Source organism: Vigna umbellata, chromosome 8 (assembly GCF_029865625.1).
Source record: "Vigna umbellata cultivar VRB3 chromosome 8, Vumbellata_1.0, whole genome shotgun sequence".
Classification (NCBI taxonomy): Eukaryota; Viridiplantae; Streptophyta; class Magnoliopsida; order Fabales; family Fabaceae; genus Vigna; species Vigna umbellata.
This window is the reverse complement of record NC_142172.1, coordinates 47690891-47826790: the sequence shown is the minus strand read 5'-3', so window position 1 is coordinate 47826790 and position 135900 is coordinate 47690891. Positions and strand designations below refer to the sequence as shown.

The following is a 135900-nucleotide window of genomic DNA, read 5'->3' as shown; positions in this document are numbered from 1 at the left end:
TCCAAATTTTGATGTTCTATTTATATATATATATATATATATATATAATATATATATATATATATATATATATATATATATATATATAAAAGCTTAAAGCCTAATATCATAACATTTATAAAAAAAATACAATAGTCTATTCTTACTTGTTAGAATCTTACAACAATATATATTACTATATAAAAATAGCTCATAATTAATAATTACTATATAAAAATAGCTCATAAAAATAGCTCATAACAATATCTAAAAATATCAACTGTTATTTAATAATTTTTTTCTAATTAAATAATTATTTATCAAATTTTATTTCTTAAAAATAAATCTTTTAAATTAAAACAAATCCTTTAAATTATACTTAAAATAACCATGTTTATGTAATTTTTTCAAAACATTAAAATGTCTAGGATTTCCTCACCATTTTTCTTTAGACTCTAAACGTTTTTTTGGCATTTATTCAGTTTGGCTGTAGATAAACTTTCTCTCAAACACGTTCATTTCGCTGGCTCAAAATTTTCAATTCAACCCATTTGGTTTTCCATTTATCTACTAACTCACCTTTTTTGTTGTTTCCTTTTTGCAGAACTTTGAATGAAGAAATGGCGCTGTCACATTCCATCACTCTGCCCTTCTCCTCTTTCGTTTCATCTAGGGTTACAAAACATAGCTCCAATTCATGTTTTCTTCCCTTAAGCCTGGCAAGTATATTAATATCTTCTCCTTGCAATTTTTCTACAACCCTTTTGGTTAAAATCAATTTCTTCATAGGTTACTCTTTTAACTTGAAGAAAACAAGAAGGCAAAAAGGAAATGAATTGAGATTTAATGGAATATTTTGTGTAAGAGTTCAGCACTTGCAATTCATTTTCATCGTCTTATGTTCCTTTTCTCCGAAGTGTTTATGGAGAAATTCATTCAATTAAGGTTTAAGTTTTGAGTGTTATCTCATATAAAGTTTGATAAACTGTTATATGTCTCTCAAACAGGATGGTGATAGCAGAAAAATAAGAATCTCAAGCAGAGTCCAAGCACTCAAATCTGACGGTGGTAAATGGAAGAGAAGGAAAGAAACATCTAGTGACTCTGATGATGACGATGACGATGATGAACAACTGGGTCTGCTAAAAATGACCCTTACCGCATGAGTCTGGAGGAGAGACTGGAATGGAGGAGGGCGATAAGACAGGTTTTGGATAAGGAACCCAATGTAGAAGAGGAATTAGACCCTGAGGAAAAGAAGAAAAAACTGCAGAAGCTTATGGATGATTACTCTCTTGTTGTGGACGAGGATGATCCAAACTGGCCTGAAGATGCTGATGGCTGGGGATTCAGCTTGGGTCAGTTTTTTGACAAAATTACTATTAAGAATCAGAAAAAGGATGATGACAATGACGATGATGTTGACCGTCCGGAAATAGTGTGGCAAGATGATAATTACATTCGTCCTATCAAAGACCTAAAGACTGCAGAATGGGAGGAGACAGTATTCAAAGACATAAGTCCCTTGATTGTTCTCGTGCACAATCGATATAGAAGGTTAACATCAAGCTGTTGTTTATTTTGTATATTTTGCAATCAAATAAAAGTAAATGTTCTTAATTTTATTTTTAGGCCAAAGGAGAATGAAAAAATTCGGGAGGAACTGGAGAAGGCTGTGCACATCATATGGAACTGCAGATTACCTTCACCAAGAGTAAGTAGTCAGTAAAATTTTATACCTTTGGTTCCTGCTACTTTAGCATGAGATGTTTTTCTTTGCTTTTGTCTCACGACCTGGCACTTCTCTTATGAAAGTGTGTTGCAATTGATGCTGTTGTTGAGACTGAACTGGTAGATGCACTAAAAGTATCAGTATTCCCAGAGATTATCTTCACTAAAGCCGGCAAGATTTTATTCCGTGACAAAGGTATATATTACACACAAAATATTTTAAAAAGAAAAGAAATTTCGGTTTCCCGTTTCTTTAATCTCTTTCCTTCTGACTTTGCATAACTTCCATTTGGTGGTCTCTCAGCCATTCGCACCGCAGAAGAGTGGTCAAAAGTCATGGCTTACTTTTACTATGGAGCAGCTAAACCACCCTGTTTGAATAATGTGACATTTTCCCAAGAAAATATTCCTTCTGTTGTCACTAATAATCCAGTGTCCTGAAAAATCAAGGTCCAAATTTTGAGTTCATCGTGCTGAAATATTTCAAGGTAAAGATGCCTCTGACATTAGCCTTTGTATAATGAATGCAAGGGGAATGTATAGCTCTATTGAATGCACATAATATGATAAGAGGCAAGAAATTTGTTAGGGCTGGCTCTTTTGATGACTGTTCATGGATGCCAACAGAGGAAATGAGCATTACACTTAGCTTGTTGGGATGAAAGAATAAATGAACATGGAAGATGAAAATTCGAGACAAGGTGACTAATTTGGTACTGAGTAAAAACTTCATGTATCCTTGGGGCACTGTGCATATTCTGAGGATTCATTGAGTCATTTTTCGTATAAATGAGAGTTATTTGTAATAGATATATTAAAGGGTTGTAAGAAGTAGTATTGGCTAACAATACTGTATGAGGTTTTGATAGTTAGATTCTGACAAAATAGAATATGGTGGCAAGTAGTTTTATAATTGCATAAAATAATTCATTTTTCTCTGTTAAATCAAATTAACGTGGTAGGAAGTAGCAAGTATTATTTAATGTGTTTTGAAAAACTGTTTCAGATGGTAAGTAATATCTACTCAAACAAATTACAAAAGAAATCACAACTGGGGAATAATTAATTTATAGAAATTACAAAACCAACTTGAACAAAAACATATTTAATGATAATTTTTCTCTTAAAAAGTAAAAGTCTAAAATGTTTATCATTTTCTTTTTATTCTACTTATAAACTTATTAGTAAGAAGTATTACTTGGATTTTTAATTTAAGTAAAACCTTTTATATGAATTTCAAGCGTTACAAATTTAAAAATGTAATTTCTATTTGTTTTACAAACTGTTTGTTGATTATGATCATGGTTAGGTGTATAAGAATTAACATATTTATCCTACGAAGCATCATAATTTTAACAAAATTGTAAAAAGTTTTATCTGCTCTTTTAATGTATTCACTCACATCGAAATAAATACGTGTACTTATTAACTATATGAATCAATGATGCCATCACAAACTATTTTAATCCTTCCTTTTTTTTCATCTAGGCTGTTTTAAAATATATCAAGATATTCTAATGACTCTTTTCAAATAGAGATAATTTTTTTATAATAATTAAACAATAAAATCATTTTCAATAAAAATTAAATATAAAATATCCTGGGACCCCATGTTGCGTCATAGTTGGATGAGTCTTGAGACGAACAAAATCCACCTTTATAAGGCAAAGCACAACTAATACATGACCATCATCAATGTCCAATCATTTACTGAATCACTATAATTTTACAATAAATTCAAACAAAATTTGCACCAATTTATAAGAAATATGGAACGCCTGTCCTGGGCCCTCTCATCTGATTGTTTTCCTCTGTTTCAGTGAAAAATTTAACTTCTCTTTCCTGTCACAAAGAAAAGGTACAAGTTATAAGAAAATGAGGTTCCAAGATATCTACTATAATTAGCAATTTTACATGCCCATTCATACTTACCACATTTTCAATTTCATTCCACTCCAAGCATATTTCAGATATTAAACTAATAAATGGTTAAAGCTAAAAATAAAGTTTTTACTTATATTCATGAAAAAAAATACCTTATAACTGTTAACATGATCTCACTGATGAAAGTATTCATAACATGTCTAATAAAAAACATAATAAAAACAAACAAAATTAGTTATGTTGGAATGCAGTTGAAAGACATACAAGCCTTGCATTTGTTTGTCCGTATGAATTGAACACATGTTCAGCAAGTTTTTACAACCATTTTGGCACCCTGATCAACCAATGAACTAAACTCACTACAAGATTTATAATCTATTCCTGACACAGTCATCACATCACAGCAAATTTAGCTACACTAAATTGAAAAAATTTCATGCCAGGTAAAAAATAAAAGATGAAATTACATCATAATTCCATTGAAAGTTCAACAGTGACCACCGGATAACATAAAAACCGCGAGGCAACCATCTCATGATAATGGAGTCGTTATAGAATGCAATTAAGGGAAAAGAAAAGCACCAGGATACCACAAATTCAAATGAAGTGACCGTGATTAAAATACAGGAAATAGATTTACACAACACAAAAGGCTTCAGATGACTCACCATATTTTCATTGAAACTCAGAATAGAAGCTACATTTCCACATCGGTAACAGTAATTAGGTGCAGACCATACCTGTAAATTTCCAAGGGAATCACTATTAACCACTTAATATTTATGAGACTGAAATTATATTTGAAAAAGTTAGGGTAAATAAAATGTAAGGTAATGTAATTCATATACGAAACATACAGTTACAAGGCCTTTATCTTGGAACATATACTTGAGGCCTTCTTGAACAAGTTGATGTGCTCGACAAACAAGATCAAGATTATTTATGTGATTGAACTACATTAAAAAAATGCACTGGTAAGATTAAAGCATAATATTCAATTCTAAAAGCAATACGAAATAGATTGCATTACCTCAGACGTGACCCTAGATCCAAATAGCCAACCTGCACCACGGGGACTGACTGCCCATGTTTCAATATCTTCAGGATCACTCCACATTAGATCACAGAAAGGACCCTCGTGAGGAATTTCACAGTTCCGATCAATGACCCTTATCTGCAATAAAATAAAATAAAATCCACCACTATCTATTAATCACGATAGAAAATAGCTTTCGTTAAGACTGACAAAAACCACAATTCATTTATCATAATAATTATCCAAAAAATTGAGAAACTAAGTATTTTCTGGAGTGGTTATTAAAAAGCAAATCTAAGTTTTTTGTGCACCAATATGATTGACAAATTTAAAAAGTAATTCAAACAAAATACCAAAACTGTTAGCAGTGAAAGATTCTAAGGTCAAACAAAAACAGGTCACATAATTAAGTTAGAATTAAAAATAAAGAAAAGGAAAATATACATGTGTTCAACTTTTCGTGTTCCTGCCAAAAGTCAAAGTATTATTGGAATCATGGGGAAGAAGGATCAGCACGCAGGCTAAGTTAAAAGACATTTCACATCGGGAAAGCAGAGTCAAGAACCATAAATTCAGAAACATCAAATATGCAATTTGACAGTACATGTAATGTTTCCATGAACAGACAGTGTATGAAGGCATTATAAGGATGACACATTGACACCATGGTGCAATGTGGGTGCTGAAAATTGAATATTGTTAATTGAAAAGATATATAAAACAATGATGAATCCAGAAATTTTTCTCCATGCGGCAAGATAATAATTTACAATATTTTTCACAAAGTCCATGTTTTATTAAAAAACAAATATAAAATTCTTTATTTTGAATATCATATTATATTTGAGCTTTGACTACAATTGTAATATGGGGGGACGATATAATTTTTTAATGGGGGCAATTTTTTTTCATACGTTAACAAAAAAAAAATTAAAAAAGAAAAAGATCTTGTGGGGACAATTGCCCTCACAAGACATAATGTGCATCCGCCAGTGCCTAAAAACAACACACGTGAGGCAACAGTATGTTATAGAAGTATTGTGTTTGGCTAACAATTAAGAAGGGGGCTAGAGAACCTGATCAATTGAGCGAATGTCAGGAGAAAGGCCACCATGAACACAAAGCACCTGGGTCAAGCATAAGATGTAGAAGACTTAATTTTGAACAAGCAACATCAAACAGAAGTCAAATGAATGCAGTATGCTACCCCCACTAAGATGCACACAGGCACATGAAAGATAGATACTTGAGAGAAGAGAGTAAGAGGTATTTACAGTTCCATCAATAATTGCAGAAAGCGTTAGATAGTCAAACACATCTGTACAATAACGCCATGCGTTGGCATTGCCGTACTTCCTCTGGCATTCATCATAAAATCCGTAGACCTATCAAAACAGAAAATTAAAAAATAATCATGAATCAGCATTATACTTTGGCATATCTGGTCTATGTTTCCACAATTCATATCTCCATTATTGAAGCTAGCATTATTATTGGAGAAATAATGCAAAACAATTATATTTTCTATATAAAAACCACCATCAAATTATAAATCAACAGACTTTTCATTTTATTTCCAATCCAGCTATGGAACCTGACATGGGGTCAAAGTACAAAATGAACCATAGAAAATAAATCATGGCTGACCTCAAATTTTCAGAACCCTAGGCAAATTCGTGAAGGTGAGAATAGAGGGAAGGAGAGAAAGTTTAAAGATTTGTTTATATTAGCGATAAGACATATATAGAAAGTTGTATTATGTCCATAATTACCTCTTTCAAAGTTAAGCACCATCACCTCTTCATTATTTTCAAAATAATGGATTGAGTGATGGAAAAATCACTTTTCATCCATTAAGATTTTATTGACTAATTATTTTTTTATAATAATTTTTTTATTTTTCTAATAAAAACATGTAAAGTACTAATAATAATTATACAACTTTTAATTTTAACATGTGTATATTCGGCCATTTTTCAGTGCCCTCCATAATTTGAGGTCCTGAACAGTCGCCTACCTTGATTGTGCCCAGGCCCCTCTGAAATAAACATTAGCACACGCTACCACCACCAAAGCTTATATGCAATTTTCCTAGCCTGTAATTTTCCTAGTCAGTTATTATTAGCTAGCATTTTACAGTTGTTTGATAGCTGCCAACAAACAAAACATTTCTGTTGTATTCCAGACAATAATGGAATAATAATAATAAGTGCATGACTGAGTTCTTTAATCCCTTTGTTTCTCTCGTATCTCTCTACTCTTGACATATATTGTTCCTCTTTTCTCTTCCCCACTTAAATCTGTCAGTGGTATCTAGAGCCTAACTGTCCTGGGCCACCAGACATAATCTTTCCACCAATGAGCACTGGAACACATGAAGTGAAGAAAACCTCGTTCAAATTGAGCAAATGCCTCAAGGTCTGATATACTATCAGACATGGAGGAAGAACAATGATTCTGTCAAAAAGGGAGAATTGACAACCAACCCAATTAAAAAGTATGGAATTTCTGAAGTTTCCAAGGGGAGATGTTATAGCTTAAATACTTAAATGTAAAGAAAGATACTTCGAGCATGACGAAACTCCTAATGTCATGAAGATTGCGGGAAGACAACTTCCCAGACTGGATGAGTACGTCAAAAGCCTAGAATGATTGTTCTGGACCTACTCACAACGTACAGTGGAGCTAGATGTGTGTGTGACAGTTTGACATTAGCAGAATTTAAAAGTAACTTTGATAATTTCATTGCAAAGCTCACCAAGGACAATAGTTTCCATCAGAAGTGGATGAATCTGGTGAGCAAAGAGGGTTGATCCACTAAGGGAAAGTCATAAGCATCCTACTGCTCTTCAAAAGAGTGCTAAAATCACCATGAGTTCATATAGAAAGATATTCTGACGCTAAGAAAGAAGTGATTGAAGGCTTAGTGGGGGATTTGTTGAGGACAAGACCCTTGAGAACCAGGGTCCTCTTTTGAACAGGGGTAAAGTTATGTGAAATAGGAAAAGACGGTTAGCTAGTTAGTCAATCACTATTGGGCAGATTTTATAATTATTAATGTTAAGCAGTTATCTATAAATGGAGCACGACTATGGTATTTTAGACAAGTTGGAACTACTCGGTTCTTCAATTCATATGCTACTCTCATCTCTCTATCCTTTTTGTTCTATTCTTCCCTCTTCTTCCCCTCTTTCCTTCTCTTATACAGGCAGGCTAAATACTTAACAAATTATTTAATTTAAAGAACTATAAATTGTTAGAATCATTGTTAGAGTCTATCCTATCGAAATTTGTTATTTGTTTGACATATTGTTCCACCCGCTATCAAACCACTCATTAATGTATAATCCTATATACAAGATGTATATACCTCGGCATGAGAGAGATGTGTTGGAAATCTCACATCGACTAGTAATAAGACCAGTATAGAATATATAAGTGGGTACAAAACTCAACTTACAAGTCAGTTTTGTGAGGTTGAGTTAAACTTAAAGTTCACTTTTTAACACTGATAAAAACTGAAAAATCAGGCACTATTTTAATTTATTGTGCATATATAGGTAATACTACTAAAAGAGAACAAATGTAGTTACTACGTCAGAAGCAGACTAAAGACAATGGATAAACCTAGGTATTTAGGTGGCTGCCTCACCTCTACCTCATTTTGTTTCCCTACCTCCCTCTCCTTATCACCATTCCAATTTAAGTTCACAATGCTTACTGCATCCGGGTAGTTAACAGAAAGTTACATGAGGTCACATCTCTAATAATACTTATAACCCCAACTGTCAATAAATGATGATGCACATCACACAGAATCCAGAAAAATCAAGTGAGCACATACTAAAAAAACAAAACTTTCCACCCTTTAAACTTTAGAAGGCAAGGTAAATATGTTACTCTGCAATATTCCAATATCAAGTAACGAAAGCCAATAAAAAAGCCTTGTCAAAGCCAGATGGCAGAAGACACATAGAAACCATGGAAGATAAGGTCCCTAATGGTCATAAATTCCTTAAGTTTTCGTAGCCATTTTCAAATTTCAAACAAACCAACCATCTCCTAACATTGATTATAGCTTAGGAAATTCCAATCAACTACATTCCCAATTCATGCTTAAAAATTTCAAAAGGACTAAATTTAAAATTGCCAATAATCAACAATTGGACCCAGGAAAAAAACTGTGAATTCGACAACACTAGCAATGGTGAAAAATTAAGTAAGATTGCATCACTGCAATTGGCAAGCTAGAGTCATACACATGTAATCACACAACTAAAACTTTCTAATATCATAACTAACTAGCATGCTAGACTGACAAGATTCAAAAATATTTTATAGACCCCTCCCAGTTGAATAAAAATATATAAAATTCAGTAAGTTTAGAATGATTCATGTAAAGATTTCATTCACAAGGCGTACCTGGGTTAATTGTCTACTTTCATGATTTCCACGTAAAAGAGTAATGTTAGCTGGGTATCTATGAAATTACAGAAAAATAAAGGATCCATAAATTTTAAAAGGAAAAAAAAAAAACTATAAGAATAACACACTAATAACTGCTTCTCAACAAAAGACATAAATAATACAGCAAATGAAAGATGCAATATATCTAGCGTTTGAGCTTTAAACATGACCAATGAAATCTAGCAATTTACAATCATATTTTTCGTGCCATGTTAAGCTGTAGAAAAAACCTTTACAGAAGAGCCCACTGAATAATATGTTAATGTTTGGCACTTCATGCAAGAGCTTGGGCATATTTCAGAAAGCTTGATCAATCTTATTCCTTCCAAGGAGAAGAAACTAAGAATTGCATACCGTTTGCAAAATCTTATCAGATACTTAAATGGTGATCACAGAACACAGACAGAAAATAAATGTAGAAACACTTTTGCTTCCTTCCTTCCCAAACCTCACTCGCAATTTGCCTGTGAATCCCTTTATCATTACCACCTTTTTATGCTTACTGACCCCTAGCACTACCCACACCACATAAATAGTTCCTTCCTTTTTTACACGAGACACTAACCATTATTATCCTCCTTTTCTTCCTACTTTACACCACAGGACCAAAGGGTCAAATGGTTTAAATCCAAAAATCAAAACCACAATTAATGCTCCACTCTAGAATTTGAATAAAAAAATAGAAGACCAAATGAAGTTTGTGGTTCAAATGAAGGGACAAGCTGTGTAGTAAGAACTAAAATAGAAGCATTTAAAACTATCACTGAATTATCTATATGATCATATTCGTAAAACTGTACTGTACCACTTGCAAATGGATGTGTCTGTCAAAAGTCAAATATGCTAGCAATTAAAGACTGTGGTGAAGTATCGTGAGTATTTTGGTATTATAATTAAATAAGAATAACTAACAATATATATGTTACTTATATTGTCATCCAGTCGTGGATTCTTGAATATGCAAGATTACTGACTTTTATAGTAATTACCTTGAAAGGTATATATCTAAGGCATTTTCTAATAAGTTAACCATGTAAAGATCTTTAAAATGAGATGGTATTAGACACTTTGATGATATATGGGACTTAACCTTAAAACTCTTCTTAAATGCCATCGGCTAAGACAAATTCCAAGTGAAAATCTTATTAACAACTCATGCAAAAGCAATAGCATGTCAAGAGTCAAAACAGGTGCAACCATACAATAAAAGGACATACCTAGCTTTTAGAAGTAAAAGGATGGTGAAAACCTCAAGGCTATTGTAACCTCGATCAACAAAGTCTCCCTGCCATGCATTTACAAAAATATAAAACTCGAAAAACAGATATTTAATCATTGAAGTAAATGCAAAAAAAAGGGTGTAACAAATACCATAAAAATATAATTTGTCTCGGGCACATGACCCCCAGTTTGGAAAAGTTTCATCAGATCATGGAATTGACCATGAATATCACCACAAACAGTTACCGGACTATTGACAGGCTGCACATTGGACTCCTCAATAAGGATCTCTTTTACCTGAGGTATTTGAAAAAAACAAAACTTTTTGTTATGGGTTCAGTAGAAACAAAAGAATCTGCATGTTAGTATAAAACATATTTTAGTAGTATCGCCAAGGTGCACAAATGAAGACTACGACTACAGCAAAAATAGCCTTGAGAACCACTGTACAGCAATCTCTGTTTATTACCAACTTATCAACCTCACTCGTTCCCCATAGCAACCGCACACAAAATATGTCTAACTTATCACCAAATAATACAAGCATGTCCAGCAATAAGCACAATACAAACAAAGGCAGCCCAAGCCAAAATGTAATCGTTTTCTGGCAGGATTTCAGAACAACACTAAAGATCCTTTTGAGATTGAATTAAGTTGGCCCATGAAATGTCACTGGCAAAAAGGACTATTTCTACTCTAATGGACTATGATATTTTCTTCACATGCTACTATGAGTTCTTATACTCCAAACTCTCATTTACTGCAAACGGCTTTTAATAAAAACTTTTCAATGTAACTATGGACTTTATTGGATAAACTTCTCCAAAAACACTTGAAGGAGATAAAATCAAATAAGATTCTCTATAAACTAAAATTGGCTTAAGCACACATTGGGTTACAAATAAACTCGTTCCGTATTTTCTTCTACAAAGTTTATCCAAGACATTGGCCGTTAGCATAAAGGAAACAAAACAAATTATTTAGCAATGAGACAATTACATCGATAAATGACCGGGTTGCAACTGACTTTATTAAATACCATCCTCTTCGAATTGGGTGCAATACAAAACATAAAGAGTGAGAAAGAAAAAACTGTAGACATACGATACAAAGACAACACTCAGAAATTTTCTTGGGAAAACAGTTCAAGAAAAAAAAGGATAAAACCGTCCATGCATATTAATGAAAGAATCCGAATAATCCAATTCCGCAACAAAGACTTGGATCGAAAAGACAATGGAAACAAAACGCACAATCAGATTCCTAATTAAGAAAAAAAGGGGGAAATGTAAAGAGAATAAAGGGTGGGCATAAGAGAGTTTTGGAGTACATATTCGCAGAGAAGTTGAAGCTCGTCTTCAAGAAGATGTTGGCCATCTTTAACCTTCAAGATCCACTGGTCCAAATCCATCGTCTCCACAAAATGGTAACGGTTCGGTTTCAGTAACGAAAGGGCAGAACAAGAACCACGGATGTGAACGATGGATTAGGTTGAAAGGAGTCAACAAACTAGCACTTATATTCGTTAACCTTTTTTCTCCTACATTGCTCTCGCCTTTTGCTTATAACTGTTAACACTATTTTGCCTTAAAATAACACAAATCAAGATAATTAATTTATATATAAAAAAAAAGAAAAAAAAAACAAATAGGTCTTCCAACATGATTATCGATAACAAAGTGCGAAGGAAAAATGTACGTTTCACAAGCCATACCTTTGTATTATTTTTGAAAAACGGAAAGACAGTGTAAAGAAGACATCACATTTACAATCAAAGAAATTATTGTGGAAATGTGAGTTGGATCCCATGACTTTTTTTCACCCATGTAACAAAAATATTTATTTAACAAAAATATTTATTTTTGCTGCTTTTGCATTGTTATAAGTTCAACTGGGTTATTGGCAATTTAAAGGGAAATTACAAGAAAAAACAAGATTTTAAACTGTTGATATTAATGAGATGGTTGGAAATAGATAATTAAGGATTTTTAATTAAGAGGTATTTACTAAATTTTGTGTTTTTTCTTTTAGTTATTTGGTAGTCATTCTACCTTATTCGTGTTATAGTTGTTTGAGCGACATTCATTCCATCTTGACTTGTGATAGGCAGTATAGACGGTTAAGTCTAATATAATTTTATTTAAGTTGAATTTTATTTAATATGAATTTGATTTAAGTATCTCACCGTCTACTTACATTTATATCTAATTGTTTTAAGATCGATAATTTTTATCAAACACTCTTTCACACTAGATTATCTTAAACATTCTTAATCAAATTTCTTTCACTTTATCAATGTCTAAGTCTAAATCGTATGGATAGATACCTATCAAAACACTCTCTCGATCAAGGAAGTAATTAATAAATGCAATCACCTACAATAAACTTGATTATAGGTTATAGTTAAAGTTACTTAAGACTATGACCATCTGGTTTCATGGCTTCCAAACAACAAATATATACCATGTTAAGAAATAGATTTTAAATCTAATGCAACTCCACAAAATCAGCTTGTAAGGTGAGATTTGCACACACCTATATATTATAAATTGGTCTGAAAATTTGCTTTCTATTCTTAAAAAATCCATCAAAATTCATTCATTAAGGACATACTTTATTTTTAATTGAAATAGTATTTTCTCCGCTTAACGGGTAACTTTTTTTTGTTACCGATGGGAAAGTCCTTCTCATATGAAATTGCATAGAAGAATGTAAAGAATTATATAATTATATATATAAGAATTATATATTAAGTTAAGATAGTGTGAATGTAGTTTTTGCATTCACACTATCTTAACCGATTACTAATACTGAAAAATTTTTGAATTTCGATGTGGGACTTCCAACACTTTCTTAACCGTTATCGATATTTAACTTGATTTTCAAATTGAGTAAATTCCAAAATAAATTTGACTTAACCCAAGACCATTATAGATAGTTTATTTGTACACCTCCATAATTTTATTCTTACATCTCCACACACTTTGTTTTTAGTTTTGTTCTTTGTTGTATAATTCAAAAGTCATAAGATGTTTTTCAAATTGTATACTTAAAAAATAAAAAGCAAAATAAATTTATGAAAATGCAGGTTATAGAAATTTATTAAAAGTTTATTCCCTTCTAATAATTCTAACCCATACTTTAATTCACTCAGTTAACTTAAGAATTAATGGATTCAACTCTACCTATATCTTTATTTATATAATTTTTTACTTTTATTCACTTAATCCAATGATATTTACTTTTTCAATCAATTTCTTTTATTTATTTATATTTGTTTTTTAATAGAATCGAGTTGTCGTGTAAAATCTGGTATATCTCTACTCCAAGCTAATAATATCCTCATGTGACCCTTTATGATACAGGTACCCGATTGCATATATGTATTTAAATATGTCTATACCTGGTAATAAGTCTAAGTATTAGCATTTATGTTCTTTCCTAATTGAATTTGTCATTTCTATTTTAAAAATATAATTTTATTTCAGGAAAGTTTAGATGCTGAAATATTGTAATGTTAGATTAAAGTGTTAGTAAACATTCTGAGACGAGGTTGGCTAACATGTTAGATTAAAGTGTTACATTCTCACACGTTTTAACTAATATTAGTTAAAACACTTTTAACTAATATAACTATTTTTCATTTATCTTCTACTTATTGATATGATCAGAATGTAATAAATGACAAATTATATTTTAAATTGGAACGAGACTATTAGAATTCAGTACAGATTTAAGTTAAAAACGTGTAGATCTAACTTCTTAAATTTGTATATCTCAACATTCTTTTATAACATATTCATCCATAACAAACAAAAAAACATTTATATTTCTTTATTTATCTGAATTAAAGTGAACAGATTAAAAGAGACTATTTTTAGATTTTTTTTTTACTTTTTAATTTTTTTAAGATACTAAGATCTCCCCTTTCTAACTCTTTAAACTATTAGAGCAATTAAGAACATAATTTATTTTTAGTAATGATAATATTTAAAAGAAAAAGGAACATCAAGGGTAAGTGTGATTTGGTATTATTTAGTTGGATAGATAATAGCCCACAGATTCCTCCCAAACTATAGAATTATTATATAATTATTATGTAATTAATGGTTTCTTAAGCTCCACCAGCAAGGCACACGAAAACCACGAAAATCAAATATCCAATTATCCGTTCACACCGAGAAGCAAGGGTTTTCTGCTACTTCCCTTCTACACAACTTTCAAAACACTCTCAACACTACTTCACTCACTCTTTCCCTGTTCCAAATTTCAACAGAATACAATATTAATAACAATAAAAAAAAAAGGGAAAAAAATTGAATATTTTCAAAATATAAAGTTAAAGATTGGAAAATAATTGCATCAAATGGTTCTTCAAAATTTCCGCTTAAACTTAGGTCGCATTTTCTGCATTCCCCTAACCGTTACGGTTGTTCTCTCCTCCGCCGTTCCCTTTCCTCCCGCCGCCGCCACTACCACTGCAGCATTCTCTCACCACCGCAGTATCGCCGCCTCCGCATCGCCGATGAATCCGTCGCCGCTGTCACAGTCTCACTCTCCGCCTCCTCCGGTGGCGAAGAAGGTGGAGCACGCTATGGAGATGTTCGGCGACGTGAGAATCGACAACTACTATTGGCTCCGAGACGATTCCCGCACCAATCCCGAGGTGCTGTCTTACCTCAACCAGGAGAATGCCTACACCGATTCTGTCATGTCTGGTGCGAATCCTCTTTTTTTTTTATCCTATTTCTCTTTCACAGTTTTTTTTTTTAGTTTTCTTCTTACTTTTGATTTATATTTTTCTTTTGAAAATACAATCCGCCCAAGCATGAAAGTGTAGCACAGTCTAAGCACGACTGTGCATGTGTGGATTTACTGAGGAGTCTTGGTTACAGTAGCATAAAGGCATCGTTGGTTTTTTAATTGATTGCACGGACTCGTCTTCTTGGTTATGAATTTATGAAGTTTGGTTCTCGGGAAGGGAATGGTACACTGTATTTGGTGCGGTGACAGACGAGGAAAATTTGAAATAATTTGGATTTGCTCTCTTTTCTGTCTCAGTTTTACATTCCATCTGGATTATTATAAAGCAACAGTTTAGGCAAACAGACCAACTTTGACCTGTGATTATTCTACGAACAACGAAAATTCCGAGCTAGTAATTAATTCACAACTGATATAATTTGATATAAGTTTGTAGTCAATTTGTATATATATTTTTTCTTAAATTCAACTGTGCACAAGACAAAACGCCTCCTGAACAGTAGATCCTAATGGCTATAGAAACCATGCCACCATCAGATGCATCCATGCTTTCTAAAGTTTATTGCCAAGCTGGAGGTTGATTGATGGGTTGGTTCCGGTGTAACTTGAGGAGTGCTATTAACGCACTCGTGTTAATAAAAAATTATTGAAAACTACAAAATCATGACAATCATTAAATAAAAAGTATGATCCCCAAAATTCTGAGATTTTTAATAAGTTTTGACTCATAGCATACTGTATTCAAAAGATTGTGTTTCAAAGTGTTACAAGAATTTCTCTTATGACTTTACAAGTCAGTCTTCTGTTTCGCAATATATAGAAATGATTCATCGATAAACTGAGCAAATATAAATGGGTAAAAGGCTCTAGGACTGTGTGGTGCGGACTTAGGAATTCCTTTGCTGTATCTAACCTCTTCACCGCCATGCACACTCACTTTTAAAGGAAATTTATTTTGATTAGCAGAGAAAGTTATCCTCGTTTTCTTTAAATTTCTAGGAACTAAGGAATTTGAAGATAAGCTTTTTGCTGAGATAAGAGGAAGGATTAAGGAGGATGATATCTCTGCTCCTTTACGCAAAGGGCCTTATTACTATTATGATAGAACTTTGGAAGGGCAAGAATATGTTCAACATTGTAGGCGCCTTATATCTGATAGCCAAAAGGTGCCATCTGTGCATGACATCATGCCCACAGGACCTGAAGCTCCTCATGAGCATGTTATTTTGGATGAGAATGTCAAAGCACAACATCACAAGTACTACAGCATTGGTACCTTTAAGGTTAGATCATAGTATTTTATTCACTTTCATCTGTCTTGTTTCCCAACTTCCAACTGCTTTTATTTTATTTTAAGCTACGTTTATTTTCAGGTTAGCCCAAATAGCAAGTTGGTAGCATATGCAGAAGATACCAAAGGAGATGAAATATATAAAGTCTATGTCATTGATGCTGAGACTCGAGCTACTATTGGAGATCCTCTTGTTGGTGTAACAGGATACCTTGAATGGGCTGGCAATGATGCTTTAGTTTACGTCACAATGGATGAGATTCTCAGACCTGACAAGGTGGGCCGTACTCCTCTGGAATCAGTATTGTTGTCCCATTCAGTTCTAATAATATTTCGTTTTTCAACAATAGCAGCAACAGCAACCAAAACTTTTCTCCTACTAGACGGGGCCAGTTAAATAAATCAAACCATACCATTGTGTTCTTTCCAAAATCACCATTTCATTCAAGATCACTTATTAATGATCTTACTTGGTCTTTCTTGGTCTACCCGTACCTTTAGTTGTTGAACAATCCTTCATCTTACCAACTACTATAATTGGAGCCTCTATTTCCATCTTAAATTCAACTCAGCTAAATCCCAAACTGATTAGGAGTGAAATTGGCCAAAGTTAACTTGAAGTTTAGCCTGATAAAAATGCTGAAAACAGGAATATGTGATTTGTGATTTACTGTGTGATGATGTGGTTCGATGTGGCAGTGGTACTGAATGTTTTCTGCCTAATTCGTAGCCAGACACTTAGTTCTGATTGATTAGGGTTCAGTTTTTGCTTATTAAGGGGAAAATGTTTTCTTTTTAATTTGAAAATAATAGTTATAATAATTAGGCTTGTTTATTAAAAAGAGCTAAAAACTCATAATCTGGAGGAAAGACTCTATCACAGTTTCTTTTTTCCAAATATGAAACAAGCAGGTCCAAGCCTTGCTCCAATCTGGTATTTAGATATGTTCACAATGTTTATTTTTTTCCATAAAAAGAATTCCCTTTCGGTGGTCTCATTTCTAAATCCTTGCACTTGTTAGTTGTCTACTTTCTCCGCTAACATCTTAAGTAAATACAGGTATGGTTTCATGTGCTGGGAACAGAACAGTCAAAGGATACACTTCTTTACCAGGAAAAGGACGATATGTTTTCTCTCGATCTTGAAGCTTCTGAAAGCGAGAGATATTTGTTTGTTGCTTCAGAGAGCAAAAATACAAGGTTCAATTTTTATATGGATGTTTCTAAGCCTGAAGAGGGTCTTAAAGTTTTGACACCTCGTGTTGAGGGTATTGACACAACTGTCAGCCATCGTGGAGATCATTTTTTTATTAAAAGGAGAAGTGATCAGTTTTTCAATTCGGAGGTTGTAGCTTGTGCTGTCAATGACACCTCTTCAACTACAGTTCTTATTCCTCACAACGAAAGGTAAAACAATCTATGTATCATTGCTGCTCAGTTGCTTTGTGCACTCTGGCCGTAACCTTGATAAATTATATAGCGACTTATTTTATGAATGTGTATGGACCACTGGGTAGTTCATTCAGATATAAAAATTACACATTAATTAAGAGTAAAAATCTTTCTGAACAATGCGGTCATTTATTGCTAATTTCCTACTTTCTGCTTTAGTTACTAGAAAAAGATGAATTGTTCTTGTACTAGATATAATATTCCCCTTTTAAAAGCCATGTATTAGTATGTGTCAGTTAAGCCGGCATTCTAATAGAAGGCTATTTTCTAAGATGCTTTGTAAGTAATCGTTTGCTGCTTATGCAACTTTCTTTTCTTTGTCACTTTTGTTGTTGTTCCATTAAATTGTTCTTGATAATTCAAAAACTGTTTTGGGTTGTTAACTTTCAAACTCAACTTTGGTCAGCTGTTCCTTGGCTGGTGGTATTATATTCCAGTACAGTTTATGGTGAACTGATTTTCTGCCACATTATATTTATATGACGATCCTTATCATCTCAACATCCAAAATCATTAGCATGAATGAGAAACAATAAAAATTCATGGAGCTTGTGTCTTTCTCTCTAACCAAATCTTACATTGAATTTTTTTTAGTGTTAAAATTCAGGAGATACAACTTTTTAGTGATCATCTAGTAGCATATGAGAGAGAAAATGGTCTACAAAAAATAATCGTTTATCACCTTCCCCCACTTGGTGAACCACTAAGAAGCCTTGAAAGCGGCCAAGCAGTTAGTTTTGTTGATCCTGTATATTCAGTGTATTCTTCGGATTCAGAGTTTTCATCAAGTATTTTAAGGTTTTCGTATAGCTCATTGAGGACTCCTTCCTCTGTATATGATTATGATATGAAGACAGGCACTTCTGTTTTGAAGAAGATTAACTCGGTAAGTTAAATGGGCTGGTAAACTTAAATTTTTCCGTTTTGCATCTGCCCTTTTTTCAGTCTTAACAGTTTGTCATATAGACTTATTTGTTCTATGCAAGTTTTTGTATTCCCCGTTGTTAAAGTGCTTCTTTCTGGTATATCATAATTTTGACCTTTTGAGATGTTATGCATACCCATGCTTACCTTGGCTTTGTTATTCTGATTGGCATTCATAATTTTTTAATGATTTCTTCATTTCATATTTGAGTTGTTATTGTGTGCTGGTTTTTTCTCAAGGAATTTACTGATGTTTGATGGATTTCGAAAGACAGCATATGAAATGCTAAAATTTGACTTTTGACATAAGTTGTCTCTTTGGTAAAACTGTGACGAGGGACAGGTCGACTTAGCCATATTTGGAGAAATACATCAAATTACTCCCTAAAAATAAAAAATATTCTAGTCCCTAAAATTACGAAAATAAATTCTAGTCCTTAAAATTGGCTACTATCAGTCATTTCATCAAATTACTCCCTAAAAATAAAAAAATATTCTAGTCCCTAAAATTACAAAAATAAATTCTAGTCCTTAAAATTGGCTACTATCAGTCATTTCAGTGCTTAAATTGGTATTTGTCAGTCAATTTGGTCCTTCCACAATGTTAAGGACCAAATTGATTGATGGCTGTCAAGTAAGGACCGAAAAAAAAAAGAACGTAATGTACCACAATGCCAGAAGGCTCCTTGCAATGTGAAGGTATGAGAAAGGGATGTCGTATGCGGCCTTGTAGGATTTTCAATAGCACTATAGCGCTACTGTAGCAGGTAGTGGTCTAGATTAAACCCTTCCTGCTACAAGGGCTGCTGTAGCGGACCACACACTGAGCTGAATAGTGGCACTGTGTGTTGATTCAAAAACATCCGGGATTTTTTGGAGGGAAATTTTTGGGATTTTAATTTTCAAAATTGGAATATGTGGATGTGATAGAAGATTATGACTGATAAAATCCCACTAGTAATGGCTTTTTTCTGTTAATTATGGATGTTATTAATTTTGTGGTATATATTGACTTGTATTTTTTCCTGATTCAAGACACTAATGACCTTTTATTGTTAATTATGAATGTTATAAACTAGTAATTTTATCATTTTATATAGTTTAAAGGTATATAGTATACTTATTATATGAATTATAAAAGAATTTCAAAAATAGCAAGTCAGCCGCTATAAGCAATCTTGCTATAGTTATTTTGGAGCTCTCAGCAACATTCCATTTTCTGGGATTTAAAACATAGTGCAAAGAGGTTGTTTACATGACCGATCATCAAATCATAATTCTATCGTTGCCCTCAAGGACCATAAAAATAAGGGTTGTTTTTTGGGAACTGAACTGATTGATTTGGTTAAGTTTAAGTTACCAAATTGACCTGTGATACCAATTTCAAGGATCATATAGATGCATAATATTTCAAAGGGTTCTGAGGCAATATTCACGGTATTCGGAATTTGTGAACTATTATAAATTCCAACTTATCTAGGCTTGAAAAGGTGTATGGTAATAATGGAAATAGTTATGGAAATAATGCCTCTTTATTTTATCGTCATTGTTATTGTTATTAGGTTTTCTTCTTTTTTCTTTGGGGTGGTTTAATTATTCTGTATGGTTCTATTTTACTCAGGTTCTAGGAGGTTTTGATTCAGCACATTATGTCACCGAAAGGCAGTGGGCACCTGCTTTGGATGGAACTTTGATTCCCATTTCTATTGTTTACCGTAAAGATGCTGTGAAGCTTGATGGATCAGATCCATTACTACTTTATGGATATGGATCGTATGAGGTAAAAACATATAAGTTTAGATAGATTGAATTGCATACAACAATACCAATTATGAATTCTATCCTTTGATTTTTTATGGGATAATGGATGAAAGTTGCTAGCTGCTGTTTTCCATCATTCTTTAATGCTTGCCACTTGAAAGTAAAAGGGATGTACTTTTTTAAAAAATTTGCTGCTAAACACTCACATTTTTCTCTTATTAGAAATAAGATATAGTCCTATCTTTGTATTATATCATTTAAATACAACATCCCTTCTGATTGCTTTATGTGATTATTGATTCAACTAGTAAAGATAGTTATTTGTTTACTTCAATGTTTGCTCTTCTATATATGGACGGTGGGCACCATATGTTAGCCTGTCTGTTCCTTTGGTTACAGATTTTTTCCGTTTAGGAATCTGGTCTTTACACCTTTAAACATTTCTCCTTCTGTTTCTTCTAGAATTTATAATTTAGTGACCTCAAATTGTCAACAGATATGCATAGACCCCAGTTTCAAATCAACAAGGCTTTCATTGTTAGATCGGGGTTTTGTATATGCCATAGCTCATATACGTGGAGGTGGGGAAATGGGGAGGCAGTGGTACGAGAATGGGAAGCTGTTGAAGAAAAATAACACTTTTACTGATTTTATTGCATGTGCCGAATATTTGGTTGAAAAAAAATTCTGTTCTAAGGAAAGACTGTGCATTGAAGGAAGAAGTGCTGGTGGTTTGCTAATCGGTGCAGTTCTTAATATGAGACCAGATTTATTTAGGGCTGCTGTTGCAGGGGTACCTTTTGTGGATGTTGTGACAACAATGCTTGATCCAACCATTCCTCTCACTACTTCAGAATGGGAGGTAATTTTTTCTCTTATTCTGCCATTCCATATGGACATTTGAAGACATTTTGAATTGGGTTTTGGAAGAGGATTTGTAGGAGTCAAGATAGTTGATTGAATTAATGTATTCTTGCTTATTGATGATAATATGCTAACGGGACATGTTTCCTTGCTAAAATGCATGAATTTGTCTAGCCAAGCCACTATAAAAACCGCTTCTACAAATTTGTTTCTCATAGTATACTCTAATCTTGTTCAACCTTGCTGTGCACCCTATCATTTTCCATGTTTTTTAGTGGGTTTAACTGGGCCCTTCCTTTTAATTTTGTTGCAGAAATACTGTTTTCATAATTTGATTTATGCATGGTCTTGTGATGCCTTGGATCCCGTTTATGTTTTAGTTTTTTTACTGGGTCCTTAGACCAGTGAAATTGTTTTAGCGTTCTTTCTCGTCTTATTTTCATAAAATGTATCATATTATAAATGTGGAGTTATTTTTTTAATTGTCATACTATTCACTTGTCGTTTAAACTTATGCAATAAGAGGCATTATACAGCCATCAAAATTATTCGAGATTATTATAATTGTGCGGGTCTTTGTTTCACATGTGTAATAACATATTTTGAATTTCATTATTCAAGCTAGTCCACATAGTTCTATGATGGTATTTCTCTTGTTTTTTCTTCTTCACAAATGAGATTGTTTCCTTGTGTTACTGCAGGAATGGGGTGATCCTAGAAAGGAGGAATTCTACTTTTACATGAAATCATATTCCCCCGTTGATAACGTGAGAACCTTTTGGCTGTGCTTGATGCCTTGTTGTTTCATTGGCTATCATTCTTTTTCAGTCCGAGCATAATTTTTAATTTTTCTCTTGTACTATATGAATTTTAGGAATATTTTTTTTCTAAGTCCTCTCTCATTTTACGCAGGTGAAGTCACAGAACTATCCACACATTCTTGTTACAGCTGGATTAAATGGTAATCATATCTGACTCAAGTCACTAAAATGTTCTTCGTTTTTAACTTTAATACTTAAAGCCAGATCATTCTTTCTGTTTTGTGATTACTGATAAATTGGCTGGAAAGACATCTTTGGTTTTACGCGTGACATGTGCATCTTACATCCGCTTGTGCATGCTGTAGACCCACGCGTTATGTATTCTGAACCTGCGAAGTTTGTTGCAAAACTAAGGGATATGAAGACTGATGATAGCATCCTGTTGTTTAAATGCGAGCTTGGTGCTGGACATTTTTCTAAGTCGGGAAGGTAATCTCATATTTCTCGGTTTTTTCTACCTGTACTTTAAATTTAAGAAAAATTTTAAGTAAATAATAATAATCTATAACTATATATAAAGATAATACACCTCTTTGGTGTCCTCTTTTATTTTTTCATTTTATCCTCTTAATTACTTTGTTAAATTTCAAATAATTACTCATTATAAAATAATTATTTACTCTTTTATCAACCACTTTTCAAATTTAATTAATTACTTATAATAAAAAAATTATTTACACGATATTATTTATAATATTTTTTGTTTCAATAACTAAAATTTATTTATATATATATATATATATTCAATTTTGTCTTTTAATTACTATTTATAAAATTTAAATAATTTGTAGATATTTAAAAATGCTTACACAGCATTACATAACGGCTGTGTACACTAATAATAATAATAATATTAATAAAGTATCATTGATATTAAACATTTTCCAGTCACGTTTCTTAAAACGAAAGAAAATGTGTGAGAAGATTTTTGTCTTGGATTGTGAAAATTTCTGTTCAATGCTATTTTTTGTCTTGAATTGCAAATTGTTTTCATGACAAACAATTTTTTTTGCATTCTTATCATAAGATATCTTACGGCGATTAGGTTGAAGATATTTGGATAGACAGATTATAATGAACGTTTTTTGGAAAGAGATATAGAACATGGAAAAGATGACAATACATATAAGGCAAAAAAACCCAACTTGGGAACTAGAGAGGCCATTTCGTTTGAGAAAATGTTTTCTACTTTTAATTACAAAATTACGGTCTTATTTTCACTTCGTTTCTAATTTATTTGCGTAGGAATAAATAAGAACAGAAAACAATAAAAGCCTAATTTCATAATATGCTTATTCAAAAAATTGAATATAGGAAATAAAGTAAAAGTATGCTAACATTTTTATAGGTTTGTATAAGTTAGAAAATGGAGACAAATGATTTTCTAAAACCAAATGCACTTACTGAAATCTTTTGCAGAGAAGTTAGATAAGAGACTTTCTAAAAATGTTAATGTAAGTTGGTTTTTATTTATAACAAATTTATTTATTTTACCTTTTTATTCTTTTATAAATAGTTATTAAAAAGTTTACCCAAACTGAAACAATAAGGAGATATTTGTTTTATTTAAATTAAATGCACATTAATCTTAACATACTAAAATTATACTTTTGCTCAGAGTATAATTTTAATATGAACCAGAATATAACGCGAGTCTTGACCTCGTTCTACCTCTTCTATTTTGGTGGCAGATGGTATGGTTTTACCTTTTGTTAGTCATTAATGTTTTTCTTCTACCTTTTGGAATGATAAAAAATTATAATCTTGTTCACTTTTAAAAATTAAAAAGAAAATGTTGCTGAAATGGAATCAGACAACTGTAGATTTTCTTTGTTTTGCTTGTTCATGTGTTGTGTGTCGATGTAGATTTGAGAAGCTCCAGGAAGATGCCTTCACTTATGCATTCATCATGAAGACTCTAAACATGATTTAGTCTTTAGATGCATGTGGTGCTGATGCCGTCCAGATGGGTAATTAAAACATCCATGGCTTGAGTGAGAGCTTATTGTGTCAGACATTTGGGCCATCTTAGGAATTAAATTGCTAGCAATTTCAGACAAAATCTGATATTGCCTCTGCAATACAGAAACCTGTCATTTGTACAATTGAAGTAGTAATTTATATTACAAATAAGAGAATACGGCAATTAAGGATGAAGCATATGTGCTTATCTTTTAAAAAATAATGTCTGAATTACTGTTAACCTGGATTTTGGTTGACAATATATTATCCACGGCAGTGTTTTTTTATCTTAAAAAAGGCAAAAAGACCGAAACACCCCCGACTTATTATTCAAGTTGAAACCTGATTGCTCTTCCCCATTGATTTCGTTGCACGCCCTCTGCTTCTACTGCCGCTGAATAGTGCTACCACACGAAAGAACAGGCAAGTTTTTTTTTCCTTTTACATTCCCGATTAGTTATCCTGGAAATTTTCTGGATTTGTTATTCTGGAAACTTACTGGATTGCTCTTCTGAAACGGTGAGTTGTTTGCATTATAGTATTCAGAATTTTGTCTTTCCTGAACAGCTTTCTAGAATGTCCAATCCGTAACAAGTTTGTGGATTAATTCGCAAGGGTAAAACTAGTATTTTAAAAGTTATGGGGTGCAGGTAGTAATTAGGGATACAGAAGCCTATCTTAGATCCATGGACTCACATTTTATATCTACAATAGAACAAATTTGTTTACATAAGCAATTATTTTATGTGAAACATATATTAAGATAATCTTTTTATCTATAAACAAATAAGATCTGTATTGAAATAATATTTTACCTCAAACAACTTTTTAAAGTAATTTTTATTTTCTTAGTCGAGTTTTTTCATTATAAAATAAGACATGAGAGAATTCCAATAGCTGAACTGCACAAGGGCTCAGACCTATTATCAGCTAAATTAACCATTTGTTGGTATGTGGTGTATTAAGCTTGATAGCAAATTTTATGAAAGATAAAATGAAAATATATATCTCAACTTGTTGAGAACTTTTGACTAGAAAGCTTCTAAAACTAATTGAAATATATAATGGAACTTTGATTTATGTAACAATTGAAATATCTAACTAATTATAATAGGACATTTAGATATTAAATAAGAATGTATAAGAGAAGAATAAGTCTGACTCTGATTCTAAGACCACAGAGATTTCTGTATTATAAATAGTATGTTTATCTTCCTAATATTTTGTTTTATTTGAATTATGTTTGTTAACACTTTATTCCATCCTCTTTTAACATCCTCCACCATACAACTCTTTATAACATGAACCAACTGATAGTGATTTATATATATAGCACAACATTTAAAGTATTAGTCTAAGTTATAAACCAATAAATTTGTAATGTACATTATTGAGTTTTAAAAAAAATCAAGAAAAATGTTATCATTTTAGATAATTATGGTGAAGCTGGATATCTTAATTTGTAAGAAGTAAACAAAAGAAAAAGTGTCACTCCAGCTAACATATTTAGATATTTGATAAAGTGGAGAAATCAAACAAAATAATTCAATCACACCAGAAGGATGGGCCCTGACCATTGCGCAAATCTAGAAAAGCTTAATCCTTCCATATTTGATGTAAGTAGGATTCATAGATACCTATTTGATATCTATCACTATGAGTACCTTCTTATGTTAGGATGGCCAAAAAGGTTGAAATACATCTTAAAAAATTAAGATGATTAAGATATTATTTGGAGAAAACCTAGTACATTAATCTTTTAATGTTAATTTCAACTTTTAAAATTAGACTTGTAGAATAGTTAATCAATTTAGGATGTTAGAACCCTAACATTTTTATCATTATTGCAGTTAATAGTTGTTAGAACCCTAAATTTTATGGATAGGATTACCATGTTAAAGTCAGAACCTTTATACCTATAAGTCTTTTGAAGAGACACCTGGCCAAACTTGAAGAGTCTCAATTTCCATTTCTTTGCCTCCCCAATTATTTGTTAGCTTTGTTTTCTTTCTCACTTTTTTTTTGTTAGTCAATTCAATTTGACAAGCTTGAGGTGAGGTGATGGATGCCTTGCTATCCTATTCATGAATTAGTAGGCATGTCCTATTTTTTTATTAAGCACCCATCAGAAATTATGTGAATTTTTTTATTTTAAAGTATAAAATAATTTTTCTTTTTATTTGTAGTTCATTTAAGACTTGAGTTTAAAATTAATCTCACAGGAATACTTTGTAAGATAGAATAAAGAAATTAAGAATGTCTTATAACCATTTTTCAGCTAGTTATAATCCACCAGTTGCCAGTTGAAACTGTTTGATTAAGGTGATAATGCCATGGACATATGTTGAATTCAATGAAGAAGTGGATCTTTCTCTTTCCTCAGCCAATGACTGCGTACTCTTATTAACCTTTTTTAAGGATCCATTCCAATGCATTGAATTTTGTGGGCATTGATTTTTTGGTTTGACTTTTCTTTCATATTTTTAACTATATTTCTATTTTTTTTTTATAAAAAAAACATAAATATCCCGAAGTCTTTTAGATTTCAAAAGATTTGTTTGTAAAAATACACTTTTCTTTTATGATTTTTTATTTTAAATTATGTAAGCGATTTGGCATAAAATTATATAACAAAAAATTACACAAAAAGTCATAAAATTTTAGTAATGAAAATAATTAATTAAAATTTGCATGATTTTGAAAATTAGATCATTTTTAATCTTTTAAAATCTCAATTAATTTTTACCACATTTTCTTACCCTAAAAAATATTATAGTTTTAATTAATATTATGAGATTCTTTTATAATTTTTAAAAGTATTGGCTAAATATAAAAATGCTATGGAAACTTAATTGAATTTATCATAACAATATCATTTTATTATTATTTTCTTTTTTTTCCTCTTTATTAAAATTTAAAAGGATTATTAAAGTGTATGAGTTTCATCTTGCTTCTTTTCTTCTGTCTTTTTTTCAAGTGTATGAAAAGAGAGATATTAAATTAGGGTTTTTCATCTTTCTATTTTTTTTTTTATCTGAACAAATCATCAAATAGTTATCATAGAATTGAATAACATTATTATACACATAATCTATTATTAGATGACAACCTCAAAATCCTTGACATCATAATAACTACAAATAAATTAAAAATTATGTTATACATAATATTTTCACACACTCTAGAAATCTAACTCTATGAAAGAATGAGTCTTCAAATTTAAAATTCCATATAATACAATGGTATTTTCAATTCTCTACTTAAAAATGATAGTTAGAATATAATTTTATAAATATAGGTAATTGTGTACTCATGATCAGTTCATTCTCATATTTATAAAACAACATCAATGTACACAACAAGTGCACACTTTTAAAATTCGATGTGGGCTCTGCTCCACTAGCTTCAATATCCAAAGCAGTGGAAAGAATTTTCTGAGAATTATGGTGTTCATCAAACATATCTATGCACAGTATACACATACTATATATATATATATATATATAGTAATAAGAGAATTGGATCTCAAGGAACAATACCGATCTTGAATGTCAATGCTAGGAGTATGACTGCTAATAAAATCAGTATAAAATTCATGACAGCGTAAACTGTGCGATTGAACAAGTTGGATGACAACATAAAACCAACTCATGCATTGTTTAGTAAAAAAAAGAAGATAGCTTTTTGAGTGAAAGAGTCAAAGATTGATAGAAATATAAAAATGAATAAACCTGCAGACACAACTGCAGAAGCAACGGCATGATGAAGTAAAATTTGAAATTGGAAGAAGTAAGAGAAAACATAAGAAAAAAAACATTATTGTTTATGTTAAAGTTTTGCAGTTGTTCCCTACCTGCAGCTAATCTGTCTGTTGTGGACAACATTTTCACACATGATTCTGTAACCAAACGAAGGCTGTGTGTGAATGAGTGGATATGCAGATGTAGGACCCTCTTAATAGGAAGCACTGGTTTGGACTATAATGTTAGCTTTTAAGAAATTTGGGACCCTTTCTTAAAAGTCTTCAACTTAAAGTCTGCAAAATCCAAATTTCAGTTCAACCACAATCATCCCACATGGACCAATCTCTTTGATGGCGCAATCACCGCAATCTAATACCAATGTTCAATCACTGCATTTCCATTATTCCTTCACTCATTCCATTCTCATATATCTCATTAACACACTCTAATACACCACACAACTTGATAATTTCATGACCCTTTTTCCTCATTCTTTTCCATTTGTAAAATACTATTCAATCAAATACTAAAAAGAAAACTAGAGTCTGAGTAACTGGTGAGACCATAGCCCACAACTTGACTATTGAATGAAAACAAAACCAGTCCCTCTGGCTTGGCTAGAGGCCCTACGTGGTTGAGATGAGTGTTTCGTTCACTCTTTCCTTCTTTCTTTGGATTTATTTTCTAATTTTTGATTAGACACTCAATAAGACAATCCAATCTTCTCCTTATGCAGTCTTTACCTCAAATTGAATGTCATTTTTACTTTTTCATTTCTTAAGTTCAATACCATTTTCTGTTGGAACCAAAAGTATTCTTGTGTGATATAAAAAAAATTATTTCACAGTGGTTTGGAATTTAAAAGTGATTCTAAATAAACTTATTATTTTTAAGTTGAAAGTGGTCTCAATTTCTAATTTAAGTCAAAATTGAATTTCATTTGATATTTTGCTTCTCTTTAACTAAAGATATTTTTTTTTATCATGGATCGATATGATACTTCTTAAACTTATTAGAAAGATAATGAGACTTGATTTCAATCATTGATATTATTTTTAACTCAAAAATTTTAAGAAAATGATCTATTCAAAATTTAAAAAATATGAGTTAATGAATTTTTATCCAAGATTCTCCTTTCTATTCGATACTAGACTTAGACTTATTTTTAAATCTTACATATGGGACTAATACGTGTGTGATAAAAATAAAATCTCATTATTTTTTTTATTAACCAACTCAAATAATCTTATATGTTAATCCTACAGATAATTTATGATTAAACTAAAATAATCTGGCAGCAATTAATATATCCTATTATTGATGGTTGGTTTTCAATTGATACTGTTTTCCTCATCATTACCAACCACCACTTTCTGATTTTGATCCATATTCACATTAATAAACCTTTTTCATTGAGCGATTCGAATCAGTTTTAGTAAGAAAATGGTGAAGTTATGCACATGAGAGTGAGTGATTGTTATGGGAACAATGAATAGTGTCTCTAATTGTTCTTGTCTTCCATGTTTTGCTACAAAAGTTCTTCAAGCTGCTTGGCCCATTAGTTCATTAGTTTTTTATAAATGTAAATCACTAAGGTTAAAATAACAACTACCTAATTAACATATATGCTAATTCAGTTTCTACTTTTGCAATTTAAATGTACTAATCACAATAGACATTTTTAGGGTGTCTTAAATTCGATATTATATTCTTAAATACACTTACTTAAACTTATGGCAAATTAACTAATTTATAATTTATGCCATAGTTTGCAATTGTCATGAAAACATATAGAAACTCTAGAATTCTAAAAAAACACACCAATATTTACTTTTACTATTGCATTATTATGAGTGAAGTTTATAGAACCTAACTTCGATGGATTTGGTGACACACCCAAAAAAAAGTCATGAGAACACAAAAAATTATTTTACCACTTTTATTGGAAATTTTCAATTATCTATCATAAATTTAAGATGAGTTTAAAGTTTCATGATGATTAAAAATAAATAAAATGTACATTATATAAGTATAATTACTCATCCATTTATTATCTTTAGTTTTTTAATTAAAGATGATATCTTAAATTTTTTATAGATTTATTAAAAACGCATTTGTGTTATTTTTTTTTTCACAAAAAGTCTGTCTACATCTTTAGAAGACGTTATTATTATATAAACATTGTTTATATTTAATGTGTGTAAAAAATAATTTACAATCATTAAAATAATATTTTAGAAGAAACAATTAAATTTTCAAAACCATTTCCGTTTAAAAAAAAAAACAAATCTTTATGTATTGTGTACACAATGATTTATAATTGGATTTTTATCCCAAAAATAAAAAGAAGAAAAAAACTTGGCAAACTTTCAGTAAGAATTATACAGTGCTAGAGACAGAATCTCTGAAACCATGGCAACACTCGAAGACAGTGTTGTTCGATAAATAAATAATGAATATTTTTAAAAAATGAAAATTATACTGAAAGACACATTTCACAACAAAAGGAAAGTCATTTTCAACATTTCGGTGACTATGAAAATATTCAATTATCATAATATTATGAATAATGATAATTAAGATCCCTTAAAAAAATTAAAATATAAAAAAAAAGAGAAAAAGAAAAGATTCTCTCCATCATCAAAAGTGGTGGGTAAAAAAAAAGTATTGTGTGCTTGCAAATTTCTTGCATAATTACAACAAGTTTCGAATATATTCATACATCAATTCATCTTAATTATTGTTTAAGATATCATCTTTAGTAAAGCACACATCTAAATAAAATTAACACATTAATCTGAATAAACACACGGCCGTTAACAAAAATATATAGGCACGATAAAACTGTCATGCTTGTAGATAGGTCTAAAAACAAGATAAAACAAATGATATATTCCTGAATTATCCAATCTATAAATTATCCATTTATTAAATTGGAGTCCTGGATGAATAAATCCATAGGATTATGCTCTCTTGAAGCATCTTCTTCTTTATCTCTATCTACAATACAATAAAAAGTAGTGTTAACTAATAATATTGAAACACAAAGTAATAAATAATTAAAGACATATTTACTAATAATTAAAGACATATTACTAAGTAAAAGTTATACATTTTGAATAATTAATTTAATTTTAATAAAAAAATAGAATTTAAATAATTAATTTAATTAATTTGATTTAATTAAAAAAAAATAGGTGGGTTGGTGAGCCAACCCGACCCACCACGGGTTCAACCCATGTGAGCCGGGTTCTTAGTGAGCAGGACCAAAATTGGCTCGCATAAAAAATTTGACATTTTTTTTCAACCCAACCCGGCTCAAACCCGTAGTGAGCCAGGTTGGCTCACGGGTTTCAACCCATTTTGACGGCTCTAGTATTTTTGTTAAAGGCTCGTGTCATTACTATAAATTAAATTATTATAAAAAAATAAACTAAAGATGAAGCAAAAAATAGAACATTGTAATGTTTTATATATATATATATATATATATATATATATATATATATATATATATATATATATTATTCATATGATAAAGAGTGGAAATTGTGTTGAAGGAAGGAAGCTAAGTATGCTTATTGATAGAGAAAAGTCAATATTCATCCTGCTTCTAAAAAACAAATAAATAGTGATATTTTGTTCCATGCTATTTAGTGAGAAGGAATCCACCAAATAATGTACCTATTTTTCCATCATATCATGATTTCAAAAAAATAAATAATAAGATCTATATTTAAATAAATTATTTAAAGTTAGCTAAAAAAAGTTATAAAATTTTGAAAAAAGAAACTTCACCCTTGATTTTTCATATATTTGTTAATACTAAAAATGTAGTAGAGAATCTATTATTAATACTAGTTTTTGAAGAAGAAAAATTATTTCTAGTGGAGAAAACTCTTTTAAAGAAAATGAAGAAAATGATATTATTGTTAATGACGTTTGTGACATGCAAATTATAACATGTTTGGATTATCATTTCTTACATGTTAAGCATACTTGAAAAATGTATATATTATTTGCATCTTTTGCTTTAAACGTGGTTTTTAAAGTTTTACGACAGTAACACAATCATATATAAAGTAAGCCAATCCAAAATGCGAAACATGGATTATAAATATCAGAGTTTAATCTTATTTATTATTATTTTTATTATTATTATTATAAGATACTTTATAAATTTTCCATTACTTTTTCTTAAAATAAGACTGATAAACATAAGAAAAAAAAATACAAGAGACACTTCCATCTACTAAAAATATCATGTCTTTAGCTTTGTCTTTATTAAGAATAAATGTTCATTTTAGCAACTGAATTTTGTAATAAATACTAATCATTGTATTGTTTTTTATTTACCTTTCATTTATTGTATGTTACACTATTTTTTCTTTAGTTTTCAAATTAAAAGTTGCACAAACAATAAACAATAAAGAGAGAATGATAGGTAGCATTTCTTACAAATTCAATGGCACGAGTAAATAACAAATATTATATTATGTGTAATGATTTATTTTATGATAAGATTTGAAGATGGATTTAAAACACTGGAAATGAGTGGATTTAAGTAAAAAGAGATGAAAATGAGATTATTTAGATGGAATTAATATATTTTTGGTTTTTATATCTCTACCAGAGTAAATCCTTATAAACAAATACAAGTTTACAATTGACATGTTTTTTATAATTATTTAATGAGAAAAGTGCTAATAAAAGAAATTAAATTTATTTGAATTTTTTATAAATTAATTTTAAATTAAAAAATATTTATTTTTTCTTATTAACTTTACTCCTCTTTTATTTTTATTTCTCATATTTAACACCGAGTCTCCGTTTTTATGAATAAATTTAATTTCTCAAATAAAATTTGAAGTAAATTTTCCTGTGTTAATGTCATTAGTCATTATTCAGAAATTTATAAGAGAATGACAAATATTCTATTGTTTTTATTTTAAAATAATAAGAACAGTACATGTGGAAATTTTAAATCTGAAAAACGAGAAAATAAATTATCTAATCAGTGTCTGCTGTGCTTAAGATCTTTTACAATATATGTCAAAAAATGTAGATTTACAGTAATTATTTTAATAACTATATATCATAATCAATTATTTGTTCATAGTGTAAAGAACTTTATTGTCATGACATGATACATAGAAATTAAATTTAAACATAAAATTCTAAGAAAAAAAAGACTATTTTACTTATAAAAATAGTCCATTAATAATTATGAAAGCATACTGTTTTTTTAAATATGTGATATTTTCCTATAAAAATACAACAAAAATAAAGGTGGTATTAGTATTAAAAAATGCTTAAGTTTTATACATTGTGACGGTAAAAAAAATTACGTCATTAAAATTCTATCAATTATTATACATAATTATATTTTGTTTATAAATTAAATTATTTAATTTTTAAACTTTACGAAACTCATAAAATATTCTCTCCAGGAAATCCCATTATAGTCTAACATGGAATTATGTTTATCACAGTGAAAAATAAGAAGTATTTCATATATTATTTATTAAAATATTTTATGAATTTTATAAAATTTTAAAATGTAATGATGTATAATTTCATTTTAAAATATATATTTTATATTAATTTAATATGGAATACATATTTAATTATATATATTAAAAATTATCAACTATTTTTTTTCATTATTTTGCTTAAAAACTAAGAATACAGTTGAATGAACGTGCGGCGTACCAAACATCCAATTTATTGTCGCCTCAATGGGGTTTGTCGTGGGCCATTCTTTTTTTTTTTTTCATTTTTCTATTCTCTCCTTTCAACATTTTAGTAACACATTTCTTATTGATGTATTTTTTTAAACCTTCAACTAATAAAAAAATCATATAATTATATAACTCAACAAATTATTATATATGTCAATTTATTCAATAACATTTACGAATTACTTTCTGAATATAAAAAATATTAGGTCTCTAGGTATGATGACTACATAGCATTGTCAATACATTCTGATTTAATTACAATAGTTGATTAAAATAATTAAAAAAGAAATTAAAAGCTTAATTGTTATTCTTGATCAGCACTACACAATGATCATGTTTTAAAATATATTAGCTTATTTAAAAAAAAATTATATAGGTTAATTTCCTAGGAACAGGAAAAAATAGAAGTCCAGAAGAACAATCTCAAGAGATTAAGAACTCTAAGTAAAGAATAAAAGAACCAATAAAACAAATGGAATGTGTTCAAAGAAAATGACATCAAGGGTTAGGTTCTTCAATACTTACATGTAATAAATAATACACATAAATATTTATATAATCATGAAAAGATTGGTTAAATTGAAAATAATAAAACTTACGAGAAGGTGAATTTTGTTTTAGAAAATAGGAGAGTGGAAAGAATTTGATTTGAATCTGGTGCGCTCCAACGTTCAAATAGACCAAGGATCCTCGTGATTCATCAAACGGTCAGAAATTTCCATGTGAAGTTCTTTAAATTGATCCCAGGCTCGCTGGTAAAATCCCCCTTCCATTTCACTCACAAGCTCTTTTCATTCTTCTCTGACTATGTATCTATAAATATCAGAAACTGCATGCAGATCTCCAACAAACAAAATTACAATGCTTATTTTTCACCATTTTTATCATCATTATACCTTCTTCTCTACGTGAAATAATACAATAAGAACCCCAATGTCCCACTGTTACTTTTTCAACCCTTCTTCTTTTTCTCCCTAAATTATACTCACTCTTCTTTTCAAATTTCTTTTCAAATTTCCCAAAGTTCTCTTCTCAGATCCCAACTTCACACCAATCCCTCGTCTCAACAGACCCACCTTCCAAAAATGCAACTTGGGACATGTGTGTTGAACCTTGTTCTGATATTTTCACTTCTCGGTCAGTTCTCTGGAAGTGTGTCAGAGTCATCGTCTTCAACACCGCAGGCACCAATCTGTTCAGAAGAAGACAGGGCTTCACTTCTGAGCTTCAAAGCAGGCATTTCGCAGGACACGTCACAAACACTGTCCACGTGGACGGGCAGAGATTGCTGCGATGGTGGGTGGGAGGGAGTTCAGTGCAATCCATCCACAGGACGAGTAAACATGTTGCAGATTCAAAGGCCGGAGAGAGATGATGAAACGTTCATGAAGGGTACTCTTTCTCCATCTCTGGGCAACTTGCATTTCTTGGAGGTAATGATCATAAGTGGTATGAAGCATATTACAGGACCCATTCCTAATAGTTTCTCAAATTTAACCCACCTTACCCAGTTAATTTTGGATGACAATTCCATTGGGGGTTGCATTCCTCCGAGTTTAGGTCGTTTATCCTTGCTTCAGTCCCTTTCACTCGCTGGAAACCATCTGAAAGGACAGATCCCTCCAACATTTGGGGGTCTGAGAAACCTTGTCCAGCTTAATTTAGCAAGAAATTCTCTGTCTGGTCCTATCCCCCTCAGTCTTAAAACCGTTATAAATTTGCAATACCTTGATCTCAGCTACAATTTGTTATCAGCTCCCATCCCGGATTTTATTGGGGAGTTAAAAAATTTGACTTACGTAGACCTTTCCTCTAACCTTCTAACCGGAAAAATTCCAGTTTCCTTGTTCGGCCTCGTGAATCTTTTAGACTTGTCCTTGAGCAATAACAAGCTCACAGGGAACATTCCAGATCAGGTTGGAAATCTGAAATCCCTGACCAGTCTTCAACTCAGTGCCAATCTGCTCACAGGGCATATTCCACTGTCCATATCAAGACTACAGAACCTTTGGTATCTCAACGTATCGAGTAATTGGCTTTCAGATCCCTTACCAGTAATCCCTACCAAGGGCATCCCTTCCCTTTTGTCCATAGACCTGTCTTACAACAACCTCAGCCTTGGAACTGTTCCTGATTGGATCAGAAGCAAGCAACTCAAAGATGTACATCTTGCTGGGTGCAAATTGAAGGGAGATCTTCCACACTTCACGAGACCAGACTCTTTGAGCTCCATAGACCTATCAGACAACTACTTGGTTGATGGTATTTCAAATTTCTTCACTAACATGTCCGGCCTGCAAAAGCTCAAGCTCTCCAACAACCAGTTGAGGTTTGACATATCTGCAATCAAGTTGCCAACGGAGCTCTCTTCCATAGACTTGCATGCAAATTTGCTGGTGGGTTCATTATCAACAATAGTGAATAACAGGACAAGCAGCTCTTTGGAGGTTATTGACTTGTCAAACAATTTCATTTCGGGACACGTTCCAGGATTTGTGGAAGGCTCAAGCTTGAAGGTACTAAACGTGGGAAGCAACAACATAACAGGTCCTATCCCAGTCTCTATCTCAAATTTGGTATATCTTGAGAGACTGGACATCTCAAGAAATCACGTATTGGGAACCATCCCCTCAAGTCTAGGTCGGTTGCTGAAACTAAAATGGCTTGATGTATCCATAAATGGATTAACTGGCCAAATTCCGAGTAGTTTATCACAGTTAACTAGCCTAAAGCATGCAAATTTCAGGGCAAACAGACTGTGTGGTGAAATACCACAAACCCGACCATTCAACGTCTTTCGACCGGTTGCTTACGGCCACAACTTGTGCTTATGTGGCAAACCTTTACAACCATGCAAGAAACACGGAAGCATGGGTCAGTGAGATGCTGACTCTATCATACTATATATAATATATATAAATGCTCATGTCCTGCGACCATTGTTACATAGAGCAAAATAGAATAGGCATTTCTTTTCTAGGTCGACCACAATGCAAGTTCAATTTTATAATTCAACATTGTTTCTAATAAAATATGCACTCATTTTATTACGTGCTTAGATTGTAAATTAGAATGGTCTCAACGGCTTTTTTTGTGTGGGCACACTAAAAAATATAACAGTAAACACCGGTACATGTGGACCTGGCTTTTAAAGGTTGACCACAGCGCTGAAGAGCACCCTGTCCTCAAAGAATCTTATCCAGAAAAGCATGGCGTGAATCAAGCCAGCAAACGCAAAGCAACTCCTACAACTGAATGCTACGCACATGTCAATGTCACGAATAGCTGTAGCCATACACCATACATCGATCGATTACCCTAAACATATAATAAACAAGAAACCAAACTAAAAGGCATCGGCCACGCACAGTAATCCATCAATTACCTTAAACGTAAAATAAGCTAGGTCCAAAAGTAAAAGGCATCAGTCTCTTGTAGAAAACAATGTGGCTACTATTCATCAAATATTTCATGGGAACATTACAAAAACAAAATGTTGCACTGGGATTTCAAAAGCATTTTAAAAAGAAACACCTACACGTTAGCCCCAAACTAAAACATATCAAAATTTACAACCTAGTCTGACTACGAAATTCAGCAGCCTTTCCATAACATTTATAAACTCTAAGGAGTGCCAAAGCGCCATCACTACTCTTCATCGGTTAACTCCTCTTCCACTTCTTTTACAGCAGTTTCCTTATCAGATCCAGCTTCATCCTGCACCAAAATCAACCTAGTTAGAACAAAAGAGCAAAAACAATGAACAAATAACATGAAATATATGATCACAGAATGAATATAAAAGAAAAACATACTTCTTCAACTTCACCGGCTTTATAGCTTTCCATAGCCTTCTCATATTCTGCCTTGAGTTCAGCAACCTTATCCAAATAAGGCTTCTTATCCTGAAATATCAAGGGCATGTCGAGAACATTACTTAGCATCAAACAAGTAAAGAAACACAAACACTACACAACATTTTTACTTACTTCCTCACTCATTGACCTCCACTTCTCGCCAGCCTCCTTCCCAACCTATAATTTACCAACAGACAAGACAACCAATAAATGTCAACTACAATTCACTTGGTTAAAGCAAAGAAGGAATTAAGCATATTTAATATACCCTTTTAACATCCTTTGAATCAGGATTAGCTTCCTTAAACGTTTTCCTAAACTCATCCCTGCAACAGATAATTACATCAATCACACGCACAGGCAAACAAACCACGGAATCGTAGCACAGCCACATACAAACAAAATATTCCTTACAAAAAGACAAAGAAGGCCGTGGGAGGACGCTTAGGCTTGTTAGGATCCTTGACCTTCTTTCCCTTCTCTACCTTAGCCTTTTTTGCCTTTGGCTCTTTAGATTTCGGTTTCTTCCTACACAATTTCAAGAATCAAATGTCAATAAGAGCAATCCAAAACACTTAAGCACAAATCACAGAAAAAGAAGGAATCAGAGAAATTACCTCTCTTGCTTCTTAGCGTCGGCAGCCTGGTCCACAACTTGCGCATCTGAATAACCAAACAACAACAAAATTAATACGAAGTCACTGAAAAACAAAACAACTAAGACAAAAATAAAAAATAAAACTCGTACCAAGGTTCATTTTGATTTTAGCCTCAAGGCTGCAATTGTGCATGTCGATAAGCGCCACTGGCACATTCTTCTTGCAATCGCCGCTGCAAAGAAACAAAAAGAATACACTCTCACATCAACAAACAAAAATAACAAAGCTGGAAGTAGAAGATGCTCTACAATTTCATCGCGTCGTAAACAAAAGGAATAAACAATATCGCAAAATAAAGTCCAAAACCTAAAAGGATAATATTAAGAACAACGTAATCAATTTAGACCAACGAATTAAAAGAAGTTACAAGGAGTAACGAACCATCGCGAAAAAGCACTGCCATCTTTAGCGCGAACAAGAACGGAAGCAGAGCGAGAATCAACCGCGTCCACTCTCTTCCTCGTCTGAGATGCCATTGCTAATCGCAGTTTCCTTCTGCAACTTCACACTTCACTTGATTCGAAGAAAGAACACAAAAGGCTCCAATTCGCAATTTGCAATATATAGTATGAAATCAAAGGAGGGAAAACTGAATAGCCACGCTTTTCGTTTTAGCGCCAATAACCGCGCTTTTCCTTTTCATTTCATTTTTTCCTTCTTTTCACTCTCGCGCGATCCATTTTCGGCCCACTCATCGTTTTTGTTAAAGTGGACCCTTGCAACAATTTTTGTCAAGTTTCCGTTATTGGGCCATTCTCCGGGCCCTGGCTAATTTGTCAAGGTTTTTTATTTAAAAAGGGTAGTTTCTACTTCTACTTCCATAAAATTGTCTCAGCACTTTATTTAAAAAAAATCTCATTTTTGTAAATTTTAAAAAGTTATTATCTTTTAGAAAAACGAATTTCAAATTACGTAATGAAGTTAAAAATGACTTCTAGTTGTATAAACGAAAAATTGAATAACTTTCTGGTCATTTTTTACTCTCAGATTTCAGAAAGGGTAGAAACGGAATATCATTTGTATGAAGTGCATGGAAAATTTATGGAGGTGCAAGAAGCCCATCTTTTGATCTAAGCCTCCTCGAATTTGATATATAAAATAACAAACATTGTTGAGAATTACACGTACTAAGGGCGGTGAGTTATATACATAATTAAATTTAATTGTTATTACAAAGCAATAATATTTTCTCGTTTTTCAAGAGTCATTTTATTTAAAAAATAATTATTGTTTAAGACTTTGGTTACAAGTTCCATCCATCAAATTTATTTAATTTACAAATAAATTGAATTCGAAAACACCTACGATTTATTAAAAAACAAATACTAATTACGATAGCACAAAACAAAAAAACCGTTTACATGTTATAAGTTATAAACATTATTACATTAATAAATTAAATTTACAATAACATTGATTAATAACAAGAGGAGTAAAAGTAAAATCGTTTTTCTTTGCAATAAACCCCTTATAAGATTTTCAAATAAAGCTCTTTATTACTCACATTGAGAATTTTATCGTGGAAAAACCATGTGGAAAAAAAAATCACAAAACGAAAGAACGTTGCATTGTGCAGAAGCTGGTGCTGTCTATTGCACTGCATAACTCTGATATCTGATATCTGATATCTGATATCAGAGAGTGATCGTGACTCTGATATCACAAGGCCTAATCGTTTATAAGAAGATTATGAGCATAAAAAACTAATGAAAAGATAAAGGAAGTAACACTGAAGTTCTTCCCATTTGATACACACAACAGATATGCATGAAGCAAAAATTACACGTAGAAGCCAAAAGGAAAAAGTGAAGTGAGTTTTAACTTGCAGATCTTCATCGTCGCATATTGTGATGGGGAAGGTGTTGGGTGGGACAAAAGAAGAGAAAACTGCCATCGTCAAAGTTGAGAGAGTAACTAAGAGGGTCGTAGTTAAAGCTGTTCTTGGTGGAACAACCCTTCTTCTTCTTCTTCATTTGCCTCTTCATGTATGCTCTCAACCTCCATAACCAACTCCTTCTCCTGCACTTCACAGCCACCACCCCAGATTCAGATTCAAATTCAAAACAACAACCACACATCATAACCATCTCCACTTCAGCAGACCAGACAGACAAACAAAAGGAGATGAGAACAAGCTAACACTCCTTGGTATTATATATGCAGAAAGATGAATCTTTTGTGTATCTATGTTTCGTGAATGGCTTGGAGGAGAAGTTTGAAGGGTGGCTTTTTCCTGTTTCCTAGGAACTGATGTGGCAGTTGTCGTGTTTTGTGAGAGAGAAAAAGTAGGGTCATTACTCTTAACCGGGTAAACCAGTGTGGTAAGAAATAGATAGACTGACACGTTTATACTTTCTCTTATTCCAATAATAATTGCAGTTATAATATACACTATAACTGCATTTCTTTTAAGTAACTGTTGGCATATAACATGTTTCAACTTTTTTGTCATATGTTACTTTTGTTTGTGTTGGATTCACAGAAGGTGTGGAAGTTGTCGAACGAACGTGATAATATTAGTGTTCTGATTCAACTGATAATATTATAGTCAATATATAATATAATAAAATGAAAAAAAAGGAAAAAAATATTTAAGTTGTATTTAAACACCTAAAATTACGCTGAGAATATTGATATCGTTTTCCAAAATATATGATGGATGGATGTATATTTGACTTTTGATGGATGGATGATTGGATATAAATTATTACTGGACGGTATCATTACCGGAAGTTTGGCTTCTTTCTACGAATATAGGGTAATTTTACGTCGAAATTACTAATGTAATTTTTTTTTTCCAAATTACAAGTATAGGCCACGTTATTGAAATATGTTGTATTAATCTTTAATAATACTTTAAAATTCGTTTAAAATTGACATAACTTTAATTAATGTTAACAATGTATGATTTGATTTCTTTTTCTCCATCCAAATCAGAGTCGTGCCATTTTAGAATATTTTAATATAGATATTATTTGTAATTGGGTTATTCTACTTCTTACTTTGCCTGTGGTGGGTATTGAATTTGGTATTATGTAAGCATACCAATAATCTTCGTTTTATATAGGATAAAATTGGACTTCATAAATTTAATTCATATTATAATGGCATGTTTTTCACAATTTATTAAATTAATTTTTAATAAATTGAATTCCTATTATAATGACAGCAAATTTACTATTTATTAAATTAAAAAATAAGTTTTATTAATTTTGTTTTACTGTTATCTCTTTATTCATCAAATAAGATCAATGAATTTAAAATAAATAATCACAAAAAAAAAACATTTTCGTTTTGTTTTACAATAAACATAAAAAACATCATAATAAAGTCATATTAAATTTATGAAATTTTACACAGCTTTTATGCAATATTAATAATTAGTCTTATCAAATTGACACGATTTTCATAATATATATATATATATATATATATATATATATATATATTAATACAATTTTTTTCACAAAAAAATTAACAATACTACACGACTTTCATATAAAATCAATGACTTTCATATATAATCTCAATTTAGATTTTTTTTTTGCCTCTTAATTTGAGTAATTCTTAAGGACTTTAATCTTAAACACATTTAATTATTATTTAAACATAACTCGTAAATAGAACGCGAGTGACTATGTGAACTTTTATAACTTGAATCACATTATCTTTAAGAGTTTTTGATAGAATATGTCATTTTTGTTTTAATAGCAATGTGGTTTAAACATTTTTCGTCCAAATGTTAAAGAATCTAAAAAATGATTTGTATTTCATTTTAATTTACCGCTTAAGTAATATCAACCTATACAAGTCCTCTCACTTAAGTAAATTTTGTGAAATATCTTTATTTTGTTGTATAAGTTACACAAGAATTTTTTTATATATCTATTTGTTTGTTTGCAAATTAAATTTGAATGATTATGATATATATATATATATATATATATGATGTAATTTTAATTAAAATTATACATTTTAAATTGTATGTTAATTATTTTTGTGATCATGTGAATTAATTATGAAATCTCACGTTTAACAAAAGTTCTTTTGTTTCAACGATTATTTAAATATTTTATATTAAAATATTAAATTATGAAAAGTTAAAAAAAAAACATAATATTTTAAACATACAAACTAATGTTGAAAAAACTAATTCTTAATTATGTGATTGTCTTAATTATCAACTTTTTGAACTGAGCCATATGCTAATAATTAATACATGTTATTATTATCTATTTTATGTCCATTTGTGATTGAGTTTCTTATAAAACGATAATGTATGAAAGTAATATCAAACAAAATTGTTTACATCGATATTGATATTTATTTTCAATATAACATAAAACAATAAAATCAATGTAACTTATATACAACATAAAATCAACACAAATTCATAATAAAGAAAAGTTGAAATTATAATGCACTTGTCAAAAGCATGAAATGCATGATCTCTCGTGTATATATACATGTGTGTATGTGAGAGAGATAGACCATTGCTATGGAAATGCAGTTTCTCATTTTCCCTCAGATTTTACTTAAGTGAAGTCAAACCATCTTCAACCCTAGTATCCGTGAATGCTCAGCTGTTGCGTTCTTCCCTTTTTTATCCAAAGATCATTTGTTTTTCACACATTCCTCAGCTCAAAAGGCAACCCTCGTTTACTCTCTCGCAGTTTTATATTTTTAAGTTTTCTTTTTTCCCAATGGTCGAGGTTTTGGTGATTTTGCACGCTTTGAACTTTGGTTCCAATATTCCCTGTGCAATGTGGTTGGTCTGGTCTGGATGTTTATTTCCTATGGTCTTCTTTTACAATTGTTCTGTTGCTGTGGTTTGAAACATGGATTTCTTAAGTAGTGGAAATACATGAACTTCGTCTTTTTAATGTGAGAAAGTAGTTCTTTTTTATTTTGTATACAGAATGGCAGTGTGTATGTTAGTGACAATTTTCCTTTAGTTTCTATTATTATGGATTTCATTATTGTTGTATTTTTGTTAGAATTTATTAATGATAGGGTGGAACACTAGTAGATAAAAGGAAGAAAAATGATTTGGTTTTGGTTTTACTCAAATTTATGTTATTTATCTGGAGGATTTTTTTTAGGTATTTCAGTGATTGTTTGAATTTGAACTCTACTTGTGTATTTAATTGGTAGTTGGTTTAAAAGATCCTTTAAGGAGGATGAAAGGATGAGATGAAATGAAGGTAACATACAATTTGGACCAAAGAGTTGCGTAGGTCTATGAATTTGCAAAAGTTTTTTCAGTCACTTTTAGTAATCCCTTCACTTAAAGGATGTAACCATGTGCTTATCTATAGTGGTCAATTGATGGAGTGGTTTCTAACAGTAGCCATAATGGCTGCATTAGTGGCCACAAAAGTGTCTTTTCGCACTGTGTTGTGGCTCTATCATGATATATCATGACTCCAGAATTCTGTTTATACGCCTTGAACTTTGTTTGGATATTTTTTGGGGAAGTATTCTACATAACTTACCTCTTTTCTTATTCTATTCCTTCCTACTTTTTGGGAACAATATTCTTCCACCATCTTTGGTGCTTGGAAAGGCCATAACTCCACACTTTGCAATTTCTAGTGAATCTTCATATCATTCTGGAATGGGTGATGAAAGGTCTGCTGAAAACGACGAGAGACTTATTTATGAAGCAGCATTACAGGTATTACATGCTGTTAATTGTTGTGTTTGTATATTTAATTCCTTAAATTCTTAAAGTTCTATGAAGAAGATATTCCCTGTGTTAAGTGTGAACGGAAATCATCTAGTTGACATATTTTATCTTGTAAATTTAATGAAATTTTTTTACTTGAGTTTGAAGCTGTGTTCAGGACTTATATGTGATAGGTTGTTAAAGTTGACTGGTTGGGAAATTGGTGGGATCCACTATTTCTCACCTATTTCTACCCATCTTTCTTTCTCTCTCCTAATCTCTTTCTATTTTTCTTCAAACCAACACCTTTAATGCTCACTTTATTTCTCATCTATTTGCACTCTACCTGCTTATTTCTATCTTACCTCTTTCTCTCAGCTCTACCAAACATACTCTAAATGAAGTAACACCCCATAACGATAGTTAGTGCATGGAAACGTCAATAAGTTCTAAAGTAAAACAGTTAAGCCAAATATTGAGTTTCACTTGGTTTAGTGTCTAATCTTATGCTCTATTGATGTTTGTCCAGCATCAATGCGATAGTTGCTTCAAATTTTATTTTTCAGTGCTCGCATCTGTATGTTATACTCATAGGAAATTGTCAATTGTGAATTTGGTTATCACAGGATATCAGTCAACCTAAAACAGAATATGACTTACCTGCTGGTGTATTGTCTGTCTCTCTTATGAGACATCAGGTATCCTAGATTGTCTATTCAATTTCTTTTATTATTTCTGCTCTTGGCCATTTGTTTCTGAGTACTTTATATTTCAGAAAATTGCATTGGCTTGGATGCTTAAAAGGGAAACCAAGAGTTTGCATTGCTTGGGGGGATTTTTGGCTGATGATCAGGTCAATGTTTGGTGATAATTTTTTTAAGCTACAGCTCTTTAGCTTTAATTCTGATTATTGTTACCTGAATACGAAAACCTTGTCCAAGCAGGGTCTTGGAAAGACTGTATCAATGATTTCCCTCATTCTGGCATTGAGGTCATTACAATCAAAATCAAAAACAGATCACTGTGTGCAACCATAAAACTGAAGCTTTGAATTTGGATGACGATGATGTCAACGGTGGTATAGATGTGGAAAAACATAAAAATAGTGTGGAAGCTGATGATTTGTTTCCTAATAGGGAACCTAGTAGTGCAACACAGGCATCTGGTAGAAAAAGGCCAGCTGCTGGTACCCTAGTCATCTGCCCTGCCAGTGTTATGCAGCAGTGGGCCAGGGAACTTGATGAAAAAGTTGGAGATGAAAAACTTTCTGTCTTAGTTTATCATGGGGGCAATAGGACTGCGGATCATGTAGAACTTGCAAAATTTGATGTGGTTCTAACAACGTACTCGATTGTGACTAACGAAGTTCCTAAGCAACCATTAGTTGAGGATGATGATATTGAGGACAAAAATGGGGAAAGATTTGGGTTATCCTCTGAGTTTACTGTTAAAAAAAGGAAAAAACCAATTAACGGAAGTAAGAAGGGTAAAAAAGGTAGAAAAGGAATTGACAGTTCCAGGGAATATAGTTCTGGTCCTCTTGCAAAAGTAGATTGGTTTAGGGTTATTCTAGATGCGGCTCAAACAATAAAGAATCATAGATCTCATGTAGCTAGAGCTTGCTGCAGCCTTAGAGCCAAAAGAAGGTGGTGCTTATCTGGAACGCCTATTCAAAATACTATTGATGATTTGTATAGCTACTTTAGATTCTTGAAGTATGATCCTTATGCTGCATATAAATCATTCTACGACACCATAAAGGTTTCCTATCTCTCGGGATAGCATTCAAGGTTACAAGAAACTTCAAGCAGTTTTAAGGGCCATAATGCTACGTCGTACAAAAGGTGAATATACTATTCCGATTTCTCATGCACCAATTGATGATAGATTTTACATTATTACCTTTTTCTTGGTGTATGGGTTTTCGATATCCTTGCTAAATTCTCATTGATCCCTGCTTAAGTCTAGTCGTACGGTAATGTTAAGTCTAAGCAGGTGGCATGTCAGGTTTGGTTTCTCACGTTCATCTGATAAGGGAACTACTTAATCCTGCATCAAGCATGTCAGATTTGGAAAATGTCCATAAACACCACTATGGGAGATGGGAAAACTTGTTATAATACCATTTCATTAGATGTCAAGAAACTTAGCAACTTTGGTGTTTTGTTGCACGCTCTTCTATAGCATATTAAAATACTGTTTTGCAATATCTTTTTTTTCTCTTAATTTGCTCCACTGTAAGGTAGTTACTTGGGCTTATAGTGGGTAGTTTTCGGATGACTGCCAATGCAACACCACGCAGGGATTTAATAGAAGACCATAACATAATAACAGATCCGCTAGTAGGATATTTTTCCTTCATTGCTGCTGGATTAGGGAATTTAATTTATTTATCACGAAAGTATAGTCTGTGCATAATATTACATTGTCAGTCTGTTTACGTTTTATTGGAAATATTCAGATGTTTTTATATGTTGGAATTATTCCTTTTATTTAGTGAATTCATCCCTAATCTCTATTACCATTCCCACTGTGTGGAATGTAATAACTTACTATTTTCTCTTAATGTTTGATTATATTTGTTTAAGGGTGTGTACTGAACATATTAGCCATCTAGGTTTTCATTTGTGTATTTGAGGTGAGTTTCCCTTTGATTTATAGTCAAATATGGTATGAGTTCTGTTCTATACCATCAATTTATTGCATTTTTCTAGGAACTTTGCTTGATGGGAAGCCAATAATCAATTTGCCTCCTAAAACAATTGAGCTCAGTAGTGTGGATTTCTCCGTTGAGGAACGAGCCTTCTATACTAAGTTGGAATCAGACTCACGCACTCAATTTAAGGTTAGTTCTTCAAATTGGTTTATATTAATACCAAGATACTTTTTAATTATAGTTTTTTTTGTTTCTTTTAAGTGCAACATCTAGAAATGTCCTTTTTCTAATGACATTTCAAACTTAGTGATTAGAAACTCATTTTGATAGTGATAGAAGTAATTGTCTATTTGCAGGCAGAAGGATAGAAACTTCACTAATATTGGCAGACTTTTAAGATAATATTCAACCTATTAATTTTGTTGAGATGATAGGGTTTTGGTAGGGAATGAACACAAAAGATTAAGAATGCTCTCTTATCTATAACTAAATTAAATCTGTGTATCGAGAGTAATTCTATGTTAGGATTTAAGCACAACAGGAGAGACCAACCCAAAAGACCAGGCCATTAGGTTGGAGAACCTCTAGGTTTAAGTAACACATCAAGTAACTAACCTACTCAATGTGGGACTCTAAACATTGCCATCCACTTTTAAGAGTTGATGTCCATGACGACTTCACTCTATGAAATGGTGGTATCTATTCTCTCTTTAAAACGATTTCACTCATTTTTCACTCTTTGAGATATAAGGAGCTAATCCTATATAATCAGAAATATTTAAATTATATATGTATTATTAGGAACATTTTTATTATTTTCGTATCACATCTTTATTATTGTTGGATGACCAAATCTCCTCTATTCATGGTATTGTTTGTTCCCTCAATTTATAAATAAGACAATTTCATAAACGTACGGTCTGATTTCGATGGTTTCTCTTCCCTATAGTTTAACATGATACCAAAGTCCTTTTCAAAACCATGTTAGCCCAGTAGCACTTTCTTCAGGGATTTTGTTTTTGCGAACCTTTCTACTATGTTCACTTTTATTGTTCCTCCTCTCCTTAGTACTTTTTGGTTTGGTCGACAGATGGTGTCCGGAGGATTTTTTGGGAACCTTTTTCCTAGGTTTGCATGTTCAACTCTAATGAAAAATTAGTTGACATGTTCACCAAATCTTTAAAAGGACCAAGGGTACAGTTTATTTGCAGCAAGCTACATATGGCCTATATGCTCCAACATGAGCGGTAGTGTTATAATTATAAAACCAAGAATATCTAGATTAGGTATCTATCATTAGGAACATTTTATTTTATTCCATATCATATATTTGTTATTCGAGGATATCAACTCTTCTTTATCTTTTTTTTTTCTCAATATAAATATGGCGCTTTGTGCTGTCTTAGAAACACGTTTCATCTCAATGTTTCTCTCTTCCATGGAGTTTAACAAAATTGATAACAGATTATTTCTTATAGATATTCTTAAATAACATTAAGATCTTCCAGTAGAATTGGTATTTTGTGTGCATGTATATGTATACATGTATGTGTGTGTGTATTCTCGAAATTCTAACAAAGTAATAGAACGAATCAAGTCCATCACACATTCTATTTAGAAACTACAACATAACACAAACACCTTATATACCACACATCACATAACTATTTGATCATATGGTTTAGAGCACTCGGGTATAGAATATTTCTGATGGTAAAATTTTAAATTAATATAGCTGTTGAGTCTTTTGATAACTAGTTCTAAAGTGCTTATGCTTTTATGCTATCAATATAATTCCATTGGTGATTTTCTTAAATTTTGCATGATAACTAGATTGGTTCTTACTTCCATAAACGTACAGAAGCTTCAATTTTGTACTTATTAAAAGCCTGATAAGTGCATTTCTGTCAGATTCCCACCTTGTTGCATGGGTGAATCAGTTATGGGTTGTCATATACTCAATATATAAGAAGTGCTGGGGTGGTGGAGTTTTTAAACTTCCCATCTCATTCTTTGTATCTAATTTATTAAAAGTCTAGCATACATTTTTGTATTTATAGAATTTTTTTGTACATTTGATCTTTTTATATCTGAATTATTGTGAATCTTACATTAAAAGCTCGTTCTTTGCAGGCATATGCTGCTGCTGGGACAGTGAACCAAAACTATACTAATATTCTTTCAATGCTCTTACGTCTCCGACAGGCTTGTGATCACCCACGTCTTGTTAAAGATTTTGATTCTGATCCTGTTGGGAAGGATTCTGTTGAAATGGCAAAAACTCTTCCAAGGGAATTGCTGATTAATCTGTTTAAGTGTTTGCACGCAACCTTTACTATCTGTCATGTTTGCAATGTGAGTTAAATTCAAATCCTCTTATTTTATGGTACTCTAGATCCTATATTGTGCAATTTTTTTAACATTTGGAAGTGGACTTCATGGTTTGAAAAGTAATGAACGGACTTTTAACTGCAATTTGTATGGGTATTCTTTTAGGAGTGTGGTGCGTTTACACTCCCCATGGACGTTGTTTGTTTACTAAATTGGGTTAAGTTGAACACCTGTGTTCTATTTAAGTAATGTGAATATAGTGATGAGTTTAACAATAAGTTGGTTTTTCAAAAATAGACATGTTTATTATCCGAAAATAATAAGAATAGTTTTAGGGGAACGATATTCTATTTAAACAGGTTTTTGTAGTGTGGGAAAATATCCACAACGGCCGATTGCATCTCAATGCATTTCACACCTAATTGTTTTTAATTTAATCTTAAGTTTATTGTTGTTATCCGTGTCTTAATATAATTTTTTCACGCAACTGATATTTTTGTTGATAAAGGAAAAGTTTGTTGAGAGGAAGAGATAGTATAAAAGACATTATCCTCTTTTTAATGGTACAATATTTTATTCATTGATTGTTGTATCTATGTGACATTTATCATAATTGCTTAATTGAATTTTGTTGGTAGTAGCGAATTATTTGGATAAAAATTCCTTGAATATCTCTATATTGATTACGATAAAAAGTCTCTAGAATATTCTTATTCATATAAGCTTATTTTTGTTTCCTTAGTTTAAGTTTGATTGTTATAAATAAAGGTGATGAAATTGTGACTTGTGCCAAACGTGTTTCCCTCTCTGAATCGGCATATCATAGAACTTTGAATGGGTTGTGTGGATTGAACTAAATCATTAGCACAAAAATTTGAGGATATAAAAAATAGATGCCGCCGTACATTTTGAAGCCATGAACTAAAATCTTTAAATTCCTACATGAATATGACCCAATTAGCCTACAAAGCGTAGGGGAAAGAAAAATTACCTCGTCTTTGTAAAGTATTTTAATTGTAAGGGGAGAAGAAACTTGGAGGATTGTCATGTTTAAAGGAGGAATCGACAAGACCTGTCATGACATCAGAAAAGGGGTCCTTAAGAGATGAAGCACTAGAGGGAAGTCCTCTTCAAAAAGTACTAAATTAATCTTACCGACAATCCAGTACGACATGATATGGGATAACAAATAGCAGACACTTTCATTGGTGGACTACTTCAGGATAGATTCTAGGCTCTTGTAAGTAAGTTGGAAACGATCGATATTCAAGAATCGATATTTATTTACCAACTTGAGAGAGTAATGTAAATAATAGATTATTAGGATAAAAATATCATCAACATCTCTATATTGATTAGGAAAAAATATCTTCAAAATATGTTTATTCGTTTTAGCATATTTGTATTTCTTTTTTCAGAGAGTTTAATAATTACAAACAGAGGTGATGAGAATGTAATTTGTGTGATTGTTATCAATAACATAATTCTTTATTTCCCTATGAACTTAAAGTGATTTTAGATTTTGATTTATCATTTAACCTGTTATAATGGGTGGTAAGTAGAGATTTGATGTCAATAATGGCTGTGGCTGATATGCACTATATTTTAACAGGATCGCCCTCATGGCCCTGTTATTACAATGTGCGGCCATGTCTTCTGTTATGAATGTGTACAGGAATATTTGTCTGGTGATGATAATACGTGCCCTGCTGTTAATTGTAAAAAAACAATCGGTGATGATCTTGTTTTCTCTAAAGTTACTTTGAAGAGTTGTATCTTTGATGATTGTGGCACTTCTAGTTCTTCAAATTCACATCTTAGTGATTATTCGCTAGTGCAACGGGATTATTACATTTCATCTAAAATCAAAGCTGTTCTTGAGGTTCTGCAGTCAAATTGTCATGTAAAAATATCTAATTCTGACTTACCGAACTCTGGATGTTGTAGAGATTCGCCGTCATGTTCTATTGATCTAGAGGTTGATGACAGTGATTCAGAGGGTCGGGTTGCAAAACACGCAAGAAAGGATTCAAAGTCCACAACTGAAGGACCGATAAAGGCTATAGTTTTTTCCCAGTGGACTAGCATGTTGGATTTAGTTGAGACATCATTGTGTAAATTTGGTATACTGTACAGGAAACTTGATGGTAGGATGACTCTGGGTGCAAGGGACAAAGCTGTTAGGGATTTCAATACTGAACCTGAGGTTTGGCCCTTCCCAACATTGTTATAGCTGTAACTTTTATATGCGAATCAATAAATGGCACAAATCAATGAGAAACTATTGTTAGTAGACTAAGTGGTATAAAATTTAAGCCTCTTAATAATGGCTATATCAATAATGTTGTTGCAATTTTAATCGGTATATTTTGCTTCTACTTGGACTTCAATTATCTACTGTGTTTTAAGTGTCTCGATTGCCTGATTAATTGAAATATGTTTCAGATAACTGTTATGCTGATGTCACTAAAGGCAGGAAACCTTGGTTTGAATATGGTTGCTGCTTGTCATGTTATTCTTTTGGATCCGTGGTGGAATCCAACAACTGAAGATCAAGCTATTGATCGAGCCCATAGAATTGGACAAACTCGTCCGGTTACGGTGACAAGGATTACTATTAAAAATACAGTTGAAGATCGGATACTGTCTCTTCAGGTACAATATCCGCCAGTTTAATTTTCTTGTATGTGCCAAAATGAGTTCATACATGGTGGCCATTTCGGATTTAGGTGAGCAGTAGTGAGTGAGGCTTAACAGCCAATCGGACTCTACAAGTTCTTAATTGTTTTCTCTTTCACCTTGAACCTCTCCTTTTTAATATTTGCTTACTCTTGTAATTCATTAAGCAAAATTGGGCCTGCAAAATTAACAGAAGTTCTATTATGGTTCAAGGAGAAAAGTCAAAATTAGCACATGAGGTGATGTTTTTTTAAAAAGGTTATTTATTTAGTAGGGTTTGATATATATGGGAGGGGGGAGTTTGTGTGATTGAGATGAAGATAGATTGCATCTGTCAAATAAATTCTCATTATGATCTTGTGTTGTACCATTTGACAGGAGGAAAAGAGAAAAATGGTTGCATCTGCTTTTGGGGAAGACCATGCTGGTGGGTCTGGAACTCGCCTTACAGTGGATGATCTGAAATATCTCTTCATGGTCTAGACTCAAGACCTCTTTTGCTTCTTCTTCTCATATGATGGATGGATAATTTGAAGTTTTGTTTTGTTTTGGGAGATTTGGCATGGAGTTGGAATGGTTGTTCTGAAGGAGGGGTATGACTTTTTTGGTAGGAGAGGCTTGGTTGATCCAAGTGGTAATATGATCTGTTTTGAGTCCACAAGGGCAATTTTGTCCTCCATGCTTTTATATTGCTGAAGGCTGTCTGTAAATATTCTTATCTAATTGTAATATGGTTTATGATAATATGACCTTGTGCAACAGCCCTTCCTTTCGTGGCAGTGTATAGTTTTCTTGCCAGATTTTGAATTACTGATCATACTGTCCGGCATTTATACCAAGTTTTACCGCAAGCTTATGTTTAAGCTAAAACATTTTAATACAAATTATATTTGAATGATTATGTATTATATATATTTATGATGTGATTTTAATTAAAATTATACATTTAAAATGGTATGTAATTATTTTTGTGATCATTTGAATTAATTATGAAATTTTACGTTTAACAAAAGTTATTTTGTTTCAACGATTATTTAAATATTTTATATTAAAATATTAAATTATGAAAAGTTAAAAGAACATAATATTTTAAACATACAAACTAATGTTGAAAAAACTAATTGTTAATTATGTGATTGTCTTAATTATCAACTTTTTTGAACTGAGTCATATGCTAATAATTAATACATATTATTTATTGTCTATTTTATGTCCATTTGTGATTGACTTCATTATAAATAGATAATGTTGTGACAGTAGTATCAAACAAAATTGTTTAAAAATTTGGTTTCTCAATTTTTTTTATATCGTTTTTTTTCATATTTTAAAAATTACATCGATATTAATATTTGAATTTTTTTCAATATAATACAACACAATAAAATCAATGTAACTCATATGCAACATAAAATCAACACAAATTCATAAAAAAGGAAAAGTTGAAATTATAATGCATTTGTTAAAAGCATGAAAAGTTAACATAAATTATCTATCATATTATATATTTTCTTATATCACTTTACCTTTTATTACGATAGGGAGATATTCACTTTATATTTGGCACATAAACAACTAAAACTAAATATTCAAAATCCTGATTTTTAACGGAGGATATAAGTTTTGATAACTGATTTGTTATACACATTTACTGAACAATTATATATATTTTTAGTAAATACTTATATCTTTATTATAATTTTATCTTTATTATTTTAGTAAATACTTGAATCTTTATAATTTTAATAAAGATAAAATTATATATATATATATATATATATATATATATATATATATATATATATATATGTGTGTGTGTGTGTGTGTGGATGTGTTGTACTTTTATTAACAGATATATAATGTATTTTTATCACGGTTGATAGAAATAAATGTTTAAATAAAAATTTATTTAATAATTTTTCCGTTTAATCATAAATTAATATGTATTAATTAGCGATTAAGTAAACCACTGCGACTTACAAATGAGATTTTGAAAGTAAAGGTGAAAGTTGTAACACACATATACTATGAAAGAGGGAAAGAAATAAAACTTGAACTTAGTAGGATTGGGGCACAAGTCTGAGATCATTGCTATGGAAGTGCAGTTTCTCATTCCGTGTTTCTCTCAGATTTTGCGTAAGTGAACTCAAACCATATTCAACCTATGTCGTTTTTATACTCTCTTACTATCGGTTACTGCGTTTAGGTGCAAAGATAGGGAGAACCCTAGAATCTGTGAATGCTCAGCTGCTGCGTTCGATCATTTATTTTTCACACATTCCTCATCTCAAAAGGCAACCCTCAATTACTCTCTCGCAATTTATATTTTTAACTTTTCTTTTTCCCCCAATGGTCGAGGTTTTGGTGGTTTTGCACGCTTTGAATCTTGTTCCGCTATTCCCTGTGCAATGTGGTTGATCTGCTTTGGATGTTTATTTCCGTTGGTCTTCTTTTACAATTGTTACTGTCGTTTGGAGCATGGATTTCTTAAACAGTGGAAATACATGAACTTTGTCTTTTTAACGTGAGAAAGTAGTGCTGTTTGGTTTTTTATACAAAATGGCAGTGTGTATGTTAGTGGCAATTTTCTTTTAGTTTCGATTTATTATGGATTTCATTGTCGTTGCACTTTTGTTAGAATTGATTAATGATAGGGTGGAAGACTGATAGATAAAAAGAAGAGAAATGATTTGATTTTGGTATTACTCAATTTTACGTTATTTACCAGGAGGGAAATCTTTTTAGGTATTTCAGTGATTGTTTGAATTTGAACTCTACTTATGTATTTAATTGTTAATTGGCTTGAAAGATCTTAAGGAGGATGAAAGGATGATATGAAATGAAGGTAACGTACAATTTGGACCAAAGAGTTGCGTAGGTTTATGAATTTGCAAAAGTTCTTTTAATCATCTCTAGTAATCCCTTCACTTAAAGGATGTAACCATGTGCTTATCCTTATTGATACTTCTTAGTTCATACTACATTTGCAGTGGAGCTGTTAATACTTTATTGGGGGCATTTTTTACTCATTCAATCTAAGTAATAATACTGTTTTACTATTTTACGATATCTTTTATCTTCTGTGAATAATCATTTTTATCTGTAAGAGAGTTTTTTTGGTGGAACTCATTTGCTTCAACACTTATTCCATAGGTTACCCTTATAATATAATGATACTTATGTCGTGTTATATTTTCTTTTTCTTACCCGTTCCCCTGTATTGGTTTGATTTACATGTAAAAGGAATAATGAGATTATTACCACATTTCTATAATATCTTAATTGCATTTGTTTATTGTAAAAAAGTAGAAATTATATAGAACTCAAGGTTTACCCTTGTGTGGGTTGCTACAATATAAATGCTTGTGGGCAGTTGAGTATTTGATTTAATATCAAAGGAGTATAGAACAGTTGAGTATCTGAGTGAAGGTGTTTTCATTTTGGGAAGGCTTATCTATAGCAGTCAATTGATGGAGTGGTTTCTAACAGTAGCCATAATGGCTGCATTAGTGGTCACAAAAGTGTCTTTTCACATTGTGTTCTGGCTCTATTATGATATATATTGACTCCATAATTCCGTTTATACGCCCTGAACTTTGTTTGGGTATTTTTGGGGGAAGTATTCTACATAACTTACCTCTTTTCTGATTCTATTCCTTCCCATCTTTTAGGATTACTTTTATACTGAGTTATTTCTTTCTTCCTTTAGATTTGCAGTTCACGTTTTTGTATTTTTTCTATCTAATTTGTCATGTTCTTTTTTGTTTTAATTTCACCACCATTTTCCTTATTTTATTTTTTACTTCATTAGTGTGTTCTTATTGCTCCTGCGTTGATTGTGATTGTGTGCAAACTGTGACTTATTTATCTCGAGTCTCTTTAATTTTACTTTCATTTTTCTAGTATTTATATGTTCATGGAGTAGTACACATTTGTTTTTGTATTATAGTCAGTGTGCTTCCTGTTATAGTGATTTTAGAGAGTTATTTACCTACACACCGCAATCTGGTATTGTCATGTGGAGTTCGATACTCATGATACTTTATGGCTACAGGTTGGCACAACTTTTTATGGTTCTGTTTGTAGATTCTAGGACGGCTGAGGGAACATATATCGTTATTTCAATTTCATGGGTGAGTCTATATATATTAGTTCGTCAGATGACGATGAGTTGGAGGAGATAGATGTTCAAAAGAGAACTCTTCCGCAATGGGCAACAACTTTTGAAAGGAGTTCAGGTGCGTGATCTTTAGTAAAGGTCCCGTTTGATATATATATATATATATATATATATATATATATATATATATATATATATAATTTGTAAATTAGTTATCATCATACCTGCAATATTATGTGCAGACTATGGTAGGCGGAATAATTCTTCAAGAGGGTCAAATAGTTCAAACCTAAGTTCTTCTAGTGTTTATAATCATTCACAAATCAAACCTCATACACTACCTGGGTCCAGTACCAATGCACTGAACAACAGAATTGCACGAAGAGATGAACCTTCCTACCGTGCTCAGAATGGAAACACAAGTCAGCAACAAACAGTTAATTCCCGAATTTCAAACTCTGATGGTGTAGATCATGAGAAAATGTCATCTCAGCAAGCTTTCAAGAGGACCCTTCCTTCAACTCTTCAGCCTTCTGTAACAAGGGCTCTTCCTTCTCCTTTATTTGTGTCAGACATCAGATCAAGCAACTTAAAAGATAACCCAGGCAGTAGTCATCTTCATGATGCATATAAGAATCATCGCCAGGGAGTAGGGCCTAGCATGTCCGGTGACAGGGGCTACATTCGTGACAGTTTTATCAGGGGCCATGACGAAGGTCATTTATTGTATCAAAATAGTGGGAACAGGATTCTTCCACCATCTTTGGTGCTTGGAAAGGCCATAACTCCACACTTTGCACTTTCTAGTGAATCTGCATATCATTCTGGAATAGGTGATGAAAGGTCTGCTGAAAATGACGAGAGACTTATTTATGAGGCAGCATTACAGGTATTACATGCATTTCATTGTTGTGTTTGTATATTTAACTACTTAAATTCTTTAAGTTGTATGAAGAAGATATTCCCTCAGTTAAGTGTGAGCGGAAATCATGTACTTGGACATATTTTATCTTGTAAGTTTAATGAAAAATATTTACTTGAGTTTGAAGATGTGTTTAGGACTTATATGTGATGGATTGTTAAAGTTGACTGGTTGGGAAATTGTTGGGATCCACTGTTTTTCACCTGTTTCTAGCCATCTCTCTTTCCCTTTCCTAATCTCTTTCTGTTTTTCTTCAAACAAACAGCTCTAATGCTCATTTTCTTTCTCATCTATTTGCACTCAACCTGCTTATTTCTATCTTACCTATTTCTCTCAGCTCTTTCAAATATACTCTAAATGAAGTAACACCCCACAACAATAGTTAGTGCATGGAAACATACAATTAGTTCTAAAGTAAAACAGTTAAGCCAAATGTTGAGTTTCACTTGGTTTAGTGTTTAATCTTATGCTCTATTGATGTTTATCCTGCATGATTTGTGGAAGCTGCTTCAAATTTTCTTTTTCAGTGCTCGCATCAGTATGTGTTATATTCACAGAGAATCATTATTGTCAATTGTGAATTTGGTTATCACAGGATATCAGTCAACCTAAAACAGAATATGACTTACCTGCTGGTGTATTGTCTGTCTCTCTTCTGAGACATCAGGTATCCTGGATTGTCTATTCAATTTCTTTTATTATTTCTGCTCATGGCCAATTGTTTGAGTACTTTATATTTCAGAAAATTGCATTGGCTTGGATGCTTCAAAGAGAAACCAAGAGTTTGCATTGCTTGGGGGGGATTTTGGCTGATGACCAGGTCAATGTTTGGTGATAATTTTTTTAAGCTACCTCTTTACCTTTAATTCTGATTATTGTTATCTGAATACCAAAACCTTGTTCAAGCAGGGTCTTGGAAAGACAGTATCAATGATTTCCCTCATTCTGGCATTGAGGTCATTACAAACAAAATCGAAAACAGATGATGTGCACAATCATAAAACTGAAGCTTTGAATTTGGATGACGATGATGACAATGGTGTTATAGATGTGGAAAAACATAAAAATAGTGTGGAAGCTGTTGATTTGTTTCCTAATAGAGAACCTAGCTGTTCAACACAGGCACCTGTTAGAAAAAGGCCGGCTGCTGGTACCCTAGTTGTCTGCCCTGCCAGTGTTATGCGACAGTGGGCCAGGGAACTTGATGAAAAAGTTGGAGATGAAAAACTTTCTGTTTTAATTTATCATGGGGGAAATAGGACTAAGGATCATGTAGAACTTGCAAAATTTGATGTGGTTCTAACAACATACTCTATTGTGACTAATGAAGTGCCTAAGCAACCATTAGTTGAGGATGATGATATTGAGGACAAAAGTGGGGAAAGGTTTGGGTTATCCTCTGAGTTTACTGTTAAAAAAAGGAAAAAAACAATTAACGGAAGTAAGAAGGGTAAAAAAGGTAGAAAAGGAATTGACAGTTCGAGGGAATATGGTTCTGGCCCTCTTGCAAAAGTAGGGTGGTTTCGGGTTATTCTAGACGAGGCTCAAACAATAAAAAATCATAGAACTCAGGTGGCTAGAGCTTGTTGCAGCCTAAGAGCCAAAAGAAGGTGGTGCTTATCTGGAACGCCTATTCAAAATACTATTGATGATTTGTATAGCTACTTTAGATTCTTGAAGTATGATCCTTATGCTGCATATAAATCATTCTACAACACCATAAAGGTTCCCATAGCCCGAGATACCATTCAAGGTTACAAGAAACTTCAAGCAGTTTTAAAGGCCATAATGCTACGTCGTACAAAAGGTGAATTTAGTATATTTTGATTTGTCATGCACCAATTGATGATAGATTGTACATGATTACCTTTTTCTGGGTGGTATGGGTATTCTGTCTCCTTGCTAAATTCTCATTGATCTGTGCTTAGTCTAGTTGTTATTTTGATAATGTTAAGTCTAAGCAGGTAGCATTTCGGGTTTGGTTTCTCATGTTCACCTGATAAGGGAACTACTTAATCCTGCATCAAACATGTCTTGTTTGGAAAATGTCCATAAACACCACTATGAGAGATGGGCAAACTGGTTATAATACCATTTCATTAGATGTCAAGAAAGGTAGAAACTTTGTTGTTGTGTTGCAAACCCTTCTATAGCATATTAAAATACGGTCTTTCGTAAAATCTTTTTTTCTCTTAACTTGCTCCACTGTAAGGGAGTTTACTTGGGCTTATAGTGGGTAGTTTTAGGATGACTGCCAATGCAGGACCAAACAGGGATTTAATCGAAGACCATAACATAATAACAGATCTGCTAGTAGGATATTTTTCCTTCATCGCTGCTGGATTAGTGAATTTAATTTATTTATCGTGAAAGTATAGTCTGTGCATAATATTACATTGTCAGTCTGTTTACTTTTTCTTGGAAAGATTTTTAGATGTTTTTATATGTTGGAATTATTCCTTTTATTTAGGGAACTCATCCCTAATCTCTATTACCATTTCCACTGTGTAGAATGCAATGGCTTATTTTTTTCTTTATATTTGACTATAAATATAATTTTATTTGTTTAAGGGTGTGTACTGAACATATTAGCCATCTAGGTTTTCATTTGTGTATTTGAGGTGAGTTTCCCTTTGATTTATAGTCAAGTATGGTATGAGTTCTGTTCTATACCATCAATTTATTGCATTTTTCTAGGAACTTTGCTTGATGGGAAGCCAATAATCAATTTGCCTCCTAAAACAATTGAGCTCAGTAGTGTGGATTTCTCCGTTGAGGAACGAGCCTTCTATACTAAGTTGGAATCAGACTCACGCACTCAATTTAAGGTTAGTTCTTCAAATTGGTTTATATTAATACCAAGACACTTTTTAATTATAGTTTTTTTTTTCTTTTAAGTGCAACATCTAGAAATGTTCTTTTTCTAATGACATTTCAAATTTAGTGATTAGAAACTCATTTTGATAGTGATAGAAGTGATTGTCTATTTGGAGGCACAAGGATAGAAACTTCACTAATATTAGCAGCCTTTTAAGAAAATATTCAACCTATTAATTTTGTTGAAATGATAGGGTTTTTGGTAAGGAATGATGACAAAAGATTAAGACTGCTCGCTTATCTATAACTAAATTAAATCTGTGTATCGAGAGTAGTTCTATGTTAGGATTTAAGCACAACAGGAGAGCCCAAACCAAAAGACCAGGCCATTAGGTGGGAGAACCTCTAGGTTTATGTAACACATTAAGTAACTAACCTACTCAATGTGGGACTCTAAACATTGTCATCCACTTTTAAGAGTGGATTTTCATGACGACTTCACTCTATGAAATGGTGGTAGCTATTCTCTCTTTGCGGTGACTTCCCTCATTTTTCACTCTATGAGATGTAAGGAGCTAATCCTACATAATCAGAAATATTTAAATTATATATTTAGTATTAGCAACACTTTTATTATTTTCGTATCACATCTTTATTATTATTATTATTATTAGAGGATCAAATCTACTCTGTTCATTGTATTGTTTGTTTCCTCGATATAAATAAGACAGTTGTGCTGTCTCAGAAACGTACGGTCTCATTTCGATTTCTCTTCCCTATAGTTTAACATGATATCAAATCCTTTCCAAAACCATGTTAGCCCAGTAGACCGACTTTCTTCAGGGATTTTTGTTTTTGCGAACCTTTCTCTCCTATGTTCACTTCTATTGTCCTCCTCTCCTTAGTATTTTTTGGTCTGGTCGACTGATGGTGTCAGGAGGATTTTTGGGAACCTTTTTCCCAGTTTTGCTCTCATTATTCTGATGTGGCAATGTCAAGTGCAGAAGCAAAATACAGGGCAGTGACATTAGTCACTTGTGAGCTCATATGGCTAAAAGAACTCCTCAAACAACTTAAATTTGAAGATTCCCAAACGCACCTTGTATATGAAAACCTGGCTGCATTACACGTTGCATCTAATTTTTCTTTCATGAGAGAACCAAATATATTGAGGTGGATTGTCATTGGATTAGAGAAAAACTAGAGACCGGAGACATCACCAGATTTGTCAACTATAATGAACAATTGGTTGACATGTTCACCAAATCTTACCAAGGGTCGAGTATATTTGGAGCAAGCTACATATGATCTATATGCTCCCACTTGAGGGTTAGTGTTATAATTATAAAATCAAGAATATCTAGATTAGATATGTATCATTAGGAACATTTTAATTTATTTGATATCATATATTTGTTATTAGAGGATATCAACTCTATTTTTTTCTCTCAATATAAATATGGCACTTTGTGCTGTCTTAGAAACACGTTTCATCTCAATGTTTCCCTCTTCCGTGGAGTTTAACAAAATTGATAACAGATTATTACTTATAGATATTCTTAAATAACATTAAGATATTCCAGTACAATTGGTATTTTGGGTGTATGTATGTGTGTGTGTGTGTGTATGTATGTATGTGGGTGTGTGTGTATTCTCGAAATTCTAACAAACTAATAGAACAAATCAAGTCCATCACACATTCTATTTAGAAACTAGAACATGAAACAAATACCTTATATATCACACATCACATAACTGTTCGATCATATGGTTTAGAGCACTCAGGTATAGGATATTTCTGATGGTAAAATTTTAAATTAATGTTGCTGTTGAGTCTTTTGATGACTAGTTCTGAAGTGCATATGGTTTTATGCTATCAATATAATTTCATTGATGATTTTCTTAAATCTTGCATGATTACTAAATTGTTTCTTCCATAAACATACAGAAGCTTCAATTTTGAACTTATTAAAAGCCTGATAAGTGCAATTCTGTCAGATTCCCACCTTGTTGCATGGGTGAATCAGTTATGGGTTGTCATATACTTAATATATAAGAAGTGCTGGGGTGGTGGAGTTTTTAAATTTCCCATCTCTCTCTGTATCTAATTTATTAAAGTCTAGCATACACTTTTGTGAATTATAGAATTTTTTTGTTCATTTGATCTTTTTATATCTGAAGTATTGTGGATCTGACTTTAAGAGCTCATTCTTTGCAGGCATATGCTGCTGCTGGGACAGTGAACCAAAACTATGCTAATATTCTTTTAATGCTCTTACGTCTTCGACAGGCTTGTGATCACCCACGTCTTGTTAAAGATTTTGATTCTGATCCTGTTGGGAAGGATTCTGTTGAAATGGCAAAAACTCTTCCAAGGGAATTGCTGATTAATCTGTTTACTTGTTTGGACGCAACCGTTACTATCTGTCATGTTTGCAATGTGAGTTAAATTCAGATGCTATATCTTTTGGTACTCTAGATCCTTTTGGTTGTCTTATATGAGTTATGGTGTTTTCTTCCTATATTGTACAATCTTTTTAACATTTGGAAGTGGACTTCATGGTTTGAAAAGTAATGAACGGACTTATAACTGCAATTTGTATGGATATTCTTTTAGGAGTATGATGTATTTACACTCCGCATGGACGTTGTTTGTTTACTAAATTTGGTTAAGTTGAACACCTGTGTTCTATTTAATGTAATGTGAATTTAGTTATGATGAGTTTAACAATAAGTTGTTGGTTTTTCAAAAATAGACATGTTTATTATCCCAAAATAATAAGAAATAGTTTTAGGGGAATGCTTTTCTATTTAACGAGGTTTTAGTAGTGTAGGAAAATTCCACAACGGCCTATTGCGTCTCAATGCATTTCACACCTAATTGTTTCTAGTTTAATCTTAACTTTATTGTTGTTATCCGTGTCTTAATATAATCTTTTCACGGAACTGATATTTTTGTTGATAAAAGAAAAGTTTATTGAGATGAAGAGATAGTATAAAGGACATTATCCTCTTTTTAATGGTACTATATTTTATTGATTGATTGTTGTATCTATTTGCATTTATCATAATTGCTTAATTGAATTTTGTTGGTAGTAGCGAATTATTAGGATAAAAATACCTTGAATATTTCCATATTGATTAGGATAAAAAGTCTCTAGAATATTCTTATTCATTTAAGCTTATTTGTGTTTCTTTAGTTTAAGTTTGATTTTTACAAATAAAGGTGATGAAATGTAATTTGTGCCAAACGTGTTTCCCTCTCTGAATTGGAATATCATAGAACTTTGAATGGGTTGTGTGGATTGAACTAAATCATTAGCACAAAAATTTGAGGATATGAAAAATAGATGCCACCCTACATGCTGAAACCGTGAGGTAAAATCTTTAAATTCCTACATGAATATGACCCAATTAGCCTACAAAGCGTAGGGGAAAGAAAAATTACCTCGTCTTTGTAAAGTATTTTAATTGTAAGGGGAGAAGAAACTTGGAGAATTGTCATGTTTAAAGATGGAATCTCCGAGACAAGACTGGTCATGACATCAGAAAAGGGGGTCCTTAAGAGATCAAACACTGGAGCGAAGTCCTCCTCAAAAAGTACTACATTACTCTTACCGACAATCCAGTACAACATGATATGGGATAACAAATAGTAGACACTTTCATTGGTGGACTACTTCAGTATAGATTCTAGGGTCTCGTATGTTCCGACTTCAGGAGAGTAATGTAAATAATAGATTGTTAGGATAAAAATATCATCATCTCCATATTGATTAGGAAAAAATATCTTAAAAATGTTTATTTGTTTCAGCATATTTGTATTGTTTTTCAGATAGTTTAATAATTTCAAATAGAGGTGATGAGAATGTAATTTGTGTGATTGTTATCAATAACATATTTCTTTATTTCCCTGCGAACTTCAAGTGATTTTTAGATTTTGATTTCTCATTTAATCTGTTATAATGGGTGGTAAGTAGTTATTTGATGTCAATAATGGCTCTGGCTGACATGTACTATATTTCAACAGGATCCCCCTCATGGCCCTGTTATTACAATGTGCGGCCATGTCTTCTGTTATGAATGTGTACAGGAATATTTGTCTGGTGATGATAATACGTGCCCTGCTGTAAATTGTAAAGAAACAATCGGTGATGATCTTGTTTACTCCAAAGTTACTTTGAAGAGTTGTATCTCTGATGATGGTGGCACTTCTAGTTCTTCAAATTCACATCTCAGTGATTATTCGCTAGTGCAGCGGGATGATTACATTTCATCTAAAATCAAAGCTGTTCTTGAGGTTTTGCAGTCAAATTGTCACATGAAAATATCTAATTCTGACTTACGGAACTCTGGATGTTGTAGAGATTCGCCGTCATCTTCTATTGATCTAGAGTTTGATGACAGTGATTCAGAGGCTAGGGTTGCAAAACACACAAGAAAGTATTCAGAGTCCTCAACTGAAGGACCGATAAAGGCTATAGTTTTTTCCCAGTGGACTAGCATGTTGGATTTAGTTGAGACATCATTGTGTCAATTTGGTATACTGTACAGGAGACTTGATGGTAGGATGACTCTGGGTGCAAGGGACAAAGCTGTTAGGGATTTCAATACTGAACCTGAGGTTTGGCCCTTCCCGACATTGTTATAGCTGTAACTTTTATATGCGAATCAATAAATGGCACAAAGCAATGAGAAACTATTCTTGGTAGACTAAGTGATATAAAATTTAAGCCTCTTAATGGCTATATCAATAATGTCGTTGCAATTTTAGTCGGTATATTTTGCTTCTACTTGGACTTCAATTATCTACTGTGGTTTAAGTGTCTCAATTGCCTGATTAATTGAAATACGTTTCAGATAACTGTTATGCTGATGTCACTAAAGGCAGGAAACCTTGGATTGAATATGGTTGCTGCTTGTCATGTTATTCTTTTGGATCTGTGGTGGAATCCAACAACTGAAGATCAAGCTATTGATCGAGCCCATAGAATTGGACAAACTCGTCCTGTTACCGTGACAAGGATTACTATAAAAGATACCGTTGAAGATCGGATACTGTCTCTACAGGTACAATATCCGCCAGTTTAATTTTCTTGTATGTGCCAAAATGAGTTCATACATGGTGGCCATTTCGGATTTAGGTGAACAGGAGTGAGTGAGGCTTAACAGCCAATCGGACTTTACAAGTTCTTAATTGTTTTCTCTTTCACCATTAACCGCTCCTTTTTAATATTGCTTACTCTTGTAATTCATTAAACAAAATTGGACTTGTAAAATTAACAGAAGTTCTATTATGGTTAAAGGAGAAAAGTCAAAATTAGCACATGAAGTGATATTTTTTTAAAAAGGTTATTTATTTAGTAGGCTTTGATATATATGAGAGGGGGGAGTTTGTGTGACTGAGATGAAGATAGACTGCATCTGTCAAATAAATTCTCATTATGTTCTTGTGTTGTACCATTTGGCAGGAGGATAAGAGAGAAATGGTTGCATCTGCTTTTGGGGAAGACCATGCTGGTAGGTCTGGAACTCGCCTTACAGTGGATGATCTGAAATATCTCTTCATGGTCTAGACTCAAGACCTCTCCTTGCTTCTTCTTCTCATATGATGGATGGATAATTTGAAGTTTTGTTTTGTTTTGGGAGATTTGGCATGGAGTTGGAATGGTTGTTCTGAAGGAGGGGTATGACTTTTTTTGGTAGGAGAGTCTTGGTTGATCCAAGTTGTAATATGATCTGTTTTGAGCCCACAAGGGCAATTTTGTCCTCCATGCTTTTATATAGCTGAAGGCTGTATGTAAATATTCTTATCAAATTATAATATGGTTTATGAAAATATGACCTTGTGCAGAGCTCTTCCTTTTGTTGCAGTGTACAGTTTTCTTGCTAGCTACTGTGGGTCTAGCTGTACCCTCCATGCTGGGCCCCCCTCTCCGGTGTAGATTGACCAACTCGATGTGGGCTCTTATTTTAGAACAAATTCAAAAGTTTAAGTGCGTATCCTTACTGTTTGCAATTTTGAATTTTTATTAAACACCGTTAGTCTATAATTGAAAATAACTTTACTATTCATTGATTGTGCAGAAATTTTATAGAAGTAATTTTGTTTGATTATTGCTTTGTAGAATTTGATTTTGCTTCGAAATTTTGGTTTGATTAAAAGTAATAAAAAGTAGCTTTTGCATCTGTAGGGGCAGTTATATGAAGTTTTACCGCAAGCTTGTGTTTAAGCTAAAACATTTTAATACAAGTATGTAGATACATAAATATACCTTCATTCGACGTAGAGGTTTTTTCTTTCTTTCAATCTTTCTCTTTTTGGTGTATATTAGGTATTGATAAATATTTTGAATGTCTCATAGATTATTTTCATTTTAATATTCACTTTTGCCAGTCTTTACTAATATGAAGACACGACGGTATTTTGTATACTTGAATGACTATCGAAATTCCTAAAGAATTATTTTTTTCTTTTGAAATTTGTCAGTATTCCTCTGATTTGATCTAACGAAAGTAGAATGTGTGTGAAATGTACTGATTATTTGTTTTAGTGTTGAACATAGAAAAAAAATGAACTGAAGGTAGTATCTTTGATTTGTAAAGAAGCATTAAAAAAACTCTCTTTGCTACAAAAGAAATTATTCATTACGAATGCAACGCGTTCATTGAGCTAACTGGATGATCGCATTAATGTCAATGCCATATCATAAATTAGAGCAAATTCAATTTTTATTGTTATCAAAAGGTATAATGCTGAGACATAACAGCATTGACGTAACAACGAGGGTATAAAATCTTAAGATTTTTTGAAGGGTTTTTTATGTGCCTGTAGAGATGCAAAGTATATCCTACATGATCTTATTTTCTAATCAAAGGGTACATTAATTGATTCCTTTCCTTTCACCATTTTTCACCAACAGGTTCCCACTTTATGGTGGGCCTATAAAGTGCTTACAAAGCCAAAGGACTGGACACGAAAAATATCATTTTCACTGCTAAAATTATCAAACACATTGATGCATTGACGTGAATGGAACATGTAAGGCTGAATTTGGTGCTAATAATGAACCACATTAGGGAATAAAAAGAAATGGAGAAGGGTGATTTATGTTAATCTTAGATCCTTGAAAAGAGAAAAAGCAAAGCAGAAATGGCTTGGCTTTGCAAAAGTGAGTGGTGAAATGCACTCGAAACAGAGGTCCCAACAAAAGGCAGAGCAGAGAGTCCCTATTGATGGTTTTCACATGCCCATAATGGTGGTGGCTCCCCTTCTTCCCTCATCATTCAATTGCACTACCAGCTTTCACACTGGGGAATCTCTATATGTGAAAGAAAGAAAGAAAAAAGAAAAAAAGAAAAAGATGTCAGAGCAATGTCCACCCATCAGTAGTAGTGAAGCTAAATCATTTCCCACCTTCAAATTCATTAAAAGTGTTCTCTTGGATCCTCCTCAATATCACACTCCACACCATAAACATTACCCATATCAACTTTTCTATCATTCTTTTGACTGCTCTCTCAGTTACTCTACCAATCTTTGACCACCCATTCATCACAATTTTCCACTTACTTTTAGCATCTCAAAATCAAAACCCAAGCACCTTAATAATAATAATAATATTATTATTATCTATTATAATTAATGAGCACATGCACTAAAACTAGCAAAATTCATATGGTTGTTGATATACATGGGTATTATCACTTAACAGACATTGGGTCCGAATCCGACAAACCCATTAGCTCCATCAACAGAAATCTGAATGCCCTCTTGCTGAATGTTGCCAATGATGGAAAGGGCAGAAGAAGAAGGAGCAAAGGCAAAACAAAAGGTTCCCACATCATCCACTGGGATCAGAAAGTTCCTAGCTGGCAGGGTCAAAATAGGCCCACCCGAAAAGTAAAACGAAACGGTCGGAACCCGAACCGATACAAACCCAAACAGGTCATAACACGTGTCAAAAATCGACGCTCCGGAAGCCCGTGGCAGGTTGGTGGTTTGGGCTATAAACCCATCGCGGAAAGCCTCGTAAGCCGCCGTTGGCAGCCGCGTCACAGCGGTGCCGGTGTCCATAACGACTCCGCCATCACCCATTTCGGATAATTTGAAAACATCTTCGGGTATGGGTATCCGTAGCCCCCCAACTCCCAGACCCAAAAGCCCAACATAGTAAAAACTTGGGGCCCGCGGGTTGTGGATCAGGGGAACCCACGCTGCTCCCACGGGCATTGCTTCGCGTCCGAATTCGAGTAATCCGGGGGATTGGGTTCCCCTGCTAACTAAACAATAACTAAAGGCCTCGCCAGTTTGCCCACCGAGCTGGCCCACGAAGGACATGGGCCCACCTCCGAGGCCCAGAAGCCCAGCGGCGCCAACGAACATTCCCTGGTTGCGGTGCCCGCACCCGATTGCGACGTTTCGGATCAAGGTTCGTCCGAAGGTGATTGTTTCAAGCGCGAGTGTTCCTTTAGTGTAGGACCCGTCTCCGTAGGAGACTTCGTACCGGCAGCGTCCCTCGTGGCAGCCGGCGTTGTCCACGTGGCTGCACACGGTGGACTCGCAGGAGACGCCGGCGTAGGAGGAGGAATCGGCTGGGTTGAAAACCGGGTCGGATTGGTGGTAGCATTGGGTGCAGGGTTCGCATTGGACCCATATAATGTCGCTGCCTGAGTCTATGACCACGTATTGGTTCCGAGGCGGGCTTCCAACTCCGATTCTGACAAAGTACTCCCCGCTTCCCTGTTCCATACCCGAGACCACATCCGACCCGAATGCCTCCGAGTCCAAGGTGGGTTTTCCGGAGGCCAGGCGGCGGAGGAGGGCGGCGACCCTTCTGGAGTCTCGCTTTATTCGGGCGTTGAACCGGGTCTGGTGGTCGTGGGAAGTGTTAAAGGTGGGAACTTTGTCTCTGTGGACTAGTTTTAGTTTCCCTTTTGTTGATGATGAATCAATGACAGTGTTGGGTGTTTGGTGGTTGTTGGACGGTTGTTTTGGGGTTGGGGTTGGAATGAGTTTGGTCTGTGCGAGGGTTTGTTTTACGTCGAGTTGTTGGAAATGAGGGTATGATAGGTTGTGAGAAGAGGAGGTGCTTAGAAGGAACGAGAGCAGAAGCAGAACTGTGAACATGGTGCTGTGTTATTGATGTTTTAGTTGTTGGTGTGATACGGATGCGTGTGTGTTGTGTTGTGTTGTGTGCAGAGCGAGGAGGAATTTATTTGGTTGGGTTTTTGGTGTGTAGAGGGAAAAGGGGTTTACTGTGGAAATAATTGTACGTAGAAGAAGTTTCTGTTTTTGTAGTTTAGTGTTTGGAATGATTTATACGAGTTTTAGAGGTGAGTGGAAAGTTGTATGCATCTTTGAGAATGGTGCATTGAGGAAGGAGTGGAGCGATGTGGTGGTGAGTTACAGCAAGATGGAAAGGTAGTTGGTGGTGGTGGTGATGGCACATAGTATTTTTGTTAAGGGATTTATTTGATAGTGTAAAACATCGTATTATCTATTGATTTTGTATTGATTATGCATTTTTGTCTTTACCTGCTACTGCAATTGTGTGTACTAGAAGTGCTCAATGGCCAAATGAAATGACCAACCGATAGTGTGCTCGTTTAGTGAGTTTTTTACTTTTATTGGAATGTTGTCTTTCATTTTTACTGATGATGTTATTGTTGTCACTTTATTAGTACTAAAATTAACTTGTGGGGAGGAGTGACATGGTTTTGAAGAAAAGGATGGCCCCTTGAAGGGAAAAAAGGGGCGACCAGACGTGTTTGTCTGTGACACTTTTTTTGGGTCACGCCAACATGATCTGTTTAATAGGAAGAGAAAGAAGGATTGGTATCACTGTTGTGTGGGGAAGAAAGTGATGATGGAAGTACATTGACATTTGGTAAAGCTGCAACTAATTTCCTGGTTACACCAGAAAAATTAGCAATGAATAGTAGGTACACTCTAACAAATTTGTCTATGTATATTGCACAGAAATATTATCTAGCAATTAAGCCTTCAAGTTAACAACATCTCATGAAATGGAAATCAGGTATCTCAAATGATACTGTGCTATTCAATCTATTGGCAGAAGGGAAAACAGAGTTACACGTTATACTGTACGGCTAGACCTATATAGTTAGGAAAGAACCACTGAAAATGAGTTGCATACGTTTAAATTTATGAAATTCAGATAAACAACATAGTCTAGAATGGAGATAGGACATCTTTAATAGTGAACTGCAAACTAACATTAAGAGTAAGTGTTACTTAACAGACAGTTGGTCAAGATTGAACTCTGATTAGAGTTTTACTAATCCTAAACTCATATAACAAAACTATGAGATGAAAAGTAAGATAGTGGGTCAAGATTGAACTCTGATTAGAGTTTTACTAATCCTAAACTCATATAACAAAACTATGAGATGAGAAATAAGAGGTAGTTGATTACATTTATTATGAATTTAAGATTTTTAATCGATATAATTACTAACTTAAGGATTAGAATGTCTTTTGACAAGTATTTTCAAAAGTATTTTCAAACGATTTGAAGTGTAATGGAGGAAAAGTTTGATCAAAAAACGTTCAGAATCTTCTCTGTTTCTCCATTAAATTTAGTTGGCTGTACAGTGTAGCGTGTTTATTTTAATTGCACTAATTGGTGAAAGAATTGGTAGCCATGTTGGTTGAAAGTGTTGTTGATGATGGACATTAGAAGAAAGAAATAGGAATTATTAGTTGTGGAATAGAGGCTTAACTTTTCCATCAATGATTGCAAAAGAAAAAAAATTGTGGATTGCAAGCATTAATTCATTCGTTGGGCTCTCTGCATTATGCATGTGTCACTTTTGAATGCATTCATGCAAAATCACTATTGTTTTCCCTGGTTTGGGTTTACAAAGAAGGAATTTTAAGGGAACTTAATCACTTTATTGACTAAGATATGCGCCAGCTTTGCAGCTTTGCCTTCACCTTAAATAAAGATTAAATTCTCTCTTCCTTTCTCTCTCTGTCTCTTTCAATTCCTAATCCAAATATCCAATGAGTTTCTTGAATAGTTGAACCTTCAAAAGTGGAAGACTTCTAACTTCTTTTAAAAGATAATACTGTTGTTATTCAAGTATCGATTTTATAATGGTAGCCTTTTTAATGGAAAACTTTCAATGGGCTCTTTGGACACAATCAATAAAGTAAAAGAACACGAACAACTTACTAATAAAATAATACTAATAAAATAATACATTTTTCTTCTAATAATTATCTCATTAATTACTTTATTATTTTGCAACACTTAATACTCTCAGATTGTGATCAAGTATATCCCAGATATAATAATTAATTATATTAAATGTCCTGTGTAGACTAATGTGATATCCTTACGAATATATCTCAAATACAATAATAAATTCTAAAGATGTTGATTCAAACTAGGATTTGTAAACAAAATTGATATTGTTGTTGGTACATGTAGTTCGGTATTGGACCCAAATTCTGAATTTGATTTGGAAGATAGATAAATTGTTCGTATATCAATCTAACCACATGTATTACCTATTTTAAACTTATTAGAACTCTTGACTAAAACAATTGTCATGATCAACTTTTTTATTAAAAATAAATTACAAATTCTAAATCGTGAGTGGATAGATACACTGACTATGCAATACTTAATTGTTTTTATCGAATTTCTAAGCGTAGACTTTTCAATAAGTAACAAGATTTGAATAGATGGAAAAATCTAAGGTTTATTCTTAATGAATTAAAATATAAGAAAAAATTCACTTATAAAATACTCTTAAACGTTAAAATTAGTAACAAAAATTGTAATTTTTTAGTTAAAAAAATATTATGAATGAGTGTGTATTTTCAAAAAAAAAATGTCAAATATATTTATAAAATTTTTAGATTTGCGAGTCAATATGATAAAATTGATAATATAATATTAAATAATAATAATATAGAACTTTATCCTAACTAATAATAATATTGAATATAATCATACTGAGAAAATTTATAATAATTATTGGTATATATGTAAATTTTTGTTCATATTTTATAATATATTCGACAAGATAGGTATATTAATGATTTGAGAAAATATTGGTGATGTTGGGAAAAAGCACAATATATTTATATAGAGGACACAGAGAAGAGTGGAAGGTGCACAACCATAACGCACATGTCTGTTCTCCAATCATATGTATGACCATGTCCATGTATGCATCAAACAATACCATAATTCAACAACATACATGTCTATGATTCTTTATTTTACATGTTAGTGGCATGTTAAAAAAAATAATGATACTATAACACACTTTTATTTTCATTTGACATATAATATAATAAAATAGTTATAAAAGTGTAAACTTTTGTGTTTTTTCAATAAAAGAAAAAAATAAAAAATAAAAAATGATAATTTCAATTGAATGTAAACAATTTAGGTATGTCAAAGAATCATTACTCTTTAAAAAAATTCAATCAAGTCAATAAACAACAAAATTACAAAAGAAAAAAAAAGCTGTCTTATGTGCCCAAAGTTTCTTAATAGATAGTTTTCTTTATATATATATTTTTTCAATATTTACTTAATATAAAGACTTTGTTGGTGAATAATTTGTAAATGTTTCCATATGGATGGAGTAGTTTTTTTTTTCATAAATTTGTGAATTTTGTAAATGAATTTTAATAATAATTATAAAAAAAACTACTTTGTTTTCTTAAAAAAGGTTTTGTTTTAATTTTTGTTTCAATTTTTTCATCTGTTAGATGATTAATGCTCTAAAACTCCTTATGTATTCTAATTTCAATCTAACTAAAACCCATGAATCTCTTCGATCATGAAGGATTGTTTGGTAAACATGAAAAAAAATTAGTGCTATAAATAACTCAATCAATCAATAAATAGGAGAAAAATCACTTTGAGAACAATCTATATCTTTCATAACATTCACTAACAATACCTTGTGGTGGACTTTTTTATTTTTTACTTTAATTTTGCATGATAATGACTTATTATTTTACAGAATGTATCTTGTTGGCTGAAAAAGTGATTCTTCTTTTGTAGTCCAAACCGTTCTTCTACTGTGATTAATGATAAAATAGAGATTAAAATTGTATTAAAGTTTAAATAACTTTTATTTTCTCTCGATTAGTGGGTTGCTAGTTTAAAAGTAGAGTGTTTCCTTTATCACATTATATTATTAAAAAAACTCCAAAATGACGGCTGAGCTCATCCTTTGCATGGCAATATTTGGCAGCTAATATTGATTAGAGTGATAGGCCATCTAGGTTAGGTTAGGAACTTAGGGGCAAACCTTCCACACGTGTATCATGATTTTTGAAATTTTAGGTTTGGAGTCTTTAAATTGTATTTTAGAGAATAATCACATACATATTTCTAATAATCTATCATAGTAATTTGTTTAAATCCTCGAAATTAATTTAAATCACTCATAAATTTATGAGTTTTCAATTAATTTTATTTATTGGATAATTTTTTTTTTATATTTTAGGTTTTTATATTAATTCTTTTACTAAGATAATGATGTGACACTAACATTTTTTTTTATCGGTATTATTTTTTTGTGTTTTTAAAATACACTGATTTGATATATTAGTTTTTTTAAAATATAAAATTTAGTGTGAACCAAGGTTTAACATAGGAATAACAGATAACATACAAATTTTTTATTTATTTTTTTTTATATTTTCTATGTATTTTTTCATTAGAAAAATGTAATATTTTATGATTAATATAAAATGATATCAAGTAAAGAATATCATTTGTCGTTTTCATTTTATATTATTCACCCACAAAAAATCATATATTTTTAACACCTACAATCAAACAAGACGACAATTTATAACAAGGAATCCAATTAATGGAAAAAAAAAATTACAAGCATTCAATTAAAAAACATAAAAAAATTTAGTACTAAACCAAACAAATTTAATATAAACTAATATAAAATTACTCAAATATATTAAAGATTTGAAACTTAATTAAGTTATATTTTTAAAACAAATAAAACGCAATATACCTTCATTAATATATACCATCAACCTGGTTATTTATTTATTATGAAAAAAATACACGCGATAATTAGCATTTTATGGTAATTCCTATTGGATTAAGACATAAAGTCCAAAAAAAAACATATAGAAATGTTTGCACTACTGAAAATAAAAATTTAAAAGATTTGGTGTGATGATATGGTGAAGAAAGCAAAGGAATGAAGAGAGACAAGATACAAAGGATATTGAAATGTAGCAATAGTTATTGATACGACAAGACCAACCATGAAAGATATTATTGTTAAATGTGAGATAATAGTGGGATTGTCACAAACACAATACAATATTAATATTTCAGTTCTAGAAAATGTACAAGGACATGCACGACTTCTCAATAATTGATACATTATTACTACCTAAAAGTTTCTCTTATATTTTAAAACAACAACAATGGTTTTTCCTTCTTTTTTCCACTCATAATCGTCTATTTCATATCTAAATTGCAATAGTTGGAAAAGTTCATTTGGTGCATGCTTACGAAGAACCAAGTTAACCTTTTTCATGGAAGAGACTGATATTTTTTTTTTATATTTCAATTTTTAATTTAAAAAAAATAGACGACAATAAAAAGAATGATAATTTTGATAAAGTATAAATAACCAGTTTGTAAAATAATTATAGGCTTAATACCCTATTTTGTCTCCAGTTTCGCTCGACAATGTCAAATTAGTCCATCTTTTAAAACGTGCGTCAATTACGTCCTTACTTAATAAAATTTATATGAATGAATTTTCTTCCGTTAAATCCGTACAAACGGCGTTAATTATTTTTCTCTCTCTTCTATTAACGTCGTTTGTACGGATTTAATTAAAGGGATTTCATTGATATAAATTTTAGGTTTAATGTCTCAATATGTCCCTATTTTTTTTCAGAATTTGAAATAGGTCCCTTTATTTTTTTGGCGTCTTAATTGGGTCCTTATTTTTGTTAATTTGATGCAAATAAATCATTTCCGTCAATTTCATCAAACGACGTTAATGAATGTGTGACGTGGCCTGAGGACCATTAAACCTAAATTTTATTAAGTAAGGACGTAATTGACGCACGTTTTAAAGGATGGACTAATTTGACATTGTGGAGCGAAACTGGGGATAAAATAGGGTATTAAGCCAAAATTATACGAATAGTCACAAATTAAAGTTTTGCAATAATTTTTGTTCTTACTTGAATATTAAGGATGGAGGTGAAAAGATTATTTTTTGACTGTTTCCATAATATGGAAAAGAGTTTCTTATTGTTGATTGAAAAAAATCCACCAACAAAACACTTTTAAATTGTGATCTTGGTATATGTTTATGAGATGATAAATATTAATAAAGAAATATTAGTCATGTTTATAGGATTATAGATATTATGTAATAAATGATTTTATCGTGGGAGAGTTTAAGAAGATTTACGTATTGACATTACATGTAAAACACTCTTAAAAGTAATGACTTGGATAGTATTTAAGAAAATTAAATTATGAATATCTATTATTTATTTTTAATTAAATAATATATTAAAATAAGTTTTCAAACAAATCTTATATGAAATTAAGTATATTATGGTAGATATCATAATTTTGTATTATTGACATGCCAAAATTCCTCAAAATTAGTAAGGGAATTGATTTCATAAATAAAGTGGAGAGCTGTTTATTTGATCCCATTCAATTCTATCAACACCCAGTGTAAAATATTCTACATTGATACTTCAATAAATAATTAAAGAAAAATTTATATAAGTTATAGTTGGAACTATGGAGAATAATATCTTCCACCTTGTATTAATACCTTATATAATTCTTAAAGTTTATAGCCAGAGCATTGTGAGTCTATTTGTTGTTGATAATAGAAGGTTTATTTTATAAATCGTAATTAAACGTTTTGTTACCTCTCTAATTATAATATAATATTATTTAGCTTAAAAAATTTTTATTTTTCTTATCAATTTCAAATATTACAAATAGATTTTTCTTACTTTTGTCTAATTTTTTATTATTTTTTTTCTATAACTGACTTGCTGTATATTTTGGCTTTTAGAAAATTGATATTTATTTCATAATTGAAACTCCATATTAAAACGCATACCAATATAAAAAGGAATCTCAAAATTAATAGAAAATAAAATTATTTTCCCCTACTTCTTTCATTATTATATATATAATTTTTTTTCGGATAATTTTTTCAAAATATACATAATTAAAGTTTAATAAATGTATAATTATAATTAATAAAAATAATATAAAAAATCTCGTAAAATATGACAACACTCTTTTTTGAGTTGGTGAAAAAATATGTTTTATTTTCAGCTTTGATATAATTTTTTAAAAATTGTTGTTCTTCGTCACTTTGATAAGTATATTTACAAATTGTCATTATAATACCAAACCATTATATATATACCAACCTTCTCTTTAATGAAATGTATGTCCACTTCAATATAATTTGTTTTATCATATTGTATTGAACTGTGGACTATCTTAATCTTATACTTTTTGTTACAACATTCTATTTTATCTTGAAATCTTTCAATATAATTTTATATTATATGACTATTTTATCTTGTAAAAGTTACTCACGTGATGTCAGTTCTAAAAAATTTTAACTTTCCATAATTTTCAAAATACGACTTATTGAATAATATTTAAAAAAAATCACAGTGGGATTTTTGGAACAAGATTTCTAAAATATATAAAATGAATTTTTCAAAATTCTTTTCATGTTTTCTCTTTTTTTCTTCTTCCTCTGTCAAGGCGATGACAATCACATCACAACAGTAGCGATGCGGACTGATAAGAGTGCAATTAGTAATAATGAGGTGTTGCAAGCAAAAGCCTCGACTGACTCTCTAAAAGTATACTACAATCTTTTCAGCCTGTAAGCGAGTTCTTATTAATAAACTTACATCAATTTGACTCAATAATACTTATGCTACTAAAGGATGTTTCATTTTACACCTCAAACATTTCCTGCTTCAACTTTTTTAAAAATTCTTCTTTTAACTTTAATAAATATTTTTTAATTCTTTTTTAAAATAACTCCTCACCGTTAGGGATTTCAATATCCAATTCATAAATTTTAGTTTAAATTTTACTTTTAAATTTAAAATTTAATAATAATTTAATTTAATTTAAAATTTTAATATTATTTAATATACATTTATATCTTAATAATTATTAAAATATAATTTTTATTATTACAATAGTTATATTTAAAAATAAAAAAATAATTAAAATAAAAAATAATATAAAATCTAATTTAATATATTTAAATAAATTAAATTATATTAAAATATTAAATCAAATTAAATAATTATTAAATTTTAAATAAAACACAAAACTTTCAAAATAGTTGTTTATGGATATGCAAACAATTTTTTTCTTAAATTTTGTTTTTTATTTAAGAGTTAATTATTTTTAATTTAATTAAAAAATGTATTATATTTTCATATTTTAATAATTATCAAAATATAATTTAATAACCACCGTAAATAAAAAAATCTAACTTACCTTGTTTATTAAACATAAATTAAAATTACACGTGGCCATGAACTAATAAACTAATAAACTCTGAAATCAATAACATGAAACTAATAAGATCTGTCCAAAATATTCAAAATCGAGAAATCTCTCTTGGCGCCAGATTGATAACCTTCCCTCTCACCAAGAGCGCAACTAACACCCAGTCGTCACTCACTCTACGCCGGTCAGAAGTTATCATCATTGTCTTCTCCACTCACAGTTTCAAAATTTCCGTCACCATCTCTTAAGCAAAACGCGATCAGAGGCGAAGGGAGTGCGTGGAACATCATGTATTTACAACAATAAATTCTAAAGTTTTTATGGTGAAATTTGGGTGGAAAACAATTTTAGGGTGAACGTTTTGGATTGGTTCGATTGCTTCTCATACGTGACAAAATTTTAGTAGTCGTATTGCTTTCAATTTAATAAATTGAGTGAGTCAAGAATGTAGGTTTAGGTTTGAAATGCAATTTGTTGCTGTTGTAATTGGCGAAATTTAATTGGGGGCTGAAAGCTTTCCGGTCCCCCTGGTCTTCACCTAATTGTGGAAGAGGGGAGGTGCATTGAGTATAACCTAATTGTGGAATGATTTATGATTTTATTGAATTAAAAAATGTATAATCATGAAACCCCTATTTATAAGTTGTCTTTTTTACGGTGAGTTTGCCATGACTTCACTATTATTTAAGATAATGTTTTTAGTGAGGGTTTTTAACAGTCAATATCTAAAGTGTGTATGGACAAGTTCTTCTTTATACTTTATGTGTAATTCTGCATCCAATTAAGCTTGATTTTCGTTTGACGCTAAACCGTTTTCCCAAATGCTGTGTAGTCCAGTGGTTTTGAGTTTGAATTTGAAAGAATTAACAAGGTGAGAATTAACAAAGATTTGTTTCATTCCTGCTTTATTGTAGTTACGGTTTTTTTTAAAGGAAATAATATATATTTTGAGAGTTTGAACTATGATTTTGCTGTTTTTGAGTGATTTAATGGTTCTCAACGCATCATTTGCATTCATATATTCATTCAATCATGTCCATATCAGTTCCATTGCATAACTTTGAGTCTTCTTGCATAATTTTGAGTCTTCTTGCTTAATATTGAGTCTTCATTCTGACATGCATTTCATCAAACAGTTGGTGCATTCAAGGGTTTCACTCAGGCATTTCTTCAAACAGTTTTGGTATTCACATTTCCACTTAGCTTTTCTTCATTCTAACTTATGTTTCCATATATCATTCATGACATTCTATACATGCATTGCTCATTCCTAATCACTCTGGATTAGTTTCATACTAGATTTGCATTTTTCTCATTCATATTATCATACATTGTGTACAGCAGCATTGTATATTTAGTCCCTTGCATCATATCCATTTCATTCTTTATACTAATAGTTGTTGTATCCATATTTGTTTATAGTTTTACATTGTAAATACCCCCCAATTTTGTGATATTAATCATGGTTAAGCTCTTACAAGCTAGCTACTAAAATTAGAGTTCCTAGGATTGACTCAGGTTTCCTCTATACATTAGAGGGGGAATTTGATTTTTTACTAGAGTTCTATGCGACTATGGGCTCTATCAGAAGAAGCTACGGGATAGGATGGAAAACATGACAAATGTTAGTCTCCTTGGAATATTTCTTGAGCAATTGTTGTATTACAAACATTTATTGATTGAAGTGATGCTACTTTTATTATTACACAGCAATTATGGTTCTAAACCTTTGTTTCTTAATTGTGCTCTTGCTATCTTTTCTGGCTTTACTGAAGTAGAAATTCGAGTTTTGCAAGCTCCTAAGGTAGATTATTATTTAATTATGTTAGTACTTTGTAATTTTTATCCTGCACTGACAATGTTATTTTTTTTTCTTTGTCTGAGTTGTAGCTTCGTTTGTTGCTGCTGTTATCTATGTTTTGTTCCATTTGGAATTGCGTTCAGTTGTAGATCAGAGAGGAGGAGGACTTCAATCCAGGACATGGGAGGTGGAACGTCAATAATAAGGTATTTAATTCAACTTTTGATCTACATTTTTATTTTCTTAGTTGAATTATGTTGAGATTTGGCTGTAGTGAATAAAAATATTACAAAATCACATTAAATAAAAAAGTCATGACATAAGCGCATTATTTAACTGTATTTTTTGATAGTGAAAACATATTCTCTCTTACCATAAATAAAGAGAATTCAATTTTATTTCGTTCAAATATTATATATTTCATTTTTTCATTGAAATTTCTCAAGTTTGAACACACGGTCAGACTATAACCACAATTCCATTACCTCTTGAGTTGTTTATTCTACTGTTTTGTGACTTATTGCTGCCTGCGCCATTGAAGATGTATCAACAGTTTCCCATAATCCGGAAGGTTTTCTTTGATGACAGGAACTTGTTTGAAGTTTTGTGTCCACGCATGCAACCGAGGAAATCTGTTGGGTTCAATTAATTTCAACCCAACAATTTCCTCCAAGCCTTCCAACCAATGGCTTAGGCATCCGTATGCTATGTCCACCATTCCAATGTTGTTGCCTCCAAAGAATTTCTTCTCCCCTAGACCTTGCTCTTCGATTACTGTTATAGTTTCTTGTGCTCTTTTCCATGCACTTGCTCTTTCTTGTTCATCTTTGTAAGGTCGGAGAAACATATCAGTGATAGAGGCGATCTAGAAAATCAAAAGCACACCAGCAGTTAGAGAATATTACGGAAAAAAAGTTGTGAAAAGTAATAGAGATGAAATAAGAATACCGAATCTTCTCCAAATTTAATCCAAAAGCGAGCTAAGGCTTTCTGATGGTTGTCTTTTGGCAGCAATGGGTTGTGTGGCCATGTGTCTTCGATGTATTCAAGGATGACCATAGACTCTGGAATGGCTCTGCCTCCATGAATAAGCACTGGGACTTTCTTGTAAACTGGATTGGATTGCAGAAGTAGGTCGCCTTTGTTGTGTCTGTCAATCTCTATGTACTCATAACTAATGCCCTTTAACTTCAGAGCCCATATCACCCTATGAACGAAAGGGCTAGACCAAAACCCAAGCACTTTAACCTCTCCCATTGTTGCTTATTTTCAGTTGCAGTGCAACATGGAACCTTATAATAACAATAACATTCGTCTTATCTTATCTTGGACTAAGTCAAGGAGCTTATTCCAATTCGTCTTATCTTTCCTCTTTGGATATCTCGTCTTTTATTCCATCGAATTTTTCAGTTACGTATTAAAATCAAACTCTGATAGTTTTTGTTTGTTTCAGATATCGAATTTGCTTGGGAAGTCTGATGGAAAGAGACGTATTCCTAACAAAATCAAGAAAAGCGGTAATTTTCAAACTGTGGTATCCACTTTTCTATTGTCTGCTATTATTAGTCACAATTTGTCTTAAGTGAGGTTGTTTCCATAATAAATTGTAAATGATCCACCATTATGAATCCTATATTACTTAATTATATTTTTACTTCTGTTAGACTACTTGTTCTTTTGGTAACAAGAGAAAGTTCATAAATTTTGGTTTTGACTTTGATTTTTACTTCACCTCTTCTTACTTTTATATTCATTTTACACCTCTTTCTTTAACCATTTAAATTCACATATTATATTTTCTTTTATTCACTCGTCTACAAAACCTCCTTAAAGAGACTAAATTTTCAGTAAGCCTGTTTTCTAACCCCTTTGAACCCATTACCCTTGTGTAGCAGATATCATATTCTTCCCTAACCCAAATGCACAAGGCTCGTGAGCTATGGTTGTGGAAATGACAATTTTTTTTAAATTAAGATATTTCATATATGTTTATATAAGTATTATTAAAAAAATATTGTATTACAACATAAGATGTTTATTATAAATTTAAAATATAATTTATATATTCAAATTATTTATTTATTATAATAAAATATATTATAATATAACTTAAATATTTATAGTTATTTTTTGGATAAAATTTATCAATCAACGATGAAAACACATGCAGATAGTCTTCTTGGGTTTTCAAAATCCATCCAAAAAAAATTAGGGAAACTGATTTTCTTCTTTTAAAAGTAGAGGGTTACTTCCTATATCATCCCACTTTGCTCCCTGTTCTACCATATTTATTTTTAAATTCTAAAGCTATCATTTATATTTCAAAGTATCCTACGTCCCCACATCTTTCTTTAACGGATGTCAACATCCGCTGAAGAAAAAATTCTTCAACGAATGTGCCACATCCCCTGAGTTTTTTTTTTTTATTTTTTAATTTATTGTATTTTAAATTAATATATAAATATTATTTAATTTTTTTTAAATTATTACTTAATTATTTATAAATTAATTTTATTTTATTTAATAAAACAATTATTATTAATTTAATTTATGTATTATTATTTAAATAACAATTAAAATATTTTTTATAAATGTATTAAAACGGATGTGTCATCCCGTTTTTTCTTTTTTTTAGTTTTTTAATTTTTTATATTTTAAATTAATATATACATATTATTTAATTATTTTAAAATTATTACTTAATTATTTATAAATTAATTTTATTTTATTTAATAAAATAATAATTATTAATTTAATTTATGTATTATTATTTAAATAATAATTAAAATTTTGTTATAAATCTATTAAACGGATGTGTCACATAACGGATGTCACCACATGCGTTGAATTAGTTTTTTTTTTAGTTTTTAGTTTTTAATTTTTTATATTTTATATTTTAAATTAATATATAAATATTATTTAATTTTTTTTAAAAATTATTACTTAATTATTTATAAATTAATTTTATTTTATTTAATAAAATAATTATTATTAATTTAATTTATATATTATTATTTAAATAATAAATAAAATATTTTTTAAAAATCTATTAAACGGATGTGGCCACATCTATTGAAGTTTTTTTTTAAATAAAAACAATAAATTAAAATATAAAATATGTAAACAGATGTTAATATCCGTTTGAAGGTGAAATAGATATTGACTTCCATTTTATAAGAAGAACGAGTTAAGTACGAGGTGATACATAGAGGAGTTAGTGGTGAAGGATGAAGCAACTCTCTTAAAAGTAACCAAGTACATTGCCTATTCTGAAAGTTTCATAACCGTGTCCAAAAGTAACCAAGTACATGGTCTATTCTGAAAGTTTCAGAACCGTGTCCAAAGAATGTCCAAATTAAAAATAGTACTAATACCCAGATTCGGAAAAACCGAATAAACTCTGAACTTTTTCAACGATGTCAATAAAATTAGAAGCTAAAGTACTGTGTGTTACATAGTTTTCAACCAATCTTACTAAATTTTGTAATCAGTTTTTTATTACATAGTTAACTGCCAATGAATAGTATGTATTTAATTATGCTTTGAAACATAACAATAGTATGAATAATTACCAGATCAAAACAAATCCTGGGAACAATTACTAATAATCATGTATAATAAAAAGAATCAGTTTAATTAATAAATAGGTATCAATTAAAACAACTAAACTCTGATTTTCCTAACTAGAAAAAGGTGAGACTTGTTTCAGAAACTAATCAAATGAGAAGAATATATCCTTGTAATATTTATAATAGTTCTTTTCTCATTTATTCGATATGGGCTTAGTATAATGTCTTGAAAGTACATTTTTTAGTGTTTTAACACATCGTACATAAATTCTCAATTCTAATTTTAAAAATGAAATAATATTGTATTATTTTGGTAACTAAAATGCATAATCAGATATAAAAAAAACGACTATAATAAAAGTGCCACATAGTCTCATGTGAATTATTAATTGAAGAATATGAAATGATTTCTTAATAAACATTGTTATCTTGCAATTTAAAACACGTGTTAACAGAGTCGTTCACTTTTATTATTATATATTTTAAATGAAAATACTAAAAAACTATATTATTGCCTTCCTACATGATTCATTAACACGCCTACTAGGAGGCTTATCCATGCTTGAGGGTAATAAAAGGAATAACAAAATATAAAAATGATCTTATTTATTATAATGTATATATTATTATATCATCATAATAATACGGTTCTCATTCAAAACATTATCACTCATAATAAAATTGTATACAAAATATTGTAAACTAAATCTTCATGCTAGCTATATCTAAAAGGACTTCGCTTTGCCCATAAGGGTACATTGTTGTGGAAGCATTTTACGTACACCTTCTCCATCAAAAAGTACTAGCAATTTGTTTCTCTACAAACACTACATGCATGCATCAATTTACATGCACGTAGCTCTGCTCAGTAGATGATGATAATAATAGTTGAGATGAAGAATGTGCCAAAAAGCACTCTGATTTCTTCTAACTATTCTGATCCAGCAGAAGGCACGCCATTCTGAGCTATATCCGTCTTTGGTTTCTCACAAGTCACAACAATCTTATCACCATTTTCAACGTCTTCGAACTCTCTAAAATATGCCATTCTCCCCAGATCTTCAACTTCATCCATGACGCGATCAAGTTTGGCCACCATCTCCACAAGCAAAGAAGTGAAAGCTGCAAAGGGTAAAGCTTCTGAGAACTCAAGGCTTACTATCGCAGCCTTACTCAGTTGTGTCCTTAAAACCTTCTTTGTAAGCTCCCGAGAGTGCTCTCTGGATCTACATCCAAGCCGAGAAGAAGAACCAATATTCTTAACACTTGGTAATGATGTTCTGGTGTCTTCTTCAAGCTTTTGGTCATGGTGTTGAACTGCTTGAATTGGGGTGTTTATGGCTCGACTATTCCTGGAACCTAGTACAAGTTGTGGTTGTGATTTCAAGGCACTGTTGAGGTCTTGTAATGCTGCATTGAGATTGTTGGAGAGCATTTCAGGGGAGAACTGACGATTGTTCCTTATGCTGTTGGCCAGTTCCCTTAATACTTTCGAAACTTCCTCTCCAAGTCTGATGCAAGAGTCTTTGTAGAGTGCACGAATTGATTTTGGTGTCTGATGAAGGAAGTGTTAATAGATAAATAGTAAGATTATGGTAACAAGCACCCAATGAGAAGTTAGTTTTCTTAGAAACTCAGATCTGATATAAGTTTTTCTTAGAAGTTTCATAGCCTTCTAAAACGACAGGGTTAAGGATACTTTCAAGATATGCTTACGTTTTTGAAAGAGTAATGATCTTTTGATTTACATTTATCTTTTGGATTGGAAGTTCAGTCGATGGAAAAACTCGCTTTCTTAAGTGTTTTTTTTTCTAGATGATTTGATCGGTACCTGAATTTCAGATTGCAGACATCCATGTAGTGCAACAACAGTGTAACTGAAATAGCGAAGTGCAGCTCCAACTTTTGCATATTGATGCCATGGGATTCTGTGACAATATCTTAAGTATCTTGGTTCCCAGCTTGCTTGTAATGCCTGTTTTCCACACAACAATTCACACGTGAACTTGTATCACAAATCACTAATTTCTGACATGTTTCACATAGAGAGGAAAGAGGCACTGAATTACCAGTGTTTCATCGGTTGTTTTGGAATCTAAAACAGCCTTGTAACCTTTGTAAATAGGATCCTCAGACGAATCATCTTGACATGTTGATTCTTCGGAATCATTAAAATATTCCCTGACACAGACTGCGTGATTGTTTAAGCCATCAATGATAATCTTCAACAGTTATTTGTTTTGACAAACTTTCAGTGTATGTTCATTTTAATTACCTTGTATGCAGTTGGCCAAGCCTTCAAGCCTTGATATGGTGTTGTTGTGGAGGTCTTCCCCTGACCAGTTTGGAAACACCAATATGCTCATCACAAGGCATATGGCACAACCTATGGCAATGGTGGAAATACGATCTTCTGCAATGCTCCAGACATCATCAATGCGATAGCTTGATACAGTTATCAAATTAAAGGTCAGGAGAAAGATCAGAACACCATAGTCATAATTCTTCTTGATATAGGGGATAAACCTCACATAACTTGTCATTGTTCCTGGCAACCAAAAGCAAAACAATGACTCAAAAACATATTTGGTAACTCCATACACAAGACAGAAAACCAGGTTACAAGTTATTTGCTTTATAGATACTGAAAATGACAAACATAGGCCAAGAACTTGAACGATAACTTAATCTGAAGTGTTTGTACTTTGTATGATTGTGTCTAGCTATACAAATCAATTAAGTTTCTCAAAAGTTTTCAACTTTACACACTTCTATGGCATGGCAACAGCAAAATCAATTCACCAGATCTCTATTTTGGTAATTCTCCAAAAGCCTTTGAAATTGTATTTAAGCCGAGGAAAGTTTCTTTCATGACATAGTAGTAAATGGTTACCTATAATGAAAACTGCAATAGCAATGAAAACCGCTCGAAAAATCCGACCAGGGGCATCTGCAATATATTCAGTGAGAAATGCCAATGATGCTGCTAGCAGAGTTCCCAATCCTCTATTCAGTCCTTTGGATAATGTTGCCCCTGCAATCAGAGAAAAACCAAAAGGATGAAAACAAAAAGGGATGCTTCAATACCTACTGAATGACCTTGCTGAGATTCACAAAACAAAACAATGTGACTGAGATAACCTTACCTACAGTAAACTCCATCACCACAACCACTGTCATGACAGCCCACATAGCATTTTGCCCAATCCCATTGAACAATGGCTCCATCAGATACAGCAAAGAAACTAGTGTTAAAGCTATGCCAACTTTGAAAGAATGAACCACCCTTCTCGGATCCTCCTTGCCAACCTTCCATGTTTCTCTCCCGGCCAAACCAGGAAACCTTTTCACCTTATCAGCAAAGCAATGAACATACCCCATTTGCACAGAGCATCTGTTACTCCTAACATCGGTTTCAGCCATAGAACCTTCAAACCCTTCACCACCTCTGATTTCTGAGCACAAAGATCGTTAACGTGTTTCCGTTACGATAAAGGGTATGTTATGCTTTGCTTAAAAGCCTGTCACAAAATGACAAGGAACATGCAACAAAGACAGAGGGAAAACGTTTCCCTCTTAATGATGGACACCGATGATATATTGGATACAGACAGTTCCAGCCGTTTTGTTGGTGTTTATAACAGAGAAATATAATCAAGTTGGTTGCATTCGTAGGTACTTATAATGTCAATGTTCAGTGGATAGTTATCGTTTAGGTGACCAGAATCTTATATAACAATTAAATTCCCACAACCAACTTTTATACCAGAAAATGTTAACATGGTTCATTACCATTATTAACTATTTTTTGTATATAGAAAAATACAGATAGATGTGTACTAGAATTAGCAAGGATTTAATGTTTTTTTTTAAAAAAATACTTGTTAAGTTTCCATAATTATATGTTTTAGATGTATTTACTGTTCATTGTAAAAGACAACTGTGTGGACTAACATTGACCGTACACATGGCACAACATTCTTGGTGTTAATGGTTAATTTGGAAATTTGAGTACAGCTGATATCTGCTTTTTTAGTTGCAGGAACAGGTTGATCCTATGTATACATGTGACTATTAGTGTCTAAAATAATCTTAGTTGTCTTTTCTTTTGAAAAATAATAAAATAGGTTGTTGGTTGTAGTCATTTTCTGTCTCGCTTATCAAAAGTAGAGCAAACCTGCTTATCTTTGTTGGTTGCAGTATTGTCGCAAAGTTTTACTACAACACGTCTCTTATTTAGAAATGCTCACATGTGATGGCGATAAAGTTAGATTTTTCTCCATAGAAAATAGAATACGATGAAGACAGGGAAAAGAAAAGAAAAGAAAAAGTAAAGGTAATTATAGAAGGTAATCAATATCATGACAAAAATAATTATAAATAGTGAAAATTTGTTCCGTAGGGACAGAAATTAACGTAAGAAATTACAGTTTCAGGCTATTGTCCGACAAAATTATATTTGATTTCTTATTTTGTCTTTACTTATTGTTTCTTAGGAGCTTAATCTTAGTCATCCCCTGATATTGATTTTGTTGGTTGTCACTGTAACTCACCTACTCTGATTTTTAGCTTAAGTGATACTCTTTATAGATGTTTATTTTATTGAATAAAAAAGATGTGGGAGATTGATTGAGAAAAAAAATATCGATCTAAATATAACAACCGACTTAAATGTTTTATAAATAGTTGATTTTTTTAAATAAAAAGTAAAATATATTAAAAGTTTATTAATGAGAATTTCATAAACTCATTGTAAATGTTTATTTCGTATTAAAAACATATTAAAATATCTATGAGTAAGTAAAATAATATGAAAAACATGTAATATATTAGGCTATAAATAATATTTTACACTTTTATTATATTATTATTATTATCATTATCAGTTTATCATATTATTTTTTGAATAGTTTTTTTTTTATATTTTTCTAATGTTATTATGTTTTACATAAAAAAAATCTGTTGGACTTTAAAATGAGACACAACAATTCAAAGTCAATTTCTTTCCGCATTCCCATGTTTTCTTGTTGCACTCCATACTTTCTAAATTTCAACTATACCCCTTGTTAAAATTAATAGAAAAGGACAGTGTATATATATATATATATATATATATATATATATATATATATATATATATATATATATATTTTGTGTGTTTTAACTATATTTTTGAATTGTATAATTTGTAGATACTCTGTAAGACAAATTTATATTTTAAATTGTACAATTAATAATACAAATTTAAAAAAGAATAAAAATATGAATTAAATTTTGAATTGTATAATTTGTAATATAAATTTACAATATAATTAAAATGAATTTTAAATTTTAAAATTCATAATATAAATTTATATTTCAATTGCCGTAATGCAAATTTAGAAGACAACATGAGACCCAAAATTTTTAATAAGGGACAATTAAGTCATTTTGGTAAGATTATGAGCCCATGAAGAAAATATGGGGGTGCAGGAAGAATCCCCCAATACAAAATTGCTAGAGAGAAACCATGATAAGGCCCAACCCAGTTTGTGGTGGGATCTATGAAAAGCAGCGAGTCGAAAGGAGAACACAAAATCTACACCCAAAACAACAGAAAGTTGCAGGAGGGGAGCAGCGGAGCACGAAATTTTTACCCAGGTGTGTTCTGCATAAATCGTGACCTAGAAACACGCAGATTCAGTGTATTTGTGTAGTGAAAAACAATTCTAGGGTTTGGAGAGTGAAATGAGCAAGTATGGTTTGAACCTTAGGCCACCTAAGGCAAAGAAACAGGCACCAAGGCCCTCCCTTGCCACCCCTTTTGGATTTGATGAGGATGATGATAATGACGTCGAGAGGGAAATTGCTCTTCAGGCTAGCAAGAATAAACGTCTCAAGGAAGTAAGTTGATCTTTCTGTGATAGTTTCCTTGGTGTTTGATAATTTGCGTTCAGTGTTCATAATCGGGCCTGTTGTATTTTGCTTCTTTGTATTATTATCTTACTTTCATTTTCTTAGGTTGAGGAGCAGCAGAAGAAAGCCTTGGAGGAAGATCCATCCGTATTTGATTATGATGGAGTCTATGACAAAATGAAAGCGAAGGAAACTCGTCCATTGACCCAAGATCGTGAAGAGAGAAAGGTAGCTTGCAGTTCTAGTGATCTTCTCTTACTTACAGTCAAACCGCCACTTTGTTATGTTTATAACTATGTAGAATCGTATTGTCAGGAACTGAGAATCTCTGGCACCTTGCATTTGCATAATAATTAGGTTAATGACTCAGGTGATTAGCAGCATGAAGATATGCATCATTCACTTCTTTTTGTTTTTGGATTTAAATATCCTTTCATTTATTTAAATTTTTAAAATTGTCTTTATGCTAAGATACCACTGAAGTCATTTTGCTATGCTGTTGGATTGTCTTGAATCTATAATAAGTAATCTTTATTTATAAAAGAAATTGCCAAATCATCTTTATTGTACCCTTTCGTTGTTTGGGTAGGGTGGTCCGCATTACATAGGACACAGGACATAGTGGACGATGCAATGTCGCAGAAAAATGCTAGATGTAAGGAGGCTTATATACAGATGATAGATAATTAGATTATCGGGTAGCATAGAAACATATTTTCCTGATTAAGTAACTTTATATAAAATTAAGATTGTGAGATTTTAAGGTTTAATATTTTTCAAAATTCCAAGATTACCGTATAAAGGTGTTAGTGTGAATCTGGGAATTGGTGTTTGACATGTATGAACACAACACAACTCATTCTCAAGGTTAGGAAATTTCATTGTCAAGGCCCTGTTTGAATAGTGAAAATGGTCTGGTGTGGGTTGCTCTGGGTTTCGAATAGGCTATGTGAGTATTCCTTTTTAATTTTTTGTTTAAATTTCTTTCTTTTTTTACTTTTGAGAGCTAGTGTTTAAATTTGTTAATTTTGGGTCATTTGCTAAATGACTTCGTTACTCATCATCAACCTGTAATCTTTGTGATGTAGCCAAAATATATCGAAAATCTGATGAAAAAGGCAAAAGAGCGAGAGCAGCATCGTGAGATTGTTTATGAGAAAAAGATTGCCAAAGAGAGAAGCAAAGACGACCATATCTATGCTGACAAAGACAAATTTGTTACAGAAGCATATAGAAAGAAGCTTGCCGAACGAGAGAGACAAATGGAGCTAGAGCGTTTGCGTGAACTTCAAGAAGAAAGAGATGATGTAAGTTCCTGTCTTTTAAATTTCACATAGTTTTTTTGCCATGTTTTCGTATCTTTTCTGTTGTCAACCTAGATTCGTAATGGATTTAAGATGTTCTAGTGTTTCCTTTCTTTTCTCCCTCATTTTAGTGTATATATTTTTTCTTTAATTAAACTGGCATGGTCTTTTATGGTCTTATTCCTCTCTCTCTGTTCTTATTATTGACATTTTTTGTATTTTAATATTTGCATAGGTTACCAAGAAGAAGGATTTTTTGCTTGATTTTTATTCAAACCTTGACAAAAATGTTGCTTATGGAGCAAAAGATGCCCAAGCGAGGAAACGTGAGAAGCAGGCTGAGAGAAGAGTTGCAGAGAGCCATGAGGGAGAGAGCCACGCACCAAATGACCATGAACAACGTAATGGGTCAGATGAAGTGCAGCATTCATTGGACAACCCAAGTTCACTAGTGGAGTCTCCTGCAGAAAAGATTGGGGAACAGGGTGAGGCTTCTAATCCATTAGACACGAAACCAAATCCTGAGGCTTCTTCTGCGGAAGCAAAGAGTTCAGCTGAACAGCCATCAGCTTCTCAACCAAAGCCCGATCATCATAAAAGAAGTCTGGATGCTCTGGCTGCTGCAAAAGAGCGCTTTCTGGCGCGTAAGAAAGCAAAGGATCAATGAAAATTTCCCTGCCTTTGTTCACATGCTGGTGACTCATTTGGTCTTCAGTATTTCGTGCCTGATTTAATATCCATGATATCTGTTTTTCTGTAAACCTTAATGCCAAAGAGGATATCTGTGAAAGAGTCATAGAACATGATCTGGTATACATGGTTAGTGTATGATATTTAACTTTTGGGTCAATTCATGATTCACTTCATATGATCATGAACTTTTCCAAATGTTAACTTAATTCCATGCTGTTACTGTTGTGAATAGATTTGGGAACCATTTTATTTTCCAAAAGTCTAACAAATAGATTTCTTAATTCCAATGAAAATGATCACTTTTGATGGCTCCTGCTTTAGACTCTGCAAACTATAATTCTCTAGAATGGTTTTTATCTTATCTATACGATATGGGACCTTGGCATCAACGCCTTAATTAAAAGTTTGTCCATTTTGATTTGCCTGGTTCTCACTTTGGTTGTACATTTATTGAATTGTAGCTTAATGAGGCATGCTAGTGTGGAATTGAAGGGCTTTAACTGAATAAGAATTCATCTTATTTAGCAATTCTTTCTAATAAAAATTATGATGTCAAGGTATTAGCTGAAAATACCTTATCCAGTAGAGTATTAGCTGAAATTTTTTTATTGAAAAATTTGAATTAGTTGTGAGATTTTAATATTATTTTAAGAAAATATTATTAGGTGGTAGTGTTATGACAATTCTAACTAATTTTAACATGATTTATAATTAAGTGTTGTCAATTTTTCTTGTAGATTAAATTTTTTTAATGTATATCATGTAAAGATTAGTCAAAGCTATACATAAGTAATAATTCAAACTATCTGATAATTTCACCATATTAAGAGTTTCTTTGAACCATTTAAAATTTGTTAAATTTCCTACTATTTTCTTTATCCCTCTATCAAAGTCACAACCCTAGTTGATAAAAAAATGTCTAGATTCACCAGGTTAGAATGATCATCATAAGTTGATTGGATGATGAAAAGCTTTGCAATGATATTAATGTTTAAACTCAACCTTTGAGTAAGAATACAACTCAAAACCTTTCTAAATACCTCTCATTTCAGAGGTATGTGTATTCTTCTTCACTTACAAGGGAGTGTGTGATTTTTCTTTCTTTATATTTAATCAAGGATTGTAATTTTTTCACTTAATATTTCTCTAATTTTGCACATAGTTTTTCCTTATCAATTATAATTTGTGTTTGAAGATGTTGCATATAAATTCTTAATTTTCTTACTTCTAAAGGGATAAGGGGTGATTTCAACAATTATTTCTTAACAGACACACTGTTATCTTTCTGATCTTGCAATTAAAACATCTGTTAACAGAGTTGTTCATTTCTTTATTACATGTTTTCTATCAGAAGACTTAAAACTACATTACTGCTCTCCCCACATATGCCTTATTAATACTCCCTAGTTAATCAAATGCATAAGAGGGAAAGTCATTGTGAACTATCTTTGGTTTCTCACAACTCACAACAATCTCATCTTCATCTCTGAACTCTCTAAAGCGTGACAATTTGGCCAAGTCATCAACTGCATCTATAACATGATCCAACTTTGCCACCATCTCCACAAGCATAGAAGTGAAAGCTGCAAAAGGCAGTGCTTCTGAAAACTCAAGGCTTGTCATCACAATCTTACTCATCAGTGGCTTCAAAACCTTCTTGTGTCCCTCCACTGACATCTCACCGGAAAGTTCTCTGGATTTGTACTCAAACATGGAAGAACAATCACTCCTAACACTTGAGAATGACACTCTAGTGTCTTCTTCAGCATGTGTGCTTCCACCAAAATTCTTTGAGCCTAGAAATAGTTGTGGTTGGGATTTCAACTCATCGTTCAGATTTTGTAGAGCTTCATTGATACTGTCAGACAGTGCTTGAGGGGAGAATTGACGCTTATTTCTTATGCTATTAGCTAGATCCCTCAGTGCTTTAGACACTTCTTCTGCAAGTCTGATGCAAGAGTCTTTGTATAGAGCTCGAATTGATCCTGGGGTCTTAATTCATAATTAAGGCATGTATTAATAAATCATAAACATAACAAAACAATAACAACACTTTTATACCAGGATTTGATCCAACCAACTATTGCAAACATGCTAGCCAAGAGAATCATGTTGTTGACCTCTTCATGTTTACTGATACACCCAACTCTCAAGAAACTGTTGCATGTCATAGCTAATTTCTATGACATTATTAAATCTTTTTCAGAAACTGAAAAATATAATTACACACTGCCTAAGTTGGTAAGACTATGATTTTAGACCATACAGTAGTTTCTGTATCACTATGTCATTTGCTATATCTAGAAAATCATAAAAGTAGAAAGTAGAAACACATTTTTCTAGCTACAATAGTCTCTTTTGGTACCTATATGTGTATCATCTGTAACCTTTTGTTAGAGTAATATCTGTTTTCTGAATTATTTGATTGAGATATATAGTACCTGAATTTCAGACATAAGACACCCATGTAGTGCAACAACAGTGTAACTAAAATGGAGAAGAGTAACCCCCACTACTTTATATTGCCGCCATGGAATTCTGTGCCAATAAGTTGACCATCTTGGCTCCCAACTTGCTTGCAGTGCCTGTTTAATTTCACAGTCCTATAAGATCTGCTGCCACAAACAACAGTAATTTTGGAAATGTTCAACTTCACTATCAGGAAAAAAAGGTCACAAGAGTTACCAGTGTTTCGTCTTTAGATTTAGAATCTAAGACAGCCTTGTAACCTTTGTATATCAGATCATCAGAAGCATCTTCTTGAGTTTCTTGATTTTCAGAATCATTAAAGTATCTCCCAACACAAGCTGCGTGATTATTTGGACCATCAATGATATATATGTATATTATATATATTGAATAAGACAATAAAACTATACGATGATATAGTATTTTTTTTTCCGTTAAGAATTGAACTTTAATTTTAACTACATCTCACGAAATTTAACACCATCGATGTAGATGTAGTATAACAAATAATAAATCTCGTTAAGATAAAATCATGATTATAATATTATATTAAAATATAAATTTTAAATTTAATTCAATCTCACACAATCGATTTAAAATTTACGTCTAATTATATGTTATAAAATCACCTTATACGAGATCTTGAGTGTTTGTTTAACATAGTATAGAATACCTTGAACAGAGTTGGCTAGGCCTTCGAGCTTTGCTATGGTGGAGTTATGGAGGTCTTCCCCTGACCAGTTTGGGAAAACCAAAAGGCTCATTACAAGGCAGAGGCCACCACCAATGGCAATGGTTGCTATACGATCTTTTGCAATTGCCCAGACATTATCAACTCTGTAACTTGATACAGTTATCAAATTGAAAGTCAAGAGAAATATCATAACACCATAGTCATAGTTCTTCTTGATATGGGGGATGAACCTCACATAAGTAGTTACAACTCCTGCAGATAAAACAATTCAAATGTTGTGGTTTGATCTGCAATTATAAGTTTATATGCAATCTCTCAAGTAAACATAACTTTTTTTTTGTTTAGTCACTATATCAAAACATCTAGAAACAGCTATCTATATATAAAGTTACCCTTCTTTTATGTAAAAACATATTTAATAGTTTGTGATATTTTGTCACTCTATAATTTGAATATTAGTAAATTATTATTTTTAAAACCAAATTTGGTTGGCATAAGTAGTAATAATTTGTACCTCTAAATAAAGTTGCAAGTCGAAGAAAAAAAACTAAAAGATAATATAATAAGAAACTTTGAAAATAAAAATACTTAATCAAGTGTAAATAATTTGTGCTGAAATCAGAGTGTCTTTTATTATTTATTCAATAATAAAATTTCATATATAGTAAACTTGGTTATCTTTAGAATAACTATTTTAGAAGATGTATCAGCGGGGTTTTTTTTTTATCAATTGATAATGTAAAATAATTACTTTTAAAAAATAAGCTCACTTTTATCTGTGATTGTGATTAATGTCTAATGAATTATAAATAAACACTATATATTTTTCCCACAGTGCTAGCAGTCTTTTTTGTAAATAAATTTTAGGAAAAAGGAATACTACCTCAAAATGCAAAAACTTTAGCAAGATGCAAGATATATATATTTTAAGAATTCACATTTCACATTTTTCACAAATTAGCAATTCAGCACCCTTTATATATATATATATATATATATATATATATATATATATATAAGAAAAGTAAGAAGTGGGAACACCATGTGGTGAAATCTAACGAGGTCAATAGATGTTTGTTAAAATCAAACATCAGGATTTTTTTTAATAAAACTAAACTCAGTTTTAGTTTAAGAAAATCAAACTCAAGCTTTCATTTAGATTTAGTTAAATAAATTAATCAAGTGTTGCAGTTTTGCATAGTCAAACTTAAAATTTCAAATGTTACTCTTGATTATATATCTTCAATCTTACAAAATTGATTTTATTCTTAAAAGTGTTATAATAGATCGAAATTATATTTAAATTATTTTTAGTCTCGATTCTTGAATAATCTAAAATTTTTAAGTATTTGAGTGGATAAAAAGAGAAAAGAATATTTTTAACCTTGAATTTTAAATTATTTAGAAGTATTATTGGATGTGATAATATGTAAGGGATTTCCTTATATATCATAAATTAGTTTTATATTTAGTAGGTGAGAGCCGAAAACTAAGCATAGATTCAGTAATGTTATAAGTGATCATTCTTACCTAAAATAAAAACTGCAGAACCAATGAAAACAGCTTGAAAAATCCGACCAGGGATGTCTGCAAAATACTCCACAAGAAATGCCAATGATCCTGCCAAAAGAGTCCCCAACCCTCTATTCAGTCCTTTGCCTAATGTTGCTCCTGCATCGTAAAAGGATTGAATTATACCATCTATAAACATCATAACCAAGATGGGTTGATCATACTTTTGATCAAGTTGTGATTTGAGTTTACGTTTAAAATATTCTCTACAAATAGTATGTAAAAAAACACGATAATGTAGCTTGGCTTACCTACTGTGAATTCCATGACGACAACCACAGTAAGAACAGCTGACATGGCATTTTGTCCAATCCCTTCGAACAAAGGCTTTATGAGATACAGCAAAGAAACGAGTGTCAAAGCCAACCCCACTTTCAAGGAATGGATCACCCTTCTTGGATCCTCTTTCCCTACTTTCACTGCTGTTCTCCATGCCAAACCTGTAAATCTTCTCACTCTCTCACCAACACTCTTCACATACTTCCAAATCCAATCACTTCTCATGCTTCTGTTGCTTGCATAGTAATTCGTTTCTTCCATGGACTCTGAATTTCAAACCTCAACCCCTTAACAGAAAAATGGCTATGTTAACGTTTAAGCATGCAGAAGGTGACAAGGAAGGAAGAGTGGTTAGTAAGAGAATATGTGGAGAAAACCAGCCTCAACACAACTGTTTGTTCATGAAGTAACCAGAAGCATAGATATATAATAAAGGGTATTTTGTCTTTGGTTACGTAGCATCGACAATATGTAGCACCACTTGTTATCTTTTGCATGACTTGTTTATTGTCAGATAGAATTATTTAGACCTGCGTGTGTGGTTTTTAATTCTGACACATCATAGCAGGTTTAATGCTAATGTTAATTCTGAAGTTGACAATTGCTGGTATCTACACATTCGTAATTGTAGCTCGGTATAGAATATTTTATGATGGTGTGAAAGAGAGTGAGTGAGAAAATGAAAAGAAAGGAAGAGAGATTGTTCATATGTGGAGAGTGAAAAACAGTGACAATGTCGCTTTGAACACCTTACAAATCTTCACTTGAGCCTGCAGAAAGCATTTGCAATGGAACCAACCTTTCTTTCCTCATTATTCCCTTCAAATTAGCTCAAACATACCACGTTAATCCTCTCTAATATTTGCATTTCCTTCCATTCTAACATTATTAACTCCAAACCAAACGAAAAAAACTAAGATTTAGGACTGTCACATAAGCTATATTTTGGGTTTATTCTTAAGTAAAATGATTGTTTGCTAGCAATGTGGTGAGGTTATTGCTTATGTATGTATCTAAGGAAGCCTGTGATGTTCCCATTGAATTTGAGTTGATTTTTACTTATTTGCAACAGTAACTTACTGGTTTTTTATCTTCAATTTCTAGTTGAGTGACGTTACTTTTGGATACATGCAGTACAAATGTCTCATTGACACACCTGTTTCTCTCTATTTTTACTCATACATCGTATCATAAGCAAAAACATGTTACAATTTTTTTCGAAGTTACCAAGCAGATTTTAAAAATATTATGAAAATGACAATACACTAAAATCGTAATAAGCTAACACGATTTCACAATAAAATTATACCAAACTGACATAACTTATCTATCTTTGTATTTTTTCCTTAAAATCTATTTGGTCATTTAAAAATAAATAAAATTTCAACATCACTGTTTTGCCACACTTTAGTGTCACTTTCTTTGACAATAGATTAGCATTTTGGTGTCTATATCCAGATATTACTTTTGTTTTAATATATTATTAACATGCGAGACAGCTTGTCTCTTGGGCTTATATTAATTTAAAATCAATTCTGCAAAAAAATCCCACTCATATTAGCTGTGACAAAAGCAATATAAGCACCTAATGTGATGATAAACCACGCAATTTGGTACTATGAGCGCAGGAAGGTTAACAGAATTTATATGAAAAATTAAAAGTAAACAGATCAAGGAAAAATGTATTTTGATCATATGAAGTTGCACTAGCTGCTTCAGTCAATCATCAAGCAGAATCACCCCACCTGTTGGGTCAAGTTCCAGACACCAGCCGCAGTACCCTCATTCTACTTAAGACTATTTACTTTATAATAAAGCTTGTCTTTCAAATTTTAAGCTTGTGTATTTTTACTTTTCCTGGTTCAATTTTTTCCATGTCATTTTTAAAGTTTTATGATGAAACTACATGTTTCAATATTTTGATTAGATAAACTTTGCAGTTATGAAATTTGTTAGAAATATTTACTTTTAAATATTTCTTATCCAATCCTTGAAACTCTTGACAACACTTTCATAATCTACAGAAAATGTCATCCAAACCCTAAGCTTTGAGATGTCAAACTAATGAGGACTTGTGATACCAAATTGAATAAAGTGAAAAGGAGTCTAACTCTGTTAACCTAATCTTTTATTTCCAAAATCCGAAATTGTTGATTTTCTCATTAACGTTTTGGTAAACATTATATAACTGCTACTTGAGTCCAAAAATATTCTAAGAGTGGTACATGTATATTGCCCATTGAGAATTGAGATGTTCTACTTAATTAATGATAGCCGAACTAGTGATTTGAAAATTTGTATATTATTCTACAAATTTTACAATGAAGTTGAGATCCTATCATCCTCCAACCGATCTCAGGTGTGACTCAACGACAAGTCACGGTGGATCCCATTAGCAAATAAGAACTCGCAGATAATATGAATGGAAAGAAGCAATAAATGTTGCCATTGCACAAAAAGCCCACCAGGATAGAGACTAAGGACCTCATAGGGCCTGAAACATCAAAATTCTGTCATGTCATTGTCTTCAAATACTGATTCTTTGCCACTAGAATTATGCCAAACATTTCTGCGTATCCTACATTAGAAGATCATAAAACATTTTATTCACTAAATGTTGGTAAAAATAAACAACATTGGTAAAATTAAAAGGGGGAGTAAGGAGCCGCCTTTACCTAACATTAATTTACCGGAACTCATCGTGGTAATCACCATCATCATCTTCATCATCGTTGAAAATAGCACTATAAAATACATATGGGTTTTCAATCATCTCAGTCAAAGTAAGACGCCCATCCTTGTCCTCATCTGCCTGTCATAACATTATTTCAGGACTTAATATAATGGTCACTGATGAAATAAATGTATGATGTTATGCAACAGGTGTTGGTAGTGAGTATTGAGCTATCTCTGTCAGTATTAACTGCTTTCCTTAACATTATTATTACAATGTTTAATGAGATGTAACCCAACAGGTGAAGAAGTGCATATTGAAGCCATCGTTAAGAAAATTTAATCCAATAGTAGCATCTAGTTGAATGATCTGTCATGTAAATCATGCTCCACAGATATAACTCCGGAAAAAGAAAAAAGCACAAAGAATGGTTTACATATAATATTCAGAATACAGATTGATAAATACAAGGAATGCAATGCAACTCAGTTCTCCCAACAAAGAAAAGAAAACCATCCCCTCTCCCTCTTTAAAATATTATAAAAGGGGCAAGGTTATCAAATTAACATATATTTCTTCACATTGTCAAATGGCAGATAAGCCCCCCCAGCTCTCCCACAAGAGTGTTAAAAGTGTTCTTTCCCTTATCTTAAAACTCTGCATATCTACTAAAACAAGTTTTCTCAGCACATGAAGTGGAGATAAATCTTGCTGCAGTGATCTAAGCAGTTAATATATCAAAATTGAGACATTATTTGATGACCATGAGCAAAAACAAAATGTGCATTTTCAACAACTAAAACTGGAAATTAGAGAGGAAAAATGGATTACAAAATTAATTTACTTGATAAAAAAGTTCTCCAACAAGCTATAGTAATAATATTGAATACAAGCAGACAACAAATTTCAATTATTCTCATCCAGAAAGAATGGGAACTCATTAATGAATGATTTAGATTTTAAAGAGATCAATCAGAAAGTACAATAATCAGTTACTACCTAAATAATTTCAAAAAATAAGGAATCTTTAGTGATTAAGAGGCCAAGTCATTATGCTATCACCAATAAATACCATATAAATTGGTTACAGTCAAAGACATTATTGATCAATAAAAGATAGAACCATCAAGCTACAGAAAACTGATCAAATTTATGATAAACATCAAATCAAGTGGGAAACACACCCTTTAAAAGGGAAAAATCATATTAAATACCCCACTAAGAATTCCGTATTGCTGGATGTGAGGCTTAAAAACCTCGTCCCAATCCCAAGTCATTGTCACAGCACCGCCCCTGAGAACTGGTTCATTCTACAACCAACTATCATAACAATTGATAAACACTTCAGGAACCTGCCTCTAAAAGCTAGATGTTAAGAGAGGAAAGTCAAATGCTAAAATACTCCTCCCCACTCCTCAATGTGGGACTTAGAGACCTCAGCATACCTTTTAATTTATTATAATCTAAAGCAAAAAGCCATTTACTCATAAAAACGAATGTATGTATAAGTACCCAAACAAATGGGGGAATCCATCTTCAAAAAAGGGGTAGTAAGAGGGGAGGAACAAACACTTGAGTACTACTTAACAGAACCATTTACTCATAAAAAGGAATGTATGTGATAAGTACTCAAACTAATGGGGGGATCCATCTTCAAAAAAGGTGTATTGAGAGGGGAGAAACAAACACAAGAGTAGTACTCAACAGAACCTCTGTTCAAATTAACTCTGAAACCAATTGATAGGTACACAACAAGCACTAGAGGAACCAACCTTCTAAAGCCAGCTATTGACAAGGATAATCAAACACTTAGATACTCCACCAAGCATCCCATACTACTTGATATGGGACTTGGACTCCCCCAAATATCTCAGTTCCTATTAGTATGTAATCCATGTTAAGCCAATATCAATTGAATAAATAGTCTTTTGCATGATCGGATGACTTTAAAAGAAAGAATCAGCACCTTAGCCAACAAGAAGCCTGTAATTACTGTAAAGTAAAATGGAGTACCTGTGAAATGATGTAATCGGCTTGTTGCTTTGCATAATAATGCTCAGATGGATGGAGTTTCTCAATTATGGGCAGTAGTTCAGCATCTGACAAGTATCTGCAAAGATTGAGATGATAACCCAAAATAAAAAGATAGTATACAGTTAGGAGACTATTACAACAACTCAAAGAAAGTAGACTAATGATTGTAATACAAAGGTGAATACCCGTCCCCATCCTTGTCAAGCTGACCAAATAACACTCTGGCTGGAGCATCCATTGAATTATCAGAATGATTCGAGTAATTATGACTTTCATCATCATAGTTTCTCACCAAATCAAACAACCCATGGAAAAATTCTTTAAAGTTGACCTTTCCATCTCTGTCTGTATCTCTTTCCCTGTAAAAAAAGAAATGGGTAAATTAAACAATAGTAAGCCAAGACAATCATATAAATCAGCTTATTGCATATAAACTAAAGATGGAATTATTGAAAGTCACATATCATATTCCTTTTTATCAGGAACACAAAATCCAAATTTACTTGTTTAAGGTTAAGAATATGGAGTTATTGAAAGTCTAAAGACAACTTATACAATCAAAAGCCTAGAGACATAAACAATAAAGGATACATACGTAGATAACACAACTAAGATATGTATCACAAAATATTGTTTTAGACCAGAATACCATAAGATATCTTCTGTCAACAGCAAGCATGTACATAGTGGACATATATGTGTATAATCCAATATTTTGGAAAAAAAGAAAGAAAAGAAAATTATCTAAAGACTAAACACTGTCAGTCTCACCCTTCATAGGTAGAAAGCTGCATACGATACCCAGACATGCAAAAATTTATGGTTAAAAAGAACAAGTGTCCATGTATCAATTAGAGAATTCTTCAATGTGTATAAATATATATCCTGCAGGGTTTTTTTCATTTAAGCAATTCATCAAAATATTCAGTCTTCATCTAAGACATATGTGATAGATTCTTAGTCTGCTTTGATAAAAAAAAAAAAAAAAAAAAAAAGAAGCAAAAGATCCAAAACCAAAATCAATTCTTTCATTTTTATTTTGTTTGTTTACAGGTTGGTGCTAGAATCCAATTTTCAATCTCTGGTCCTCAGTTTTGTTTCCCTGTGGTTTGACAAGAGACTGGGAATTTCTCATTTGGGTACATAAATCTTTCTCCTATAGGAATGTTTCCCTATTGAAGATTTTGAAGGAATGAAAGACTTGAGGTCCTTGTTTAATTCTAAGCCGTGTTTATCAGTCCCATGTGTGGTCGCTTGAGACTGAAATAGCTTATAGTTATCTACTGTCGTAATATCTTGGTCATTCTTATGTCAAATGCAATTATTATAAGAATAAATATACAGTTATATTAATAATTTTTTTTATCAGATTATCTTAACTGTCAAATGCTTAATGATTAAGTAAATAAATCTATAATATGCAGTATTACTAACACAATCATATAGTATGAAAAAACTGATTGTTAAAATATACGAAGAAGATATTCATTAGTATCTTGATTATATTATCTTAACTAATTAGTTTCTATATTTTCTTATAAAATTAATTTTAATCCACTGCTAGTATAAAAGTTTACATTGCCAACCTATTAGAAATTATGTTTAGGATAACTTTAGTTATAATAAAAGTCAGCCAAAATACAATAAAAGACAATGTCTAATTGTTGATAGTGCAAAAACCATTCACATTGTCAATAAATGCATACTATTCACTCTTTTCTTATTATCTCCTAGGAATGCTTTCTGTATTTCATTATTATCTCGTTATACTTTTTTTTTGTAATGATACGTAAAAATAAAGGGTTGGTGATTTACACTTTGCATCACATTACATGTCACTATACGCAAGAAAAATATTCAAATTCTCTACTCTATCAGCTTTCTCCTTCAGTACCTATACACCATCTGTAAAGCCTGGCAACCTTACTGAGATGTCATCTCAAGATTGGTAGTTAGCAACCAAACCACCAATAACATTCAAAGCAGCCATACACTTCCAAATGCTGTTTTCCTGCACTTAGGTCATCCCCAGGGACAGCTGTCATCTATTGCGCATGATGCTGCATCCGAAAGACTTTCTTGTCAATTATTCATGTGCCATGCTTGTCTCACTGTTCTCTTTTAGATCTGTGATATTTGGAGTTTGAACCTCTATTTGGAGGCGTCAATTTAGGTCTGTAAATTGGAATGTCGTTGTTTATCACCTTCTCTTACTATGTCTAGCCCTTTTTCACCTTTGTTCACCACCTTTTTAATGCTATTTTGGCCTTATTATTTTTGGTTACTGTTTGACTCGTTTACAATTTACATAGCTAGCTAGCATGGTATCAAGTGCCAGACACAGATCCTGCCTTTGGTCCTAGATGTGGTCTAGCCCTGCCAGTTTTTGTCCTAAGTGCAATTTGGCTCCAACTTTTGTACTGTTGTTAAATAGCCATTATAGTGATCCTCACAATAGCATTGCAAAAATCCTACAATCCGCTATTGTAACTCCACCATTGTGCAACTTCCCCAAAAAAATCATGCTAATGCAGAAGTGATGGTTTTGAGACTGAGAAGTGGGGTCATGGTTTAGATATGGGACTACCCGTGGCTTTTTCCCCAGTACCAATAATGTCCCACTTACATAGGAAGTCTTCAACCTCTCCAAACGGAAACATTCTTCATGCAAGGAAGGACTTCTATACTCCTCGATTAATGTTTTTCACCTCCTGCATCCTTCTATCACCTCTGGAAAATAGAGTAGTCTTCAATGGGTTAGCAACTGAAGTTGAAGATGTTGCAACCTCATTATAGATTTTGAGGACTAAGAAGGAGAAGAAATAGAAGGAACGGGCAATAAGAATGATGATTATTCGGAGGAAGAGGAAGAGGAAGAGGAACAGGCAAAGTAAAATGAACAGATATTTTATCTTAACATTTAACTTCTTTTTAATGTTTCCATGAACAATTGACTTTTGATTCAGTATTATACTAACTATTGTGCAACGTTTCATTCGCATGCAACTTATTTTTTTTATACTCTGTTAATTGATTTATTTCAACTCCTATATGACTTCCACTTCTTTTTTTTCCTGAAATTATTTGATATATGATGTAGAAAACTTTTGGCTTTCCACTATACACTATCAATAACACTGAGTTTTTGTTCCAAAAGCGACCTAGCCCCCACCTGTCTTCTATCCAGAATGCCTTTGCTTGTCTCCAACCAATGTGGTCATGGTGTTCCTTTTTCCATTGACATTTATTTCGGTGACTTATTTTCTCCAACGAGACATACAATAATAAGCTAGTAAGGTTTTGACTGTGATTCATATGAGCCCCTATTGTTATCCTCGTTGATGGTGATTTCTCGTATTCCACTGATAAGACATGTGGTGATGAATTCCTTCCTTCCTTGGTAGTGCAACACTCCAATATCTCAAGCATCCTTCATTTGCCTTTTCGTTTGGTGGAGCGCAACTTACATATTCTCTTTTCCTTGAAGGGGGATTTTTATAGCATAATGAACTAAATCTTGACAAGGAGAATTAGAACAATATTCAGCACACATCATCTTGATTGTGCATTAGAATGATCTAGTAAATTTTAGAGCATTGGTTTACAAGTTTCTTTATCATCCCATGATTTCTTTCTTTAGTTAGGATTACGATCTAGTATTAGTGTAAATAATTATTGTTAACACATCACGAATTCACAACACAAAAATATTACCCAAAGTTTCTATTCTCTCTCTATACCTAAGATATAACTGATAACCCTGCAATTTCAAGACTGATATATTGAGCCTTCATATAGACTCTTTCTGATATTTGAGTTACCTGACTTCCTCCTTGCACAACCACTGATGAAGCTTAGGGTTTTTGCTGTCCGCCGGGTGCAGAAAGCTAGGAAAACCAAAAAGCAAAAATAAGGAAAAGTGGAACGGATCATCATGGGTTTAAAACAAACAAGCTTCCTAGCAAGTAGTAGAGGCCTCACTCATTGAATTCGGTCAAGTTTAGAACACCATCTCTGTCAGCATCAGATGCATTAAAATGCTCTTCTTTCCACCAACCGATATCATAACCGAAAGACTCGTTATCTGGTAAAAATAAAAAAACACAACATTCAATAGACAGTCACAATGATTAATCATCGGTATCTAAACGCACGGCGATCTCAAGTTCAAATCCATAGCACGCAACTACGTTAGTCGATTATAGTAGTGTTACTCGGATCTAAAGGCTGGAAAAGGGGACAGGCCTGCATTTTGAGCCCAACTGGGAGGATCGTACTCGGAGAACGAAACAAAGCCATCGTGATTCTTGTCGTGAAGCTCCATCTCCCTCTGGGTGCGATGCAGGACCTCGCGCTGTGCCTGGTGGAGGTTCCACTGAGTCAACTCGTGCTCGGTGACGAACCAATCGGCGGGGTCCACGTCGATCTTGGGGAACAAGAGTATCAACCTGTTGGTGACATTAAACTTGTCCTCGTCATTCAGGTAATCCTCGGCGTCCATGAAGTCCTCCCACTCGGGCTGGGACTCGTGAGCCGGGGCCGGGTCCGGGTCCGGGTCCGTCTCCAGCTCCGGGTGTTTCTGGTGGATTACCTGCTTCTCCCACTCCTTGTCCTCCCGGTGCCGCTCCAGCTCCGCCACCAAGGGGTCGAAGGCCACGGCGTGGTGGCGCGACGGTGCTAGGGTGAAGTTGGAGCGGAGCTTGAGGCGGCGGTGGCGGTGGCCGGAGAACTTCTTCGGTGAATGGGAGAGGAACAAGAGCAGCACCGCCGCGACAACTATGTAGACGAATATCAACGTTTTGGCCATCGCTAAGGGACAGCCACCAGATCTGATTCTGCAGTTTCCAATTCAATTCAACTCGATTCTCCCCGCTTTTATCCCTTTTTTAAATCTCATTTCCACCTAATTACCATTTACCCAACTTTTTAACTGCGCTCTCTGATTTTCGTTTTACCTTTCAGACTCTTCCTTTCTGCTCCCAATTACGCTTTTTCTGTTTTTCTCTCTCTTTCTATTCCCATCCACTGTTAACGATTTCTTTCTTTTCTCTGAAAAGATACACTTAATCACTTCCTTAATTCTTAATTAATTAATAAATAAATTAAATTCTAACAACTTAACAAAAACTGTAATCCGGTAGGATTATTCTGCATGTCATTTTTTAAATTATTACTATTATGGTAAGCGATACTGTTTTTACAATTAATGAATTTAATATTCGGGGTCGTAATACAGTACTTAATGTCCAATCTTAATTAACTCAAATTTATAATTATTGCAAAGACTGATAACTTTATTTACCTTCATATTTTATATATGTTTTACTACATAATTGCGTGATTCGTAAAGTGTTAAGGGACCACTAGCACATCATGAGCTAACTAAGTCAAACTTGACATTTGACTAGGTTTCATCTTTTTGATAGGTAGGTTAAACGTGACAAGGATCGTAATCATACACATTAAAAATATACATATAATTATATATATATATATATATATATATATATATATATATATATATATATATATATATATATATATATATATATATATATTAAAAAGTAAAATGTTTATAATTTGTGGAAAAATGAAATATATTTTTAAAAGAACTTTGAATTATTTTCATTTTTAAATATTATTAAATTATAAGTCTAATTATTGATACCAAATAACTTAAAAAAATTATTGATCTGATTAACAATATTGTCAAGTATGTCTCTGTATTATAACATTTGTGTTTATATGTTGACATGAACATACATGACAACATTATTTGTCATATCAGTAATCCTTAACGTTGTTAATGACAATGACTATATTTTTTTGTTTTTATTTATTAAAGATTAAACAATATTAAAATTTTAGACAAAAACAAAATTTAATTTCACTTCATATACTAAAAATATATTTAACCTAATGAAAGAAAAAAAAGAAGAGAAAACCATCTAATTGAAAAATAGATCTACCAAAATAGAAAGCATAGACTAGCAACAATTCCTTTGAGAACTCTTATTATGTTGGTGTGGCTAAAGCTACAGAGGAGGAGAGAGATTTGGGCATAATGTGGAGACAAGTACAAGAAATATATTTTTGAATCCAAATGATGGAATGTATATTCTTAAATATATATATATATATATATATATATATATATATATATATTAGAATATATTTTGGAATATACATTGGAGAATGTATTTTTTAAATATATTTCAAAACATATATTCTGAATGTATTAAAAAATAAGGTGCAGAGGTAATTTTTAACTTTTTATTGTAATTTTAATGAGAAATAATTTTGGATTTATATATTGTATTGGGGTGTAGGAAGAAAAAAGCAAAGTAGATGAAGAAAACAATTCTATTAGATGAGCTTATAAATTGTAAATTTAGCCCAGCCCATCTATAATGGGTGAATTCAATGGGTTGAATCATCTAAAACAAAATTTTAAAAAAGTTTTAATGTTGCAGAATATACAATTGCAGAATATGCAATTAATCATTTGAAAATAAGTGAATCATATTGAGGAAAAAAGAAGAGATTGTGTTGTTTTTCTCATCTTCATCAGCTTCTGCTATTCCCTTTGATAAGAAAGAAACATCCTTAATCATCAAACATATCTTCAAGTGATTCTACAGACTTGAAGTTAGCAATGGCTCAAGTCCCACATGGATTAAGACAAAAATTGAAACTGACAGAAACTACATTAAAACGAGTTTGCATTTGTCTTAGGAAAGCATCTTTGCGCTTGGGGCAATGACGCAGCTAGTGAGGTTCTAACCGAGGCGCGTCTATTGCTGGTTGAAAACTATTTCCAAACCCCCTCTTAGGCCTGGGTTCAGCCTAGGCCTTCGAGAATTTCTGAAAGGACTCCCTTTGGGGTAAAGTCCTGCAATTTTAGTTTAAGATTATTGAAAGCAGATGTCCTTTGGGGTAAAGTCCTGCAATTTTAGTTTAAGATTATTGAAAGCAGATGTTTCTGGAAGGACTCCCTTTGGGTAAAGTCCTGCAATTTTAGTTTAAGATTATTGAAAGTAGATGTTTGGCCTTTTGTTAAGTTCTTTTATTTAAAATTTTAAGATAGTTAGTTTGACTAGAAGAATTATATTTTGGTTCATTTGAAGCATATGTAATTGAATTTCTAAGTCCATTTTTTAAGGTTGATTTGAAGCTTAATTTGTTGAGTTCGTTAGTTTATTCAAAATTAGATTTTATTGTGACAACTACCACAGTGATGAAGAATTTGCCAATCTTCTTTTCCACAAACCATTAATTATATTAAACACTCATCTTTAGCACTGTCACCACGTGACTTCTCAGCAAGCTCACTTTATGACATGATATTACATGTTATTATTCTCTAAATCCAGAAAAAAGCATTAAGATTCAACTTGTATTTATTTTCTGGTTTAATTTCCAAAACAATATGGCTCTCCCTTGGTTTGGGTGACAATTTTGCAATATATTAATATACAAGATTTGTTTCCTTCCATCTGTCACTATGGAATCATGCTTCCGAAGATATAAAAACATTTGTCTGGACACTGGTATTGTATTTTAAGAGGAAAAAGCAACCAAACAGTCCAGAATATTATCTTAACTAGCTGTCGTTCAGGTTATCCTGTCAGGACCTCTTTTTACCAATCAAGGTTGCTGATGATCCGAGGTTGAGTCATCACACAAAATCATCAGCTTCAAAAGTCCGTTAACATATATTTTGTCAGATCCTACCACTCAATGTAACTACTCAACCACAATTTCAATGCAAAGTAAAAATTTCTTTTCATTTTCTTATCAAGATCTAATTTTCAATACTATAAGGGACATAGTCTTTCACAAGGAGTCCAAAAACATCTTTCCATGTGAAGGATTTATGAAAACTGTGCCTGATTTTCATTCAAGGACTGTGGTTTTTTGAGAGTGTAAGTATTTTTCTCCTTCCTTCAGTTTATCTGTTGAACTGGCTTTACTTGATGAGGGTGTTTAGGGTTTAGAGTTTAGGGTTTATCTAACACTGAAATTGCAGTGAGACTGGGGCAAACATGTTAAGCTTAGCGGCTCATAATTTTCAAGAGGGCATACTGGAGAGAGTGTTTAAGCACTTTTTCAGTGAGATGGAGAGAGAGGCTATTGAAAGCTTCCAAGTGTTATCTGTCCAATATATTTTATCAAGAGTATGAACCAAGGCCTGAAAATTTTGACTTTTGGTTTATAGGTATCCTGAAATATCCAAAAACTTTGAAATATCTTCAGCAGACATTCTTCTTGGTTGAGTGGTAACAACCACTGTTTGAGGTTGAAGCTTCATGTTGATATACCAGAGCTGCTAAAAAACATGATAAATGACAGTTACTATTGAAGATATTGGACTTTGTCTTTGATAAAACCAACTTCATCGTTTTATCCACTGTGTTGGATGCATCAAATTAGTCTGTGACAGCAAATGAAGGTGCCATTTGAATTGTAGAATTGGTTGCTAGCATATTATTGACTCAAGTTAGGAATACAAAAGTTCATCTTTGGTGCTTCTCTATTGTAGAAGACAAGCCGCATGACTGGCTTTTAATGCTAACTAGTTAAGGATCAACTTTAGAACATTTTTTGTTCAATCATTTCTAAATTGATAGTGTAAATATTTTCAGAACCTCTTTACAAAGTTGCATTAGAGTTTGTATTGTTTTAATCCAGTTCATAAGTCAAATTTGAACTTAAAGACGTAATGCATTGAAGACGTAAAACTCCTTAAACTTAAAGAATACTACAATCGAACTCTCAAGAAAAAGGACAATTCTCCATCCTTTTGTGCAATTTTCAGTGGAGTCAATTTTTCTCAAGCAAAAGAAAGTAAGCTCTAGAACATGGTCGATTCTCTGCAATTTCTTATACATGTAAACCATTTGTAGGTACCCATTTGACAACGCCAGCAACTGAAACTGGAAAGTACTAGATAATGATGCAAAGATAATATATGTATATATCAATTCATTGAATTTGATCATTCCTTCCAAATTTCAAAGCACAAAACTTTAATTCCTCTTTAGCAAGTGTAATAGAAGCAGTTGAAGAAGATGATTTTGGCCATTCGCTTTTCCACAAAGCTTTGAAGTATGTCGAACATTCTTCTCTATTTCCTTACTGTTCCTAAGCACATGACTTTCAAAGCCAACATGCGGCTGCAGATTACTTTCCATTTCTGTCATAAACAATTCCACGTTCCTTTGTTATGTTCTTTTACATTATTTATCCCTAACCATAATCACATCCCTGTCAGCAAGCTCACTTTATGATATATGCACCTGACCCAACAAGAAAAGCTGATGGCTTCGTAAATGACTGTCTGAGATTTAGTTTGGTCTCAAACCACGTGAGAGCATGGGCACAATGCTATTAGTTGCTGATGATATCAATTTCTTCAATGATGAGTCAATCACTCAAAAACAAGATAAAGGGATATAACTATATACAGAGAATGGTCCCCTTTTTTTCCCTTGAGAAAAAGAAACAAAGATTCTGCTGATTCTGTTGTCTCCCACATCACATGTTGGCACATGTCCAATCACCTTGCCTAATGCTTACTGTTGAAGGGTGTACGTGAATCTTAAACGCCATGCAAGTGCCATCATGAAATCCCACAAAAAGTCTTAAACAATATTTTAGCATTGAGATTTCATGAATTTAGTTCTCTTGACCTGTGTTAGACAAAGGAATATGTTAATTAAGCGTATCTGTTAACTGCAATAGATGGTATAAATCAGGTAGTTCAACCGATAAACTTCATCATCTCTTTACTTTTTCCTCACAAGAGAATATGCCATCAGAAAGTTCAAATGCCAACTCATAAAGCTCTGGTGACACATCCTCACATGAGGTGTGTATTCATCATTTACTTTTTCTTGCTTGATTTCCAAACATGTTTCCAAAACAGTGCAGTTATAGATTGGTTTGTGTGATAACATTTGGCAACATGCTATAAGCAGGAATGCTTTTATTTCCTTACTTGGATCAATCACCATGGAACCTTGCTCTTGAAGGTATACAAACCTTTCTCTAAGCCTCTTAGAATTAATCTTTAAGGTTCCTTTTTTAATTTTGAAAAGGTTGACTTGCTGTGCTACTTTTTCCTAAAAGCAGCCAAACAATCCATGCATCAAAATATTGTCTTGAATAACTTTCCCTTCAAGTTGTCATGCCAATGCCTTTACATCTATCAATTGGTGATCAAAGGTTGAGTCATCCCCCCAAAGGTGAGATTCACCTCCTAGTTTTCATCTCCTTAAATACCTCTTCAGAATAAGAGGGCACCATCAACCCAAGTGAAAATATCTTCCTTACAAATCTACCAGAGCTTCTTTCACCCTGGTTTCTCTGATACAGCAGAAACTGCTATCACCTCGGAGACTGTTAGGCCAAATCTGGTAACACTGATCACCAAACATGCAGACCTCACTTCTTCATAACCTAGTTGTTGGAACTCCAGCCATCTCAGCAACTTATGATCAAATTCAAAAGCCGGTTAACAGATACTTGCCTGGTCCTGCCACTCAATGCCAACGTTCAACCAAAACATCAAAACAAAGTAAATTTTTCTTCTTTACTGACAAACATCTAACTTTGTTAAGACTTGTTTACATATATACCTGAGATTGTTTAGCTTGGTGGATGGAACTGATTCTGTTTATGTAATATTGCAGTGAGATTGAGGACAGATATATCAAAAACTGTTATGAGAAAGTTAAGCCTAGGGGCTCGCATTCTTCGAGTGGGGGGAGTGGAAAACGTGTATAAGCAGTTTTTTAGTGTGAGAGAAGGAGAAAGGCTTTTGAAAGCTTCAGAGTGTTATCTGTCCACCACTTCTGGTCCTTTAGCAGGTTTTCTTTTCATATCCACAGACAAAGTTGCATTCTGTAGTGAGAGATCAATGAAAGTTTTCACTCAAACAGGCCATATGTTGAGGATCCGTTATAAGGTTAGTGACAAACTTCAAAGCAATCTTTTGCAATTTAACCTTCTGTTGGTAGTTCTCTGACTAACTTCTTCGAAGTAAAAATGCACAAGTTGATTTTTTGACTTACAAAAGATTTATTCATTTTACCTCCTGATTTCTTCTCCTTGAATAACTTTATCATAGCCATCTTCAAATTTCTCTGTTCCTCCTTATCCAAGATTCGTTGAAGTTCTGAAGTATATTTGGAAATGTGCAGGTTGCCATTCCACTGAAGAAGATAAAGTGTGTGAATCAAAGTAAAAATGTTCAGAAGCCAACCCAGAAGTACATAGAGATTGTCACGGAAGACAACTTTGATTTCTGGTTTATGGGTGTCTTAAAATACCAGAAAACCTTCAAATATCTTGAGCAGGCCCTTTCACAAGCTTAGTGAGCTGAGTGAGTAGCAAAATCCACTTTTCAAAGTCGAAGATTCATGTTAAGAGGACAAACAGACACAAAAGATGAAAGCTACTAGAATTTGAATGCTGTCATTGAAAATGTCGTGGTTTGGTAAAAGGGATTTCAGTTCATTGTAAATAAGGAATGGATGTGGTTCATGAGATGAAGACTTGGATGCCAACAAATCTCATTGTGAATCCAAGAATTCAACATCATTTGTTGCGGAAGGGACAAACTTTTCGTATAGTGAAGGAAAAACAGAGAAATTTGAGGCTCAATTACACATTGATTTATAAGCTTTTAGTCAAATTTATGTATAACTATTCAGGAGTTTAACGATTATGTACAGTGATTGTAAAAAATCTTACATTGTCAACCAACGAATTAATTCTATTAGTATAACTTTGCACGTTCTGACTTCAAATACTATAAATTCCCAAGAAGAACAACAGTCATGTGAACTTCACTTGGATTGTGCATGAATCAATTTACAACATAATCAATAAATTTGGTATCTTCAGTCAACCTTCGTGACCGAGATAGCAAAAAACAATATATTTTAGGTTAAGAATGGCAAGTATAGGTCATTTTTTATAGACTTTTCTTTACTTTGTCCAACTTTATCTTATGATCTAAGGTTGAGTCATCACACCAAAGGGTCGGGATTCATTTTCCAGTTTCCATTCCTTCAATAAAATCCAGGTAGTTGAACTTCTTTATCAATGTATTTGTTCAAAACATTAATGCAACGAGGTTTTGAATTTTTTTTTAATTTATTATTTAACTTGTTCTTTGTAACTCTTTCATGAATTTGGGTTCCACATAGAAGAGAAATGTAAATTTTAAACAATATATAATTAGAAAAAAGCATAAGTGTTACAGCTTAAGATTTTGATAAGAGGTGACCATATTTAGACAATGATTAATTGAGTCTGACAAACTAGTCTAAGTCCATTACAGTGTAATACATAGGACATTCTTTAATATCATAGAGATACTTATATATTTAATATAATTATTTATTATGAACTTTTGTGTAATTGTAACAAATAGGTGCCACTTTAATTATAAACAAAAAAGCATATATTAACTTAGCTTTTTACTGGAACAGTATGTATGAAAAATAACTTTCCTCGTCCTGTCAAATTTCAAATATTTTAAACATATTTTTGGATTGGTGTTAAATAATTGTTCCAAAAGAACATTAACAAGAACTGTAGCTACAAGTTACTCATGTTTATTCTTTTCTTTTAGTAACTGGAAAGACTTTTCATATCCAAACTTAAAGTATTATAAGGAGCATTCCTTTCTCCTTTCTTCTATTACTAAAAGAATCCCATACTTAATTCAATATTTCTTCTGACCTTTTCAGCATTCATTTTTATTGTATATTGTTCTCATAGAAATGGAGACTTTTGATGTTTTAAATATTCTATTTTTTCTTAAAATAAATAATAATGTAATATTACAAAATATAATAAAATTGATTGAATATATATATATATATATATATATACACATATATATATACAAATATTTATGATCCAAAAAGGTATAAAAACAAATTAGTTAAAGATACAGTAAAATAAATAATAAAAATATAATGTCAAAGGTGTCACAAGCATTACTCAAACAGAAAACAAAGAAGAAACTTCTATATTATAAACTTGGATATATAAACACACACACACACATATATATATATATATATATATATATATATATATATATATATATATATATATATATATATATATATAGTACATACATATCACCTTTACACATTAAACAATTTCTGCAAATGCTTGTTATTAAACTATGAGAATGTCAAAAACTCTTCTGATACAAGACTTTCAAAGCCAACGTGCTGTTACATATGCTTTTCATTTCTGATTTAAACATTAAACAATTTCACATTCCATATAGATTTACTATTTTTTCTTTTAATCATCCCTTCACTCATAGCCCTGTCAGCATTCTCACTTTATGCATGGATATATTTTGATTCAACAAAAAGCACTGATGGCTTCGTTTACGACTGCCTCAGTTTGAAGTTTAGATTCAAACCCCCAAAGGCATCAGAGCGAGGTTTTAGACTAATGACATCAATTTCTTCAAAGGTAAGTCAATCACTGAAAATAAGATAAAGCATAATCTACATTTGGGGAATGGAATGATCCCTTCCCTTAAAAAAGAAAGAGATTTTTGTGTTGTCTCCATGTCAGCATATATGTCAGCTTGTCTAGCTAGTGCCTACTTTGTGCACACTATATGCACCCTATGCAATACCCAACTTGGAACTTTTCATAAAGTCTTAACATTATTTTAGCATTATTCTTTCATGAATCTAGTATCTCATTCAACCTCCTGTTAGAAACAGAAAAAATTATGATATTTTACATTAATTGCAAAAGGTTCACATAGGCAATGAGATAGACTTAAGAACATGTTCCAACAGTGGAAATCCGGAATGATCTAAGTTTCATATTGAAAGAATAATGAAACAAACACTAATGAAATCTGAATCCAATCATATTGACACCAGTCTCTACCCAAAACCTTAAGGCAACAAGTTAATAGGTCTTTCACCCTTTATATAATGTTCTACTTTCTCATTTCTATTCAATGTAAGACTTAGACTCACACTTAGATTTCCAACAAAACATCGTATAAAAAAAGACTTATAACTCAATGTTTCGAAAAGTGGTGTTATTCATGTTACATACATATAATATCTCCACAATGAATCCTTCAAAACATTTCCTTGAATGTAACTCTGAGCTTCAAAGCAGACATTACCTCAACCTGGAAGTGGGATGAAAACCAGGTCTCAATTTGAGGTAAGAACAGCAGCAAAAGGCAAGGCTGAAATGGCCTTAGTGATGCAAGTTGATGTAACTAAAAGTATTGCAACTAGTTGGTGTATTTCATGAAACAACCTTTTACAGTTTAATTGCTTTAAGTGCATGGCTCCAATGGTTTATGTGACTCTTATTTATTTACTTCCATCAATCACCATGCAGCCTTGCTCCTGAAGATACATGATGGTATCCTCTTAAAACAACCTTTCAAGGATTTTTTTAGTTTTGAAAAAGCTAATTTGAATGCTGATGCACAATCTTCTTACTTTCTAAAAGTAGCCAAACAATCCATGACGTCAAAATATTATCTGTAAGAACTTTCTTCCATGCCACTGTGTCAGTGCGTTGATATCAATCAGAAACGTGGTTGATGATCTAAGGTTGAGTCATCCTTCCAAAAGGAAAAAATATTCAAGTTTTCATCCCTTTAAATAGCTCTTTGCAACACAAGAAAATCATCAAAACCAATAGCAACCTTTAAGAAGTTCAACCATTTTCTTCACCTTCTGCTGTTGATTCTTTCAATTACACAACAGAAACCTTAATTATCAGTCATCAAACATGCAGACTTCATCACTTCTGAGTCAGCTAGTTGTTGGAACTTCAGTAACACATGGTCAGCTTCAAAAGCCAGTTAACAGATTAACTGGTCCTGCAACTCAATGTCAATGTTCAACTTCAACATCAAAGCAAAGTAAGTTTTTTTCTTTTTTCAAATGTATTCATATGAATATCTCAAATTTTTTAGCATGGTGAGCCGATCTAATTCTGTTTATCTATGAAACTGCAGTGAGACTGAGGACAAATATATCTGAAACTGTGAAGAGAAAGATAAGCTTAGGGGCTCGCATTCTTCGAGTTGGAGGAGTCGAAAAAGTGTTTCAGCAATTTTTTACTATTGAAGAAGGAGAAAAGCTTTTGAAAGTTTCTCAGTGTTATCTGTCTACCACATCTGGTCCTCTAGCAGGTTTTCTATTCATCTCCACCTACAAGGTTGCCTTTTGCAGTGAGAGAACAGTGAAAGTTTTTACTCAGAATGGTAACATGTTGAGGATCCGTTATAAGGTTGTTATTCCATTGAAGAAGATCAAATCCATGAACCAAACTGAAAACATGCAGAAGCCAAGACAGAAGTACATTGAGATTGTCACAGAAGACAACTTCGAATTCTGGTTGATGGGTGTCTTAAAGTATCACAAGACTTTCCAATATCTTCAGGAGGCAGTTTCTCAGGCTTAACTATACTGGCTAGCAAAATCCAGAATCTGAACTCAAAGAAACAAACAAAAGTTTGGCAGTTATGATCGAAGATACTGAGTTTTATCTCTGATAAAAGAGATTTCAGTTCATTGTAAATATTCCTCTTACATTTGACCTTCAATCACAGTGAATGGATGTGGTATGTTAGAAACCAGTGAAGGAAGATTACAGTATAGGAGTAGAAATTAAAGAGAAAACACATTGAAAAAAATGGAACAAAACTGCTAGCTGCCAAATTGTATGAATTTGAGACTAAATTAGACATTGATTTAGTTTTAACTTCTTTGTTACATTTTAAAGAAAGGATTTTTCACCTTTATATTAGACAAACACCGATAACATTAGAGTAAATTAAATTCATATCACTCTTTATTCAAAACCTTAAGATAATATATTGTTTTACTTTCTCATTTCTATTTAACGTTTAACGTGAGAATTTCCCACATGTTTTGTATCCTGCAAAAGAGCAAGCCTGAGAGAATTATTACTTGGAGGAAAAAATAAATAAATAAGAATCATCACTCATAACATTACTTCTGTAACAAAAATCATAAATAATAAATGGAAGCAAAACTGATATTAACAAAAATTAAAACTTTTGAATGCAATCACAATTTCTTCTAAAGTTGTAAAAGAACTTGGATGAATGCAAAGTTGTGCTTGAATCAACAATTTCTATTTTGAAGTTGTGATTTCAAATATTACCTACACACAAAAGTACCTTTTCTTTTAAGAATCTACTCATTCTTATAATTATTATATAAATTTTCACTTTATTTGTAAATTTCCCTGGATTACTTGATGTATTAGAAATAATTTTTGAAAAAAAAAATAGATACCTCTAAGTTAAACAAGTGAAATTCTCAAATAGTGGACTAGATTTTGTTCAATTTAATTCTTTAATGTTGCTTATATCTTATCTTTTAATTCTCAAATAGTGGACTATAGTTTTTTTGACAAATTTTCAGAAACCATGACTTTGTTAATTTGTTTTTACGACAATGCTTATAAGATAAAATATGTCCATTCTGTATATTGAAGTTTGCTAATATTATAAATACTATATATATATATATATATATATATATATATATATATATATATATATATATATATATATATATATATATATATATTGATAATTTCTATAAAATGTTGAGATACCAAATTTTTAAAATGTTTTTACTAGCTTAATAAATATTTATTTTAGTAATTAAGTTAACTAAATAATTAAATTACACGCATTGAGTAATTATATTTCAACAGAATGATTTGGGACTTCCATACTAAAGCCTTCAAGTTTCCCCACTTTGTTTGTCCATTGTTCCTTTTACCTAACTTTTTGGATGGTAGCTTATTTAGTAAGCATGTTATGGTGTGATATTCCAATGGTTTTAGCTTAAAATAAGAATCCATATTATATTTAGCACTTTTTCTAATAAAAATTATGACGAAGATTACCTTCTAAATGTAGAAAACACTTAATACTTTTATTCATGAGTATTAGTAGAAAAAATTAGACTTACTAGTAAGATTTAAATTTTCAATCTTTTTTGTTTCTCCTTAATTAAGAGAGTCAAAATCCTAAAATTAAAAATTAAAAATTTGTCAAATAATTTAATTGTTTCGGGTATATGGTTGAGAATAACTGTCTAACCTTCACACATACAGATATTTAACAAAGGTATTCCGACATCAAGTCAACAATCTAATTGATAGGGTATCACGGTGAAATCTTAAATTTGTAATAAATATAATCACTTACTTTCTTATCTCATACTTATAGGTTTTGAGATAAACTTATGATTAATAAAGTTGTAATCACACTAAATGTCTAATAAATGACACTTACTAATAAATTTGATTATAAATTATTTTTAAGGTGGTCTCAGTATTCCTACGAGTATACGGTATCGTAACATTATTTAGGAATCAAAATTTAAGACAATAAAGAACAGTTAAAATACTCCTTTCTTCATGCTTCCGTGACTTACAATATCTATATAATGCATAAAATTGTAATCCAAGAGATAGAATTTGAAATATAAATATTTCTACTAAGACCATGTGTATAATAACAAGTGGATCAAATCAAGGCATGCTCCTAAGGTCATGTGTAACAAGTGGATCAAATCAAGGCATGCTCCTAAGGTCATGTGTAACAAGTGGATCAAATCAAGGCATGCTGTGGATTGTTCTACAAATTGTTACTGAAAAGGGTGTGTTAGGTACAAAAGTTAGTTTTGTGGGCACACGATAAGAGTTTTACAAAATCAATGATAACTTCTTATACCTGTAAACCATTAGTTGGTACCCACTTCACAACTATGCTGTTCTTTCTATCAGTCACACCACTTGACAACATGCACAAACTTTACACACACAATGAATCGTCATAAATCAGAACCACAACAATTTAAACAACATTCTGGTATACTAAACTGAATCTTTTTCCTCAAATTTCAGGGCCACAACACAACATAAATACCTCTTATTAGGTAACAAGAAATGATGTTCTTTTCCTTTTCAATATACAAAATATTAACTGATGACAGAAGGAACTTGCAGACTGAGCTTTCCGTGTGGGACATGGGGTGATGTGGGAATGATTTGGCCATAATATCCTTTTCCACAAAACATTGAAGTATGTCTTCTTCTATTGTTTCTAGCACATGATGTCCATCTCTAACCTTAGACACTCCTACTTTTCCTTAATGTTTGAAAATAATATAAATATAAGTCTAAGTTTAGGTATTAGATAACAATGATAAGTTAAACACCATGTAAACATAAACTTAATATTTTGAAGATTTAAATTATTTTAAAGTTTTTAGACTCAAATCATATATATATATATATATATATATATATATATATATAATTTGTTTTTAATTGACTTAAAAATACAATACATCAATACATATATCTGACCTAAATGATTTGTCTATGTCATGTACCATTCTTTTTCTTTTAGAATTTAACATGGCACTGACATCTAGCTAACTCAAATTATGATAGTCTTTTCACCCACTTGATAAAGCACACTAGCTCAAAAATGATTTTTCATCCTCTTGAAGGATGCTCCTCTATTCATATGCATACATGACATGACTTGAAAAATTAGAGAAAGCCATCTGATTTTGATAGTTGTGATCTTCATTCCAGAATTCCTCAAAAACCTTGCTGAGATTAGTTTTCAATACCAGCTTCATCTCAGACATAAAATACGCACCTTAAATTGATGTAGGTTCTCACGTTTACGACTGAAAAATAAATATATTTAAATACAATGTGGGAAGGGCAAAGTTTTCTTCTCTTTACTTTATCTAATAATAGTAAAACTTATAGAGGTCTGCCATCAGAAAGGTGAAATTCCAGCTCAGAAAGCTTAAATGACACCTTTCCATTTGCATTTTTGAATAAACTAAAGTGGAAATTGACGTGTTTTGTCATCATGCACGTGGCACTGTCTCAGCAGACCAAAATATTTTATTTTCCTCCACCCATTTTCAAAAGGGTCGCATTTTCTAAAGGCTAAACAGTTGGTAGTTATTATTATTATTATTATTTTCCTAAGATATCAGAAAAATATTGCCCTGTGCTTTTCATTTCGAACCTTATAATTTCTTTTTATGGGGTAGATGGAAAATTTCTCTTATTCTCTTTCCCCATTTTCATGGCAAAACTTCCAGCCAGAAATAGTAAACGTGACAACATTATCTCTGTAGATACATGAAACATGAAACAAGAACAACAGGTTCTGTCTATAAACCTTGGAAAAATCATAGGTGTAGTTTGAAATATATAGAAATAATGCAAACCAATGACCAACCTAGATTGATCAATATCCAAATGAGCTAAAAGCCAATTATTCAAGTCCAATCACGTTTCAAGTTTTTATATATTCAGAGATCTTACATTGACATTCAACAGAATCAATACAGAGGGATACTTTGAACATCAGAAAGTTGCCTTTAATCTTTAATAAAAATAAACATATCTTTCTTTTTTTTTTTTCTTTTTTCTGGGGGCAACCGAACATGCAAATCTTCAAATTTTGAATTACTTTTTTCCTTTTAGTCTTCATGATGATCCATATCTGACTCACCCAGCAAAAAGTTAGGAGTCAACTTGTTTCCTTTTGGCCATTTATATACCCTTCTAAAATACAAGGATTCATCAACCAAAGTTGTTAAGAGTTCTTGAATATTATCTCAAGAAGAGCATTTAACTTCCAAAAGATAACAACAAAAATGAAGGCCACACTTATTCATGAGCTTGCTAATGGAATTTCTGTCACCTCCACATACCATGGTGGGAAATCATCAAAGAGATACTATTTGCCTGATGCTCGTGGAAAATACACCAAGTCTATCACTAAATCAAAGCAAAGTAGAACACATCACAAATCTGGATTCTTGCAAAGAGTCCGAGAACATGGTATGTAATCTTTAAAACCTTATGTTCAATTCTCACTTTTTCTCAACTGCAAAACATAGAACAAGCACTGTTTCATGTTTGGCACAGAACTTTAAGACACAGCAAACATTTCTGTCATAATGTTTGGCACAGAACCTTAAGACACAGCAAACATTTCTGTCACAACAAAACAAAGCTCTTATTGATTGGTTAAACCTGTTGTAATTGTAACAGCTGTGAAGCTTGGACCAAAGATAACAGATACAGTGAAAGGGAAATTGAGTATGGGAGCAAGAATTCTTCAGGTTGGTGGAGTAGAAAAAGTGTTCATGCAACTGTTTAGTGTTGCAGAAGGAGAGAAGCTGTTGAAAGCATCACAATGCTACTTATCAACCACATCTGGTCCTATGGCTGGTCTTCTCTTCATATCCACTGATAAAGTTGCATTTTGCAGTGACAGATCCATCAGGGTCACAACCCCAGATGGAGAAAATATCAGAGTTCGTTATAAGGTGAATTTCTTAATCAATTTTTCTTTGCTAGCTATCTCTTCAATCTTTCTTCATACTTTTTGCTGATGTTTTACTCTGTCATTTCAGGTCTCCATTCCCATTACAAAGATAAAGTCTGTGAACAAAAGTCAGAATGTGGAAAAGCCTTCGCAGAAGTACATAGAAATAGTTACAGTAGATGATTTCGATTTCTGGTTCTTGGGTTTCTTTCATTATCAGAAAGCTCTCAAATCTCTTCAGCAGGCTGTTTCTCAATCTTAGAGGAAAATACTGCATCAGTAAAATTGTTTGTCCCATCTGCTTCTTCACTTATTCTGTGAAGTTGCAAAGCTTCTCAAGATGTACAAAGATTTTACATAATTTTGTTAATGATATATATGATTTAAAAAAAATAAAAACTGCTGGTTTTTATTCTTTTGGTTTGCTTGTTGAACACAGAAAAGTTTATTCTTTGAAATTTTTTAACTTTTAAAAAATAAATTTTGAGTCTAAATCAATCAAACAAAATTAGGTTGTAGAAAACTTATGATTTTCTTGATCAGAGAACTCTGTCAGTAGTTTTTTCTTCTGCATTTTGATACGTTATTTTTATAATTTAGTACCCTTGTCAGCTTATAAGTTAAAATTAAGGTTCATATCTCTGTATTGTGTTTATGTTTATTTTCTTAATTGATTATTATTTGATTTTATTTAATTCTATTAGGTTTTGTTATATTATTTGGTGAATTTATTCTAGATTACATATTTATTCCTATTTTCATTTATTTGTTAATATTTGTATTATTATATTTCTAATTTATCTCAAGAGATCAATCTTATCCTGAATATATAGTTAGTATGTATTTTCTTGAGTTCAATTGATAAGACTTATAAAATTTCATTTTACATAATTTTATGTGTATCGCTTGATTGACTAATTTTATAAAATATTTTCATTTTCATAAATCAACTCATTGATTATTTAGTTTTAAGTTTTATTAAGGATTAAACATATTTCTAAACATTAATTCCTTTTACTATTTAATAAGATTTTTGTAATGTTGTTTAATATATAAAAAATTTAACGCAACTAAATTAAGAAAGTTGTATCTATTCATTTTAAAGTTTGTTTAACCCTTACATTAAAAATTTATATTTATTCATGTTTAAAGATTGAAATCAAATTATATCAAATTTTGAAATAAAAATAAATTTTAATTTAAAAAAAATTAAGGATATAAAAGATATTTAACCATTTTATTAAATATGTTTAGTTCCATAAGTCAACTCGATTCCTTTATTAAGTTGTTAGTTCTCAATTTTTTAACACATTATTATTATTAATCAACTTTATAACTAATTATGACTTCCTACGAAAATTAATTATGACAGAACTGAGTCATAACCTGCACTGTTGCTTGGGAAAGGATGGAAGTTGTTTGGCAACGTGACACTTTGTGAAAGTCGCTTTCGCATTTCTTCTTCAAATTCTTTAACGTACAAAATTAAAAATGGCATTAAACAATTTTCATATAATATGATTGTTATAATGTTTAATATGATTGATATAATTTTCTTTATTACACACTATGGATCTTCTATAATTCCTTTAACTCTATTTTTTTCTGGGCTTCACACTTAAATATATACCATGGATGAAACTATTGGAAATCTAAGTGTGAATCTAAATTCTACGTTGAATTGCTTTAAAATTTTTGATAAAGAGTAGTATTGATCCCTTGTATAGTTGGCTCAGATGTTATTTTTCTAAATGATTCCTCCCTTATTTCTCAACCCAATCATATTCCTATTCCACCTAATATTTAATATGCTTCCTTAACTAACTAGGTCATTAAGAGATAATAAGTCTTCTAATACATAACATTGAGATCAATGTAATTTTAATGGACTTTTTAATTTTAAATTTTTGAAGCAGTATGAAGTTTTAAGTTTAAAAATATACAATAAAAGTGGTAGCAGAAATGATTTATAATTTATAGGTGTAATTCCAAACTGATTTTTGTTAGAATAAATAAAAGTGGTAGCAGAAATGAGTGGAGGGGACAAGACAAAAGAGTGATGGTAGCAACTATGAGCCATGACAGTCCATGATTGTGATAAGGTAATAACAGCAACAATTATCATGTTGCAAAGAGGACCTCAGAATATTCAGGATGGGAACGCTATCTTGACAAAAACATAAAGCTGAATCACAAACTAAACAGTAAAGACGATGATGCTGTAAACATTCCCTGTATATTTTTATTCTAATTATATTAAGGTTTTCAGTTTTTATAACTATCGTTTAACTATGACACAATCGAAAATCAAGCGATTTAAGGTAATCTTAGTTTGAAAAAGATGATTAAACATATATTCAGCAACAAGAGAGAAAAACAAAATTTGGTTGACCATCTTTGTATTTTGTTTAGCAAAGTGTGGCATCTTTAGTTTTTCAATGAAAACAAAAATCGACCGTCATCAATTTTTGTCACGTAAGCTAAATCTAATTCTCTATAGCATACTCTCTATGTGGACATTTTTGGACATTTTTGAACGTTGAGCCACAGAACATTGTCCATAACTATATATCACCTATGGGGTAACTCAATTTAATCCTTCAAAATCAGACGAGTCATCAGCACAAGTCCGCCAAATAAAATAAACATAATCAAGGACTACTATCATAAATTTAATAATCTCGTTTCCAGAAGTTGAAGGATATGAAAATGGTGTTGAAGTAGGACTTCTCACAGCCTTAACATCTCCCATCAGAGTCTTATAAAGATTCACAATGACTATCTTGCCAAAGCTAATGATCATTTTATCTGAACCTATTTAATCAAACACGGTCATTTATTTCATTCGAAAATTTTCCCAAGACAGAAAAGAAAACAAGCATCTCACATAGAGAATAAAATGTAGAAGAAATGGAGCAAAAGGACCAAGCAGTCAATGATTTCTCAACTCAACCTAAAACTTATGACTACTGTGAAAATATAAATAAGGTTCATCAGCTTGCACTCACGGAACATTCATCAATGAAACGTGTTTAGACAATTGACTTACTGAATAGAGATGAACAATGCCTATACATGTCACAGAAGATGACAAAGTAACTATATAGGAGAATCGAAGATGAAGTCCTTAATCAAATCAAACACTGTTGATGAGTCGCAAAGGAACAGAAAGTATGGTAGAAACAGTTTCAAACCTCTCCTTTTCCAAAATGCAGAGACAATATCTGGTGTATCTAGAGAGCTTATCAGAGTCATGCCTGTTCCCTTTTTAGGTAAAAAAAAAAGAGAAAAACTAAAGATACTAGGAGCAGCGTCTTTAGACATCGCTCCATCCTATAAAGATAGAAAAATATCCTGAACCACGAAATTCTCCACCAAAGTGGTACAACTAGTTTATAAAATTAATCTCCTGTTTCATATCGTATGTTTTCCTGCCCATTAATGCAGTCATGTTCCAGTTTCTCTCATTCTTTGTTTGAAAAATGGCAGCGCCTTTCTGTTGTTCCTCTTTCCTGGCCACTAGAGTATTTGTGCGACAGACAAGTTTCAAATTAAGATTCTCATTCTAGTTTAACAGAGCAGGGACAATAATGAAATCGGATACTCACAAAACCCATGCTAATCAAATTGCTCGAGAAATGAAAGGAAGTGTTAGTTTCATCTTCAAGCTACCAGCTTGATTCACATGAGTAAATCTTTAGAGTTCAATCTTTTCGGATGCCTCCCTTAACGAATAAGTGATATTCGTAGCCTCTTTACGTTACTCACACAATGGACATTAGACTGGTACTCAAATGCTTCTTCCATTGCTGAACTGAACAGTGACCAAAAAAAAACTTATGGATGCTACCTTAAGCTCTGTTCTGCACTCTTCCTTTCTTTCCCTCTCCCAAGTCCTAAACAACATCTCTTCTTCGAGGAAATAAAGAATATCAATAATCTCAGGGAAACCAAAACCAGAAACAAATGCACGGGGTTATGTATACTTATTCAACAAACAGAACATATGACATGATTGAGTCGAGCAACCAAAAAGGAATATGCATAACAGGGAGAAAGTACAAATTCGATTGAGGTAGTGTGATCTGATCACATTGATTCAAATGTGCTATATACAAGTATCTTAGCATCCGATAGCTAAGAAGCCAACTACATAATAAAAGCTTCAAATAAATAATAACATGGTGCAAGCTTTGATGAAAATCCACTAACAAAAAAGAAGAAATTCAGAAAGCACGAAATATATTACAGAAATGGCAGGACAGAAGAGAGCGGAGCAAAACGGAACATACCAAGCGGAATCAAACAATGGTCCTTCCACCTCCACCGGAACTCGAAGCTCCGTTCGAATTCGAAGAAGCAGCATTAACCACTCTCTCTTCCTCATATTCCCTATCATCCGTTGGAAGCTCAAACCTGCAAACAGGGCAAGAATTTCTAGAGCTCAACCAAGGAACAATGCAATCTCCATGATACTGATGCCCGCACGGTAACCTCTTAGCGGCCTCTCCAACACCCAGCAAATCCTTACATACAGCGCACACCACAGTTTCACTCTCCGACGCAATCTTCACCGTCGGCAAGGCTTCCACCGCCGACTTCGACGCCGGCGGCGCTCCTCTCCTGCCTCCGCCGTCGGTCTCCGCCAGCGTCTGCAGCAACGCCTCGTACTCCGCCGCGTCGACGTAATCCTCCGGATTCCCGACGTAGCGGTCGGATTCCGGCACCCTGAGGCGGAACTCAATGGAATTGTCCTCCAGGCCCATCAGAATTTCTGCCCAATCCAAGATCCGGTTCCGCATGCTCCTCGTGCGCGTCGCCAAATCCCTAATCCGAAGACGAAGCAGCTCGCGCCTTCTCCTTCTCAGATCCTCGTCATCTCCGTGCGGATCCTCGTTGCCGGAGCGATCCTCCGCCTCCTCATGCTCCTCGAACTCCTCGTCGCCGTTATCGTCATCGTTCTCGATTTCGTTCTCCTCTTCGTTGTCCCAGCCGCCCAGCTCGATCCTGAGGAAATCGGTCTCCGGAGAACGGCTCGGCGGCGGCGGCGGCGACGCGTCATCATCACGTGCAGATTGCGCGATGAGGCGAAGCACCTGGAGGAACTGCGAGCCAAAGTAAGGGTCATCGGAGGAGGCGGAGGGCGTGCGCGAGCGCGACGGCGTGGGGATGGTTTCCACGAAGCCGTTTTTGCACTCTCCGCAGACGACGTCGGGGAGATTGGCGGGCGTTTCAACGGAAACGCGCTTCTCGCAGTGATAGCACCAGTATGGCGGCGGAGGTGCGTCAGCGGCTTGAGGCGGTGTCTGAGACGGTGGTGCTTCCGACATGGTACGGCGGAGATGGAAGGAGCGGAGATAAAAGAAATGACAGGGTTTGTTTGGAAGGTATAATAAATGGATAATAATGTAATAGTAATCATAATAATGATAATAATATTAAATAACAAATAATAATAATAATAATAATAATAATAATAATAATAATAAAATGATAATAATAATAATAATAATAATAATAATAATAATAATAATAATAATAATAATAAAACAATAGTTGTCTAGTTATAGTCTTTTATTATCGTTGAATTTGGTAAAGGATCTTTCTCATTTTTTGTTATTTTAGTTTTTGTGTTAATTAGTGGGTCTCATCTAACGTCTCATTTTGGCCAATAAAGAATTAGAAAAATAGTAATGAAATGTCTTCAAGTTGTGGAAAATTGAACTTTTCTCAACTCATTTCATAACTTCTTACCATGCAATTATAAATGTCTTCATCAGGGAAACCCTAAAAACTACATTTTACTTGTTAAGAACCTTACCTTAGGGAATTTTTTTTAGCCTAGGAAGTCAAAGAATCAGAAATAGAAAGAATAATAAATAAATAAACTAGTAAAATATCTAACAAAATCATTCAAGTGGAATCAAGTTAATCCTTCTAATAATCTGGCCAAGGAACAGTAAGTTCTAACCTACACATCTTAAAAAATCAAGTTATAACTATTTTAACCTACTTTAATTAATAAAATATATTTTAAACTGACCATAAGTTTTTTATTATTAAAAAAAATTCAAAACCACTTGTTTATTAAACTAACTCATAAACAAGTTAATATCTACCTTTTTAATGAGTATTTTTTTCTTTTGAGTGGATTTGAGAGAATAGATTTGAGGGGATTTGAGAGATTTGAAGATAATTTTTTTTGTCGTTTATTTGAATGAATTTGGAGGTAAATGAGAGTGAATTTGGAAATAAAATTTGTCAGAATTAATATAGAATTGTATTGACATGACAAATTAAAAAAATTATTTTCAAATTCATTCTCATTTACCTCCAAATTCACTCAAATAAACGACAAAAAAATTTATTTCAAATCCTCTCAAATCCCTTCAAATTTACTCCGTCAAATCCACTCAAAAGAACAAGGTCTAACCGAGTCTAAATCTGTTATAACAAGATGAACGATAATCATTACTTTTTTTTATGGTTTATGTATGTACATATTAATTATATGAATTATAAAGTGGATTAAATATACTTTTCACATCTAAGTTTTAGTTGAAATTAAAATTAGCTTCTTTTTTTCAATTTTAATCTAATTTAATTTTCCAATTTTATAAATAAATAAATTTAGTTTTTTAACTAAATTTTATTAAATTTATTCAATATTATTAAATAAATTTTGGTTAAAAAAATTAAAGTAATTTATTTCACAAGTTGAAAAATTAAATTAAATTGAAATTTTAATTTTAAATTTTACTAAAAATTAAAAATATATTTAACTCTTATATAATTTATTTAAAACACATTGATAACCAATGAAAGACACAGGTGTCTTAAACAAAATGTCAAAATAAATACTCATAAACGTAAAATGCAAGTTTTCAGTCAAAGATTTTGGCCTCGTTAATGAATATGTAACAAAGTCCTGAAACATTGATAGCGTGTACCCTTTTCATCTTGAAGTAATATAAATTCTAAGTGCACCCTCCTAATTTTTAATGTGATGTTTTACATTTTCTAAATTTAGTTTCAAATCGTTTGTTCTGGAAGAGTTAAGAAAAGTTTTCTAAAACATTCAGTACAGTATTTCTTAAAATAAAATTAAAAAAAAATCGAAACATAAAATGAATTTTTAGATGAACTTTTCATAATAAATTTTTTGAAATAAACTTTTCAAAACGTATATGACATTGATTAAAATTTGCTTTCCAAAATAAATTTTTAAAATATATGAAATATGTTCTGGAACATAATATTTAGAATAAGATTTGTATAATCTATAATAAGGTTTTTAGAATATATGAAATATTAGAATGAAGTTTTCTTCTTCTTCCTCTCTCACTGAAAAAGTGCAGTAGAATGGATAATGGAGTTAGAGGCAGCAGGAGAAATGTTGGCAGTGACAGGAATAAGGTAACATTCACCAAGAAGAAATGTCTCCCCCTTTTCACTATCAAAGTATCTCTGCAAATGATTTCATACGACCATCCTTCATCTTTCCACCACTAATTAAAGGACTCTTCTGACTTGAAACACCATTTTCCTTTCTACCAAAAGCCCACCATTTTCTCTTATGCTGATTGCATAATCTTTTACTCCCATTAATCAAATCAACCAAAAACAAGTTATCAAGAGGTAGATTACAGATACTTAAAAGTGGTGGATTACAGATACTACCAGAATCCACAACTCTTTTAACTTTTCTTCTAAATTTCATAAAAAGGATCGAATTGTACTAATTGTAATACACAAAACGGGGTTTCTAAGCTCATATTCAGTGTCAATCATGCGAAAAGAGCAGATTTCTATACGGCAGGAGAACGGAAAATAAAATAAGACAAAAACAATTGTTCTCTTCAAATTTACAACCGAACTGATTAATAAAATATGATACATCGGACACCATTTTAGTACACTTACATGATACATGGGTTGCACAAGAGAACTAACATCATCAGAGCAGATCACATTCTCATCAAATTTACAAAGGCACGCCTTATCAATAAGTTTACGAATGAAGATCTAACGGTGAAACCAATCCTTTGAAATTATTATGGTATTAAAGAAGCACAGCAGGCTCACTGATGCTACCATCAAAATTAATCTTGCAGGATTCGGGAAAATGGAAACCAGCCTCGTCGAGACCAGCCTTCGTAATGTAAGGGCATGACCTCACGTCCAAGTATTGCAAAGAACTGCATTTACCCGCAAGAATGCCTATGCCTGTGACTGTGATCTTTGGACAATTACCAACCTTCAAAATCTTCAAACTCAAGGCAGACTCTTCATTGCTTATGAACTGAAAAGAAGCATCAGTCAACTCTTCACAGCAACCAATGTCCAGTGCCTCAAGGTTTCTGCATTGACTTAAAACACATCTCAATGAGGAATCAGAAATGTTTAGACACCAATCCATCCTTAAGTTTTTAAGGCTGCTTCCACAAGCAGTAGCCAGCGACTTTATGGCATCGGCAGAGACATCCCGGCAACCTCCAACGATTAAAGTCTCCAGATTACGACAGCATTCGGCCAGGGATAATATGGTTTCATCCCCAATTTTGTAGCAATCTAAGAGTTTCAATGTTGAGTGAAGATGAACAAGCCCTAGAAATACTAGAAACCCCAACATCACTGACATTACTGCATTTATTGATGTCCAGAAACCTGATCCGATGACACCCACTTGCAAGGTATATCAGTCCATTGTCAGTGATACTTGTGCACCCTTGCAATCCCAACTCCTCTAAGCTACGACAGTTTTTTGAGAGAGCTTCTAATACACCATCAGTAACAAATCTACAACCAGCCATGTGTAATATCCGCAAGCCAGAACAGCCTTTGGCAACGGCTGAAAATCCCTTGTCGGTCAGCTTTCTACAGTAAGACACATCCAACGACTCCAATAAGGAAAGACCTTCACCAATAGCTTTCATTCCAGCATCTGTAATTCCTGCATATTACACAACAACATTGCCCTGTTAATCATAAAACTTGAACCCTCCAGCTTAGAAAAAACAACTAACTAAATAAAGGACACCCTTTAAAAGTGTTGTCAAATCTTTGTTTTTAGTCCTCCGTCCATGGAAGTTAACATAGCAGAAAAATATAGAAAAACAATAAACAATCGGATAGTAAATCAGAGTAGAGAAAATCAAGATTTGAAAGGCAAATCAGAGAAAAACAAGGAAGAAGAGAGAAAAAAGGAACCTTTGCAATTATACAAATTGAGGATCTTCAAGCAAGTGAAGCCATTAGCGATGACGGCGAGGTCGGAATCGGTGACGCCGGGGTAAAAGGAACGAGAAACGGACTGAGCAAGGTCCAATTCGACCAAGCGTGTGAACCTATCGGCCATTTTTCGGAGCATGTGGGGACCGGCACGTGCTGCGAGCTTCTTCCTTTCGGTGCTCTGCAACCGAAGCCATCGCTTGCAGACCAAACCGAAGGTTTCCTTGTCCTTCTCAGTCTCCACCCGCCCCAGAACGGAACGGAGCTCGTCGTCCCTTAGAACGTCGTTTATGCAGAGCTTCGATCCCGATACGCCGTTGCCATGGATCGAATTTGAAGCCATTAACGCAGAGGAAACCCTAACTCAATGAGTTTGGGAATCAGAAGAAGAGAGTGTGGTGGAAGCAGTGTTGAGTGATTCAAAAAGAAGCAATCATGATGATTCTTCTAAATTACGTTGCCTCGTTCCAATTGTAATTATTATTTTTCATCTTGATTTTAATAGATTAAAAATCTTTATAAATATAAGTGAAAGCACGGGTGCTATAAAACAAAATAAATAATTTTTTAAAAATTTATTATAAATCATTTTTAATTTTAAGATAGTTTTTATCATAATGTTGATATTTTTAAGAGGGTAAAAATGTGATATGATAATAATTAAAAAAGGCATATATTATAGATGAATTTTAATCGACAGGAACAAAAGTAATATTAACAATATATAGAAATCATTACTTATTCCGCTTTAATCATGAAGTTCTTATGAGTTAGCTACCGAAAAATAAATGTATTTGGTGATACGCCAAATTAATCCCTTAAAACCATCCTTCAACGGCCAGGAGCTCACTCCCCGCCCTCGTCAATGCCCAAGTGTCACAATTTACACTAAACATATTTTATTTTTAATTTTTTCATCAACAACTAATTTTCAAGTAATTTTAGCAGATGACAAATTTAGCCACAATTTCATTCGCAATAATCTTCCAATTTGTTTTAACCACGCTAATATTTGCCTTCTTAGTAGTTATAAGGGTAGAGTAAGAAAATACCCTTTAACATGTGTCCAAAGTGAAAGATGACACATGCACGATCATTGCAAGTGAAAATATTACCTTCACATATGAAAATAGACATCAATATATTTTTTTAAACAGAAATACGAAAACGAATTCGAATAAGATTCCAGTTTATGAAAGTTGTCATGAAAATTACCATGCATGAAAAAAAAATCAAATAAATTTTATTTTAGTACATGTTACCAAAATTAATTGAAATTTATATATATTTTTAATTTACAATAAAACCATACTACACTATTAACACAAGTTCAAAATTTAAATATGCAACAAACCCCTTATCTAAAAATTCACAACTTGTATTCAGATATCAGTAATGGACATATTTTGCAATAGTTAGCAACATAGTTAACAGAATATCAGCCACTTTTCCACCCACCACCCAAGGTAAAAGAAACAACCAAAGGAGACAGTTTCAATCTCTTTCATCTGCACTATTCAATATATGAATGAATATGAGGGACCAATTGTGTAATATGTCTTTCATTCACACTATCATATATAACAATGAATGAATCAAATATAATCTATGAGGGAACAATTGTGCAATCCCAATGAGGTTGTTGTTGTTGGCTTTTGATATAGTCCTAAGGACCCATTAAAGGAATGGTTGTTTTGAAAAATCAAAAGAAATGAACTATACGGTGTATGTGAGTGAGGCAATTAGTGAGATTTACAACGGCTAAGAACACTCTCCTCCAAAAACTGACTGAGTTGAGATGTGTATAATTTTGGGTCATTCCTGAAGTGGTCAACATGGGGTGAGGACACAAAATTGCATGCCCTCACATCATGTCCAGCCCTACGCTGAGCCTCTACAAACGATTCCACAGAATCAGCAGGAATAACCCTGTCAGCAGTGCTATACATGTATAACTGTGGACACCTTGGTTGTTTTGATGACAACATGCTCATAACATCAGATAGCCTCCTGCGTTTGAACAAAATCATCATAGTTAGGACCAAAGTTATCATATAGGAACTTAAACAGAATGATTAGTATTTAAAGATATCATATATGTAAACAAATATTGAATCTTTATCTATTTGATGTCTAGTCATGTCTTGTGAAATCAAGACCAGAAAGACCATAACGTTTCTCTATGGAATGTTCTCCTATTCCCAAAAATCACACACATACAACTTTCCAGCAATGAAATTTGTTAAAATCTTGAGTGTATAATGTTAAATTTTAAGGGGATTGTAATTTGCAAGATATCACTTTTTCTAGAGAACCAACCGAAGCAATTCATATTCAAGTTCAACTCCAGAAATTCAACAATGATACAATCGTGTGTACTAATTTATATACTCCTGTTTTAGGACATTTGTATCTCTAAATTGTCATCAAATACGATCATATTCCTCAACCATTATATTGTTGTGACAGTTTTTGATCAACAATGGTCGAATACCCACATAAAATAGCCATTTTCAGGAATAAAAACAAGCAAAACTTGGGATGAAATATGAACATTTTTATAAAAACAATCAATTAGAAGAACAATTTGGGTCATTCTTTACCTATTTATCGAAGGAAGATCCAGAATGATCCCAAAAAATTTCTTCAGAATTAGTTGCAAAGCTGCTTCTGTTACCGCAGGTTTGAGTCCTAAATCATCTTCGCTGCCAATGGATACTTTAATGCCAGATTCATCAGAAAACACACGTCTTTTTGTTGCAATACTATTTTTTTTCAGAAATGCTGCAGAGAAACCTGAGGCCCACACCTGTAACGGTAATCAGATACTTAAAATCATATCTCCGAATTTTGCATAAGCCTCAACATTCCTAAAACCAGGTATCAGTTTAGTCATTTTAACATAAAAAGTTTCTTAAGGGCTTCAAAATAACTGATATTAGTATAACTTCATTCTTTTCTATTTAATTATCCCCACACCAAGAATAAAGGCCAAATAAAACTGAAAAAGTCAAAGATCTCAACCAAATGTTGCCTCAATTCCTTAGATGTAAAATCAAGCACAATACCCTAGACCAAGTTCTCAATTGATCAATCTATTGCAACCCAAGAAGGCAACTTAATTGATAATTTTGACAGTGTACAGGACAGCAGTGTACAGACATCGTAGCAAATGATAACACGAAATATACACAACAGATACGTTCATCAAGTTTCACAAGGGATAAGAATTTACCTGTGGGTCAGGATACGCAACAGGTGCAGAGTCTACAATGCATCCCTTAATTCTTTCCATGACATTTGGATTTTGCTTCTGAAAATGTTCAAGAATAACACCATATCTGCAACAATGAATACCAAACCAATGAAGAAACACAACAGAAGAACACTGTAAACTTCGATGCTTGCAAATTACACATTCCACTCACGTTAACCATCCAGTGTTGCTGAAAGTATGAAAGACGAGATTCTTTCCATTTTCCCCTTCCAACCAGTCAGCCAAGTGGTCGACAAGCAGTTGAACATTTTCCTCAGCCTTCCCTCCCGGACGATAGCTCAGGATCTCACCCATTGAAAGTGTAAACGTAATGACATGAAACCCCCTTGAAGTGTACCACTCTGCATACTTTTTCAAGTGTTTCTGCCTTGCTCCCAACCATCCCAGCAACACCACCACTGTCCTTGACTTTGTCAATGAACAACTTGAATCACATAAAGCATTCGGGTCGGGCAAATGCCATTTATACATGCCCTCAGAAGTTGAATTGGAGGCACCATCTGAACGTGTAGCAGGCCTTGACACTTTGCGCAAATCAGCCGAATGATAATAATTCAGAAGAAGTGGTGACGAGAAAACTGAAGAATGGTGCAAATTTGAAACGCAATTGTGACCCAAACTTGGCACACGGAACTGAACATTGGGCACAGGAACCGGAATTCGGGTCACAAAAGAGAGGTTAGCAAGTTTTGAATCCGAAATATGAGAAACCCACAATGAATCTGATTCTTGTGCGTTGCTACAAGATGTAGAGGTAGAACCATCAAGTGATGATCCACCGAACGGCAATTTATCAGAGACATCAGCAGAGAAAGAAGCAACAGCAACCGCAGCCGCCGCCACAAGAGGTCTTTGAATGGCACCAGAAAACGAACTCATTGCAGAAACCCAACTCAACTCAACCCAGAGAAAAAGCTTATGAAACCTAAATCATAACCCTGATAAGTAGCGAGCAACCCTGTCTTATCTGCAATCAAAATCCCCGACCCAATGTAGGAATTGCGAGTAAATACCAATTTTTAGAGGAAAGAACAATGCTTTAAGGAAAACAAAGAGAAATCAGCAAGGAAGAATAAGAAGGGTTGGTGGGGCTGGCACCCAATTGGCAGGAGAAAGAAAAAACGTGCACCGCAGAAATCACACGTAGAAAATACGCGTGGGAATAATAAGAACACAAAAATACGTGAATAATAGGAAAAAAAAAGGTAGGGTAGGGTATATAGAAAAGGGATATTCGATTGCAAAAAAGTTTATTCCTTTCAAATTCTACCTGAAAGAAGCTGGAAACGTATGAATGAACCGGGCTGTCAACGTCGTCGTTTAGACAGCCCAATTCGATCGGAAGTGTGAACACGCCCACCCAGAAGCTTTCTTTTGGCGAATTGGGTATCCTACAATTTAATTTCAAACTTCTTCGTAACCTAAAGATTCCATATTTAAAATCAAAATAACTGTGACCGTGATGACGAATGCATCATCCAGATTAAGCCACGTGGCGGACTGTCACTAGATGAAATCCGCCTCCAAGAAAACCGGAAATAGGTATTGTTAATGTGAAAGGACTTTTCTGCCCCTATATGTTGTAAATCTAACTGGAATATTGGTTTAACTGATATAACGGTTAGTCAAAATAAGTGTCTATTCCTGATATAAGATTGAAGAAAAATTCAAAATTGAGAATCTGGCTTTAACAAAAAAGAGATGTCTGTGCAGAAAGGAATAAAAAAAAGGTAAAGTAACATTGACTTCAACGACAACCTTTTCTTCCTTTCATGAATTAACATGTTTTGATTTTATAATCAAAGGTGAGAGTAGTCAAATTTCAAAGCGAGTTTAGCTGTCTAATGCCAATTCAAGAAAGTTGCCTTGACATGATTTTTTCATTTTACACGGGGACAAAATCAAAACATAATAAAAATATGTAAAAGATGTTATTCAATATATATATATCATTCTATCAATTATAATTAATTATTGTTTTTAAATATATTTATACATAATATTCTTATATCTAACATACAGGTAGATATAAAAATAAAATAAAGATATTATATAATTCATATAATAATTTATATTTTAGTTCTTGGCACGTGTGTTGTGGTTATACATTTTAATAACAGCAATTTCAGTAGTGTGGATTATATGCTTTGAATTATTAAATTTGTGATATTTTATTTTAGTATAATTACCTGTTAAATAAATGTTACAAAAGTAAATAATTTTTATAATTTAATTATAAATATTTTTATTGTGTAAATAATCTTTTTATTGTGAAAAATAATTCAAATTTTAAAAATTAATTATTAAATAGACAAAATTGAAAAATAATTTTTTTATTATTAATCAAACATAATCACATTCTTATATAATTGGATAATATTGTCACAATAATATAAAGATATGTTTCTCTATATTTATTAAATCAGTAGAAAAATATAATTTTCTTTAACTTTAATTCAAATTTGAAGTAAATCTAGTTTTTATCAAAATTTTATAATCACAAAATCAATCAAAATAAATCCATATTATATAATTAATACAGTTATATAATAAAACTCAAAAACAATAAATAAATACTCTTATATAATTAATAGCTTATAATTTATCATTGAGTTATGTATATATGTATTAATGAGATAATAATTATTCATTCAATCTTTAAATTATATATGCATTAATAAGGTAATAATTAATGAGATAATAATTAATGATATAAATTATTTTTTCAATAAGTATGGTATGAAGCTTGCAATTTTTCTTGATCTGATTATTCTGTCCTCTACCTCTGACTGTTGTTTATTTGATCAATTTATAAGTTGCATGTCTAGTTTGATTAATTTTGGGTAAAAACTTAACTTTTAAATGGATTTGACATTATTTTTTCATTTTACAAAGAGACAAATTCAAAAATGGAATATCCAAAACAAAAATATGTAAAAGATGTTAATCAATACGAAGTATAATACTAACACTACTAATGCTAAAGTTAGTAATATTACTACAAATAATATTAGTATTAATAATATTTAATAATAAAAATATACAGTTGAG

The 135900-nt window shown here is 32.2% G+C and overlaps 19 protein-coding genes, 1 long non-coding RNA gene and 1 other non-coding gene across 24 annotated transcripts; 11 read left to right on the top strand and 10 right to left on the bottom strand.

Moving 5' to 3' along the window:
• Window positions 1-456: 456 nt before the first annotated feature.
• On the top strand, window positions 457-2582 carry MRL7-L (Thioredoxin superfamily protein). The gene is given in 6 exon segments (XM_047307017.2): window positions 457-698; window positions 987-1107; window positions 1110-1536; window positions 1612-1693; window positions 1795-1906; window positions 2015-2582. Coding segments are annotated over 6 exon segments (978 nt in total). The 5' UTR covers window positions 457-599; the 3' UTR covers window positions 2152-2582.
• Window positions 2583-3242: 660 nt separating this feature from the next.
• On the bottom strand, window positions 3243-11895 carry LOC124832739 (phytochrome-associated serine/threonine-protein phosphatase-like). Its single transcript, XM_047307018.2, has 10 exons — window positions 11649-11895; window positions 10469-10615; window positions 10315-10382; window positions 9053-9110; window positions 5905-6015; window positions 5707-5757; window positions 4625-4768; window positions 4452-4547; window positions 4263-4334; window positions 3243-3552 (listed from the first exon to the last, which is right to left on the bottom strand). The coding sequence occupies exons 1-10, from the start codon at window positions 11727-11729 to the stop codon at window positions 3469-3471; spliced, it is 912 nt and encodes a 303-aa protein (XP_047162974.1). The 5' UTR covers window positions 11730-11895; the 3' UTR covers window positions 3243-3468.
• Window positions 11896-14433: 2538 nt separating this feature from the next.
• On the top strand, window positions 14434-24444 carry LOC124838994 (Prolyl oligopeptidase family protein). The gene is made up of 11 exons (XM_088096573.1): window positions 14434-15036; window positions 16082-16365; window positions 16456-16650; window positions 17434-17780; window positions 18420-18711; window positions 20371-20529; window positions 21007-21372; window positions 22076-22141; window positions 22287-22335; window positions 22501-22624; window positions 24062-24444. The coding sequence occupies exons 1-11, from the start codon at window positions 14685-14687 to the stop codon at window positions 24126-24128; spliced, it is 2301 nt and encodes a 766-aa protein (XP_087952699.1). The 5' UTR covers window positions 14434-14684; the 3' UTR covers window positions 24129-24444.
• Window positions 24445-34179: 9735 nt separating this feature from the next.
• LOC124839771 (Leucine-rich repeat (LRR) family protein) lies at window positions 34180-36708 on the top strand. Its single transcript, XM_088097590.1, has 2 exons — window positions 34180-36281; window positions 36388-36708. The coding sequence occupies exons 1-2, from the start codon at window positions 34727-34729 to the stop codon at window positions 36549-36551; spliced, it is 1719 nt and encodes a 572-aa protein (XP_087953716.1). The 5' UTR covers window positions 34180-34726; the 3' UTR covers window positions 36552-36708.
• A 365-nt stretch (window positions 36709-37073) lies between these two features.
• Window positions 37074-38700, bottom strand: LOC124839772 (high mobility group B protein 7-like). The gene is made up of 8 exons (XM_047315688.2): window positions 38539-38700; window positions 38247-38329; window positions 38116-38161; window positions 37913-38026; window positions 37767-37824; window positions 37631-37675; window positions 37457-37546; window positions 37074-37358 (listed from the first exon to the last, which is right to left on the bottom strand). The coding sequence occupies exons 1-8, from the start codon at window positions 38631-38633 to the stop codon at window positions 37290-37292; spliced, it is 600 nt and encodes a 199-aa protein (XP_047171644.1). The 5' UTR covers window positions 38634-38700; the 3' UTR covers window positions 37074-37289.
• Window positions 38701-44105: 5405 nt separating this feature from the next.
• Window positions 44106-52342, top strand: LOC124822621 (helicase-like transcription factor CHR28). The gene is given in 11 exon segments (XM_088097374.1): window positions 44106-44279; window positions 44452-44523; window positions 44601-44678; window positions 44770-44844; window positions 44846-45589; window positions 45591-45669; window positions 46540-46670; window positions 48615-48836; window positions 50425-51018; window positions 51258-51467; window positions 51870-52342. Coding segments are annotated over 11 exon segments (2334 nt in total). The 5' UTR covers window positions 44106-44255; the 3' UTR covers window positions 51975-52342.
• Window positions 52343-53474: 1132 nt separating this feature from the next.
• On the top strand, window positions 53475-65202 carry LOC124827639 (helicase-like transcription factor CHR28). Of its 3 annotated transcripts, none has more exons than XM_047300738.2 (12): window positions 53475-53624; window positions 53695-53782; window positions 55543-55726; window positions 55851-56497; window positions 57126-57197; window positions 57273-57350; window positions 57440-58337; window positions 59228-59358; window positions 61566-61787; window positions 63378-63971; window positions 64208-64417; window positions 64819-65202. In XM_047300738.2, exons 3-12 carry the CDS (start codon window positions 55618-55620, stop codon window positions 64921-64923), a joined length of 3066 nt encoding a protein of 1021 aa, XP_047156694.2. In that variant the 5' UTR covers window positions 53475-53624; window positions 53695-53782; window positions 55543-55617; the 3' UTR covers window positions 64924-65202. The 3 variants fall into 3 exon arrangements, with proteins under 3 accessions (XP_047156694.2, XP_047156696.2, XP_047156695.2); XM_047300739.2 differs by having other exon boundaries at window positions 53516-53624; window positions 53703-53782; XM_047300740.2 differs by lacking the exon at window positions 53695-53782 and having other exon boundaries at window positions 53483-53624.
• Window positions 65203-66441: 1239 nt separating this feature from the next.
• On the bottom strand, window positions 66442-68936 carry LOC124827642 (Eukaryotic aspartyl protease family protein). Its single transcript, XM_088095795.1, has 2 exons — window positions 66765-68936; window positions 66442-66669 (listed from the first exon to the last, which is right to left on the bottom strand). Exon 1 carries the CDS (start codon window positions 68475-68477, stop codon window positions 67056-67058), a length of 1422 nt encoding a protein of 473 aa, XP_087951921.1. The 5' UTR covers window positions 68478-68936; the 3' UTR covers window positions 66442-66669; window positions 66765-67055.
• Window positions 68937-76886: 7950 nt separating this feature from the next.
• LOC148194837 (uncharacterized) lies at window positions 76887-80386 on the top strand. Its single transcript, XR_015781784.1, has 2 exons — window positions 76887-78924; window positions 80172-80386. It is a non-coding gene; the product is annotated as an uncharacterized LOC148194837 (long non-coding RNA).
• LOC124846451 (putative glutathione S-transferase) lies at window positions 79018-80070 on the bottom strand. Its single transcript, XM_047323711.2, has 2 exons — window positions 79667-80070; window positions 79018-79583 (listed from the first exon to the last, which is right to left on the bottom strand). The coding sequence occupies exons 1-2, from the start codon at window positions 79973-79975 to the stop codon at window positions 79236-79238; spliced, it is 657 nt and encodes a 218-aa protein (XP_047179667.1). The 5' UTR covers window positions 79976-80070; the 3' UTR covers window positions 79018-79235.
• A 2482-nt stretch (window positions 80387-82868) lies between the features above and the next one.
• Window positions 82869-85968, bottom strand: LOC124846487 (aluminum-activated malate transporter 12-like). Its single transcript, XM_047323760.2, has 6 exons — window positions 85434-85968; window positions 85181-85321; window positions 84563-84835; window positions 84357-84478; window positions 84119-84262; window positions 82869-83842 (listed from the first exon to the last, which is right to left on the bottom strand). The coding sequence occupies exons 1-6, from the start codon at window positions 85708-85710 to the stop codon at window positions 83219-83221; spliced, it is 1581 nt and encodes a 526-aa protein (XP_047179716.1). The 5' UTR covers window positions 85711-85968; the 3' UTR covers window positions 82869-83218.
• A 1879-nt stretch (window positions 85969-87847) lies between these two features.
• LOC124846467 (uncharacterized) lies at window positions 87848-90488 on the top strand. Its single transcript, XM_047323732.2, has 4 exons — window positions 87848-88170; window positions 88288-88410; window positions 89271-89489; window positions 89722-90488. Exons 1-4 carry the CDS (start codon window positions 88015-88017, stop codon window positions 90151-90153), a joined length of 930 nt encoding a protein of 309 aa, XP_047179688.2. The 5' UTR covers window positions 87848-88014; the 3' UTR covers window positions 90154-90488.
• An 887-nt stretch (window positions 90489-91375) lies between these two features.
• Window positions 91376-96637, bottom strand: LOC124846468 (aluminum-activated malate transporter 12-like). Its single transcript, XM_047323733.2, has 6 exons — window positions 95166-96637; window positions 94873-95013; window positions 93322-93594; window positions 92865-92986; window positions 92621-92764; window positions 91376-92171 (listed from the first exon to the last, which is right to left on the bottom strand). Exons 1-6 carry the CDS (start codon window positions 95452-95454, stop codon window positions 91587-91589), a joined length of 1554 nt encoding a protein of 517 aa, XP_047179689.2. The 5' UTR covers window positions 95455-96637; the 3' UTR covers window positions 91376-91586.
• Window positions 96638-97300: 663 nt separating this feature from the next.
• On the bottom strand, window positions 97301-104896 carry LOC124846477 (Calcium-binding EF hand family protein). The gene is made up of 7 exons (XM_088097838.1): window positions 104147-104896; window positions 103883-103985; window positions 103723-103788; window positions 100087-100260; window positions 99881-99977; window positions 97869-98005; window positions 97301-97771 (listed from the first exon to the last, which is right to left on the bottom strand). Exons 1-6 carry the CDS (start codon window positions 104706-104708, stop codon window positions 97880-97882), a joined length of 1128 nt encoding a protein of 375 aa, XP_087953964.1. The 5' UTR covers window positions 104709-104896; the 3' UTR covers window positions 97301-97771; window positions 97869-97879.
• Window positions 104897-106642: 1746 nt separating this feature from the next.
• Window positions 106643-106793, top strand: LOC124846489 (U4 spliceosomal RNA). The gene has a single exon (XR_007029540.2). It is a non-coding gene; the product is annotated as a U4 spliceosomal RNA (small nuclear RNA).
• A 2690-nt stretch (window positions 106794-109483) lies between these two features.
• Window positions 109484-111686, top strand: LOC124846486 (GEM-like protein 4). Of its 2 annotated transcripts, XM_047323757.2 has the most exons (4): window positions 109484-109772; window positions 109882-110480; window positions 110596-110870; window positions 111106-111686. In XM_047323757.2, exons 2-4 carry the CDS (start codon window positions 110339-110341, stop codon window positions 111277-111279), a joined length of 591 nt encoding a protein of 196 aa, XP_047179713.1. In that variant the 5' UTR covers window positions 109484-109772; window positions 109882-110338; the 3' UTR covers window positions 111280-111686. The 2 variants fall into 2 exon arrangements, with proteins under 2 accessions (XP_047179713.1, XP_087952034.1); XM_088095908.1 differs by having other exon boundaries at window positions 109484-110480.
• Window positions 111687-114596: 2910 nt separating this feature from the next.
• Window positions 114597-115683, top strand: LOC124846470 (GEM-like protein 4). Its single transcript, XM_047323735.2, has 2 exons — window positions 114597-114845; window positions 114942-115683. The coding sequence occupies exons 1-2, from the start codon at window positions 114713-114715 to the stop codon at window positions 115388-115390; spliced, it is 582 nt and encodes a 193-aa protein (XP_047179691.2). The 5' UTR covers window positions 114597-114712; the 3' UTR covers window positions 115391-115683.
• A 3589-nt stretch (window positions 115684-119272) lies between these two features.
• On the top strand, window positions 119273-120756 carry LOC124846469 (GEM-like protein 4). Its single transcript, XM_047323734.2, has 3 exons — window positions 119273-119851; window positions 120065-120342; window positions 120430-120756. Exons 1-3 carry the CDS (start codon window positions 119665-119667, stop codon window positions 120601-120603), a joined length of 639 nt encoding a protein of 212 aa, XP_047179690.1. The 5' UTR covers window positions 119273-119664; the 3' UTR covers window positions 120604-120756.
• A 3624-nt stretch (window positions 120757-124380) lies between these two features.
• Window positions 124381-125734, bottom strand: CIP8 (COP1-interacting protein 8). The gene has a single exon (XM_047323723.2). It carries the CDS (start codon window positions 125669-125671, stop codon window positions 124643-124645), a length of 1029 nt encoding a protein of 342 aa, XP_047179679.1. The 5' UTR covers window positions 125672-125734; the 3' UTR covers window positions 124381-124642.
• Window positions 125735-128177: 2443 nt separating this feature from the next.
• Window positions 128178-130035, bottom strand: LOC124846475 (RNI-like superfamily protein). Its single transcript, XM_047323743.2, has 2 exons — window positions 129552-130035; window positions 128178-129294 (listed from the first exon to the last, which is right to left on the bottom strand). The coding sequence occupies exon 2, from the start codon at window positions 128980-128982 to the stop codon at window positions 128404-128406; it is 579 nt and encodes a 192-aa protein (XP_047179699.2). The 5' UTR covers window positions 128983-129294; window positions 129552-130035; the 3' UTR covers window positions 128178-128403.
• Window positions 130036-131059: 1024 nt separating this feature from the next.
• On the bottom strand, window positions 131060-134273 carry LOC124846472 (alpha/beta-Hydrolases superfamily protein). Its single transcript, XM_047323737.2, has 5 exons — window positions 134120-134273; window positions 133001-133816; window positions 132808-132913; window positions 132176-132381; window positions 131060-131582 (listed from the first exon to the last, which is right to left on the bottom strand). The coding sequence occupies exons 2-5, from the start codon at window positions 133726-133728 to the stop codon at window positions 131315-131317; spliced, it is 1308 nt and encodes a 435-aa protein (XP_047179693.1). The 5' UTR covers window positions 133729-133816; window positions 134120-134273; the 3' UTR covers window positions 131060-131314.
• Between the last annotated feature and the right edge of the window lie 1627 nt (window positions 134274-135900).

Bases quoted from the DNA above. Each gene is read 5' to 3' on its own strand.
- LOC124846487 (XM_047323760.2), bottom strand. From the start codon at position 85,710: ATGGCTGAAACCGATGTTAGGAGTAACAGATGCTCTGTGCAAATGGGG. The intron at 84,263-84,356 runs GTAATTCAGTGC...TGTGGAAAACAG, and splicing joins AAACAACCGATGAAACACTG to GCATTACAAGCAAGCTGGGA. The intron at 83,843-84,118 runs GTACCGATCAAA...TTCCTTCATCAG, and splicing joins GTCTGCAATCTGAAATTCAG to ACACCAAAATCAATTCGTGC.
- LOC124827639 (XM_047300738.2), top strand. From the start codon at position 55,618: ATGGGTGAGTCTATATATATTAGTTCGTCAGATGACGATGAGTTGGAG. The intron at 58,338-59,227 runs GTGAATTTAGTA...GCATTTTTCTAG, and splicing joins AATGCTACGTCGTACAAAAG to GAACTTTGCTTGATGGGAAG. The intron at 64,418-64,818 runs GTACAATATCCG...ACCATTTGGCAG, and splicing joins ATCGGATACTGTCTCTACAG to GAGGATAAGAGAGAAATGGT.
- LOC124846477 (XM_088097838.1), bottom strand. From the start codon at position 104,708: ATGGCCAAAACGTTGATATTCGTCTACATAGTTGTCGCGGCGGTGCTG. The intron at 103,986-104,146 runs GCCTGTCCCCTT...TATTTTTACCAG, and splicing joins CAGTTGGGCTCAAAATGCAG to ATAACGAGTCTTTCGGTTAT. The intron at 99,978-100,086 runs GTATTCACCTTT...CAATCTTTGCAG, and splicing joins CTTGACAAGGATGGGGACGG to ATACTTGTCAGATGCTGAAC.
- LOC124846475 (XM_047323743.2), bottom strand. From the start codon at position 128,982: ATGTCAGTGATGTTGGGGTTTCTAGTATTTCTAGGGCTTGTTCATCTT.
- LOC124832739 (XM_047307018.2), bottom strand. From the start codon at position 11,729: ATGGATTTGGACCAGTGGATCTTGAAGGTTAAAGATGGCCAACATCTT. The intron at 6,016-9,052 runs GTACGCCTTGTG...CTGTTTTGATAG, and splicing joins AAAGTAGACAATTAACCCAG to GTCTACGGATTTTATGATGA. The intron at 3,553-4,262 runs GTGAGTCATCTG...TCTTTGTGACAG, and splicing joins TGAGTTTCAATGAAAATATG to GAAAGAGAAGTTAAATTTTT.
- LOC124846468 (XM_047323733.2), bottom strand. From the start codon at position 95,454: ATGGAAGAAACGAATTACTATGCAAGCAACAGAAGCATGAGAAGTGAT. The intron at 92,987-93,321 runs GTATTCTATACT...ATAATCACGCAG, and splicing joins CCTAGCCAACTCTGTTCAAG to CTTGTGTTGGGAGATACTTT. The intron at 92,172-92,620 runs GTACTATATATC...TTATGAATTAAG, and splicing joins GTCTTATGTCTGAAATTCAG to ACCCCAGGATCAATTCGAGC.
- LOC124846472 (XM_047323737.2), bottom strand. From the start codon at position 133,728: ATGAGTTCGTTTTCTGGTGCCATTCAAAGACCTCTTGTGGCGGCGGCT. The intron at 132,914-133,000 runs GTGAGTGGAATG...TCATTGTTGCAG, and splicing joins AGCAACACTGGATGGTTAAC to ATATGGTGTTATTCTTGAAC. The intron at 131,583-132,175 runs GTAAAGAATGAC...GTTCAAACGCAG, and splicing joins GATCTTCCTTCGATAAATAG to GAGGCTATCTGATGTTATGA.
- LOC124846451 (XM_047323711.2), bottom strand. From the start codon at position 79,975: ATGGGAGAGGTTAAAGTGCTTGGGTTTTGGTCTAGCCCTTTCGTTCAT. The intron at 79,584-79,666 runs GTATTCTTATTT...TTGATTTTCTAG, and splicing joins TTAAATTTGGAGAAGATTCG to ATCGCCTCTATCACTGATAT.
- LOC124846470 (XM_047323735.2), top strand. From the start codon at position 114,713: ATGCAGACTTCATCACTTCTGAGTCAGCTAGTTGTTGGAACTTCAGTA. The intron at 114,846-114,941 runs GTAAGTTTTTTT...ATGAAACTGCAG, and splicing joins AACTTCAACATCAAAGCAAA to TGAGACTGAGGACAAATATA.
- LOC124846486 (XM_047323757.2), top strand. From the start codon at position 110,339: ATGCAGACCTCACTTCTTCATAACCTAGTTGTTGGAACTCCAGCCATC. The intron at 110,481-110,595 runs GTAAATTTTTCT...GTAATATTGCAG, and splicing joins AACCAAAACATCAAAACAAA to TGAGATTGAGGACAGATATA. The intron at 110,871-111,105 runs GTTAGTGACAAA...GGAAATGTGCAG, and splicing joins TGTTGAGGATCCGTTATAAG to GTTGCCATTCCACTGAAGAA.
- LOC124839771 (XM_088097590.1), top strand. From the start codon at position 34,727: ATGCAACTTGGGACATGTGTGTTGAACCTTGTTCTGATATTTTCACTT. The intron at 36,282-36,387 runs GTCGGTTGCTGA...TGCAAATTTCAG, and splicing joins AACCATCCCCTCAAGTCTAG to GGCAAACAGACTGTGTGGTG.
- LOC124846469 (XM_047323734.2), top strand. From the start codon at position 119,665: ATGAAGGCCACACTTATTCATGAGCTTGCTAATGGAATTTCTGTCACC. The intron at 119,852-120,064 runs GTATGTAATCTT...TAATTGTAACAG, and splicing joins GCAAAGAGTCCGAGAACATG to CTGTGAAGCTTGGACCAAAG. The intron at 120,343-120,429 runs GTGAATTTCTTA...CTGTCATTTCAG, and splicing joins ATATCAGAGTTCGTTATAAG to GTCTCCATTCCCATTACAAA.
- LOC124838994 (XM_088096573.1), top strand. From the start codon at position 14,685: ATGGTTCTTCAAAATTTCCGCTTAAACTTAGGTCGCATTTTCTGCATT. The intron at 15,037-16,081 runs GTGCGAATCCTC...TTAAATTTCTAG, and splicing joins CACCGATTCTGTCATGTCTG to GAACTAAGGAATTTGAAGAT. The intron at 20,530-21,006 runs GTAAAAACATAT...AATTGTCAACAG, and splicing joins ATGGATATGGATCGTATGAG to ATATGCATAGACCCCAGTTT.
- LOC124846467 (XM_047323732.2), top strand. From the start codon at position 88,015: ATGAGCAAGTATGGTTTGAACCTTAGGCCACCTAAGGCAAAGAAACAG. The intron at 88,171-88,287 runs GTAAGTTGATCT...TCATTTTCTTAG, and splicing joins AGAATAAACGTCTCAAGGAA to GTTGAGGAGCAGCAGAAGAA. The intron at 89,490-89,721 runs GTAAGTTCCTGT...ATATTTGCATAG, and splicing joins TTCAAGAAGAAAGAGATGAT to GTTACCAAGAAGAAGGATTT.
- LOC124839772 (XM_047315688.2), bottom strand. From the start codon at position 38,633: ATGGCATCTCAGACGAGGAAGAGAGTGGACGCGGTTGATTCTCGCTCT. The intron at 38,330-38,538 runs GTTCGTTACTCC...GTTTCTTTGCAG, and splicing joins GGCAGTGCTTTTTCGCGATG to CGGCGATTGCAAGAAGAATG. The intron at 37,359-37,456 runs GTATGTTTTTCT...ATTTTGGTGCAG, and splicing joins AAGCCGGTGAAGTTGAAGAA to GATGAAGCTGGATCTGATAA.
- LOC124827642 (XM_088095795.1), bottom strand. From the start codon at position 68,477: ATGTTCACAGTTCTGCTTCTGCTCTCGTTCCTTCTAAGCACCTCCTCT.
- CIP8 (XM_047323723.2), bottom strand. From the start codon at position 125,671: ATGTCGGAAGCACCACCGTCTCAGACACCGCCTCAAGCCGCTGACGCA.